The sequence below is a fragment of the Pararge aegeria genome, chromosome 27 (genome assembly GCF_905163445.1).
Source record: "Pararge aegeria chromosome 27, ilParAegt1.1, whole genome shotgun sequence".
NCBI lineage: Eukaryota > Metazoa > Arthropoda > Insecta > Lepidoptera > Nymphalidae > Pararge > Pararge aegeria.
In genome coordinates this window covers 1,691,765-1,814,644 of record NC_053206.1, presented here as the reverse complement: position 1 = coordinate 1,814,644, position 122,880 = coordinate 1,691,765, and the positions used below count along the sequence as shown (strand labels likewise).

General features: G+C 38.2%; 6 protein-coding genes across 18 annotated transcripts; 3 read left to right on the top strand and 3 right to left on the bottom strand.

The window, feature by feature from the left end:
* Positions 1 to 1,407: 1,407 nt before the first annotated feature.
* LOC120635768 (zinc finger protein 808-like) lies at positions 1,408 to 25,120 on the bottom strand. 3 transcript variants are annotated; one of them, XM_039906918.1, is made up of 14 exons: positions 24,933 to 25,120; positions 23,544 to 23,769; positions 22,858 to 22,947; positions 21,166 to 21,306; positions 18,884 to 20,213; positions 17,914 to 18,101; positions 12,040 to 12,170; positions 10,056 to 10,130; positions 8,166 to 8,304; positions 7,717 to 7,817; positions 6,482 to 6,581; positions 4,992 to 5,117; positions 3,186 to 3,380; positions 1,408 to 1,745 (listed from the first exon to the last, which is right to left on the bottom strand). In XM_039906918.1, exons 1-14 carry the CDS (start codon positions 25,007 to 25,009, stop codon positions 1,557 to 1,559), a joined length of 3,108 nt encoding a protein of 1,035 aa, XP_039762852.1. In that variant the 5' UTR covers positions 25,010 to 25,120; the 3' UTR covers positions 1,408 to 1,556. The 3 variants fall into 3 exon arrangements, with proteins under 3 accessions (XP_039762852.1, XP_039762853.1, XP_039762855.1); XM_039906919.1 differs by lacking the exon at positions 4,992 to 5,117; XM_039906921.1 differs by lacking the exon at positions 23,544 to 23,769 and having other exon boundaries at positions 24,933 to 25,002.
* A 1,925-nt stretch (positions 25,121 to 27,045) lies between these two features.
* On the top strand, positions 27,046 to 58,676 carry LOC120635628 (putative zinc finger protein 66). Of its 2 annotated transcripts, none has more exons than XM_039906658.1 (15): positions 27,046 to 27,195; positions 27,927 to 28,146; positions 31,618 to 31,710; positions 34,575 to 34,709; positions 37,661 to 37,789; positions 38,911 to 39,652; positions 40,792 to 40,973; positions 43,760 to 43,890; positions 44,330 to 44,404; positions 46,513 to 46,651; positions 48,005 to 48,105; positions 50,133 to 50,223; positions 52,009 to 52,146; positions 54,197 to 54,397; positions 56,491 to 58,676. In XM_039906658.1, exons 2-15 carry the CDS (start codon positions 28,075 to 28,077, stop codon positions 56,689 to 56,691), a joined length of 2,430 nt encoding a protein of 809 aa, XP_039762592.1. In that variant the 5' UTR covers positions 27,046 to 27,195; positions 27,927 to 28,074; the 3' UTR covers positions 56,692 to 58,676. The 2 variants fall into 2 exon arrangements, with proteins under 2 accessions (XP_039762592.1, XP_039762591.1); XM_039906657.1 differs by having other exon boundaries at positions 27,046 to 27,455.
* A 1,023-nt stretch (positions 58,677 to 59,699) lies between these two features.
* LOC120635629 (zinc finger protein 62 homolog) lies at positions 59,700 to 74,245 on the top strand. 5 transcript variants are annotated; one of them, XM_039906659.1, is made up of 12 exons: positions 59,844 to 59,964; positions 60,819 to 61,023; positions 61,390 to 61,479; positions 62,556 to 62,696; positions 64,177 to 64,968; positions 66,050 to 66,180; positions 66,789 to 66,863; positions 68,249 to 68,387; positions 68,990 to 69,090; positions 70,679 to 70,799; positions 72,700 to 72,900; positions 73,314 to 74,245. In XM_039906659.1, the coding sequence occupies exons 1-12, from the start codon at positions 59,876 to 59,878 to the stop codon at positions 73,512 to 73,514; spliced, it is 2,286 nt and encodes a 761-aa protein (XP_039762593.1). In that variant the 5' UTR covers positions 59,844 to 59,875; the 3' UTR covers positions 73,515 to 74,245. The 5 variants fall into 5 exon arrangements, with proteins under 5 accessions (XP_039762597.1, XP_039762593.1, XP_039762594.1 ...); XM_039906660.1 differs by lacking the exon at positions 61,390 to 61,479; XM_039906663.1 differs by lacking the exons at positions 60,819 to 61,023; positions 61,390 to 61,479 and having other exon boundaries at positions 59,700 to 59,964.
* A 2,500-nt stretch (positions 74,246 to 76,745) lies between these two features.
* On the top strand, positions 76,746 to 96,242 carry LOC120635840 (zinc finger protein 354B-like). 6 transcript variants are annotated; one of them, XM_039907021.1, is made up of 13 exons: positions 76,746 to 76,820; positions 77,770 to 77,910; positions 78,549 to 78,750; positions 80,561 to 80,662; positions 82,529 to 82,666; positions 83,532 to 84,455; positions 85,752 to 85,882; positions 87,952 to 88,026; positions 91,155 to 91,296; positions 91,849 to 91,949; positions 93,032 to 93,143; positions 94,284 to 94,481; positions 95,763 to 96,242. In XM_039907021.1, exons 2-13 carry the CDS (start codon positions 77,846 to 77,848, stop codon positions 95,802 to 95,804), a joined length of 2,232 nt encoding a protein of 743 aa, XP_039762955.1. In that variant the 5' UTR covers positions 76,746 to 76,820; positions 77,770 to 77,845; the 3' UTR covers positions 95,805 to 96,242. The 6 variants fall into 6 exon arrangements, with proteins under 6 accessions (XP_039762955.1, XP_039762954.1, XP_039762956.1 ...); XM_039907020.1 differs by having other exon boundaries at positions 82,526 to 82,666; XM_039907022.1 differs by lacking the exon at positions 80,561 to 80,662 and having other exon boundaries at positions 82,526 to 82,666.
* Positions 96,243 to 97,322: 1,080 nt separating this feature from the next.
* Positions 97,323 to 100,088, bottom strand: LOC120635532 (zinc finger protein Xfin-like). The gene has a single exon (XM_039906551.1). The coding sequence runs from the start codon at positions 100,086 to 100,088 to the stop codon at positions 97,323 to 97,325; it is 2,766 nt and encodes a 921-aa protein (XP_039762485.1).
* Positions 100,089 to 102,473: 2,385 nt separating this feature from the next.
* On the bottom strand, positions 102,474 to 120,011 carry LOC120635531 (probable histone-lysine N-methyltransferase PRDM7). Its single transcript, XM_039906550.1, has 6 exons — positions 119,939 to 120,011; positions 118,202 to 118,278; positions 116,936 to 117,029; positions 115,385 to 115,491; positions 114,373 to 114,518; positions 102,474 to 102,606 (listed from the first exon to the last, which is right to left on the bottom strand). The coding sequence occupies exons 1-6, from the start codon at positions 120,009 to 120,011 to the stop codon at positions 102,474 to 102,476; spliced, it is 630 nt and encodes a 209-aa protein (XP_039762484.1).
* Positions 120,012 to 122,880: the final 2,869 nt, after the last annotated feature.

The following is a 122,880-nucleotide window of genomic DNA, read 5'->3' as shown; positions in this document are numbered from 1 at the left end:
ACCTCACCTAAACTTTTCAATCTGTATGTACCTAAAGTACAACCACATTTATGGAAAAAGAATTTGCCTTAAATTTGCCTCAGAACCTGCAAGAAAGAAACATTGCAAATAGAGCGTCTGTGCAGCGATGCAAAATGTATTTGTTAACTAATGTATGTACATAAACATAAGTTATGGCGATGATATGGTGTTGCCGGGTCCCACGACCTGTTCAGTTAGAGTTGTTGAAATCCTACTAAGAGTACGATTCTACTTCTAGCGAACGTCTGATCTTTAAGGCCACTCGTAACCTGGAATTGCACTTGTGACACAATTCAAATATCTGTGCCGCTTTGTCAAAGTGACATAGAGCGGGAGCAAACGGTACTGGCAGCACGGTGTAATATATAGCAAAGTATTTTTTATATATGTAGCGTTATAGTATGTAGTTTATTAACATTATATGTATGAAATGAATATATTATATGTAATAATTATATGTGTAGTATTAGAATTTATACCATGTAGTTTAGTTTGCAAAATTTCATGTAGGTAGAAATTTTTGTTGCCGCACCAACCCGTTCCTTATAAGAACTACTTTCGCCAAAGGTTGTCTGGGAAAGATCGCTTTAGCGATAAGACCGCCTTTGCACACCCAAACTAGTTTTTTATTCGTAAATGTGTTTCTGTTTGAATTTTGTTTTTACAATAAATAAATTAATAATAATAATAATAATAAAGAAGCCAAGATAACGCTCTTCAAGGCTTGCTGTCAAAATTTTTACTTGGGAGCCCTGTGGGTCAACTATACACAGAAGGCGATGGATACTATACAGGTACAATACAACAACGGGTTCAGAATGCTTATGGAGGGTAGAGGTAAGGAGAGTCATCTTATATGGGAGAAAGGTTTAAAAAGTGTCCAGTGTATGCGCTAAATAACAGTTCAAAAATCCTCCACAATGGCGCTGGTGGATGCACAGGGTATGGTATGAATGTAGCAATCGTAGATGAATTGAAGTATGCCGAGTTAAAAAATTTAATGTCATTATCGACTAAAGTAGTTAATTATTGAGAATTTCAACAACTTACGTTGTACAAAATATTGTGGTAAATATAACCTTACTTCCTTGTATCTCCATACTTCCTTGTTTATTTTTCAAGCCTACTCTAACAATATTTATATTTGGCGCTTCTTTAAGGAGTTACCCTGATGCAAATGTGGCGCCATCCTAATTTAATACATTTTGACGACACTTTTTCATATACACAGATGACTCTCCTTACCTCTACCCTCCATAAGAATGCTATTGGGATTGTCACAGGTACAGATGCAGGACTTTTATGGCATTATGAGAAATAAGACTTCTTCTCTACTGGCAAGACTGCGCTCAAGCTCCAACAGTATTCCGATGTTTAAAAAGTGAATGACTAAATATAATTTTATTGTACACCAAACGAGTTACAGACATTATTATTCACACAGTTACAGACATTATTATACACATATTGGCGTTGGTCGCCCACCAACGATGTGGACATCTATTCTTTAATGGCGCAGGTTATATTCCGCTCGTTCAATGCACTGACACCGACGCTTTACGTGTAATTTTTCGTTTGGCGCCCGTGTTGCGGGCGGGACGCAGCCGCAACTTATACGGCACGTTGTTGTGCACGTGTGTAACGTGCTCTTGTCGCCCGTGCCGTGTGGTGAAAGTCTTGTCGCACAATCCGCACGCGTGCATCGGCCGCGAGTCTTGGTGTATCTGGAAGACAGGCAAGACGAGGTAGAATGAACAGATCCCGATTAATGTTATCATAAAAATAAGTAACAGACACAAATATTGAGAGCTATTAGAGGACGCGACAAACCAGAATAATCAGCGTAATTTGCTTTATGAGTCCAAGGCCGTGGGTTCGACTTCGATTACCACTACTGGAAAATGTTTCTGTGATGAACATGAATGTTTTTCAGTGTCTGCGTTTTTATCTATATTTTATAAGTATTAATGTATATTATTCATAAAGCGAATAGGACAGGATTAAATAAATAAATATACTACGACAATACACACATCGTCATCTAGTCCCAAAGTAAGCGTAGCTTGTGTTAGGGGTACTAAGATGACTGTTGAATATTTTTATGAATAATATACATAAATACTTATAATATAAAGATAAAAACCCAGACACTGAAAAACATTAATGTTCATCACACAATCATTTTCCAGTTGTGGGAATAAAAACCACGGCCTTGGACTCCCAAAGCAGTGTCGATGCCCACTGCGCCAATCGGCCGTCCGACCGGCAATGAAAATAAATACAATTGAACTGCATTGAATTGAACAAAGAACGATAGCAAATGAGAAGGCAATAAAATTACAACCATTATCATTGTGTCGGCAGTGGGGATTCCCCAGCTTGCGACGAATCGACCAATAGCCGTCAAATATTGGACAAAAGCAGGCGTTTCTCTGCAGAATTTCAAGATATATGCAATGCGCACGTTTCGCTCCTCGCTAAGTGCTTACTTGACAATTATTAATTGTTAAGTCTTGTCTAGTAGTTCTAGTCTTAACAGTTAATAATTAACAATTATTAATTGTTAAGTCAACATCTCCTGAGGATGCTCCGGTTTCGTATCACACCGCGCGTGTACATTGCCGAAGATCTGTTTGGTGTGGAGTTTAAGGATTAAAGAAATTATAAATTACACCATACCGATTCTCCTGCTTTTCGCGGAGTATATCAAATTAAGATTAATTTTCATAATAAATACAATTTATTTGCATTGAATCTAATAAAATCCAAGAATATTTAACAGACACAATATTATAGGTTTGACATTCACAGTGATATTATAATTTGACATGAATTAATTAGATATTTGTAATTTTGTATCAATATCAGTCTTAAAGTTTATTCTTATTTTAAAAAAGTGGATTGACTTAGGATAGTAATATTATAGTAAGTAGGAATTATTGTACGATCATATATATTTTTTGCATGCCATCTAAGGCGGATTGTTTGTACCTATGTTTTGTGTACCTACCAACAATGTAATACCAATCTGCAAATAAACGATTTGATTTGAAAATCGCCAAGTAAAATTGCAAGCCAATAAAGTTACACCCATTGTCATCGTTTCGGCAGCGGGGATTCCCCAGCTTGCGACGAATCGACCAATAGCCATCAATTATACTCACTGCCATATGTGTCTTAAGATTCGACTTCTTAGTTAGGAGCTTTCCGCAGACTTCGCATTCGAACCGCTGCTCCGTGTGTGTCGCGGCGTGTGTCACCAGGTTGACCTTGAGCGCGAACCGCTTGTCGCATATGTCGCATTTGAACTGCTTCTGACCCGAGTGGTACGGCATGTGGCTTCTGAGGTCGCTCGCGCTCTGCGGAGACAAATGGACGTTCAGAAAAATCCTATTATTGGTAATATAAAGGATTACGCGTATGATAAAAAAGCGGAACACTCGACTGTGAGATGACAGTCGCGTGCATAGAGGGTATGCACAGGGTATGCAGATGATGCAAAATGAAGAAAATTGCCAGTACGAGTAATATTTACTTAAAGGTAGGCTTTTAATAACACTTACAATGCCTATCCTTAAGTTTTCTATGCACGCCACTATGAGAGTTTGCGCAGTATGCAACGACCCTGCTTTCTGCATCTAAGGCATCGGGTTCGATTCCAATAATTGGATTTTTTTTGTGTGATGAGAATGAATATTTATCAGTGTCTGGGTGTTCATCTGTATTTTCTAAGTATTTATGTATACAATTCATAAAATTATTCATCAGTCATCTTAGTACCCATAACACAAGCTACGCTTACTTTGGGGCTAGATGGCGATGTGTGTATTGTCGTAGTAAATTTATTATTATTTCTATCATTTATTGTTTTTTTTTTTTTTCATTATTTTCAATCCTTAATTATAATAAAAACAACACTAAGAAAAATTTATAAAAAAAACATCTACCCTCCGCTTGCGGGGCTTTTTACTGCCCAAGCAACCGGCGGTCAGGGCTCCAGAGTGAGGAACCTCCTCACAATACGCGCCGTTTCAAGGACTACTGCCTTCTGTATCCGACCCTTGATCCAACAACCAAGCGAAAGCTTCTTGAGATGTTGGTCGAAGCTTTTCGCGAGAAGACCATTGACTGAAACGACTATCGGAACAACAACGGTCGACTCAACATTCCACATGGCGGTAATCTCGTGAGCAAGGTCCAAGTATTTTGATACTTTTTCCTTTTCAGCTTTCACCATATTATCGTCATGTGGAATAGTAATGTCAACAATTATTGCACGGCGCACTGATCCATCGACTAGCACTATATCAGGTCTATTAGCTGTAATATACCTGTCAGTGATAATCGTTCGATCTCAGTAGAGCAATGCACTGCTATTTTCAAGAACTGACGCCGGGTCGTACCTATAGTAAGGCATCTCAAAATCTATAAGGCCAAACCGAAGAGCAAGTTGTTGATGAACTATCCTTAACTATATTTAATACTAGCTGTTGCCTTCTTCGTCTGCGTTTGATTTTGTTTTTTGATGTGGCATTAAATTTAGTTGTAGATCTGAAAAATTTTAAGTATTCAGTATCGCTAAGCCTTATATGAGGGGTTTGCTGCTGTTCGCTGAGGAGTTCTGTCCTCTATCTCCAACCCCAGTTTGGGCAAAATTAAACCCATATAACCTCTATAGTACAAAAATAATTATTTAAATCGTTTATAATTCGTCGGAGTTATGGTGTAAAATCGTCAAACACTCATCCCCTTTCCCAAAGGAACAGAGCTTAATGTCGGGATAAAAAGTATCCTATATTACTCTAACATTTCCAAGAATATGTGTGCAAAGTTTCATGAGGATTGGTTAAGTAGTTTTTGCGTGAAAGCGTAACAAACAAACTTACATTGAACATTTATAATATTAGTAGGGAAGTAGGGATTATTTTTGTGTTGAAAAAATGCTCAAGTCAATACCATTTTCGTCTCACCTTAAAAACCCTACCGCATTGTTCGCACATCACGTTCCGCTTGGAATAATTGGTGCGGTTCTTATCCGGATGATGCCTCCGGAAGTGGTAATCGTAGTTACGCGCACCCTCGAGGACAACGCCGCACTGAAGACAGAAGTTTTGACTAGCATTCTTGTTTCATTTTAGACGGCCGATTGGCTCAGTGGACACTAGTTTCTTAGTCCAAGGGTTCGATTCCCTCAGCTGGACAATGTTTTTGTGTGGTTTGCACTTAAACCCAACATTCACCTTGGCTCTTGGTACTCGGGTCCACACTCTACAGGTTGTATTATAAAACAAACTTTTTTGCACTGACTTTACTTGATTATTGAACATGAACTGAAGAGGCGACCCAATGACCATATAAAATGCATTGGGACCAACGATAGCGCGAGCTTATTAATTAATAACGTTCACGAACGCCATCTAGAGAAAGCTTTGCAGAACTGTGGTATTAAAAATGTGTTGAACATGAATGTTTTTCAATGTCTGGGTGTTCACTTCACAGGGCATGTTAGCAGCACGTACTGCAACATGCCGTCCTGTGTCCATCAATTGGAGACGTAGGTGTTAAACTTATGTGCCTGACTCAGTAGCGTTCGACCATAGAAGCCGAAAAGCCGGGCTTACGTTACAAGAAATATCTCTTTTAAATTTTGATCGACTATTCCGAAATGAAATTCACAAAATAATTAAAACTTGATAACGATGTGGAAATAAACACAATGTTTTAACTTTTGCTCAAAAATACTAGGAGTTCGGTGATTTGTCTGGGAAGTATACAACGGGTTCCCCGGACGTCCAATAAAGCCAACGAGAGGGACATGCCGTGGTGGTTTTTAGTTCGGGTAAACGAGTCCCACATAACCTCTGTCCTGCCCAAAAGGACAGAGGTAGCCATAAAGCTTTTCCACCACGACGAAAAAAAAAAAAAAAAAGGACGAAACGCATAGAAACTTCTCTATCCAACCAATTATCAATCGGATTTTCCAATCATTATTCGCGTGTTGACCTTAATCGTAGTGTTTTTTTTCAATCATTTATTGGTATTGTTTGTCATTAATCACAAAAAGAACGGTGACTTAGAGATCATGACGAGTTAAATTTGTCCATTATTTAGGCTTGCTCAAATTGAAGACCCTAGGAACGCCACTGGTGCATCACACCGGCAACCACTATATTATGAAAATTGAGCTTAATTTGCTTAAATTGCGTTTCGCATCCTCAGGAGATGTTGACTTTACAATGGATATCCTGAGGATGCTCCGGTCGGAGAGAAACGTGCGTAGAGGGTACATTGCCGAAGTTTTGTTCGGTGTGGAGTATAAGGATTGAAGAAATTATAAATAACACCATACAAATTCTCCTACTGTTCACGGAATATAGCAAATTAATTTTCAAATTACCCCAGCCGACAACCGAACCCGTTAGGAGCCAGAGAGGTCGATAATATGTAAGAGTTGACTCACCTGCTCGCACTCTGTTCTTTTGAAGTGCGCCCGCAAAGCGGGCAGTTGTTTCGGCCATCTATAATTTTTGTCCTTCGGCGCGGAATTACGTTTCAGCTGACTGTAAAAAAAGAAAAAATGCACTAAAACACGATGCACTGCACATGTTTTGCTCTAGTCCTACTTGACCGAGTAGTATACAACGTGTAACCGAATTACGTAATAATGTTGAATGATGCACAAGTATATGTCATAAGGAGTTACCCTGTAAAAATATTAAATAGAAACAAGCATATTTATTTTTCCATACAAACGAATTCCAAACATTCTAAGCGTTTACTTGTGACAACCCTATTGAAGACAAAGGACCGACACGCGCATAGTATCAACGCTACGCGAAGCTTACCTAACAAAGTTACACTATCAATGCCCACCGAAATGAACAAAAAGCGGGCTTGCACTCTTTTCTTAAAGATACCGATAGTCTGTATGATAATTAAATCAAAATTTAAAATTCAAATTCAAAAATTCTTCATTCATGAAGGCCTATCACAGGTACTTATGAAGCGTTCATACATATAATATGTTTACATAATTAGGGCTGTCTGGAGGCAGAAATTCTAGTTAGTAACTTTTTGTATATTTAATATTAATATCTCATGTAAGTTTTTTTGATTTAGTTTAATTTTTATTTATTCTGTTATATGATAGTGTAGATTATAGGTGATAGTTAATAAATAAAAATAAAAAAAATTAAAAAAAAAATCTAAGGGGATGGTGATAAATTCGTTCGCCAACTTAAACCTAAAGCTACGAGGGTTCCAAACGCGCCCTGGTCTAAGAAGAGCCCACAACAAACTTAACCGGGTAAATTTCTTTTTTGTTATCACCATTTCACAGTAAATTTATAATAAGCTATGAAGCTAGAGCAATTCACAGCCAAGCTTTGGTATCGTTCAAGTAATCATTAACATTGTAATAGGATTTTTGTGTTGTTGGAGTCCAACTGTGGTTGGAGGTAGAGGACTGAACTCCTCAACGGACAGCAGCAAACCCCTCATTTAAGGCTTAGCGAACCTGAATACTTTAATTTTTTTTAGATCTACAACTAAATTTAATGCCACATCAAAAATCAAACGCAGACGAAGTCGCGGGCAACAGCTAGTTTGTTATAAAATAATAAACAATTGCCTTTAAGTTAATTAGCAATTTTATGAAGACTAGAAAACCTAGAATAAAACGGATAGTTAACTCACTTTGCGGTCGCGTGTTTGGGCGACACCTTCATATGCTGTTCGTACGCGGTGTCAGACGCGAAGCGAATGTCGCAGTCCTCGCACGTGGGACCCTCCAACTTCTGCAAATAAACTTCTACCCTCAACCTCACTCAGATATAAAACAACGTACAGCAGCTCATAAAAAAATAATTATTAGTGTTTTTACCTACACTTGGAGGAATTATCAATTATATAAATTTAAAATGCATACAATAATTTTCGGAACCGACAGGATTCGAACCTGCGGCTCTCTGGCTGAGCGCTTTCTCCAAATTAAGCTACGGCTCTTCTACCGTCGATGCCGAAATTAGTATATGCCTTTCACATCAGTCTTATAGCGACTATAGCGCCATCTAGTAGGAAGCGTTGCAGATTCGATCTTTTTTTTTTTTTTTTGGCGCTGTTGGGGTTTTGTTATAACTACTAACCTGTAGGTTTTCTCCGTGATGCTTTATTTGCATGTGCAACTTGAGCCCCTTCTCCCCGACAAACGAGAAACCGCACCGATTGCACGCGCAGTCTGAAGGGTGCTTTACACGAACGTGCAGCATATATGTGGAGTTCCTTCTGAAATACGTAACAAACTTCGTTATTATATAGTTATTGAAGTAAAACTTCTTTAGAATCGTTGTGATTTCAAACCGGATGCAACGGAAAAACGACAGGGAAGAGACGCAAATACAAAAATGTGTAGGATGAAGCCGGCAAAGAATGAGACAGAAATATACATACTATTTTCTCTTTCTTTTCCTATTTAGGTTACCAAAGTTTAAATACCAACCGAATAATATCTAGATAAAGAAACAAACACATAAATATTGATTATTTGACAGCCGACTGTCGCAGTGGGCAACGACCCTGCTTTCTGAGTCCTTGACTGTGGGTTCGATTCCCACTGCTGGAAAATGTTCGTGTGATGTACATGAATGTTTTTCAGTGTCTGGGTGTTTATCTGTATATTATAACTATTTATTTATATCATTTATAAAAATATTCATCAGTCATCTTAGTACCCATAACACAAGCTACGCTTACTTTGGGGCTAGATGGCGATGTGTGTATTGTCGTAGTATATTTATTAATTTATTTATATAATAGCATAAATATCTATTATAGTATATTTAAATTTATATCGGTATTTATGTAGTTAATATGTAAATGTAGTATGTATGTTAATGTAAGTTTATTTTATTTTTTGTAACATACTTTATGCACCACCCACTTTTCACTTTTTTATCGGCTTCGTACGCTCAGGTTGCCTTTAAAAGATCACTTTTAGTGATAAGGCCGCCTGCACCCTAGCACTAAGTACTCTTACTGTTTTCCTTGTATTTTTCCTATTGTGTTGTGTTGCAATAAAGTTTTCTATTCTTTTCCATTCTATGTATAGGACAGAGTCAGAGAGAAAATATTATACATTTTTTTACCTATTCCAGTTACCATGGAAACTAAATAATAAACCTTACATTTATCCTAATAGTTCTGATACTCTACATCCACCTCAATCTCTCGTAGGCTACTTTTCAGAAGTTACACTTCCGCCGTGTGTGAATAAATCGCACAGGATTTTTTTTTGCAGTAACAGTGTTTACAATCGTCACCATCGTGTCAACCAATCGACGTCCACTGCTGGACATAGGTCTTTTGTAGGGAGTTCCACAATACACGGTCCCGGGCCGATTGCCTCCGGCGGCTCCCAGCGACTCGCCTGATGTCATCTGTCCACCGCGTTGGGCGCCGACCAACGCTGCGATTACCGGTGCGGGGTCGCCATTCCGGCACCTTAAGACCCCAACGTCCATCGATTCTCCGAGCTATGTGCCCCGCCCATTGCACTTCAGCTGTGTGTACAATACTAGTATAATAATGTACGCGGCGGGAGCGGTGCTAGCCCAGTGGGTAGGACTTCGACTTCACTTTCGGGGGGCTGAGTTCGAATCCCAGCACCCACCTCTAACTTTTCAAATTTACGTGCGTTTTAAGTCATTAAAATACCACTCGCTTCAACGTTGAAGGAAAACATCGTGAGGAAACCTGCACGCCTGAGAGTTCTACATAATGTTTTCAAACGCGCCACCTTTTTTATTTTTGTATTTGTTTTGTTTTTGTATCACACTAAACTAGATAATATATTACCACTTCTTTAAGTTAATTTTTAATTTCTCATTAAGTGAAACTGTTTCTTTTGAGAATAAATATCTTTAAACCTAAAGGTGTGTGGAGCCCACCAATCCGCACTGGGCCAGCGTGCCTTAACCCCTTCTCATTGTGGGAGGAGACCCGCGCCCTGCAGTGGGTCGATATGATGAAATACTCACAGATACTCCTTCCCGCAGTATTTACATTTATACTTGACGCCCGCGTGCCATCGCTCGTGCATCCATGCGGAATTTCTGAAACATAAAATTCAAATTTTATAATTTCTAGTGTTTTTACCTACACTTGGAGGAAATAATAAATATACTACGACAATACACACATCGCCATCTAGCCCCAAAGTAAGCGTAACTTGTGTTATAGGTACTAAGACGACTGATGAATAATATTATGAATTATACACATAAATACTTAGAAAATACATATAAACACCCAGACACTGAAAAACATCACGTTCATCACAAAAACATTTTCCAGTTGTGGGAATCGAGCCCACGGCCTTGGACTCAGAAAGCAGGGTCGCTGCCCACTGCGCCAGTCGACCGTCAAAGAACTATCAATTTTATAAATTTAAAATGCTCATATAATACATCTATTTAAATCAAAGTAAACAATATTTAACATTTTTAAGTTTAATTAGAATTTTTGCGTACTATTAAATTAGTTGAGAGTTAAGGGTTCACACATAATTACGGTAACACCAAAATATGTACCACATTCTAGCAAATAAGGTAATTCGGTTCTATAACATTTTTGGAACCGAAAGAATTTGAACCTGCGACTTTCTGGCGGTCGAGAACTGAGCGCTTTGAATACTAAGCGACGAAATTAGCTACTGTCGCTATAAGACTGATATGAATTATGGAGGGTAGAGGTAAGGAGAGTCATCTTATATGGGAGAAAAGTTGAAAAAGTGTCCAGTTGTTGCGCTAAATAACAGTTCAAAAATCCTCCACAATGGCGCTGGTGGATGCACAGGGTATGGTATGAATGTAGCAATCGTAAATGAATTGAAGTATGCCGAGTTAAAAAATTTAATGTCATTATCGACTAAAGTAGTTAATTATTGAGAATTTCAACAACTTACGTTGTACAAAATATTGTGGTAAATATAACCTTCCTTCCTTGTATCTCAATACTTCCTTGTTTATTTTTCAAGCCTACTCTAACAATATTTATATTTGGCGCTTCTTTTAAGAGTTACCCTGATGCAAATGTGGCGCCATCCTAATTTAATACATTTTGACGACACTTTTTCATATACACAGATGACTCTCCTTACCTCTACCCTCCATAATATGAATGCATATACTAATTTCGGCATCGGTCCAAGCGCTCTAGCCACCATTGCCAGAGTCGCAGGTTCAAATCCTGTCAGTTCCATAAATTTTTACATACATTTGTTACATACACACCAATATAAGATGTGAGGTACGCATTTGTTTGTATAATTATTATAATTACTTAACGTTAAAAAAAAAAGATAAAAAAAAAAAAATTAAAATTCATAAAATTGATAATTTCTCCAACTGTAGACAAAAGCACTAATAAAAATTATAAAAAAGCAATGTTGATGCATCTCTTGTTTCAAAGTGTCTCATTGTAATATGGACCTTTGAAAAAGAAGATCGTAACTGCAACGTTTCCTACTAGATGGCGCTACAGTCGCTATAAGACTGATGTAAAAGGCATATGCTAAATTCGGCATCGACGGTAGGAGAGCCGTAGCTTGATTGGACAAAGCGCTCAGGCCGCAATTGCCAGGGAGTCGCTGGTTCAAATCCGGTCGGTTCCTTAAATTCTTATATGCATTTTAAATTTATAAAATTGTAGAAGTGTTACTACTGTTACCTCCAAGTGTAGGTAAAAACAATAATTAAAATTATAAAGTTGCGGAATTCCATTAATTACATATTATGAAAATTATGCTTAATTTGTATGGTGTAATTTATAATTTCTTCAATCCATAAGGATTATAAACTCCACACCAAAAATATCAAAATTCAAAATTCAAAAATCTATCTTCGGCAATGTACCCTCTACGCACGTTTCGCTCCGAAACCGGAGCATCCTCAGGAGATGTTGACTTTACAATGAACTATTGTTGAGTCAGTTAACCTAAAGGTTGTCACAAAGGGTATTTACCTAAGGGTCGACACAAACGGACACTTGGTGCAACTGTATCTGGTGACGTGGGTCATCTGGAAGTGCTTTCCCAATATTCTCTTGGATTTGAAGCGTATCCGGCATATGGCACATTCAAATAGGCCACATTTCTAGAAAAAAAAAGGTCCCAGCATTAATTTTCTGCTAGTTCTTCGTGATGACCTCCCCGGGTTCTAAATGGGAGGTCTATCCCCAGAAGGAGCAATTCGAGAATTTATAATGTCAGAATTTGTCTGGTGGAAGGCTTCGGCCTGCACTTATCTGTATCGTCACTTAATGAGTTTCAAATGACAAATGAGATGGTGATAACAAAAAACAAAACAACCGGCCAAGTTTATAGTGAGATTCTTATTAGAGCAGAGCGCGTTTGGAACCCTCGTAGCTTTAGATTTAAGTTGAGGAATTCAGTTATCGCCATCAACTCACTTCTTATTTTACATGTAACGTACGTATCAAAAGTGCCATATATGTGCCTATTTGAATAAAGAAATATTTGACTTTGACTTTGACTTAACAACAGGGCAATTTGGGAATTTATAATTTCTTAATTTTCTCTGGTCTGGTCTGGTGGGAGGTTTTGGCCGTGGCTAGTTACCACCCTACCGACAAAGACGTGCCGCTAAGCGATTTAGTGTTCCGGTGCGTGGTCGCTTGGTAACCAATTAGGGGTATACCATACTCCCCAACAGGTTAGCCCGCTACCATCTTAAACTGCATCATAACTCTCTACCAGGTTATATTGCATTGAACTTGGAGTGTAATAAAAAAAAAGTCGTTCGATCCCCACATATTTAAAGTCCCACAGCTGTGCATAGTTTAAAATTCAAAATTCATTTATTTCAAGTAGGTCTAATATAAGCACTTTTGATACGTCAAGTCCGTCTGTTCGTAGTGACTCTACCACTGGTTAGGAAGGCAGATTCTACCGAGAAGAAGCCGGCAAGAAACTCAGCAGTTGCTCTTTTCCAACATCAACTATTTACAGTTTAGAAATTCATTTATCACAGTGTGGATGGTTTTAAAGCTTAAACCCATCACCATTTTGATAGTTGATATTTTTGTGGCACAGCTCGTCTAGAGAAGTACTAGAGTCAGTCTTATTTCTGCCGTCAAGCAGCAATGCTGTGTTGCGGTGTGAAGGGCGTGGTTTCCGGTGTAATTCGAGGCTTAGCTACGCCTCAGATTGTTGGACACAGGACGACATGTTGCAGGACGTGTTCCTTGCATGCCCTGCGAAGTGTTGCTATGTTCAGAGGCGAAGGTCTGTCAATTATAAAAATAAAAACATGTGTCATGTCTTGACGGCCGATTGGCGCAGTTTGCAGCGACCCTGCTTTCTGAGCCCAAGGCCGTGGGCTCGATTCCCACTACTGGAAAATGTTTGTGTGATGTGCATGAATGTTTTTCAGTGTCTTGGTGTTTATATGTATATTATAAACACCCAGACACTATAAAATATTCATCAGTCATCTTAGTACCCATAACACAAGCTACGCTTACTTTGGGGCTAGATGGCGATGTGTGTATTGTCGTACTATATTTATTTATTTATTTATTTATCATCATCATGTCCATCCATATGACCATAAAAAAAAAAAACATCAGTGTCCCACTGCTTGGCACTGGCTGTCGCATAGCAGAGAGGATATTAGAGCATACACCCACCAGTGGCGTGCACTTCATAAAACACAAAAGCACTGCATACCCAAATTATTTTATATAACTCGTATTGGAGAGGAAATTTTACCATTATATGCCACCTGCCTGCTTTATGCATACCCTGCAGGGCTAGCACGGGCAGGAGATATAAATTATATCCCCCGATTATATCCTCTATCAAGGGATATAATTATCTTTTCCCCTTGCCAGAGCACGGCAACAGGGGAGAGGATAAATTTATCCCCGTTTGACATTTCTCGTGGATATATATCCCCCGCCCATAGCATGGGAAGAAATGAAAGGGGAAAGACTATCCTTTTTTGACATTTGAAAGAGACAATTTTATCCCCGTCCTTAGACGTGGGTTTAAAATTCTGTTAACGAATTAAAGTCAAAAAAACATGTCTCGTGCTTTCTGGGGCTCTTATTATTCAAGTGAAATGGAGAAATCTGAACGAAAATTACACCGGCGATCTATACGTGACGCCAGTAATCCGTTCGAATTTCCCGATGCAGAGTTCCAACACTTGTTTCGGATGGGTAAAAATTGTGTGCTGTACTCGTGCGAGGACCTTAAAGAGGCACTAACCACTAAATGCTGTCGATGGACTACCAGTGCACATAAAAGTAAGTTGTTATTAAGTACCTAAAATCACCTTGTGCAAAGACATCATCTATATATGAACGTAGGTTTAAAAAAAAGCATGGCTAATCACTTTTTGTCTAGGTTCTCACATCTTTAAGGCTATTAGCGGACGGTAGTTATCAGCGGGGACAGGTCAAGACCATGGCTGTTGCTCAAACAACAGTCAGCAAATAACTGACCCAAATTACTGGAGCTATTGTCAGTATGTGAGTATATATAGGTACTTACTTCCTAATAATTCTCATTAGTAAATATAAATCCCATCCTGTTCAAAGTGCAGTGATGTGATAACTAGTTTTCACTTTATAGCCGAGTGCCCCTTGTACGTGTTGGTAAGATGGGAACTACAAGGTAAGGATAGAATAAGTGAAGAAGACCTAGCAAACCTCACCTTAGGGGATATTGTTAGGTTCACCACAGAGACTGGTAGGTTTCAGGGGGGACCCTGCCGGGACACCAGTAAAACCTGTGTCTCAAACATGGGGAATAGGGTGGAATGGTCCTTACATAGGACTGATCACCCGTCTGGCAATGGCAGACATCCCCTCATCAAATATAGATATACTTACTTTAATAATAAAATTATTAGTCAGTACTTAGTACTTCAGTATAAGTACATAGCAAAGATATTCAATGCTAGGTACTTTAATTATTTTTCATTTCATTTTAGACTAATGCCAAAGTAGATATTATTCCCGGGAACAGACTCTGGAGATCCACGATAGATGTTCAACTGGTAAAGACAAATTATGTAGATCTAGAGTTTATCAAAAACTTAAACAATCAAGTAAGTTAATAATTTTAAAATATGTTTTACAGATTGTGGTGTGTGTCCATGACCAATTCATATTTATTAACTCTAAAGTAAAATATGAAAAGATACAGCTGTATGAAAGTAGAATCGGACAGTACTACATCTTATGTATGTTTTAAATAAAATGTGCAAACTTTCAAAACTTTACTTATTGTTGCCATTAACTAGTATAAAAGGGAAACAATGCAAATCAAAAATAGTTACACACCTACCTATATCATTATATTATACTCCTCATAATTACCTAGAAATTACATGCCTAGGATTCTGCTGCATATGTTGTATACGACTAGTCTGGTAAATTATTTATATGAATATACAAAAAACAATGTCTCATTATAATAAAATTGTTTATTTGAGGAATTAGTACAAAAACTTGGCAGTAGATACTGTATTTAGTAATGAAATATAAGAAAATACAAAAAAAAATGTCTGATAAATTATTTAACATGGGCATGGGTTAATCATCACGTCCAAATTACAATGTAGGATTGTGCATATATTTCTATTCAACATTTTATTAAAATCTTGGAGAAAATCTGAAAAAGCAAAACAAGTAGGAATTAATTTACATGTTTAAATAACAAAGTAGAATTTTATTGGGGACTCAGGCTATGCTCTAGAGCCTTGGATGATGACTCCGGATTTAGAAGCTGCACCAAATAGTTCTGCAGAGAAGTACACAAACTGGCACTGCCAAGTAAGAAACTGTGTGGAAAGGGCCAATAGGTACCTCAAAGACACATTTCGCAGCTTGGGGATTGACTGGGTGCTTCTTTACAGTCCCGAAAAAGCATCTCCACTTATATATGCCTGCATAACACTTTATAATATTATGCATCATTATAGGCGTGTATTGTAAATATATACTTTAAATAATATTTAAGTTCCCATAACTTATTATTATTGGGCACATTAATGTTTGGTAATATTATAAAATTATATCTTATAATAATGGTTCCTTATAAATCATTGATCCTGCATTTTCACATACAATTTGCCCTACTAATTTGGGTCAACAGTATTGAGCATAATATAATTTGTATATTTCAGAACTCTAATGGAGCAAATGACAGTAAATTTTGTAAATACGAGCGAAGAACGATATCAGACATCAAATATGGATCAAACAAGATTGTTAACAGTTGCTCGACAAAAAAGAGAAAGATTTATAAATACATATTTTAATTAATAAAATTTCTAAATTAACCTTTTCATCCTTTTTAATTTATTTTTGTGTGATAAATGAGCATCCTGCATTCTTCCATCTATACCTACTCTGGAAAATAAATAAATTCTTCACTTGGTTGACTTTACAGCAACATGTATACTATGTATATGTTGCCTGTGGTGCTGCGTCCCCGTGCTGTTGCAGCTTTTTTAATGTCCTGCCACGTCTGCAAATAAAAGAAAAATTATGCAAGACTTGTTTGATGCCAACAACACTAATAAATAATTTAAATTTTTTGCACTTGCTTACTTTACCGCAAAATTGACTTAACTGTTTCCACTGATTGACCGTCCCGTCTGGCCCATGCTCCTTCAGTAATGACTAAGATTTGCCACTGGGAGTCTGCCCTTTTGGCTCCTAAGAGTTCCTGTGAATTCCCCAGTGGCAAGGTGGTTGTGGGTTGGCATGAAATCTACCAACATTTGCAATTGTATTTTATTACTTCTTGATCTGAATAAACACAAATTTGTCAACTAATGGGCCATAGAAAAAGGCAAGCACAACTTTAAATAAAATAGTACAAGATCAATAATTTGATATGTAAACAGGATTGGATCTTGATGATTAACGTCTCTGTTTACTTTCACTGTAAAACATTCATTCATTAGGTACGCTTCTAAATCAATAGGTAGTCACTTTGGCAAACATTTTATAATAGAAGACTTACTTTTTAGCACTCATTTTATTTTCTCGAAAGGTAGGTTTTATACCACTTTGAAAAATCCAGAATAAATAATATAAACAAACAGCCGCAGACGAGGAACATTTATAGATAAAAAAAACAATAAAAAACTTAGACAACTAAAACAAAACAGAAAACGAAAAATTTATTTGTCAAAACCATGAGCACAGATTAGAATAATTAATTTGTGACATTTACCGGGGGTTCGTCTTTCCCCTATTATATCCACCGTGGATATATTGTCCACCCGTGTGCCCATGCTCGGGGGGTGGATATAAATGCGTGAGGGGATAAACGTTATATCCTTTCCCCGTGGAGAAGTGTCCCCCGCCCATGCTAGCCCTGCTGGTCGAAAACCCTGTGGACGCCACTGACACCCACCATGCTTCTCCAATGAAGGTTGGTGGGCTTTGTAACTTGTTACGATTAACCAATACATATCATCAGCACGCACCTCTAACTTATGTGGGTTTAAAGCAATTAAAATATCACTTGCTTCAACGGTGAAGGAAAACATACTTAGGAAACCTGCATGCCTGAGAGTTCTACATACTACTCTTCTCAAAGGTGCGTGGAGTCCACCAATCCCAGTGGGCCAGCGTGGTGGACTACAGACTGATGGATAGATATGATGATGATGTATAGGCCTCATAAGAAGGCTCAGAGTCATTCAGCCGGACGTGGAGGGAGTGATGCTCGGAGTATCTCTACATGATAAAATCAGAAATTAGGACCTGCTTCAACATTTATATAGATTTTCCCAAAGGAAGTCTATATATATATGCAGTAAAATAAAAAGTGTAAAGTTAAAAGTTCCTTACATCTGTATGTTTAAACAAATGCTCGTCAAATGTGTTCTCAGCGAGGAAACCTTTGTAGCAAATGTTACATTGGTACGGTGAGTTTTTATAATTATCTGTCTCTTTCCTTTCCTCTATTAATGACAACTGCTCCTCTAGAGTTAGTTTTTCTACTTTGAAAATTTTCAATTTCTCATCTTCTTTTGAATCTGGAATGTATTATATTTTCTTAAAAATGCTCAGCAAAATTATTATTAATTATTGAAGTTATCCTTCTTTTGGCGCGTTAGGGAGAAATGATGAGAGTAATTTTTTACGATGCGCGCGCACGCCGTCACAAAAACCCGACACCATGAAGTTAGCTATAGTCAAAATTTTAGTTTCTCTTAAAAAGGTTTGACAGTTGACTTTCAATAATTCAAACAATACCTTTTTTCTATTGTTAGAGTCGTTTTTTCTACAAACGTAAAACAAGGCGAAAGATAAAATTTTTGAAAAGATTTTTAGCTTGTTATGCCAAAGAAGTATAACTTCTGACGCGTGTACATAAGTACACACACGTTTTTTTTATTAATATTGTATGTTTGCGTGTTTGTCTGTCTGTGTCGTCGTATTACGTTACATACGGATGAACCGATTATGGTATTATTTTTAATTTGAAAGTTAAATTAGACAGGAGTGTTCCTAGCTATGTTTGCTGAAAATCCTTAAATATGGGTATCAAATCAAAGGGCATGACTAGTAGCACACTATTAGAAATTTCTGATCCAATATGGCCGCCACCAGAAATCGGTAATTACATTTATCTATTTTCCATCAGAGTGTTTTTAAATTTTTTATTTATAGCTAATTTGTCCACTTAAATAAAATATTTACAATGAAATATTTCTACTTTCGAATTTAAGTTTATATTTCATTTTATGTGCTTTAACATCACTCTCGTTAATTGTTACAAGTCTATTATTACTTCAAAGTTTAAACTTAATCTAACCTTCTTTCTGGTTGGTGCCCATTTCAAACTGTGGGTGAAGTTTAGCATCCTTATCAGAATCTTTTCTTTTAGCGAGTGATTTTTTACTGTTTTGCTTTGAATTTGATTTCATTCTGTCTGTTTTATCTGTTGCACCGTTTCCTAATTTTACTAAACTTTGGTTACCATAAGTGTCGGGTCTGGATCCAGAATGCCCTGGTTTTATACGATTAATTTCATGATCATTCTTATTCTCGTGCTTAGCTAACTTCTTCTTCTTTTCATTATATCCAACTTCTTTATTTTTCTTTGCATGTTTTTCGTTAAATTCCTCCTCATTTATTACCTCCTCATTTACAATATCAGGAGCAGAAGTTCTTACAAGTACGAAATTACCTGGATTTACTTTATTCATTGTATGTAAAATAACTTCGTTTTCATTTCCATTATTACTGGTAGCTGCAATGGCTAAAGCATTGGTAACACATGCTTTTTTAATGTTTTCATTTACAAATTTTACATAGCTTTCATATGTATTCATAGTTTGCCCATTACCGTCGGTATAGTTATTAATGGCATCCTCAATTTCATCTTCTAAACATTCAAAATCAGTGTAGGTGTCTTCATCCGCTAAATCAACACTATCTTGTATATTATTAATCTTGGAGTTCTCCTGACTTCTCGGTGTTCGCGATCTATCATCATTCTTTATTTCTGAGTTTTCCTGGTTTTTAGTCTCAACGTATGTGTGTTGCTTAATTATAATCTTTTCGGGTGATTTAGATATTGTCTCATCAACATTCTGTATGTTTTTCGTTTTAATATTTGTCATTCTATTGTTATTCATGCCTGGATTCAGAGATTGTATAACATGTTCAACGTCATCATCCAAATATTCCACATCACTGTATCCGTCATCATTTATATCATCGTTATTGAGAAATTCCGCCTTATTATCACTGTCATCTGTCAAAAAATCCTCTAAATGATCACTAACTATGTCTTCTTTGCCATTGTCAGCAAATGTATCGCTTTCCATTATTACATCATTATTAGTTTCATTTTTTTTTATTTGAGCATCATTATAAATATTATCATCTAAACTGATTGAAATATTATTTTCGCCAACATTTACACCGTCAGAAGTTTTTGATTTAACTTCAGAATCTAACATAGAACCATTGTCTATATTAGTATGTTCTGGGTAGACTTCTTCTTCTATATTCATATCTTCATCAAAATCTTCTTTTAAATGAAGGTCACAGTGATCCGGTTCGATTATGTGCTTTACCAAATTAGATTTTAGTTCATAAACCACTCTGCTAATTTCCATCACATCTTGTAATGTTAACTGAAAAGTAGGAATATATAAAAAATAATACCGAAAATCATGACGTAAATTGTGTGTGAAATTTTAGCACAGGCGTTGGTCGAGAAAAAGGTTTTGGGTGCACTGCTTGCATAGACGTGTGATATATTTCTCCCCGCGGAGGGGACAAAAATGTATCTTTTCAATTCAATCAGCAATGGAAATAATATCTACTAGATGGCGCTACAGTCGCTATAAGACTTTTTTTTAAAGCATTGTTAAGAATTTAAAAAAAAAAAGAATAAATGATAGCATAATAATAATTTATTTATTTCATATGTATGTAGGAATCTACTTATGGACTAGACACAGTGATACTCTATTGATTTGTGCTCAGAGTGCTTAAACACTCGCACTAAGGTAACTTGTGTTACGAGTGTCGCCATCTTCCTTCGGACCCATTACAACAGCGTGAAATTAGTAAAATACAATCATAATAGATAAAGCAAAAATAGATATATTAAATTAATAACAATTTGAGTAATATAATAAGTAAGACACAGTATCTGACTGAGCCTCTCGACTGTCGATTCTCGAAGTAGAATATAGCTCATAGCTCCCATGTTATCCCAAGCCAGTGTTAGCATGAATATATTTTTTTATGTTAAAAACTTATATAGATATATAATTTTATAAATTTAAAATGCATTAAAATTTTTTTGGAACCGACAGGATTTGAACCTGCGACTCTCTGGCAATCGCGGCCTGAGCGCTTTCTCCAATTAAGCAGCTACGGCTCTCCTACCGTCGATGCCGAAATTAGTGTATAACTTTCACATCAGTCTTATAGCGACTGTAGCATTAAAAAAATATATTTAAAAAAAAAGACATATAGATTCTTAAACACACGGTTTTTTGTACACATAAGCCTAACGCAAGAGTAGAGTACAAAGAAATAGAATAAAAGAAGAGAATAAACTTTGAAATTACTCACTGTTCCATGCTTCTCATACAATTTCAATAATAATTTATAAGTTCTCACTGTCTTGTCTTTAAATTTATGACAATTTGTCAATCTCCGTGCGCATTCAGTGCACACTTTTGATGTAATGTTTCTATCGCAAATGAGATTCATCTGAAATGTTATATAATAAGTATATTGTAGGAGTAGTTTGACGGCCGATTGGCGCAGTTTGCAGTGACCCTGCTTTCTGAGCCCAAAGCCGTGGGTTCGATTCCCACTACTGGAAAATGTTTGTGTGATGATCATGAATGTTTTTCAGTGTCTGGGTGTTTATATGTATATTCTAAGTATTTATGTATATTATTCATAAAAATATTCATCAGTCGTCTTGGTGCCCATAACACAAGCTACGCTTACTTTGGGGCTAGACGGCGGTGTGTGTATTGTCGTAGTATATTTTATTTAAAAAGTAGTTATTCGGGTCCCTTTACCATAGTTACGTATGACGCAATGAAACAAGGCAGTGGATAACAGACTGATTTAATATGAGACCAAATGTAGTTACACACATAATTACTTATGGAACTACCCAACAACCATAAGAGCTGCAACGTTGTGGAACGCTCTCCCTGACAAAATTCTTTGGCGGTTTTTAAATCCCGTTTAAGGAAACATTATCTGTCACTGGTGGCTCGAAAAGCGGAAATTTTTTTAAACCGATTTCAGTCATTAACCCTACGGTTTCGTTTTGAAGTTATACTTCTTTTGGCGCATTAGAGAAAAATGATGAGAGTAAATTTTTACATTGCGCGCGTCACGAAAACCCTACACCCTGAAGTTAGCTATGGTCAACAATTTTGTTTTTCAATTTTGAATTGTCAAAGTCTGCGGGCTCATTCCGGTGATTCAATTGTACAAACAGAAATCTCAAATTTTAACGATGAAACTTAATATTAAAAGATAATGAGATAACTAGATAATGTGTTATGATAAATCTTTCGATGTATTAAATACCTTTTTCTATTGTTAGAATAGTTTTTACTACAAACGCAGAATAAGGCGAAAGATAAAATTTTTGAAAAGATTTTTATCTTGTTACGCCAAAGAAGTGTAACTTCTAACGCGTGTACATAAGTACATACACGTTTTTTTTTAACCGGTTCAAATTCAAATTCATTTATTTCAAGTAGGCCTACTTTATAAGCACTTTTGAAACGTCAAGTTACACTGACAAACCGGCTCTTATTTAATACCACTCAATCTATTGTTATTAAACGGTTTTACAAACTTTAATTCCATTTCTTTTCGTCATAAATTATTCCACGCACAACATTTTTTTATAATTGCTTGTCTTTTCTTTAGAATTAGCCAAAAGTGTGGTCATTGAGTACCTGAGTAATTTTTTATCTAAAAATTATGCTTTTTCTATTTATAGTAAGTAGGTAAGTATTTTATAACTGATACTGTAGAATTTTTTCCGCTAAGTGCCTAACCTATGTATACGCTTCTGCTTCCAATAGAAGGTTTTGCCCATAATCGCCATTCTGGGAAGACGGGTTGTTGAATTACAGTAGGAGTATTGCTGACTGTTCTCGGGGGAAGAGGTAGTGACAACTGTACTATGATCTGCAGTCACGACACAGCAGAAGTCTGATTGTGGAGGGCTATTTAATATTTTATTATTATTTTAGAATGCTATTTAAAAAAAAAGAGATTACTCACTGGAATTCCGGTTACGTAACTGTAAGCTTTTGACAGATCTTTGCCCAACGGGACCAGTTTACTTTCAACATCCAGGCATATCACGCAGAACTGTAAAACAAGGTATCTCATATGATTTTCATACATTTTAACTTACAGCTAAGCTCTTGTATATATAGCCTTCTCAAAACTTGCCTATTCATGGCTCTCTATATCTAACATATTATGTATCTAACAATTATTAAATTTAATAAAAAGTAAAAATTAAATAAAACAAAATTAAAGTTAAAACAAAAAAGAAACAATTAAAATAAATTAAAAAAAAATCATTTATAATGTCTAAAATTACATGGTATAGTGGTTAATGATTTGATTTGTCATTATTACGATAACTTAATATTAAGTTATATATCTATAATTAACTAAGTAATATTATATTAGTTACTGAAGTATCTACTGCGTAATTTATGCTCTGTCATCTCCATATGAACCCTTTTCCGGCCAACTACAGGACACAGGAAGGGGGCTGTAGTCTACCACACTGGCCTGGTGTGGATTGGTGGGCTGCACACACCTTTAAGAACATTATGGAGAACTCTCAGGCATGGAAGGTTCCTTACAACTTTTGCTTAACATTAAAGCAATTCATATTTAAAATGGTTAAAATGATTAATAGTGAGTAGAGAAACAGTACAAGCAAATAATACCTGTCCAGGAGAAATGAATAGAGGAGCTGCAGAAGCAATGTTTCTTTTGACCTTGAACACGGAAGGTACAGAGTTCCATCGGAGCTTAGGTTCGCCCTCAGCTGTCACATCAAAGTTATCCTTTTGGAAATGCAGTGAGCAAACGGAGGCACATAGTGGCAAGTTACTCTCCTCCATGCCCATTGACACCAGCCATGATTTTCTGAGCCACCGTATGGTTGGAAACCTACAATTAACGTTATTTATGTTAGCAAGCTAGTGATGCAGTGAATGCCCAGTGGGGTAGGACTTCAACTTCACTTTTGAGAGGCCTAGTTCAAATTCCGACATGCGACTGTAACTTATCTAAGTTATATGCATTTAAGTAATTAAAATATCACCATGGTGAAATAAAACAGTGTGAGGAAACCTGCATGCCTAAGAGTTTTCCATAATCTTAAGGGTGTATGGAGTCCCCAAATTCACCCCCTTCTCATAGTGGGAGGATACCCGTGCCCTGAAGTGGGTGAACTAAATAATCTTCTGCTTGTGGCTCAGGTTCGGCTGGTCCCTGGCGTCTCGTTAACCAGTTATGATGTATTGTAACACAATTATTGGTTTCTACGCGTTACATCGCTCAGCGGCACGACTTTGTAGTTGGTAACTTTATAAGGCCAGACAATAAATAGACAAAATTCGGAAATCATAAATTAACAAATTGTCCCTGCCCGGAATCGAACCCGCGGGCAGTTTTTACAAACCCATAACATTAGTGATTTTGATGCGGCATAGACCAGCTAAATCTCTTGGCGGCACGAGCTTCTTCTTCTTCTTCTTCTGGGCAGTTTCCGCACGTAAGCGCTTCGCTTGTTGTACGTACGAGCTTATCGGTATCGAAATAAATAAATAAATATACTACGACAATACACACATCGCCATTTAGCCCCAAGGTAAGCGTAGCTTGTGTTATGGGTACTAAGATGCCTGATGAATATTTTTACGAATTATATAAATTAATACTTAGAAAATACATATAAACACCCGGACACTGAAAAACATTCATGCTCATCGTACAAACATTTTCCAGTAGTGGGAATCGAACCCACGGCCTTGGGCTCAGAAAGTAGGGTCGCTGCAAACTGCGCCAATCGGCCGTCGAGTTTCCAACCAGACCGGATAAGGGAAAATTCAGGTGGTACAAATTTCCTAATAGCCAGAAATTATAAACTCCGCCGCCGGGGATAAACCACAGCACGTTATGGTATACCATCTATCCCATTACTGGCCCACTACAGTACCTTTGAGAACTCCCCGGCATCTAGGTTTGTTGTTACGATGTTTTCCTACACAATTAAACATAATATTATTGTTATTTAGTCACACGAATAAATGTTATGAAAAGAAACTTACGAATGAAAAGTAACCTCCTTCGTTTGCGCTACAAGACTATCACTTGACTGTGTACAGGATTCCACACAGCACTTCATTTTTATTTTACATGATTTATTACACGAGATTTGTTATGATTTATCCGACTCGAATATGGAAGTGATAAAATCGCTGATAGGAATTCTTTTGTTGACGTTTTATTTTGAACCACAGATTAACGATTAGGATGGCTTTAGGTACTGACCTCTATGTATTCTATGTACATAGACATCAAAATTTATTCTTTAAAATAATTATTGTTTTATAAATATAACCCAAAATAAACTATTTAAAACTAAATAAAATCTAAAACGTCCTCGAAACCACCGCTGCTATCCAGGTTTTCATATTTACGCCTCTTGGCCTGCTCGGCACTGGCACCTTCCATTGACGAGGTGGCCTGGTGTGATGCAGCTGGGGTATCAACACAAGTTGCATCCCACAGAAGTGACCTTCCAAGCCTCCAAGGTATGAGCGTCATACCATCAGGTCTCTTGCCATCGCCCAGTGCAAAATAGGTTCTTATACAGCTGGTACGTGAGCGGTAGCAAGAGATCGTCGGATGATGTCGTTGATGGTGCTATGGCGAGAGAAGCGACCAGCGCTTCTTGAACAGGAGAGTCCATGGTGACCGTAGGTGTCAAAGCTGTCACCGCAGTGGCATCGATGAGGCTGAATTATAGAGGCGCCAAGCCTAAGACCAATCACCACCCACAGAGTGGTGATTGGATACCTATAGTAAAATGTATTCTTATATCTATTCGATTTTCGGATGGACACTTGACGATAACCACCTAAGGGGTTGCTATGGCGTCACCAGGGGAGTGGGGCGAGCGCGAAAGCTCGCCATGAGAAGAGCCCTAGGGCTCGACGACATCGGGGGGAGAGTGGGAGACGTCAACCCGAGGGTGCCTCCAGCGAGGGCTCGGACCTCGGCTCGGTTCGACGTTAATCTGAGTGTCGGTGGACTTTTGGACTAATAATTGTTTGGTCCGAACGCCCCCGTGACCGTGGTAAGGATCCACGTACGGATGACGTCAGAAATCGGGGCCCTCGTCTTCGTCGGTGAAGACGCTGTGTTGGTTGTGTGTTTGTGTGCTGTTGGGACACATTGTCAGTAGTTATTTGATCGTCTTGGTAGTAAAGGACATGTTTCGGACGTCGCCGCCTAGGCTCGACGTCGGGGGCGGGTGTATAAGTGGATGCCTCGACCACTAGGGGGTTGGGGCGTCGGACTGCTTTTTCAAAGTAGGACTTTGATAATTTTTTAAAATACTGGACTATGGTGGGAAGATCGAGGTCTCGGTGGAGATCTACGTTGCGCACGAACCAAGGGCTGCCCGTGGCCATGCGCATAAACTTATTCTGTAGGACTTGAAAGCTCTTATAAGAGCTCTGAGGGCGATGGGCGAATACGACACTGGCGTGTTTCATCATGGGACGTATGCACGTTTTACACAAGGTTACCTTGTGACGGAGGGATAATTTGCTTTTACGGCAAATCATCGGATAGATATTCTTATATCATCAAGCACGGCTAGCATGGGCAGTTATATCCCCGGGGAATGGATAAATATATATCTTCTCCCACAGTTGTATCAACTCTCAGAGCATCAGTGGCAGAAGTGGAAATAATATACACATAATATATGTAACAATAAACCGGATTAATCTTCTATTCCCTCTAAGGTCCTAGGGTTAATTATATCCCTTTTATATAATAATAAATAATAGGGGGATATAAATTTTGTCTCGTGCTAGCCCCTGTTGGTTAATTTAGTACAAATTAATGTCGTAAAATGCTTTCATGATAAATAATTAGGCTGCTAGATAACACAATTTAATAATTCTTTTACTTGGCATGTATTTTATGCCACGCGAAGCGGGCGGTTAAAGGCTAGTAAGACTATATAAGTCTCACAGAAGCATGCCAGCATGCCACTCTGTATAGAGTTGTTCCTTCATCTGATTCTTATGTATCTATGTGTCTCGAGTTCAGGCTCTGTGACCTATGTCAAAAAATATATACATAACGTACATTGACGTACATACTACATATTTTATTAATAGTTTTATCACAGCATTTAATTTTCTGTATAATAATGATAATAATGAAAACATATCTTGATAATAATGTTTTACAATAATATTAACTGTGTGTTGTTGATAGAGTTTGCAAATTATTAAGTGATTGTGTTATTATTTAAAATTCGAATTTTGCTTTGGCATAAAAGGGTATATCTTGGTAATGAATAATACGTTTTTGTTTATAATGTTATATGAAAGTGTGACTGCACTCTTTATAGTCTTGATATAGTTTAAAAGTTTGTACAATACTGCATTGACATCTCTAGTGGACGTGTATTTACTTCAAACCATTTTCTAAGAACTTTCGCTACTACGATCTCGCATTAAGGCGAGTACCTTTTGTTTTTACAAGACATGCATTTAGCTCCCGTCTACGAGAGCGTCTAGATTGATCGTCCCGAGATAAAAGTAGTCTAGGTAAGAAGGACGCTTTAAAATTAAATATCCGCAATGCTGCCTGTATAAAATCAGATCAATCAATCTGTTTGATTCAGATGATCAATCAAATGTTAAAAATGTGAAATAATACTTAATAATGAGGAATTCAACTTGGTTGATACAACAGTATTTCTAGGAATGCTAGACTTCGAATCGATCCCTCATGTAATTGTGTTGTGGGCTTCTTCTTAACCCAGGGTCCATTTAGAACCTATGGAGCTTATTAGTTCTAAGTTTACAAGTTTAGTTATCACCATCACTTCTCACTACTATGTACAGATTTTGTATCTAATCAATGCATAAAAAGTACCATGTGCCTGTTTGAATAAAGAAATATTTGACTTTGAAAAGTGGTAGTTCAGGCATCACAAAATAATATACATGTCAAAATTTCCCCACAATCAAAGTTGAGGGCAGCAACTAGTAGCATAATTTTACATTGTATTACAGGGTTGCAGTATCAATGGAATGTATGTCTGGAAACCTCACCAATAGAAAATAAGTTCTAATGTCGTACGTTTACGAAGCTGGTTTTTTTTATACAGTAGAAGAGTGATAGTTACCTGATTCATTGATCTACTAGCTACAATTTGGCATTATGGAGTTTTGTATGACTAAAAATGATCTAAGGAGCGAGCCAGAGATTGCAGCTGTATCATCAGCACCACAGGTAGGCTATGGATATAATTTACATCTTTACCTTATTCCATGTTATGTTAGGTCAGTTACACAGCTTCTTTTAACTTGAAGAAAGACTTCTGGTTTATATTTATGACTAGCGTACCCAGCCCGCTTCGCCGGGCTAGATTTAGCTTTATTTTAAGTCTCATAATATATTAAATCATTTATTTCTCTCAGTATTCATTCTCTTCTATACTCTTCTCGAGCGGGTGAAGATCATTATCTACACCCATGTACACCCAACAATAGAATATCATCATAGTAAATAAAAGCTCTGTTTCACAGTTTGACAGTTCAAAAAAATAGGAGTGCTCCGATCGTCACCAAACTTGACAGGATTACTCGCCAGGTCAATCCGAAGATTCCCTGAAAGTTTCATTGAAATCGGTCCAGCCGTTTCGGAGCCTAAACGGAACATACCCACACACTTTCTCTTTTTATATATGATATATAGATTGTGTATCTGAAGTCACTCAGCGGGCGATGGAGAGAGCAATGCTAGGAGTATCTCTATGTGATCAAATCAGAAATGAGGAGATCCGTAGAAGAACTAGAGTTACCGACATAGCTCAGCGAGTCGCGAAGCTGAAGTGGCAATGGGCACATAGCTCGGAGAACCGGTTGGACGTTGGGGCCTTAAGGTGTTGGAATGACGATCCCGCACCGGTAATCGCGGCGTAGGTCGGCCAACGAGGTGGACAGATAACATCAGCGAGTAGCTGGGAGCCGCTGGAGGCAAGCGGCCCAGGACCGTGTATTGTGGAACTCCCTACAAAAGACCTATGTCCAGCAGTGGACGTCGATTGGCTGAGGTGATGATCTGAAGTCAACTCAATGTTTTTGTTTGTGAAATAACGGCCAGGTTTTATTTTAAATGGGGCTAGGTTATATTTACTCCCAATTCAATCGCAAATTCACGGAGTTTCATTTTTACGAGGATTAGCCCCTCTTTGATACAGACTCATAATTATGAGAAGGATATGTCCATAATATTATGTTTCCAATATTTCTGCAATTACTTAAAGATCTGCTATTGGAACACCACTTTAAGTTAAGCAAGCAAAATACAAATATATATTTGTCATCTACTGTGATGACAAATCGGTCTGCCCAGAGTGCACTGCCTTCCCCATCGAGTACGTAAGTTAATATACAACTCCTTGGTAAAACCACGTCTACTATATTTAATTGAAATTTGGGGTTTTGCACCAAAGACTCATCTAAAAGACCTACAAATTACACAAAACAAAATGATTAAAATGTTTTTTAATTATGACTACTTAACACCTACATTTAAATTATACAAAAACACAAAAATTATGAACATCAAACAGCTACATACCTACTCTACTTTCATATTAATAAGAAAAATTGGTTGCCTGTAAAGTCGGTATACGGGCGAAAGTTTTACGTGACAACGACTTTGAGTGGTAAAATAATTTTAATGTGAATATTCATTCGTATAGTAGGAAGAAGGATGAAATAATAGTAACAATTTAAAACATTTATTTATACAAAGAATTATATTTAAAACATTAATTTATACAAAGAATCTCGCACTGAATTTCATATTAACAAAATTTTATTTTTACCTTTACACATACATACGTATTTATATACAAATATACATACAATAACTTGCAATACATTTGCGTACAATGAAACAGCGTTTACTACAAAGGGACGCGTGCCTTTCACTTTTTATGTCTGTCTCTCTCGCTCTTAGGCGGGCGCGTGCCTCTCACTCGCTCTCATTGTGAGCGCATAACGTGAGCGGAGCGTAACGCAGTTTCTTGAAGTGTCACCCGGCAAACCAATTTATAAGACGTTGTCACGTCAAAACTTCTTAACAAATCCATTCATACACACATCACATTTACAAAAATACACCAAGTGCAAAGTAGAATCAGTCGTAGATGAGACTATATTTTACTTCCACGTCTTAAAACCTGCCCCGGGCGAAGAAATGTGAAATTAGAAGGAGTACAACTCTACAATAAATTACCCACCGAAGTGATAAATGCGAAGTCGTTTACAATTTCGAGACGCAAACTAAAAAATCTGCTATCTCAGTTGTAATGTTGTAATACCGCTTATGGCAACGTCTTCGCATTTCGCAACATACGGTTATCGAAGTTTCTGAGGGTAGATCTTCAATAATTTATATGTATACCTTAATAAATGATCGCTAATCAAATAATAAAGTTCAATATGATTTCTCTGTAAGTGAATATGTAAATTATTCTTTAAGAGAAATTAATTATTCTTTAACCTGATCCAGCTCCGCTTTCATCTCTCACAAGATAGAAAAATGAATGTTTAATGTAAATTGTTGATGTTGGAAAAGAGCAACTGCTGAGTTTCTTGCCGGCTTCTTCTCGGTAGAATCTGCCTTCCGAACCGATGGTAGAGTCACTACACACATGCAGACTTGACGTTTCAACAGTGCTTATATTAGGCCACCTTGAAATAAATGAATTTTGAATTTTGCGAACCTTACCGCTGGGAAGGTTTCCCGCTTTAGGCCATCAATAGACTGTCATATGCTGTTGAAATTAACTCCATTAGCATTTTATCAGATTTGTACTTAAAACTGCCAGTATGTAAGCGGAGTACTGAGCTATAAACAAGTTATTATTCTGACAGTTACTTGGTTCATTTATAGTACAGACACAAAATTTCGAATATTGGATAGAAGCACTTTGCGGTAATCCATAATATATTATGAAAATTAACCTTCATTTGCTATACTCCGTGAACAGGAGGAGAATCTTTATGGTGTATTTAGTTAACAATTATTCATTGTCAAGTCAACATCTCCTTAGGATGCTGCGGTTTCGGAGCGAAACGTGCGTAGAGGGTACATTGCCGAGGATCTGTTTGGTGTGGAGTATACGGATTAAAGAAATTATAAATTACACCACACAGATCCTCCTGCTGTTCGCGGAGTACTTATAAGTAGCAGCACGAAAGTCTAGCGGTGACCGTTATTGCGCAGAAGTCGAAAATAAGGTATCATGGGGGAGTAAGAGGGTCGCGGGGAGGGTGTGCGTATTGTTCACACGCTCTTATTGGCTCTCCAGTCGTATTCCGTCCCCCGTACCGATACGACACCCCGCGCACTACCAGTGTACATATAAACTTGTTAAAAATTGTAGCCTAGATAACAAGAAATCTTTGGTACTTGAAACTTTAAACTATAATAATTACAAATTCATATACTCACACTCAAACATGCATTTACACTACACACAAACACACACATTACAATTAAATAATATCATTTTCACTGGACAATAATCATTACATTATTAATTAATGGCCAAATACTATTTATTAATTGAAGTAATGATTGTATTGCCTGCGCGACAGTACCCATGCGCAGCTATCCCATCCGCGTTTCGTTCAGCGCTAGACTTACTTGCCGCGACTTGTACCAAAAGCAATTTTTTTTTTTCAGTTCTGCATGATATGTCTGGACACAGACTGTAAACTGTACCCATTGAGCAAATACAACTTGTATTTGGAATTTGGAAATTTGACTGGGATTACGGTAAGTTGCCTACTTAACGATGCATAACTGTCGCAGTCATCTACGGCCTACTATTGACGGCCGATTGGCGCAGTTTGCAGCGACCCTGCTTTCTGAGCTAAAGGCCGTGGGTTCGATTCCCACAACTGGAAAATGTTTGTGTGATGAGCAAGAATGTTTTTCAGTGTCTGGGTGTTTATATGTATTTTCTAAGTATTTATGTATATAATTCATAAAAATATTCATCAGGCATCTTAGCACCCTTAACACAAGCTACGCTTACTTTGGGGCTAGATGGCGATGTGTGTATTGTCGTAGTATATTTATATTTTTATATCTACGATCTCGTACTACATACACACCGATACAATTTGCGAATTGATACGCGACGCGCATTCCTGTTTTGCACGCTCCATAAGCGAAGCGTTGAGGATCCGCTACTTGAAAGTCAAGGACTTTTCGAAACTAAAAATGATTGAACTACGAATGAATTCCCTATCCCTACTTAATGTTATAAATGTGAATGTAAGTTTGTTTGTTACGCTTTCACGCAAAAACTACTTAACCGATACTCATGAAACTTTGTACACATATTCTTGGAAGTATTAGAAGTAATATAGGATACTTTTTATCCCGACATTAAGCTCGGTTTTTTTGGGAGAGGGGGGTGAAAGTGTTTGACGATTTAACACCATAACCGACAAATTATAACCGATTTAAATAATTATTTTTATACGATAGAGGTAATAATATGTGTTTAATTTTGCCCAAACTGTGGTTGGAGATAGAGGACAGAACTCCTCAGCGGACAGCAGCAACCCCCTCATTTAAGGCTTAGCGATACTGAACACTTTAAATTTTTTTAGTTCTGCAACTAAATTTAATCCCACATCAAAAAACAAAATCAAACGCAGACGAAGTCGCGGGCAACAGCTAGTCACATATATATCAAGAAAAAACATTCGTTTAAACGTATTCGATATTTTTAAAAAACAATTATTTTGTTTAAAGTAAAAAAAAAATTACAAAATATTTGAGGATGTCCTGAAGTTAAAAGTTTTTGTTTTTTAAAGCTTCATAATCGCAGCGCGCTGTTTGCTGTTCAAAATCTCTGGGTATTTCGTTGTCGTTTAATTACAATTAATAAAAAACTAGTCTTTAGTGTGTCTCTAATGAAAATTCGGTTCGTTCACAATGCTTGCGAGCTATTGTGTTGTTTTACGTCGAGAATGGCGCAAAATGTTGATAGATTTTTTTTTTATTCCACCTACGTTGACTGATAGAAAATGATAATAATAATTAAAAAAAAAAAAAAAAAAGCAACCACGTCAATGCACATTTTTAAAAAGGAGGAGTTACTCAATTCGTCGAATTTTATTTTATTTTTTACTTCGAGAATTGCGCAAAATATTGATAGTTTTTTTTTTCATTCCACCCACATTGACTGATAGAAAATGATAATAATAATTAAAAAAAAAAAAAAAAAGAATAAGCAACCATTTTTAATAATGCGACAGAATCTTTTTTTTTTTATGTATGTTTCCCGATTACTCGTAGACGCCTGAACCGATTAGAAATATTCTTTTTTTGTTTTAAGGCGCATACTTTTCAGGTGGTGCCATTTAAATTTTATCGAAATCGGTCGAGCTGTTTTTAAAAAATCAACAATAATGTAACCCAAAGTAGCAGATTTGGTTTTTCTTTTTAGTTCCTGCACGGCTAGCATGGGCAGGAGACAATTATATCCACGGGGAGAGGATATAAATTTATCTTTGACGGCCCATTGGCGTAGTTTGCAGCGACCCTGCTTTCTGAGTCAAAGGCCGTGGGTTCGATTCCCACGACTGGAAAGTGTTTGTGTGATGAACATGAAAGTTTTTCAGTGTCTGGGTGTTTATCTGTATATTATAAGTATTTTATGTATATTATTAATAAAAATATTCATCAGTTATCTTAGTACCCATAACACAAGCTACGCTTACTTTGGGGCTAGATTGCGATGTGTGTATTGTCGTAGTATATTTATTTATTTATTTTATTTATCTTCTCCCACGGCATTATTAACTCTCAGAGCACTGACGCACAAGTGGAAATAATATCCAAATAATATATGTGTAATAATAAACGGGGGTAAACTTCTAATCCATATTCCTGTGCTTTATCATGCGGACACGTTTTTTATATCCCCTGTCAGGGTATATAATCGGGGGATATAATTTTTGTCTCCTGCCCGTGCTGGCCCTGCTGGGCGTATTTTGAAGTCGGTTCTTTTTTTTTATTGCACGCCTCATAAGCGAAGCGTTGAGGTTGTGCTCTACTCTCGACATTTCAAAAAAAGCAGTTTTCTCGAAACTGAAATTGATTTTTTGTTATTTATATTGCACTTACAGGTTAATTTGAGTACACTAATATCAAGTCAAATAATTTGTCAGGCACATAAAATACATTTCAACAACAATTTTTTTGTTTAACATAGTAAATAATAACATTAAACATAATCTTTTCTGGACGTCCGTGTATGGACGGGTGTATGTGGCATCAAAATTGGTCGAAAAAATGATCGTATCGGAATAATTTTTTTTTAATTATCTAAAGTAACACACGACATAATTTCTTAGTTAATATGAGCGTTCAATTCACTGTCGTTAAATTTCCATGTAATTTTTCTAGCTAATATTAATTGTAACTTTCAATGTGCAATCATTATGACATTCCCGTGTCATGTTTACAAAAAAATGAATAATAATTAATATGAAAAAAAAAAAAATTGTAATGAGCATTGAAAGTTTCAATTAAAAAAAAAACCATTTTATTGTGAAAAAATGAGATTATGAGGCGTGCACTTTTGGATTTTCCAAATTTTTTTAAAAATATTTTTATTTCAGCTCCAGAGCGAGATGAAGTTTTCACCACAATTCTGTGCGGAGTGCGCTCAGAGGTTGAAAAACTATGGCAAATTCAGAGACAAGAGCCTGAGAGCGTATCACTTGTTGTCGGAGCTGGTCGAGCAGAACGAACTGGTAAGGAACTCAAAATAAATAAATAAATGTTTGCGGTGTAACCTTTACGCGCGATTGGAGTAAAACTTTTCTTTTCTTGACGGCCGACTGGCGCAGTGGGCAGCGACCCTGCTTTCTAAGTCCGAGGCCGTGGGTTCGATTCCCACTACTTGAAAATGTTTGTGTGATGAGCATAAATGTTTTTCAGTGTCCGGGTGTTTATATATATAATCTAAGCATTTTATATTATTCATAAAAATATTCATCAGTTATCTTAGTACCCGTAACACAAGCTACGCTTACTTTGGGCCTGGATGGCGATGTGTGTATTGTCGTAGTATATTTATTTATTTTGATTCATTGATGAAAGAGTAAAATGTTCCTGGGACTCCGCCATTTCATTTAATATTCACTAAGTATTTCATTTTCTATTCTACTTAAAATTCACTGGCGGACCCGCGCGACTTCGTCCGCGAATGAGTCGAGTTAAAAAAATAGTCGTATGTCCAATACGACGACGGCCGATTGGCGCAGTTTGCAGCGACCCTGAGTCCAAGTTCGTGGGTGAGAGATGAGAGATATTATTCATCGGTCATCTAAGAACCCATAACACAAGCTAGGCTTACTTTGGAGCTGGATGGCGATGTGTGTATTGTCGCAAAAACAAAAAAAAAGTATATAAATGATTCCGGGATTACAATATAAATGAATCCTAGCTAGATCGATGTATCGCCCCCGAAACCCCCTGTAGGTATACTAAATTGCATGAAAATCGTTGGAGCCGATTCCGAGATTCCAATTACATATATACAAGAATTGCTCGTTTAAAGATATAAGATTAATATCCCTTTCACATTTTCAAAATTCAAAATTCAAAATGCATTTATTTCAAGTAGGCCTAATACAAGCACTTTTGAAACGTCAAGTCTGTCCGTGTGTAGTGACTCTACCACCGGTTCGGAAGGCAGATTCTACCGAGAAGAAGCCGGCAAGAAACTCAGCAGTTGCTCTTTTCCAACATCAAAAATTTACATTTAATATTTTAACATTCATTTTTCTATCTTGTGAGAGCTGAAAGCGGAGCCGGATGCTTCCAAGCAACCTTGTCATTAAGAAATTCATTAATTGTATAGTAACCTCGCTGTAATAAATGTGTTTTAACAAATTCCTTAAACTTATACATTGGCAGGTCCAAAATCACCTTATTAATCATATTATAAAAGCGTATACTCAATCCCACAAATGATCCCTGTACCTTACGCAGACGATATGCAGATGACACTAATTTATGACCATTTCTTGTAAGTCGACTGTTTATGTCCACTTTTTGTTTATAAATACTAATATGTTGTCTTACAAATACTATATTGTTATAAATATATTGTGAAGCTACAGTAAGTATGCCTATTTCTTTAAACTTCTCACGGAGGGATTCGCGTGATTTAAGTTTATATATTGACCGTACAGCTCTTTTCTGCAATATGAATATAGTTTCAATATCAGCAGCTTTGCCCCATAATAAGATCCCGTAAGACATCACACTATGAAAGTACGCGAAGTAAACAAGTCTTGCTGTTTTTACGTCAGTAATCTGTCTAATTTTCCTAACGGCGTAGGCAGCCGAGCTTAGTTTACCTGCTAGTGTATCTATTTTAAAATTATTTTCATTTGTCGAATAGAATAATAATTGAGAGTAGAAAATTTAAGGTTAGATCAGCACATGTCAATATAACCTTGTCATTGAATATTATAGAATGTCGCAATCGTCAGAAAATTTATTAATAATTTATTTCTTACAAAAGTAATAAATAAACAAGAGATTTAAAAAAAACTTTGCTATTTACAATATTTGTTTTTAAACTGTTGAATTTTTATTCACTTTGCTATTTACAATTGATCCGTTTGAAAATATTGGAAATAAATAATCCTAATTGATTATGACATTTGCCACTAGCTGGCGTATGAGTCAAGAAGCGTGGAGTATATGACATATATTTACGACCAATCCAAATTATTACTTTTAAATAGCGGAAACTAGACAGACGTTTGACGTAAGCGTTACTTCTTCAATAATTGGGTACGACCTAGGATAACCACCTGAGGTTATTTTAGAAGCCCTTTGCCCGGTTTCACTAACTACAAACAAGGTAATGACGATAAATTAACAATCGACTTACCAGAAACGGACATAAATTAGTGATATCTGCATATCGTCTGCGAAAGGTGCAGAACTCCTTTGTGGGGTTTAGTATACGCTTTTACAACACGATTCCCAAGGAAATTCTTGACCTACCAATACATACATTTAAAAAATGTGTAAAAATAAATCTCATACAGTGAGGTTACTACACTGATGAATTCCTCAATGACTATGAGATTGGAAGCAGCCAGCCTCGCTCTCATCTCCCGGAAGATAGCAAAATGATTGTAAATTTTCATGTTGGAAAAGAGCAACTACTGAGTTTCTTGCCGGCTTCTTCTCGGTGGAATCTGCCTTCCGAACCGGTGGTAGAGTCACTACGCACAGACAGACTTGACATTTCAAAAGTACTTATAATAGGCCTACTTGAAATAAATGAATTTTGAATTTTGATAAAGGCAAAAACACTTGGTATTGTTCGCAAAGGCAATATTTTTAATATTTCATAACCATACAAGTTAGTCCTCGATTGCAATCTTAAATGGTGTGATGATGCAGTCTAAGATGGTAGCTGGCAAACCTTTTAGGAAGTATGGTATACTACGCAACAGCGTTCCGTAACGCTTAATCGCTTAGCGGCACGTCTTTGTCGTTGGTAACTTGATCAGGTCGGACGAGAGAAAAATCGGAAATAATAAATTCACAAATTGTGCCTGACGGGAATCGAACACGGAACCTCAAACTTAAAACCACAGCGTACACATCTGCGCCAGGGAGGTCTTCGAATGGATTTATATATATTTTTTTTTAATTCAATAATAAACATTTTCAGTTAACAATACAATTAATAGAGTCAATAAACCGTAAGGACAAACAACTAGAGTCGAATATAGTCAAGAAATCATTCGAGCCGGACCATTGTGACCTTTATTTGCTAGGGCACAAGGATCATGCACAAAAGGTTTGTGAACTACCTGCTTTTATCATTAATTTTATTTCATCAATTTGGTATATGTGATAGCCCAGTGGGTAGGAGCTCGCCTTCAATTTCGGGGGGCCGAGTTCGAATCTGTGAAACTTTTCTAAGTTATGTGCGTTTTAAGTAATTAAAATATCACTTGCTTTAAACGGTGATGGAAAACATCGTAAGGAAACCTGCATGCCTGAGAGATGTACATAATGTTCTCAAAGGCGTGTGAAGTCCACCAATCAGCACTGGGCCGGCGTGGTGGACTACGGTCTTGACCCCTTCTCATTGTGTGACCCGTGCCCTAAAGTTGGCCGGTAGTGGGTTGATATGATGATGATGATTGATATTATATAATATTATCTTAGAAGTTATACTTCTTTGGCATAACAAAATACATTTTGGTATTTATGTATATCTATCAACACTCTTGGCGCTATCCCGTTCTCTTGCTGTAAGTCCTATCTACAAAGGTTGCCTGTAAGAGATTGCTTGCAGCAATAAGGCCGCCTTTGCATGTCTACATTGTGTACTGTATACTCCTTACTGTTTCTTTTCCTGTATGTTATACGTGCAATAAAGTGTTAATTCTTCTTCTTCATAATACAAAATCTTTTCATAAATTTTATCATACGCCTTACGTTTGTAGAGAAAATGTGAATAACAATAGATTTGATACATTGAAAGTTTTACTGTAACGAATTATCTAGTTATCTCATTTTCGGACCGAAAAGTCTCACTGAACATTAAAATTCGAGATTTTTATACAATTGAATCAATTAAAACACCGTAATGAGTCCGCAGACTTAGAAAATTGAAAGTGTACACTGTCAAACGTTATAGCTAACTTCAGGGTATCGGTTATTTGTGACGGTGTGCGCGCGCATCGTAAAAAGTGGGCTGGCGATGTATTTCCCTCTCATTCGGTTTCGCAACTACTGCATCCTGTTAAAATCGTGTAACCATGTGCGCGCGCATTTCCTTGCATCGTATCATCAACACTCCCATGTTTTTCTCCTAACGCCGCTAAAGAAGTATAACTTCAAAAAACCTATTTCGCGGTGGGCTTAACAACAATACTAAATCTACGGTTTCTTATGGTTTCTGGTGAACAGGTAGATGTGAAGGTGGAAGGCGCAGGTTTAGTTTTAGAACTCGATAAAGCGAGCTTTAATTATGGCATCAAATTCGAAGAGGATTTGCTGAACGTGGAAATGGACATAGATAATGAAGATAATCTATCGAATCGCGATTCAAACGCAGCAGTTGATAAGAAGGAATTAAAAATTGATGTACCCGATTTAGAATTCCTAGACGACGAAATCGATCACGACATGAACTTTCTAGACGATTTCGATGGTTTCGGTAAATTTGTTAATGAAAACGTCGTCAAAAAAGCCACTGAAACTCCGAATAATGTTACTAAAGCCGAAACAAACAAAGAGTTGGTGAATAACGAAAATGAAGTTTGTCTCAGTAATGTTATACTTGTAAGAGATAATATTGACGTCAAAAATGAGAATACACTTGCTAAAGCGGTTAGAGCAAAAACAACACGCAACAAAACAAATAAGAATGTCCTTTTAACAGATAAAACGAAGTCAGCCAAGCTCAAAATTCAGAGAAAGAATAAAGTAATCTCCAAAAATGTACTCACAAATGATACTAATGATGAATCCAAAAGTAAAACTAATCTCAGAAATACCATAAAAGACAGGACGGATTGTGTTAAATCGAGAACACAAAAATGCAGAAATAATTCACCTACTGATAAAAAGGATACGGCCAGTAAAGAAAGAAATGTTATTGTCAAACGAAATAGAAAGAAGCGAATAGAAGGTCAGGAAAGACAATCAGGTAATAAAATACTGTTTTATTGTTTTACAATATTAAAAGTTTATTACTGCAGCGGCCCGCAAAAGAGTCTTTCATGGGCAACCGTGTCAATGCATTCATATGTCTGCCTGTATAGTACTTTTCTCAAAAAATACGCGAAAATTAAAAAGTGAAAAATGCTTAGGCGAACTTCTTTTTATTTAAAAAAAAAATACAGTTGTTGAATTTACAATATTGACGGCCGATTGGCGCAGTGGGCAGCGACCGCTTTCTGAGTCCAAGGCCGTGGGTTCGATTCCCACAACTGGACAATATTTGTGTGATGAACATGAATGTTTTTCAGTGTCTGGGTGTTTATATATATGTATTTTATCATTATTTATGTATATTATTCATTAAAAAAATATTCATCAGTCATCTTAGTACCCATAACACAAGCTACGCTTACTTTGGGACTAGATGGCGATGGCGATGTGTATTGTCGTGGTATATTTATTTATTTTATTTTGAGATCTAAAGTGGACTTTATAAATAAACTGCTTTTTGTTTACAAAAAACTGCTTTTAGTCTGTTTCTTCTTCTTCTTCTTCTTTCTTCTTTGATGTTTGTGAGCAAAAAAGTATTTTTTCTTCTTTTTTCGCTCCATTTTTAAACTACTAGATAGATATTTGTTATTCTTTTGATTTGATCACGTAGAGATACTCTTAACATAGCTCTCTCCATCGCCCGCTGAGTGACTCTGAGCCTTCTTATGAGGCCCATATAAATTTATAAATATATATATAATACTAGATGTGCCCTGCGGCCTCGCCCGCGTCATTTTGGGAGGCAGCGTACTGCTACATAGTCACACCTATAGTCATATATGAGATTTTGAGATTTTTTCATAAACATTTTTTTATTTTACGTAATTTTTTTTTTCATCGAAAAGTATACTATATTATTTCTAATACCTTTAACAGTATGTATAAAAAGTTTCATGAAAATCGGTTCAGTAGTTTTCGCGTGAAAGCGTAACAAACGAACTTACATTCACATTTATAATATTATAAACTACTACTAATATTAGTAGGATATATATATTATAGTGTACGCTCGCATGTTATACTTTTAAGTTTATTGTTATTCTCTTGAGGAATAAACCATGTAAAAAATTCCAGCTTCAAAGGACGAGTTGAAATTCTTCAATGTCGCCGAAGTAAGCAAAGATGAGCAACTGACAGAGATACAGAGTAGGAAAGAGACGTCCAACTACAAAGTGTCACCTTACAAATGCACTGTATGCTACAAGGGTTTCGTGGACATTGACGCTTACGATGGCCACATGGACAGGCATACTGACGTAAGACTTTCATATGCCCGACGGTGTGTTATAAGTTTGACTTGTCTGTGTGTGTGTGTGGCTATGTCTCCGTAGCTCCGGAACGGGAGATTTCGACGCGAGTTTTTTTTTTTCTGTTCCACTATAAGTTAGCCCTTCACTGCATACTTACCTGGTAGTAAGCGATGGTGCAGTCTAAGGTGGTAGCGGGCTAACCTGTTAGCAGTGGCGTGCACAGAGATTTTGACCATGGTATGCAATCCTTCGCATTTATGAGTTACAAGCGTACCCAGCCCGCTTTGCGGTGCTAGATTTTGCTTTATTTTATTTAAACAATAAACTGACATCATTAAATTTTTTATTTAAGTCTCATATTATTTTAAATCATTTATTTCTCTCCGTATTCATTCTCTTCTATTTTCTTCTCGAGCGGGTGAAGATCATTATCTACACCCATGTACACCCAACAATAGAATATCATCATAGTAAATAAAAGCTGTATTTGAAAGTTTGACTTCAAAAATAGGAGTCCGATCTTCACCAAACCTTACAGGATTACTCGCCAGATCAATCCGGAGATTCCCTGAAAGTTTAATTGAAATCGGTCCAGCCGTTTCGGAACCTATATGGAACATACCCACACACTCTCTTTTATATATATATATATACTAGCGGACCCCGGCGCCATCTGTCGGGCTGATTTGTGAATCTAAACCATCCAGGGTGCCACCCAAACGCATACCGAAAAATTCATTCAAATCGGTCCGGCCGTTTAGGAGGAGTTCAGTGACATACACACGCACACAAGAAATATATATATAAAGATAGATACAAAAATTTTAGGGTAGGCAGTGCTTTTGTGCATGTATGAAGTGCACGCCACTGCCTGTTAGGTAGTATAGTGGTCTTGCCCCTAATCGGTTTCCACGCGACGTCGTAACGGAACACTAAATCGTTTAGCGACACGTCTTTGCTGGTAAGGTGGTTACTAGCCACGGTCAAAGCCTCCCACCGGACCAGGCCAGAGAAAATTTAGAAATTATAAATTCCAAAATTGCCCCTGCCGGGAATCGAACCCAGGACCTACTTGTTAAATCCACAGCGCTTACCGTTACGCCAGAGACAGCGTACAATGAGTGTACTTAGCTGAATGTGATGGAAATCGGTCTAAGATGGTCGCCAACACAAAATGGCGGGTTACATATTTTTTTCACAGCTCCCTCAATGTGATTATCACTTTGAAAACTTTTAAATCCAAGATGGCTGCCACCACTACATGGTAAATTAGATTTTTCACACTTCCCTCAATATGTGTATCAAGCAGGCTTGACTAGTAGAATAATCTACACTAAATTTAACGCCGGAGTTTTTTAATTTTAATTACGTTCAGCGTCTCTTGGTGTGCCTTGGCAGTAAAGTATGCCGTCACAGTAATCAGTGTGACGTGTATTGCCGTGATGATACATCTCCACCCCCTCAACAATAGCAAATTCTGTACATTGAAGATGTTTTGAAATTTATTCGTGAGGAGCAGTCTACAATTGACCATAACTGAAACAAAAAAAAATTTTTTTTTGTCTGTTTGTCTGTTTGTCTGTTCTTTGGCCGCGGCGATAGTTTTCCTTAAAGGCTTTATTTTTAGGAATTCGGACCTAGCGAGTACATTTATAATTAAAACCGTAGTAGGATATTCTGTACGATGGAGATGTTTTGAAATTTGTTCTTGAAGAACAGTCTGTTATCGACCATAACTGAAACAAAAAAAGATTTTTTTTTGTCTCTTTGTCTGTAATTTGGCCGCGGCCAAATTGTACCGTGTCCCTTGCTGAAGTTTTCGGTTAAAAGGCAATGGTTTTCACGTACCTTAAGGACTTAACATGTTCGGTCAGTTGATTAATAATAACCTGACCGAGCATGTAAAGTGTGTAAAAAAATAAATATTTTTTCAGAAATTCGGCCCATGCGAATACAATTATAAGTAAAATTATTTCTTGAAGAGCAGTCTGTAATCAACCATAGTTCGAACCAAAAAAAGTTTTTGAAGTTATACTTCTTTTGGCGCGTTAGGGAAAAATGGTGAGAGTTGATTTTTTCGATGCGCGCGCACACCGTCACAAAAAACCGACACCATGAAGTCAACATTTTTGTTTTTCCAAAAAAGGTTTGACAGTTGACCTACAATAATTCAAACAATACCTTTTTTTGCTATTGTTAGTGTCGTTTTCTCTACGAACGTAGATTGAGGCGAGAGTTAAAATTTTTGAAAAGATTTTTATCTTTTTACGCCAAAGAAGTATAACTTGTAACGCGTGTAGGTACATAAGTGCACACAGTTTTTTTTTTGTCTGTTTGTCTGTTATTTGGCCGCGGTTATTCCATGTTCATTGCTGAAGTGTTCTGTTAAAAGGCAATGGTTTTTCCACTTACTTTAACATGCTCGGTCCGTCGATCATTACTATAGAAATCGGTAGTCCTAGTATAGTATAAAGGACTACGTAATCGATAAAAAATCTTGGGTCTGAATTATTGCTCTAACCAGGTTGCTCTTCCAATAATTTTAAATTACATTGTGAGATGGTGGTAACAAAAAAAAAACACCCGGCTAAGTTTGTTGTGGGCTTCTTCTTAGACCAGGACGCGCTTGGAACCCTCGTAGCTTTAGTTTTAAGTTTACGTATGTGGTTATCGCCATCATCTCCGTGTCTTCTTATGTACGCATCAAAAGTGCCACCTATGGGCCTACTTGAATAAAGATATTTTTGACTTTTACTTTGACTTTGAAATAAAAAAAATAGTTTTTCTTTCAGAAATTCGGACCATTCGAGTGCTCCATATGCAAAATCCGCGCCAAGGATAAGCACGCGCTCAGCAAGCATATGATTGTGAACCACAGGAACAAATACTTCTGCACCAGATGCGAGTTCGTCACCAACTATAAGTAAGTCATCAAATTGAAAGTCAAAAATATCTTTGTTCAAGTAGGCCCATAGGTGGCACTTTTGATGCGTACATAAGAATAACACGGTAGTGGGATGATGGCGATAACCACATTCGTAAACTAAAACTAAAGCTACGAGGCTTCCAAAATTTTTCATCGTCATCATCAACAATACAACAACAATGAAAAGGGGTCAAGGCCGCATGTTGGCCCAGTGCGTATTTCATTTATTTATTTAGAAATAAATAAATAATAAATATACTTTGACTTGCTATTTATTTTTACTTAATCTTTGCCCATCTTAAATTCATACCTAACGTAGATTCCCCAACGTAAATTGATACTTGACTAGTTGTAATAAGATACAAATTCCATTGTTCAGAGAACGAACCGGGAAATCCCCTTTGCTGGCTTGGCTGATAATCACCACTTGTTCCAGGAATACGGCAATAGACCACGGCCGCTGGCACGATGGCAAGCAGTACAAATGTCCACATTGCGAGGAGGTTTTCATGTAAGTGCACTCCATTTTATCTAACTTGTTAAGACAAGTTTCATAAATTCATAAGTGATGTAAAATTTCATAACTATTCAATGTAATGAAAGTTTACATCATGTTGTTTGTTGTGAGTATGTTTTGAAAGTCTCACTATTAAGTTTTAAATTATTTTTTTTCTTAACAATTTGATAATAAACTTTACAATAAAAAGTTACAAAAATTAATAGTGCAAAAAAACTGAAAAACACGCTTGGTATTAAAGAGCCAAACGAGTTTGTAACATTAAGTTTAGTTTATTTATAATAATATATATCTTTATATATATATTTCTTGTGTGCGTGTGTATGTCACTGAACTCCTCCTAAACGGCTGGACCGATTTGAATGATTTTTTTAGTATGCGTTTGGGTGGCACCCTGGATGGTTTAGATTCACAAATCAGCCCGAAAGATGGCGTTGGGGTCCGCTAGTATAATATATAATATTAATTTTACATATATGTAAAAGGCAAAGGTGACTGACTGACTGACTGATCTATCAACCTCTAACCACTTGACGGATCGGGCTGAAATTTTGCACAGAGATAGTTATTACAATGTAGGCATCCGCTACGAAAGGATTTTTGATAATTCCAACCCTAAGAGGGTTAAATGGGGGTTGAAAGTTTGTATAAAATCCTTCATTAACAAATTTATTTTTCAAGTTACTTCCATGAAACTTTGATTTTAGGCTTTCGATTAAAAATATAGGAATACGTGTTTCACAAACTTTAAAAATTCTAATTCCAAAGGCATCAAATAGGGTACAAAATTATATTATAAAAGTCATCATCATATAAATGAAGGTTTCTAATTTTTTTAAGCAATTTACTTTCATATTTTCTATTAGCAGCAAGACTTTTTTTGTAAACCTTTGTATAATGTTAAAATGTACCAAATCAAAAATTAAAGTTATCGTAAGCGAAGCCGCCGCCAAAAGTATAGTATAAAATCGTGTTCTTTTAGTTTTTCTTAGATTATTATTTTTATTAGAGCGAAATTAATCGATAACCCATTCATGATCAATTTTTTTTAATAATAGATTTTTTCTATACAATACATACATGGCCAGCTAGCCCCAAAGTAAGCGTAGCTTGCGTTATGGGTACTGAGATGATATTATTAGGATATTATATTATTTACTTTTTATCTTTTTGTGTACACTAGTTTATGTATTAGCATGTAGTTAATATTTGTACCACCAGCAGTCTATTCTCCTCTTCTTTTTTTTTCCTAATTCTAAGGTTGCCTGGCAGAGATCGCTATTAAGCGATAAGGCCGCCTTTTATATTACTACTTCTTTCGATATGTTTCTGTTTCATATGTTTTGTGTATTTTAAATATGTTAATGTTTTGGTAGACATATAAGGAGTTTAATAGTAATAAGATGACTGATGAATATTTTTATGAATAATATACATAAATACTTATCTTAATATATATAAATCTCCTGTCACGATGTTTGTCCGCGATGGACTCCTACTTAACCGATTTTAAATTAAATTGGCACACCGTGAGCAGTCTGGTCCAACTTAAGAGATAGGATAGCTTAGATATTTCATTATAGTCGCTATTTTATTTTATTGCAAATTATTTGTCTATAATTAATTGACAGTCACATGTACTCATTTAAGGCTTAGCGATACTGAATACGATAAAAACAAAATCAAACGCAGACGAAGTCGCGGGTAACAGCTAGTAATATACATATAAACCAATATACAAATATACAAATAACACCCGGACACTGAAAAATATTCATGTTCGTCACACAAACATTTTCCAGTTGTGGGAATCGAAACCACGGCCTTGGACTCAGAAAGCCAGATCGCTGCCCACTGCGCCAAGCGGCTAAATATATAATCGTTGGAAATTAATATTAACATCATTCCTGCATAGGGAAGATGAGAAAAAGTGTTTAATGTAGCGACATTCCGCGGGTGTAAAGTGAGACGTGGGCGGAGCTTTTTCACTATATTTTGGACACAATACAATAATAACGGAATGAGGATTCTGTATGTTTTTTATTCCATGTATTAATACAGTATTATTGCGATTCTTTGTTACTGTGATTATTTTTATACAGGAAACAAACCTCGTACATGTCCCACATACGTATAAAGCATCCGTCGGACTTCGTGTGTACTCTCTGCGGCTACTCGTTCATCGGCGAGAGGGGACTGAAGTTGCATATCAGCATTAAACATCGCACCGACAATACGCAGGTGACTTTAAGGGAAGCATATTTTATTATGTACTAGAGGGCCCGCGCAACTTCGTCCGCGAAAGAGCTACTTAAGGAAATATTTGTTTTTTGTCGCGGACTGTTTTATAGAACTTTAGTGAAACAACATTTCCGACAATTCCGATATACTTACGCATCGCAAGCATCGTGCATCATCAGATTTAATCAAAAAGGATAATTTTTGCAGTTTTTGCCCGAGATTCCAATATAAATGAATTCTAGCTAGATCGATTTATCGCCCCCGAAACCCCCTGTATACTAAATTTCATGAAAATCGTTGGAGCCTTTTCCGAGATTCTAATTATATACGAGTATATATAGATATATATTTATCGACAAAACACGAATAAAATGACATTTTCTAAAAATGAATTCTAGCTAGATCGATTTATCGCCACCGAAACCTCTTGTATACTAAATATCATGAAAATCGTTGGAGCCGATTCCGAGATTCCATTATTTGCGGAAATCCATTATATATTATGAAAATTAAGCTTAATTTGCTATTTTCGTTACTCTCACAGGACTACGTCATATGGAATTTTACAATGCGGTAATGCTGCTGACATAGCAATATTTTCTTGCTGCAGAAGAGTTTCGTTCGATCTACAAAATTGGTCCGAGAGAGTCATTGATAGACAAATTTAAAGATTTTAAAATAATGACTTCTATCACCTAGCCTAGAGTGAAATTTTATTAATTCCTTTTGAATATTGGATAGAAGCAGGCGTTACTTTGCGGAATTCCATGACATGTTATGAAAATTTAGCTTAATTTGCTATACTACGCGTGATGCAGGAGAATCTGTATGGTTTAATTTATATATCTGTATATATCTGTGGTTCTGGTTCTGTCACTCTATACACATTATCGAGTCACTCAGCGGGCGATGGAGAGAGCTATGCTCTAGGCGGTCAAATCAGAAATGTGGAGATCCGTAGAAGAACCAGTTTACCGACATAGCTCAACGAGTCGCGAAGCTGAAGTGGCAATGGGTCGGGACATCCGGAGAAAGGAGGGACGTTGGGATCCCAAGGTGCTGGAATGGCAGCGTTGGTCGGCCCCCAACGAGGTGGACAGACGACATTAAGCGCATCGCAGGTAGCCGCTGGATCCAAGCGGCTCAGAACCGTCGAACTTGGAACTCCCTACAATTGACCTATGTCCAGCAGTGGACGTCTATCGGTTGATATGATGACGATGATATGATCTGCTTACCCTGTGCATACCTTCTATGCACGCCACTTGTAGTCTTCCACGCTGGCCAAATGCGGATCGGTAGACTTCACACGCCCTTGAAATCGTTATGTCTCAATGTAGATTTCCTTTCCAGAACTTAAACGGTCCTACGTGCGAGGAGTGCGACATTCGCTTCGCGTCCGACACAGCGTACGAACAGCACATGAAGGTTTCGATTAAACACGCACCTGCCGAGTAAGTTTCTTATTTAACTTCTGTGCAAAAATCAGTATGATTGACGTGTGTGCGTGCGTGCGTGCGTGCGTGCGTGCGTGCGTGCGTGCGTGCGTGCATGCGTGCGTGCGTGCAGCTCTGTGTGCCATTGTAGCTTACGAACGGATAAACCTATTTTGATTTTGTTTTATTTTTATCTTTGAGGGTGAATTAGACGGGAGTGTTATTAGCTATGTTTGATAAAAAACGGTCCGAAGTAGCCGTCGCCACAAATCGCAGTAAAACATATTTTTTTCACAACTCCAATATATTAATATCAAATTAAAGAGTTTGTCTAGTAGAATAATTTACACTACATTGAAAGGAATTGATTTTTGCGCTGGGACGTTTCGATTTTTTTTTTCGGAGTAGGTGAAGTTATATTTTATTTTATTTTTATTTATACACTTTATTAGTACACCACAAATAGGGGGAAAAAAAAACAATGGACACATCAAAAATAAACTTATAAAGTAGGATACAAAGGGCGGCCTTATCGCTGAGTAGCGATCTCTTCCATGCAACCTTAGGATTAGGAAAACCAGGGGAAACCGATTGGTGGGGTGTATTATTATTATATACATACGCACAATTACACACTAATATTACTTATCAAGATATATATACTGAATTCTTGGAAAATATAATAGTGTGCAACTGGATATTGCTTATTTGTAAAATACTAATTAAATGATAAATTCTTAAATGCAAATGCATTTATAATTACTGTGTGAGGAAATGAATGATGAGGCCGGTTATGCACTTCGGGCGCTTTCAATAGGTATGGCGAGCGCACGAACGTTTACCTAGTTCCTCGCCTTATTAATGAATTACCCACTGATGTACGAGACAATATTAATCCTCGTAATATTAAGAAAAAACTGAAGTCCTTCTTTTTAAGTAACTTATGATCATTTTTATACACAACATAGTAACCTCGCAATAATGTTCTTTAGTTAACGTACCTAGACTTAATTCTCTGTTAGCATATATTACAAGTCTGGGTGGTTTTCTGATGCTAGCTATAAGTATTTTTTGGAAACTTTATGTAATAAATAATAATCGACTATCGTGTCCGGCTTTCGGCAGCAAACCTTACCCAACTGTTAAACGCGTGCTAAAATAAGCTCTAGTTTCATAATTTTTGCTTTTTTTCTTATTTACCTCTTTGATGATTTTGTATTTCATGATGTCTTTCAGGGTTTAATAAGCTCGTGTTAATGTAAAGAATATCTTTCGTTTTTTTATATATTACTTTAATAATATTATTAATGTCAATGTAAGTTTGTTTGTTACGCTTTCACGCAAAAAGTACTTAACCGATCCTCATGAAACTTTGTACACATATTCTTGGAAGTGTTAGAAGTAATATAGGATATTTTCTATACCGACATTAAGCTCGGTTCCTTTGGGAGAGGGGATGAGTGTTTGACGATTTTACACCATAACTCCGACAAATTATAACCGATTTATATAATTATTTTTGTACTATAGAGGTTATAATATGTGTTTAATTTTGCCCAAACTGTGATTGGAGATAGAGGACAGAACTCCTCAGCGGACAGCAGCTAGTATATTATATGTTATTGTCCTTTTTTATGATAATTTTGTTATTGTTCAGTCGCGAGGATTCAGTGACGACGATGATGGGGCGGGCTGAAAACCAGTGCTTCGCTTTTTAGTATGCAGCTATACTGAGCCAGCTCCTTTGTCCCCCTTTTTTTTATTCTTTAACAAATTTATGTAACATTTTATACAAATGTGTGACAATAAAGACGATTTTTCTTTGTTTCTTTTTTTCAATCTACCCGATCGGGAAAAGTGCCCAGTAAATATGTGCCTACAAATTTGTGGAAACTTAACTTATTGGCTTTTTGGAATTGGTCTTATTTAATTTTGTAATTATGTAAAATGTATAGCTTTTTGTTTTCCTAATAAATGAAATTTAAAAAAAAATTGTCTATGACCTATTTGTCATTGTTTATGGATTGTTGTTATATTGTTGCCAGTAAGCTGAAACCCAATTGCCCTCCCAAGAAGTATCAATTGATTTGCAAGAAGAGAAAAAGGAACATTCCGAGGAAAGTTGACTGCGAGCAGGTGAGTCTCTTCTCTTTATACGACTGCCAGAACAGAGGAATGTAATCAGCGAACGAAAAAACATAGAAGCATAACTACTGTTCAAAAATTGTTTTCACGACCTCCCAGGCGCAACGTCGAGCGCTGTGAATTTAAGTAGGAGCTTCCGGGTTCGATTCCGACAGGGTCAATTTGGTAATTTATAATATCTGAATTTTCTCTGGTCTGGTCTGGTGGGAGGCTAGATACCACCCTACCGGAAGTCGTGCCGCTAAGCGATTTAGTGTTCCGCTGCGATGTCGCGTAAAAAACGATTAGGGGTATGGTAACGTACTCCCTAATAGGTTAGCCCGCTACCATCTTAGACTGCATCATCACTCACCACCAGGTGGGATTAAAAGTCAAGTGGGTTTTTTTAAGCCCGAATGTCTGCGGCTGTTTTGTAAAAATTGTTTTAGACGCCAAACATTTTTTAAGAGAATTCATAAAATTTCTGGATTTCCAGGGGGATGGGGGGGGGTTTCAGCTAAAGAAGGCTATATGCTATATATATCATAGCACCAATGAAGAATATTTTTCTTTTTTTCCTTTTGAGAGCTTCCGCTCGTACGCTGCGTAAACGGTTAAAGTTTCAATAAAATCATATATGACAAAGTGGGTTCCCCTTTAAAAGTTCAAAAAAAAAGTCCGCGACAGCATATCTCTATCTTTTAAGGTTGTCAAAGTCAAAGTCAAAGTGAAATATTTCTTTATTCAAATACGCACATAGATGGCACTTTTGAAGCGTACATTACATGTAAAATATGACATGGAGTGAGTTGATGGCGATAAATAAATTCGTCAACTTAGAACTAAAGCTACGAGGGTTCAAAACGCGCCCTAGTCTAAGAAGAAGCCCACAACAAACTTAGCCGGTTGGTATTTTTTTGGTTGTCACCATCTCACATTGTCCTTTAAAAACTATTAAAGAAGCAACCTGGTTAGAGCAATAATTTACACCCAAGCATTTTGATCGTTGACTTAGTCCTTAATACTATAATAGGACTTTTCTATAAGCTTACGTTGACTTATGGCACTAAGTGTCTTGTCCCAATGGTTACGTCCATGCTAGAGTTGCCATACGGTCGGGAATTGGCGGGATTCTCCCGAATTTTTGTACGTCCTCCCGACTCCCGACAAAGCAAATAATCTCCCGAAAAACAAGTTCGATAATTTTAAGTTCACATTTTCGTCAAACGAAACTTGCAAACAACACACAAAAAAAAATTACAAATACTTATGGCCAGTGGCGTACACAGGGTTTGTGACCAGGGTATGCATAAAGCAGGTACATGGCTTAAAATGGACAAATTCCCCTCAAATACGTGTTATATAAGATAATTTGGGTATGCAGTGCTTTTGTGCACGTATGAAGTGCACGCCACTGCTTATGGCAAGAACAAAAACAATAAACATGCTAATTCGGTTCTTATCTTACGTGTCACAAATACCTACTATGTTTTCTTTTCTTATATCTACAGTGCTATGCAAAAATATGTTTGTTTACTTAATATATTATGTATAATTAATATTATTAACTTATTTTTTTATTTCTCCCGACCAAAGCCCTGAAATCCCGAAAAATCGGCTATTGATCGCGATAACATTAAGAATCGATCTGGCAACCCTAGTCCATGCCCGTGCGCCGATTATGTATCTCTATCTTTTAAGGCTGACCTATACGCGGATGAAATCCCAGGGGGGGACGTCCATGCCCGTGCGCCGATGGTGTGATGTTGTTGATGAACTCTCTTTCTCTCTCTCCAGTGCGGTATGGTATTGGAAGGCGGCAGGAAATACGCGGTACATTTCAGGATACACCATCCGGATAAGAACCGGACTAAGTACTCCGGCAACGCTAGCAAGACGCCGATAATGTGCGAGCTGTGCGGGAAAGTTTTACCGGTAAGTTAATGTAACACGATAGTTTCGTTGCTGATGCAGTGGTTTCGATTCCCACTACTGGACAATGTTTGTGTGATTAACATAAATGTTTTTCAGTGGCTGGGTGCTTATCTATCTTAATATATATAAATGAATGAATGAATACACTTTTATTGTACACCACATAAACATAACAAATTAACAGTAAAAATTTAACAAAAGGTATACAATTTGGCGGCCCTATCGCTACATAGCGATCTCTTCCAGGCAACCAAAGGCGTTAAAAACAGCTCAAGAAGAGTGGTAGGTGGTGCATTTAACTGTACTGTGTTGCAAATAAACATGCATAAACCTATATATACAAATATAATATGTACATATAACAAACTTACAATAAAATATATAGATAGTGATAATAATTAATATATACCTATATAATTAATATCAATAATAAATAAATATATACAATATTGTCAAACCACAAATAAAACAGAAGAGAATAGGCAAGTTAAAGATCCGCAGATGCAGACAGAAAATGATCTTTGACAAGTTTTTTAAAAATGGTAATAGACTGTGCCTCTCGGATTTCAAGAGGCAAGGCATTCCAAAGCTTAACAGCCTGAACAGTGAAAGATCGGTGGAAGAAAGAAAGGTGGTGGATAAATCTCCTGTCACGATGTTTGTCCGCGATGGACTCCTAAACTATTTAAGCGATTTAAATTTTAATTGGCACACCGCGAGCATTCTGGTCTAACTTAAGAGATAGGATAGCTTAGATCTTTAATTATAGTCGCAATTTTATTTTATTGCAAATTATTTGTCTATAATTAATTGACAGTCACATGTTATATATATATATATATATATATATATACTACTATAATCATTTAAGGCTTAGCAATACTGAATACTTTAAAAACAAAATCAAACGCAGACGAAGTCGCGGGCAACAGCTAGTATATTATAAGTATTTATGTAATTATTCAACCGTCATCTCAGTACCCATAACACAAGCTACGCTTACTTTGGGACTAGATGGCGATGTGTGTATTGTCGTAGTATATTTATCTATTGCTCGATAACTCTACATACGGGGAAGCCCCAGCGCGGCAAGTATGGGCAATACAATATAAATTTATCTTCTCCCACAGCTTTATCAACTCTCAGAGCACTGGCGCACAAGTGGAAATGATATCCAAATAATATATGTGTTTTAAAAAAGGGGGGTAAACTTCTCTGAATTCATGTTCCAGTGATTTAGCAGGTGGGCACGTTAATTTTATCCCTTGTCAGGGTATATAATCGGGGGATATAATTTTTATCTCCTGCCCGTGCTAGCCCTGCAGGTGGGAAAATGTAAAGACTGATAAACCGAAGACAGAATTCGGGAATTACCCCGCAGAGAGGTTAGGCGGTGTTTCATTGGTCGATAACTCTGCCTATATACCGCAGGCGGGAAATTAGCGCACGCGGTGAATCCCCCAGTTGACATAATGTACAGACAAGGTAGCTGATCAACTTTATTCAGAGTTCGGGAATTCCCCGCGGAAGATTAGGAATGTTTCATTATATTATAATTCATTAGAAGGAGTTACCGGTGAGTCAAATATCATACAAAAAAAATCAAAATTCATTTATTTCAAGTAGGCCTAATATAAGCACTTTTGAAACGTCAAAAGTCAGTCTGTTTGTAGTGACTCTACCACCGGTTCGGAAGGCAGATTCCACCGAGAAGAAGCCGGCAAGAAACTCAGCAGTTGCTCTTTTCCAACATCAACAATTTACATTTTACATTTTAACATTCATTTGTCTATCTTGTGTGAGACGGAAGCGGAGCCGCAGGGTGATTACGTATCTTTAACTTTTGTTTATTTATTTTATGGAAAAGTGACGTTTGACAGCAGTGATTGCAAGATTTACGCCTTTCGCAAACCTGTCGCGAGATACGTCATCACCCTGCCGGATGCTTCATGAATATATGTCAAATTTGTAAGTTACAATAGATGGAGTTGGACGAATAATTTTTTTTTTTTTTTTTTTTTTTTTTTTAATTTCAATGTTGTCGTTACAGAGCTTATCCCACCTCCGCTACCACATGCCCTTCCACGCGGACCAGAAGCAGTTCAAATGCGACATCTGCAACAAGCAGTTCGCGTTCAAACGCAACCTGACCAACCACGCGGTGATACACGACGAGGCGCGCCCGCGGGTCTCGTGCACTGTGTGCGGCAAGAACGTGTCCAATAAGAACAATCTGTGGAGGCATATGTTTGTGAGTGCACAGCGTGTTACCTAATCACGAAACACCGTTATAACCTACATAAGTATCAGAGTCAAAAATATCTTTATTCAAGTAGGCCCATAGGTGGCACTTTTGATGCGTACATGAGAATTACACGGTAGTGAGATGATGGCGATAACCATATTCGTTAACTTAAAACTGAAGCTACGAGGGTTCCAAACGCGTCCTGGTCTGAGAAGAAGCCCACATAAAACTTAGTCGGGTGTTTTTTTTTGTTATCACCATCTCACATTGAAATCATCATCAACAACAGCCTATTACAGTCCACTGCTGGACTAACGGCCTCTCCCAACTGGAGGCTTTACCGATAATCAGCACGCTAAATGGTAATAGTAGCACAGAGGACGCTGCTGTCCGCTCTCCGTTATATTCCCTTAGTCGCCTCGTACGAAACCCGCGGGAAGAAAAAGGTTGGACCTGAACTCTGATCTGCGGTCACCACACGGCAAATACACACAAGCAGTGGGGTGCATAGAGGTTATGAACAGGTTATGCAGATGATATAAAATAAAGAAAATCTCCAGTACGAGTTATTAATACTTTATTAGGCTTTTTATAACTCTTACAATGCCTTTCTTTAGGTTTTTTATTTATTTTATTTATTTATACACTTTATTTGTACACCACAAATAGGAAAAAAAAACAATGGACACAACAAAAATAAACTTAAAAAGTAGGATACAAAGGGCGGCCTTATCGCTTAGTAGCGATCTCTTCCAGGCAACCTTAGGATTAGGAAAACCAAGGGAAACCGATTGGTGGGGTGTATTATTATTGTATACATACTTACGAACAATTACACACTAATACATATCAAGATAACACACATAAAATACTAATAATAATAAAAAATAATAAACATATATATACTAAAAATACTTAAATATGAGTAAGACTTAATCACTGTCGTCTTTACTGCCTTCTGTTGTCTTTTTTTATAACTCGTACTGGAGATTTTTTTTATTTTATATCATCTGCATACCCTGTGCATACCCTCTATGCACGCCAGTGCACACAAGTATACCACATCACAGTGGCGTGCACTGAGCTATTTACCAGGGTATGCATACAGCAGGTAGATTGCATCAAATGGCAAAGAATCGTCAAGTTGGGGAATTGATTGGGATGGAGATGTCTCTTAAAAAGTTCAAAGTTTTTATTAAAAGTAAGCTTATAGAAAAGTCCTATTATAGTAGAAAGGACTACGTTATCGATAGAAATCTTGGGTGTGAATTATTACTCTAACCAGGTTGCTCTTCTAATAATTTAAAATGACATTGTGAGATGGTGATAACAAAAAAAAAACACCCGGCTAAGTTTGTTGTGGGCTTCTTCTTAGAACAGGACGCGTTTGGAACCCTCGTAGCTTTAGTTTTAAGTTTACGAACGTGGTTATCGCCATCATCTCACTACCGTGTAATTCTTATGTACGCATCAAAAGTGCCACCTATGGGCCTACTTGAATAAAGATATTTTTGACTTTGACTTCGAGTTATATATCAATATTAGGGTAGGCAGTGCTTTTGTGCATGTATGAAGTGAACGCAACAGCCTCATCATATACATAAGTATATCTCATGTTTAGACAACCTATTGGCGCAGTGGGCAGCGACCCTGCTTTCTGAGTCCAAGGCCGTGGGTTCGATTCCCACAGCTTTTTTGGGAATAGTTGGCGATGTGTGTAACGCTGTAGTATATTTATTAATTTATTTTTCCATACAAACTAATTCAAAACATTCGAAGTGTTTACTTATGACAACCCTATTGAAGATAAAAGACAGACACGCGCATAGTACCTACGCCATTTGACGCGTACCTAATAAAGAGACGGGAGTCACATGATTTTTATTTCGCATGTGATGTTAGGGCTGTATCTGATTTATTTCAGTAAAAACTATGGCACTCAAAAACGATTAGCGTTTCGGTTCAGCCAATCCGCCAATCAGCCTGTCGCGAGATGTAATATTTCTTTTTTAATTTGCACGTCATATAGATACGCATGTCTTCTCAACTTCGATAATATAAAGTAAAGTTTTCAATTAAATTATATTTCTATTTTGCAGTCGCACAAAGAAGCGAGGCCCTACTATAAGTGTGATGTTTGCGACAAAAACTTTGCAAGCCTGCAGGGAAGAAACGAGCATATACTGCACGTGCATAGTAACGTGCCCCGGCCGAAGAGAAACCGCGTTCCTAGACCTAGCCCCAAGGTCACGCAACATGCTAGACACACTACAGACACAAGTGACTCTCAGGACTCTTAAGGACAGCAGACACAAAGGAGATTCAGTGAGACTAAGTGCAAAGCAGATACTAGAAATAGTTCATAAAAGTTGGATTTTTCCTCGCTCAATGGCACGTGAGACACACTACAAACACAAGTGACTCGCAGGATTCGTAAGACAGCAGACACAAATGAGACTTAATTAGACTAGTGCAAAGCAGATACTAGAAATAGTTGATAAAAGTTGAAGTTTTACTCGCTCAATGGCAAGTGAGACACACTACAGGCACAAGTGACTCGCAGTACTCGTAATACAGCAGACACAAATGAGACTTAATTAGACTAGTGCAAAGCAGATACTAGAAATAGTTGATTAAAGTTGAAGTTTTACTCGCGCAATGGCAAGTGAGACACACTACAGGCACAAGTGACTCGCAGTACTCGTAATACAGCAGACACAAATGAGACTAAATTAGACTAGTGCAAAACAGATACTAGAAATTGTTCATAAAAGCTGTAGTTTTCGATTTTAGGTACCTGTGTCCATAGGAGAAACGAAGACTAATGCCTCAGCATTAGTCTTCGTTTCCGAAGAATCCGAAAGAAACCGCCTTTCGAGAACAAGTCCAAAGATCTAGAGATCATAATTATAGACACAACCAGACATAAAAACTCTACAGAACAAACTTAATTAGAAACAACAAAGTTTCCAGTTCGGCAATTACAGAGCTGAAGATTGTATGAAAACTATAGTTTTTTATTCGACATATAATCTGTGTCTAAAATAGAAGAAAACATAGTTTGACACGTGCACCGTTACGTGCTCCGGCCTAAGTGATACTGAGTTCGGAGATCTCACCCAAAGGTCACATACTATGTAAGGCAAACCACAGACACAAGTGACTTGCGACTCGTGTCAGGTAGACGCAAATTAGTGCAGATTATTGTTGGAAAATCTTATTTTCATTTGAGGTATAATCTGTATGCAAGAAAAAAATCAATATGTGTAAATTATGGTGTTCCAACTGAATAGAGACGCTTGATGTGACCACACTAAAGACACTGTAGACAAATTTAGACACCAGTTTGCATTGAGACAAGACAAGACAAGAGACACACTAAGAGAGACAAAATGATGCCTTCGCGTGTTAAGTTACTCTAAGGAAGCTTTTAAATGAAATATCTGATCAAAAGGAGGAACATGATAAACGTGCAATGTTAATACTTCCAGGCTCAAGACAAACCTCAAGCCAAATCAAGGCCCAGGGCAAAGACAACACATGAGAAACTATAGACACCAGTGAGCCCGCAAGAGTCTTAAGTCTCGACTCAGTGATACACAAATGTGTCCTCAGTGAGACACAAATTAGTGTTTAGTGTGACTAAACTTCAACTAATGAGATGCTTAAGCTGATAATATTTAAGAATTGGTACTTAATAGTGTACTTATATTACAAAAATAATTTTAAAGCTATTTCAAAATAAAATATGCATATATTTAAAAAAACCAGGTCATTATTTTGTGTCTTGCTTTGAAAGTCATTTTTTTTAAATAATAATTTTTTGCCTTTTTATGCACATGTTACAAAGATATCTATTAAGACTTGTTGAGCCACATTCGCATCAGGAATTCTTAATAATTCATATATTTGAAGGTAATCAAAGCAGTACTTTAATAATGCTAAAACAAAACAAAACTCTTTTACTTTAGATAATCCCAATGGGTTAGGTCACTACAAACAGACAGACTAAACGTTTCAAAAGTGCTTTGATAGGCCTACTTGATATAAATGAATTCAGATTTTTTTAATTTAGATAAGAATGAAGATAGAAACATACATTACCATTTCTGTTGTGAACATACCTCTGAACAAAATCAAATTCAAAGACTAATAATAGTGCTATCTGTTTCAGTACTTTATTTGTGAAAAAGTAACCCTAACTAAACTTTGTGTTTGAAGATTATCTTATATACGTTTGGATATAAAACAGAAGATGCTTGTTAAATATATACAAATTAATAAAATAAAATAAAACTAGTTTTATTTTTACTTTCCATAGACTACTGTTCAGTTTGTATAGTTTATATAACTATAATTCAATGATAATACACCTTTAACTGACGAATAAATGCCTAATCATCGCAGGAGAAATAGATTTATTTATTTATTTAAGTTAAGTAAGTTTAAGCTCAAACGAACAAAAAATTCTACGGAAATTGGTTTTTTTTAATATAATTTTGTTTCATTTTACGCAAAAATTGGCAACCCTAATCGGTTGTCAAATGACAAATCCGTGTGCTACAGTTGCTTCTTGATCTGAGGTGTGGTATATGACTTTACTCTATGGTGTGAAAGGGAAGTACCAAAAAATATCGATTTCTATATATCGAGAAAAAATACATTAATATTGTACCGGTGACATTTTCTAAATTTTTTTTTGTGTTTCCTGAAGTCTAGACAGCAAAAAATTAAAATTCAATAACCCAGAGCTGCATATTATATGAAGAGATGGCTAAAATACATTTCCCTTGTACTTTAAAATCTAATGCTGATGCAGCATATTAAAAGAAAATATTTTTTCCGTTTTTCATTATATGTATAATGTATATTGATGCTTCTAAAATTCACCGAATGGCCAGGTTGGAGTTGGAGCTTTACGTTCAATATAATATTATCCAGAAAATTAAACTTCCGCCTGAATCATCAGCATGTACTGGAGAATGCCTTGGTTTGTTTAAACTAGTTGAATATTTTCCTCATAAATAAAACAAGAAGAATATATTCCTTTTCTTTTAAAGAATATATTTTTCCTGACACTAAGTATCTTACAAAATTCCGTATCCTTTTTAAAATTTAGTTTTATAGTAAAAAGTTTCCTCGTTAAACAAATATATTTATATATAAATAACACTTGACCACAGTATAATATAACTCCAAGAAGCACTTGCCAATAAACCAAAGAGAAAGATTAAACACAGGGTTGCCAAAAATCAAAACGTCAAACTTTGTTGTTGATTTTTAAGTTTTTGAGGTAGATTGTTGGATTTAATTTGTTATTTAAAGTTTGTTATTATACTTACCAACATTGATATCATTTGTTACGATCGCTCACTACAGTATAATTTAGTAAGCACTGATTCCATCGATTTTAAATACTTATGAACTACGAATAACTTGAGTTATTTCAACATTAAAGCGCTATAAATAATCATTAGAAATAAAATGAAATGCTGTATGCCTTTCTGCGAGCAGTCAAGAGAAAATCTTGTCTCAGACACTTGCTCCGAAATGGGAAAAGTTACTTTTCACTTGTAAGTATTTATATTAACAAAATTTTGTATAACCCATTACCGGCCCAAAGCCGTGATAGCTCAGTGGGTAGGACTTTGATATCACTTTCGGGGTCCGAGTTCGCATCCCACCACGCACCTCTAACTTTTCTTAGTTATGTGCGTTTTAATAAATTCAAATATCATTTATTTCAACGGCCGATTGGCGCAGTCTGCAGCGACCCTGCTTTCTGAGTCCAAGGCCGTGGGTTCGATTCCCACAACCGGAAAAAGTTTTTTCGTTGAGCATGAATGTTTTTCAGTGTCTGGGTGTTTATATGTATATTCTAAGTATTTATGTATATCCCTACTAATATTATAAATGTCAATGTAAGTTTGTTTGTTACGCATAAACTACTTAACCAATCCTCAAGAAACTTTGTATACATATTCTTGGAAGTGTTAGAAGTAACACAGGATACAGGGATAAAAAATCCCGACATTAAGCTTGGTTCCTTTGGGAGAGGGGATGAGTGTTTGACGATTTTACACCATAACTCTGACAAATTAGCACCCATTTAAATAATTATTTTTGTACAATAGAGGTTATAATATGTGTTTAATTTTGCCCAAACTCTGGTTGGAGATAGAGGTCAGCACTCCTCAGCGGACAGCAGCAAACCCCTCATTTAAGGCTTAGCGATACTGAATACTTTAATGTTTTTTAGCTCTACAACTAAATTGAATGCCACATCAAAAAACAAAATCAAACACAGACAAAGTCGCGGGGAACAGCTATTTAGATATAAATAAGGGTGCATTTTTCATACATTTTAGTCTTGTATGAGACTCTAAACAATGCAGTCGGGTGTCTTAGTCATTATGACATGTTTCAGATTGCCCCCTAAACTCAGGAATGCATGGCTGAAATATATTGGTATAAATGAAAGTGAGCTACCTGATGATGCACTGGTATGCTCGCAACATTTCCAAAAGGATGATTTTCATGTGACCAAACGTGGATCAATGAAGCTCAAAAAAAACTCAATACCTTCCGAGTTCAGACATAATTTAGGGAACTCTATGTCTTCAGACGTTCAGGTAATTTTATTTTAATTAACCATGTGAACACAATAATTATAAATTTCAATTAAATATAGGAAAAATTTAATTATTTTATAAATAGGTTTATTTTATTTTTTTATGGTTTACATAAAATTTCATATTTTTAATTTTATCTGGGTAAGCATTTAGCAGTAAGATGGCATAAAATGGAAAGTCCATATTATATAACCATATATATCAAAATGTAGGGTAGCACACCCCTGAAACAAATTAGAGAGTTTAGTATGACTACAATACCCCAGGTCAGCCCGTTGCCATCTTAAACTGTGTAATCAACCACAAGGCGAGATTGCAGTGTAGGGCTAACTTTTAGTGTAGTAAAACATAAAAATAAATTCACAGGTCTGCATGATATGCTTAGACACTGCAAGTAAACTGTGTCCATTCACCAAGTACTTAATGAAGGCTTATAGTAATATAACTGGACTATCGGTAAGTTAACATACCATGTGTAGCAGAATTACAAGACATTGCCCATTTTCTTAGGAGCTTTCGGCCCCTAATGACATCATGTTATTCAGACACTCTATTTTTGAAGTCGTTTTTATTTTTAAATAATATAGTAATTATTATTGCATTATTTTTTAAGGAAAAATTATATTTGAATCATTGAAGCTTTCTTTGATTAGAAAAAAGGTTAGGTTAGGTTAGTTAATAAACAATTGATTGAAATACAGCTCCGTTATCACTTGCTGCAAACTCTTCCTGGCAGAGCCTCACTCCGAGGCACGCCAACATGCCCGCGTTACGCTGTTAAAAACCATTGCCTAATGATTTTATTAGAAATCGATTCAAAAATTGCGATACTTTTTGACTAATTAAAATGATTACTTACATTTATTCGAACTTCAAAACAATAATAAAATATCTAACTACTTGGTTGAACGAATCACGTGAAATCGATAACTGCTTGGATAGTTGCATCCTAAACTAACCTTTTTCTAATCAAAGAAAGCTTCAACCGATACCCTTACATTTAGCAGTAATATGGCATAAAATGGAAAGTCCATATTATATAACCATATATATCAAAATGTACCCCTGAAACAAATTAGAGAGTTTAATATGACTGCAATACCCCAGGTCAGCCTGTTGCCATCTTAAATTTTATAATCAATTACATTATTATAATTAAGCTGCACACAATCCGATAAAATAAAAACTTTTACAACATGATTCCTAAGGTAATTCTGGACCTACTAATGTATACAATTACAAATTGTGTAAAAACAAGATTTCTTAGCTTCGCTCTCATCTGCCGCAAAATAAATTGCAAATTATTGTAAATGTGTATTTTGGAAAAAAGCAACTACTGAGTTTCTCGACAACTCTTCTCGGTAGAATCCGCTTTCTGAACCGGTGGTAGAATCACTGCAAACATACATACTTGACGTTTCAAAAGTGCATATAAAGTTGTCCTACTTGAAATAAATGTATTTTGAGATTTGATTTTTTTTTTTTTAATAGCTTGACAATGATGGATGGATATCTGTATGTTTTCATTTCAGAATAGCCGCATTAGCGAATTTAATATTGAACCAAAATTATGCACTGAATGTGTTAAGAAATTGAGACTTTGTAATAAATTTAGAGACAAATGCTTGAGTTCCCATGACTTAATATCACAAGTATACAAACAGTATGGAATGGTGAGTGAGGTGATTCATTATTAAAACTTTTTTTTAGCGGTTACTAACAATTTGAACTATATATTTCGTATATTTTATGTAGTTCTTCTAATAATTTTAAATGACAATGTGAGATGGTGATAACAAAAAAACATCCGGATAAATTTGTTGTGGGCTTTTTCTTAGACCAGGACGCGTTTGGAACCCTCGTAGCTTTAGTTTTAAGTTTACGAATATGGCTATCGCCATCATCTCACTACCGTGTAATTCTCATGTAATGTACGCATCAAAAGTGCCACCTATGGGCCTACTTGAATAAAGATATTTTTGACTTTTGACTTTATATATATTATGAAAATAACCTTAATTTGCCGTTTTACGTTCAGCCATTGAGGATTGAGTAACAAACATTCACACTTTCACATTTATAATATTAGGAGGATAGTAGGATATGGTAGGATTATGAAATAGGTAAGAAAAAATCGGTTTTAAGCTAATATAATATACATCTGTATGGTGTCATTTATAATTTTATAAATGGGAATAATTGTAGGATATTAATATCTTAACAATTATTCATTGTAATGTCAACATCTCCTGATGATGCTCCGGTATCGAAGCGAAACGTGTGAAGAGGGCACATTCCCTATAGATTGCCAACAGTGGCACCATCCTCAGGAGATATTGACTTTGCAATGAGTAATTGTTAAGATCTTAAATGAAATTATAAATTACACCATACAGATTCTCCTGCTTTTCGCGGAGTATAGCAAAGATAAGCTTAATTTTCATAATATATGCTTTTGGAGTAGAGACTTTGGATCCGTGGAGTTCGGAGGCACGAGCTCTTTTCAAAGAATTATCGAAAAGGGTTATCGAGTCTACCGGTGATCCTAGAGCGGGCAGTTACCTTGGCCAACGAGTTAGTTTGGCCATCCAAAGGGGCAATGCTGCCAGCATGTTAGGAACTGCGAAATCTGAAACATTGGCTTCTTCAAAATTGTTTTTATGACGTAGACGACCTTTATAAATATGATGCTAAGACCTCAATTACATGATATCATAAATTATTAATTATCAATTATTGTGACAATAAATCCTAATTCTATAATTATTGTAAATCGAAATTATTCTTATGTTTTAAGTTGACATATTTTAATATTTAAATCAATTGTAATAATAATTTTAATTTGGATATAAAATTTAAATTGAGTAAAGAAATAAAAATAATTTCGACAAATTTTATTGCAATTCCCGGCGGGGCGTCATGTCTCTCATGTATGTGCATGTAGCAATTTATAAACAATAAACTCTCTGCGGTGGTTTCGAAGAAGTTTTAGATTTTATTTAGTTTTACAGTTTTACGTATATTTTAGGTTATATTTATAAAACAAATATTTTAAAGAATAAATAAACCAATTAATAATATATCATGGAATTCTGCAAAGTAACGCCTGCTTCTATCCAATATACTCGTATAATCTATATTTGTGTTTTTCAGTTAACATTAGAAAATATAGCGAACGGAGCGCAACTAAAATCGAATAAAGCGAAAAACTCAGTCAGTGCACTGCATTTTAAAAACAACTTAGAAGAAGCCCAAAATGTAGTAACACAAAGCGCACATAATTCTGAACAATGTGCTAAATTAAGAAATGAAATAAACAGAGATATTATTATAGATCCCAAAGATATTGTTAATGAAGTAGGCTGTGATTTAAATGATAGTACCAAAGATGCACAGACTATAAATATTTTAAATAAAGACAACAGCAACACTGATGTGATATGTTTAAATGATGACATAGATCACGATATGGATTTTATAAATGAAAATGATAATTGTGTATCCATTTTCAATGAAAACATCCCAAAAGAAGATAAAATTAAGAATAATATTAACTCTGTCACGATTAATAACAAAAGCAGTAAAGCTACACCGAAAGTACATATTTTAGATAGCGAAAATACATTTAATAAAACTAAGGTTAAACTAAAAAATGATACTAAACTTATAAAACGCAGACAATTGCACGGTAAATTAAGTAAATCAAATAAAAAGCATTCTTCTGATGATATGAAAAATATGGAGAATGTTGCTAAATCTAAAACAGAGTATTTTGAATTGAAACTGTTCACAGTAAATGTTCTGAGTTACGAGGAACAATTGGCTGAAGTGCAGAAGAGAAAGGACACAGACAGTTACAAAAGATCTCGTTACAAATGCACCGTTTGCTTCAAGGGGTACTGGTTGAGTAATTCTTACAATCAGCATATGGAAAAACATACTAATGTAAGTATAGGAAACCAACAACATTATCCTATGAACCGATTACGGGTCTCATCCCACGATGAGAACGGGTTAAGGTTAGTCCACCACGATGACCCAGTTTGGATTGGCGGTGTTGTATATAGTCAAGTGTATATATAAGAAGAATCAATGTAGAGTAGGTACTTTTTAACTTTGTTGTTGAAATTTCAGTGAATATTGTATGAGAAAGCCAGTTCGAGTCAAGCTACCTAGCTAATACATATTGTTATTACGAACTATTAGTTTCATTTATGTTCTTAAAAATATTAGGTAGACTCAACACACCTTTGAGAATATTATGGAGAACTCTCTCTCACGATAAATATAAATAAATCATAAATAATAATAATATAGTGAGGTTAGTGGAGGGTTTTTTTTTCTTATAAATTTTTAATAGTGTTTTTTGTTTTTGTAAGCTAAGAATTAAAAAAAAAATGAAAATCAATGAATGATAGAAATTAAAATATTAAAGTGATATTTTAATTACTTAAAACGCACGTAACTAAGAAAAGTTATAGGTGCGTGCTGAGATTCGAACTGGGCCTCCCGAAAGTGAAGTACCAGAAGACTGCGTTTACCAGTGCGGGGCTGCCATTCCAGCACCTTGGGACCCCAACTTCCATCCCTCTTCCGAACTATGTGCCCTGCCCATTGCCACTTCAGCTTCGCGTCTCGTTGATCTATGTCGGTGACTCTGGTTCTTCTACGGATCTCCACATTTCTGATTTTATCACGTAGAGATACTCCGAGCATAGCTCTCTCCATCGCCCGCTGAGTGACTCTGAGCCTTCTTATGAGGCCCATAGTTAGCGGCCATGTTTCAAAGCCACAGGTCATCACTGGCAACACTCACTGTTCGAAGACTTTTGTCTTCAGGCACTGAGGGATTTTTGACGAAAAGATGTCACGAAGCATCCCGAACGCAGCCCATACGAGTTGTTTAATTCTTATTTGATCATTATTATTACTATTAAAAACCCTTCACCTTTGCCCGGCAATGGATCGGCAATGGGTTTTAATTATGACGATACATCTTACGTCTTTTTAATATTTATTGTTTTAGAAAAACGGTCACTTAGTATGTGCGGTATGCGGGTTCCACATGAAGACTCGTTGCCGTCTCGTCACACATATAAAAAAGAACCACGACCTGCGATTTAGTTGTAAAAACTGTCCGTTTACTACAAACAATAAGTAAGTATTCATGGTGATGGGACATGGACGCCTTAGAAAGTACAGAAGGAGCGGCGAGGCGCTCCTTCTGTACTTAAAAAAAAGTTTAAAGACTTAGTCTGTCTGGACTTAAAAAAAAATATTTTCACGACAGTCTTTGTGTAGCAATGTCTAAAAAAAAATGTTTTTTTGAAAGGCCTTAAAAGACTTGAATGGCCGTAAAAATATATAAAAAAACAATAATTAAAAAAAACACGCTTGGTATCAAAATCCAAACTTATTTCTACCTTTTAGTTTCGTTTATTTATAAAAGCTTGATTTTTTAGTTTTTCTTGAGCTATTATTTTTATAAGAGCAAAATTAATCGAAAAACCAATTCAATACCATCAAACTTTTTAATATTAGAGAAATCGGCTATTAAATATACATTGAAGAAAATAAAATTCACATCATGCCTTATCGACTAAAGAAAATACTTATACAAATCAACAATAATCTTATTTTGCTAATTGAAAAAAATCCTTTGATATTTTAAGTTTCCCTAACTATTATTAAACATAGAAACCTGACATTGGCTCATCTGTGTAAAGCCAAAAGAAAAAAAAGAAGACCCTCTACAATTGTTACAGATCTCAGGCCCAAGATCATGAGCAATGGCATAATGGACGAAAGTTCTGTTGTCCACATTGCGAAGCAGAGTTCACGTGAGTAGCATAAAAAGTAATATTTGAAATTCATTTCTATCAAGTAGTGGTAGGCGTTACTTTGCGGAATTCCATGATATATTATGAAAGAAATTCACTTATTTCAAGCAGAAAATTGAAGCAGGCGTTACTTTGTGGAATTCCATGATATATCATGAAAGACATTCACTTGTTTCAAGTAGAGGATAGAAGCAGGCGTTACTTCGCGGAATTCTATGATATATTATGAAAGAAATTAACTTATTTTAAGTAGAGGATAGAAGCATGCGTTACTTTGCGGAATTCCATGATATATTATGAAAGACATTCACTTATTTCAAGTAGAGGATAGAAGCAGGCGTTACTTCGCGGAATTCTATGATATATTATGAAAGAAATTAACTTATTTTAAGTAGAGGATAGAAGCATGCGTTACTTTGCGGAATTCCATGATATATTATGAAAGACATTCACTTATTTCAAGTAGAGGATAGAAGCAGGCGTTACTTTGCGGAATTCTATGATATATTATGAAAGAAATTAACTTATTTCAAGTAGAGGATAGAAGCATGCGTTACTTTGCGGAATTCCATGATATATTATGAAAGTAATTCACTTATTTCAAGTAGAGGTTAGAAGCAGGCGTTACTTTGCGGAATTCCATGATATATTATGAAAGAAATTCACTTATTTCAAGTAGAAGATAGAAGCAGGCGTTACTTTGTGGAATTCCATGATATATTATGTAAGAAATTAACTTATTACAAGTAGAGGATAGAAGCAGGCGTTACTTTGCGGAATTCCATGATATATTATAAAAATGAAGCTATATTATTAATCTATACTTATAATAGTAATATATATAAGTGTAACAGCGAAGCCGAAGTGGCAATGGGCGGGGCATATAGCTTGGAGATCCGATGGACGTCGGGGTCCTAAGGTGCTAGAATGGCGACTTATTTTAAAATTGTATACAATTAATTTCCTGTAAATGATTTGCTTATTTTGTGTACTGTAATGTATTGTAATCCAAGTTTATTTTTGCTTCTAACCTATCCTTCCTTCATATATTTCCATAAGCTATATACCTGTATATTAAAGACTGGCATACTAACTGGCTGGTAATAAATAAATAAATAAATAAATATACTACGACAATACACACATCGCCATCTAGCCCCACGTTAAGCGTAGCCTGTGTTATGGGTACTAAGATGGCTGATAAATATTTTTTGTAAATATAATACACATAAATACTCATAATATACAGATAAACACCCAGATACTGAAAAACATTCATGTTCATCACACGTTTTCCACACTCAGAAAGCAGGGTCGCTGACCACTGCGCCAACCGGCTGTCAAAATAACAATGGTAATGAAACTTAGTGATAATATAATTGCAGAAAACGCTCTTCGTGTTTATCTCACGTGCGTATAAAGCACCCCTCCGACTGTGTGTGTACTCTCTGCGGTTACTCGTTCATCGGCGAGAGGGGACTGAAGTTGCATATCCGCATTAAACATCGCACCGACAATAAACAGGTGACTTTAAGGGTAACATATTGTGTTATACAACGTGTAACGGAATTACGCAAAAGTATAACTCATAAGGAATCACACAGTAAAAATATGAAATCAAAAAAAGCATATTTATTTATTACATTGTAAGTGATTACTTTTGAAAACCCTATTGAAGATAAAAGATTGACACGCGCTTATGCCTACTCTACGCGACAGTAAAAACTACTCCAGAACTATTAGGTTTTCGGTTTCACAGAGAGAGACGTGAAGAGAAGTTGCAGAGACGGTACATAATGTACCTGTACACCTGTACTATTTGCGATTTCATTTCCTCCAGTTGGGGGGGGTGGTCTTTGCCGGAAGGGGCACGCAAGGGGGGAGGGGGGCTTTGCCGGAGGGGCCAGACAAGGAGGGGGGGGGCTTTGCCGGAGTTGGCAGGCAAGCAGGAGCGGGGGGGGGGCGGTCTTTACCGGAGGGACAGAGGACGCTGCTGCCCGCTCTCTGATATATTCCTTAAGTCGCCTCGTACGACACCTGAGGGGAGAAGAGGGCGGTGACAACTGTAATCTAAACAGCCGTCTCCGTACTTTAACTTCAGTATGTGAGGGTAGACATATTTTCAGAACCCATCCGGTCCGCTATGCAAGGAGTGCGATATCCGCTTCGCGTCTGTCACCGCGTACGAACTGCACTTGATGGTGTCGCCCAAACACAATGCTGAAAAGTAAGTAATTTTTTTTTTGCTGTTACTAGAAAAATACAATTGAATTTTGAAACCCCTTTATTATTTATTTAAATCCGTCCGTAAATATCTGTTCCGGTCGTAATGTGTCGCCCAAACACAATGCTGAAAAGTAAGCAATTTTTTTGTTTTTGCAATCTTACCATAAAAATACAACTGAATTGGTAACCCCTTTTTTATTTATTTATTAAAAATCTGTTCCGGTCATAATCTGTTATTTTGCAAAAAATCGATAAAAAATAACTATTTTATTAATTAAAATTTATGACAATTCAGTTTAATTTGCTATACTCCGCGAAATGCAGGAGAATCTGTATGGTGTAATTTATAATTTCTTCAATCCTTATACTCCACACCAAACAGATCTTCGGCAATGTACCCTCTACGCACGTGTTACCCACAGGAGATGATGACTTTACAATGAACAATTGTAAACACCATACAGATTCTCCTGCTGTTCGCAGAGTATAGCAAATTAAGCTTAATTTTCATAATATATCATGGATTTCCGCAAAGTAACGCCTGCTTCTTTCCTATATTTAATTAAAATTTGCCAAACATACTTATTACATTATTTATTTTATATATTTTGTTTCATATTTAATCTATTATATTATATTTAAGTAAATATTATTTTTATATATTATGTTTATAATTGTAGTTACTTATTTATTTATTTGTCCTTAGTTACAAATATTTTTTTTTTATATATTATATGTACATATTTAAGTAATGAAATATTTATTTTATAGGTAATTATTAAATTGTATACGTTGTTTCGTTATTTTTTTCTTTTTGTTCTATGTACTTTTTGCGGTGCGCAATAAAAGTATATGCATTCATTCATATTACATTTTTTATTAAAAACGAAATAAAATTTAATTTAAACTTTAAAAATTTATTTGAAATCACCACAACTTAGCTCTGTTTAGTACGATATATTCAATCATATAGCTTGGCGGTACGTCGCCACGGCCTGTATCGCCCACGCCAATCAGGTTTACCGTCGAAGCTGTGATAGTGAACTGGGTAAGTAATTAAAAAATCACATGCTTCAACGGCGAAGGAAAACATCGTGAGGAAACCTGAATGCCCGAGAGTTCTACATAACGTTCTCAAAGGTGTGTGGAATCCACCAATCCGGGCTTTAACCCCCTTCTTATGTAGCGGGTCGATATGACCACGACGACGACGACGACGACGACGACTACGACGACGACGACGACGACGACGACGACGACTACGACGACGACGACGACGACGACGACAGCTGTGAACATATGACACATGAAAACAATTAATAAACGACTAAGACACCGGGAGCTATCTTCTCTTCTTTTATTAAACTGATTTCATGACTCGATGTCATGAAATCAGTTTAATAAAATATCTGGCAAATATGAATTTATAATTACATAAAGTTTAATTATTTACCCACCTTATAAATTAACTGGTAGAGTCACTACACACATGCATACTGGACGTTTCCAAAGTGCTTATAAAGTAGTTCTACTTGAAATAAATGAATTTTGTTTTTGAATTTTAACTGTAACACAATGTTTTGTCACAGTAAACTCAAAAGAAACGAACCTCAACAAAATATCGAGCGACGTCCGTTGTACCCGAACCGCAAGAAAGAAGACGACGGTGGTGCTGCGACACTATGTGAACTGTGCGGGAAGTCATTTAAGGTGAGAAACAAGAATTACTATTGGAAAGGGGGATATATATATATATAATATATAAGAATAGCCTTTTTGTAGAAAGGCTATTCCCACAACTGGATCATGTTTGTGTGATGAACATGAATGTTTGAATGTCTGGGTGTTTATCTGTATATTATGAGTATTTATGTATATTATTCATAAAAATATTCACTAGTCATCTTAGTACCCATAACACAAGCTACGCTTACTTTGGGGCTAGATGGCGATGTGTGTATTGTTGTAGTATATTTATTTATTTATTTATATTTTAGTGTAGGGCTGTTTTGAAAGAGTTTTATGTGGAGCGATTTGGAAAGGGGCTAGATACATTTTATGACTGCGGGGAAGGGTGGGGATATTTAGCAATAGGATCGATATAATAGCAAAAGGTTATGGGGGGGGGGGAGAGGAGGGGCTATTTGGAAATAGGGTAGATAATTTTTAGGTAAGGTTTAAAGACATTTATTCCCATAAATTAAGTCACTTACTTAGGAAACCTAATTTTCTATAATAAATTAATACACTTCGCCATTAGACTAAACTAAATTCAATTTTACTATTATCTGCTCTATTTTTACGAATACTATTCGATTTAGAGGAATGTTTCTAATTGTTTTTTTTAAATGAATAAAAAAAGACTTCTCTGTTTGATGGATATTTCTTTATTTATTTATTTAGCAAAAACACACCCCGTGAGGACTTTACATTTGCCAAATTCAAAAAGAATCCATCAATTACAAATAATTACAAAATCAATATAAATAGCTATATAAAATTAACCATTACAGAGTAACAAAAATAATATTATTAACACAATTACATTAAACCTACTTTCTAGAAGCTGTTATAAGCACCATTGTGACCAAATAATAATAACGGTTAAAGTTTAGGTATGATAATTAAACTTTATAAAACTATTCAAACCTATTAAGTCGGCAGGTACTATAATAAACATTATAATAGGATAAATTAAAAGAACCTGCTTTAAATAAAGCGAAAGTAAAGTATTAGTGTGAAAAATGTTTACCTAGTAGGTAACTAAAATAAATCTCACGGTACAAAGTAAATAAATAACTCTTAAATATGTGCACTGTATTTTATTTATGTGAGCCTAACCCAATATTTCTAACAATATACAACTGATATAATAACAATAACCAAAAATTTAAAAATAATAAAAACAACATCCAAATTAGATTACCCACTTTTTAATAACATTTTTTTTTTTATTATTTATGCTAACATTAATAATTCACATTATTTTTGTCGAAGCGGTGATAGCCAGGGTAGGATATCCCGTCTTCATTTTCGGGGTGCCGAGTTCGAATCCCAGCGCGCACCTCTAACTTTTCCTAGTTATGTGCGTTTTAAGTATTAAAATATCACTTGCTTCAACGGTGAAGGAAAACATCGCGAGGAAACCTGCATGCCTGAGTGTTCTCCATAATCTTCTCAAAGGTGTGTGGAGTCCACCAACCCGCACTGGGCCAGCGTAGTGGACTACGGCCTTAACCCCTTTTCATTGTGGGAGAAGACCCGTGCGCTGTAGAGGACATGATGACTCGATGGTCCCGATTGTGATGTACTCGGTTAAATATTTATATTTACCACTATTGTAATTTTCCAGTAATAAATAATATAAAGTGAAATATATTTAAAATATCTGACGGTGTGCTGTCGAAAATTGAACTTGACACCAGCACGTTTTCTTGTATTTAATGAGGTAACATTAATTGGAGGATGTGCGTATATTGTAATTTCCCAAGAATAAATAATATAAAGTGAAATATATTTAAAATATCTGACGGTGTGCTGTCAAAAATTGAACTTGACACCAGCACGTTTTCTGGTATTTAATGAGGTTAATGGGAGGATATGCGAATAGGGGCCGGCAAATCTACGCCAGCATATGTCAGTGCACACAGGCGAAAAGGGGTACAAGTGCGACATCTGCGACAAGGGATTCAAGCACAAACCGAGTCTCGCGCTGCACTCCGTGTGCCACGGCGCCAACCCCGCGCGCTACGAGTGCGGCGTGTGCGGCAAGAAGTTCACGTACAACTCCAACAGACAGCGCCACATGGCGGTGAGTGCCAGCGACAGAAGTCAAAGTCAAAGTCAAATATTTCTTTATTCAAAAAGGCACATATATGGCACTACTATGCGTACATTACATGTAAATTGACATAGGAGTGAGTTGATGGCGATAACTAAATTCGTCAACTTAAAACGAAAGCTACGAGGATTCCAAACGCGCCCTGCTCAAAGAAGAAGCCCATAACAAACTTAGCCGGTTGTTTTTTTTTTGTTGTCACCATCTCTCACATTGTCATTTAAAACTATTAAAGAAGCAACCTGGTTAGGCCTCGTAACCCTTTTAACCCACCGGTGACGCTGTTGGAACCCGTAAGGGTCACAGCTATTAACATTTCGAAACCACACATGTAAGATATCAATGCTAGGTATCCTTTTGGATGACTCGTTTTATTTTTCCAACAGATTCACCAAGACACAAGGCGACACTTCAAATGCGACGTCTGCGATAAAAAATTCGCAGCTGCCCAAAGTAGGAACGCTCACGTGTCCCACGTTCACAGCAACGTGCCCTGGCCCAAGAGGGTCCGGAGCTCGAGACCCAGGGCTCCAGGGACGCGGCGTGTGAGACGTACTGCAGACACAAGCGATTCGCTGGACTCGTGAGGCTGTGCGAAGCGCGAGTACAAGAACCAGAGCGCGTAGTGTGATATTTTCTACCTGCGTTAACTTATTCGTTGGCGTGAAAGCTAATTACGATTTGTATGATATCGTAGGAGCGCTAGTTACTTATAAAAATTTGTGTCACTTGATGCCGCTGTTCGTTTGATGATGCGATGCGTAAACTAATCGAGCGGTTCACAAATCCTAATTTGTGAACCGATCGATTAGTTATATTGGTGCTAATTTTATTGAATTTACTAAACTTAATGCAATCCAAATGCTGCAAATCCATAAGATTGCTACGGATGAATAAGATCTGTATTCACAAAACAGGCGCGGACGATGTGACTAAAGAAATCTCACTTATTCCCCCCAAAATACCAGAAGGGTACGCCCATATCACCAATTATAGGCAACTCATATAAACCTAATCTATCAAGTGACAGTTTACGAGTTAAAAATTACGCACCGCCCATTTGTTGTCGTAACTTTAGATGCAGTCATCATCTAAGAGTTGGTGAAATGTTTTTTTTCGTGGGATCCTATGAAGCGATTTTATTGACCTCTAATTTGAATTTACTAAATGTAATGCAATCAAAATGCTCCATAAAATGGCAAAACCTTTAGTGTCTTTAGGTTCAAAAAAAAGTTTTTAATCAAAGTGTACTCAATGGGATGCTGATAATAAGATCTGTATTGTCAAAGTTGCGTAAAGAATAAAGATTACTAGTTAATAAAAACTGCAGTTTTATTTTACACTTTCAGTTTCCGTTATGAGTAAATTTCAATCATAGATTCTCTAAAACCAGTCTATTTAAAAAAAAATGGAACATATTCTGGATTGTAAATAAAGTTTTTTTCGTATAAACTCCTTGCAAAAGTGCAGTTTAACATAAAAATGAGGACACCGGATAAACGCATCATCAGAGTAGCCCTCAATAATCATTTTATATCTGATAAAATGATTATTGAGGGCTACTGATAGTAAAGCTGAATAGCTTGTTTTTATTTGTCTGAACGCAGTTATTTCTGGAACTAACGAATTGATAAATCTTTTTAGTAGCCTAACTTTTGAGGTAGACAGGCAGGTGAGCCGTATGTTTGAGTATATTTTATTGGTTTCCGAAGAAAAATGGTATTGGAAACTAATAAGAAATTAAACGCGGACAAAGATACTTATCTGTAATACCTTCCATCCATGCTTCTACTCATAATTTATGCGGGAAAATTCCTTTTTTAATTAAAATCTGAGGCAACACTAGTTGTTACCATAGACAAAATCATAATACCTGATGCTGTCTATGGAGGGTAGAGGTAAGGAGAGTCATCTTATATGGGAGAAAAGTTGAAAAAGTGTCCAGTTGTTGCGCTAAATAACAGTTCAAAAATCCTCCACAATGGCGCTGGTGGATGCACAGGGTATGGTATGAATGTAGCAATCGTAGATGAATTGAAGTATGCCGAGTTAAAAAATTTAATGTCATTATCGACTAAAGTAGTTAATTATTGAGAATTTCAACAACTTACGTTGTACAAAATATTGTGGTAAATATAACCTTACTTCCTTGTATCTCCATACTTCCTTGTTTATTTTTCAAGCCTACTCTAACAATATTTATATTTGACGCTTCTTTTAAGAGTTACCCTGATGCAAATGTGGCGCCATCCTACTTTAATACATTTTGACGACACTTTTTCATATACACAGATGACTCTCCTTACCTCTACCCTCCATATCCATTATGGAGGGTAGAGGTAAGGAGAGTCATCTTATATGGGAGAAAAGTTGAAAAAGTGTCCAGTTGTTGCGCTAAATAACAGTTCAAAAATCCTCCACAATGGCGCTGGTGGATGCACAGGGTATGGTATGAATGTAGCAATCGTAGATGAATTGAAGTATGCCGAGTTAAAAAATTTAATGTCATTATCGACTAAAGTAGTTAATTATTGAGAATTTCAACAACTTACGTTGTACAAAATATTGTGGTAAATATAACCTTACTTCCTTGTATCTCCATACTTCCTTGTTTATTTTTCAAGCCTACTCTAACAATATTTATATTTGACGCTTCTTTTAAGAGTTACCCTGATGCAAATGTGGCGCCATCCTACTTTAATACATTTTGACGACACTTTTTCATATACACAGATGACTCTCCTTACCTCTACCCTCCATATCCATTATGGAGGGTAGAGGTAAGGAGAGTCATCTTATATGGGAGAAAAGTTGAAAAAGTGTCCAGTTGTTGCGCTAAATAACAGTTCAAAAATCCTCCACAATGGCGCTGGTGGATGCACAGGGTATGGTATGAATGTAGCAATCGTAGATGAATTGAAGTATGCCGAGTTAAAAAATTTAATGTCATTATCGACTAAAGTAGTTAATTATTGAGAATTTCAACAACTTACGTTGTACAAAATATTGTGGTAAATATAACCTTACTTCCTTGTATCTCCATACTTCCTTGTTTATTTTTCAAGCCTACTCTAACAATATTTATATTTGACGCTTCTTTTAAGAGTTACCCTGATGCAAATGTGGCGCCATCCTACTTTAATACATTTTGACGACACTTTTTCATATACACAGATGACTCTCCTTACCTCTACCCTCCATAGCCATTATGGAGGGTAGAGGTAAGGAGAGTCATATTATATGGGAGAAAAGTTGAAAAAGTGTCCAGTTGTTGCGCTAAATAACAGTTCAAAAATCCTCCACAATGGCGCTGGTGGATGCACAGGGTATGGTATGAATGTAGCAATCGTAGATGAATTGAAGTATGCCGAGTTAAAAAATTTAATGTCATTATCGACTAAAGTAGTTAATTATTGAGAATTTCAACAACTTACGTTGTACAAAATATTGTGGTAAATATAACCTTACATATTTATTATAACCAAACGTGCGTTTAGAGTGATTTTATTTCGTGAACAGTAAATAGTACGGTATTTATATTTGGCGCTTCTTTTAAAAGTTACCCTGATGAAAATGTGGCGCCATCCTAATTTAATACATTTTGACGACACTTTTTCATATACACAGATGACTCTCCTTACCTCTACCCTCCATAATATCCATATACCTGATGCTGTCACATCCCGAGACAGACCCACTACAAATCCATATCTGGCAGTTGTCACCTGTGCGTCAAAATGTTTTAAAAACATGGAAATGTCATTTGTCATATTATCAGAATTCTGATATTAATCTAAATAACCTGTGGATGTTCAAGTGATGACAGCAAGTTGTCATTGATTTCCCTTGTATTTTATTTTCAACTTAAGTGATTTTTTTAAATATTTCCAATAGTACAAGTTTTCTCTAACTTAACATCTGAATTATAATTAAAAACTCGTCTTGCACTTCTTCTTGTTGACAACTTGAGTCGACGCTGGGTCGACGTCTAGTGGTCTAGAACTAGAACGGCGTTCAAACGATATTCGAAATTCGAACGTTGCGCAGATAAATGAGCGAAAGCCTTAAAAAAAAATCATTAATTCAACATGTTTTTGCGTGTTTTATAGTAATAATTGGACGGACCAAATAAAAAACCTACAAATAGAGCAATAATTCGCAGGGACTGCAAGAAGCACGTCCTACTAAGTGTTGCCCTGCGTCCATCAACCTTAGCATAGGTGTTAAGGCTAATGTGCCTGTAGTTACTCCAGCACCAATGCTCTTCAGTCTTACTTCCCCGCATAAGTTCTGTCACTAAAAGCTTTACAACCAGTGGCGTGCATAGAGGTTATGCACAGGGTATGCAGGTGATATAAAATGAAGAAAATCTCCAGTAAAAGTAAAAAAAAATTTAAGGATAGGAATTGTAAGAGTTATAACTAGTACTAGAGATTTTCTCCATTTTATATGATCTGCATCCCCTGTGCATACCCTCTATGCACTCCACTGTTTACAACTACAAGTTTTACCACTCATAAATATGGCTAGCTGAAGTAAAATAAACTATTTTTAACAACCTCCCTGGCGCAACAGTGCTGTGGATTTAAGTAGGAGGTCTCGGGTTTGATTCCCGGCACAGTCAATTTGGGAATTTATAATTTCTGAATTTTCTGTGGGCTTGTTGGAAGCTTTGGCTAGGTACAACCATACCAACAAAGATGTGCCAGCTATATAGTCTTCCGGTGCTATGTCGCTTAGAAACCTATTAGAGATATGATTACCATTCTCCCTAATTCTGTCTAACTGGTTAGCTCGTTACCATCTTAGACAGCATTATCACTTACCACCAGGAGATTGCAGTGGAGGGCTAAGTTTTAGTAAAATTAAAAAAAAAAACAGGTTAAAGTGATCCCAAAATTCATAAGATAAAACAAAAATGAAGTGCTGTGTACCGTTCTGTGAGCCACAGTCCAGTGAAAATGCTTCCATTTCGTTTTTTAAGTAAGTATTGGAATTATTATGTCATCTGTATGCTATCTGTATGTATGTTTTGCATGAACTAATTGTTCAGAGTGCATTCATCAATAGCCTGTAACAGTCCACTGCTGGACTAAAGAATACTCTCTCAAATCACCACTCTGGGGTTTATCACCACTCTGGGCAGATGGGTGGGATTGGTGATCACAGTATATGGTAATAGTAGTACTAAGAACGCCACTGCCCATTCTCTGTTATATTCCCTTAGTCACCTTGTATAAAATGCACAGGTAGAGTAGGTGTGGTGACAAATGTATTCTGATATGCAGTGTTTTTTTTTTGCTATCACCATCTCACATTGTCATTCAAAAATTATTAGAAGAGCAAACTGGTTAGAGCAATAAATCACACCCAAGCTTTTTTGTCGATTAGGTAGTACTTTATACTATAATAGGATTTTAACCAGTTGATGTGACACCAATTAAATGCAATACTTCAAAACATGGTGATTACAAATTAAACTCTTCTTAGACCAGGGTGCGTTTGGAACCCTCCTAGCTTTAGTTTAAAGTTAACACCATCACTATCATTAGTGTAACATGTCAAATGTATGAATGCTTCATAAGGTTTACATGAATAAAAAAATTTTGAATTTTGAACAGGTTTCCTGTCACAAGATGGCTAAAGAGCTCATGGTTAGTGGCGATCGGTATGAGTGAGATCCAATGGCAGCCAGATTCAGTGGTTTGCTCGCAACATTTCCAAACTGATGACATACTTGTAAAAAATAATGGACCGTTAAAACTTAGAAAGAACTCTGTTCCTTCTATATTCAGGGATAACTGCATGGATAATAATCTACAGGTACATACTATTGTTATTATCTACATATATAAAAGGCAAAGGTGACTGACTGACTAACTGACTGACTGACTGATCTATCAACGCACAGCTCTAACCACTTGATGGATCGGGCTGAAATTTTGCACCCAGATAGTTATTACAATGTAGGCATCCGCTACGAAAGGATTTTTGAAATTTCCAACCCTAAGAGGGTTAAATGGGGGATGAAAGTTTGTATAAAATCCTTCATTTTACTTTTCAAGTTACATCCATTAAACTTTGATCTTAGGTTTCCGTTATAATAAAATAATATATAAATAAAGATATAAGTGTTTTACCAATTTTAAAAAATTCCAACCCCAAATGCATCAAATAGGGGATGAAAATTTTAAAGTTTCTGATTTTTTAAGAAATTTACGTTCGTATTTTTCTTCTTTCTATTAGCAGCGAGACTTTTTTTTTAAAACCTTTGTACTTAGTTAAAATTAACCAAATCCAAATGCATCAAATAGGGGATGAAAATTTTAAAGTTTCTGATTTTTTAAGAAATTTACGTTCGTATTTTTCTTCTTTCTATTAGCAGCGAGACTTTATTTTTAAACCTTTGTACTTAGTTAAAATTTCAAATCAAAAATTCAACTTAACGTGAGCGAAGCCGCGGGCGAAAGCTAGTTATTTATAACAGCTGTTGCTGAGTGCTGACCTGTATAATTTTCAGCCGCCGCTTCTTCTTCTTCTTCTTCTTCTGCTTGCGGCTCAGGTTCGTCTGGTCCCTGGTGTCACGTCGACCGGCTACGCTCTATTGTGACGCCGCTGTCTAGATCTCCCAGCAAGCGTTGGTCGCCTTCAGGAAAAGCAGCACTTTCCTTGCTGGAAGAAATTTAGCATCCTCTGGTTGCATTATGTGTTTCTCCAAAAGAGTGCTGCGTTTATGCATCAGCGCGGGGCAGGAACAGATCAGATGCAGCGGCGTCTCCGCAGCTTCCTTACAGAGTCTACATAGATCTGTGTCCTGCAGCTTTAGGTTGAACATGTGTCTACTAAGCCCACAGTGCCCCGTAAGCGCTCGCACTAGTATGCATAGGTTTTTTCTGTTGAGTGCTAATGCCTCAGCCCTCAGAGGCGGCCCTTTTGTTGAATGGTCTTATTAGCACTCGAGAATGGTTCATTCCTTGGAGTTGTCTCCAGCGAATGAGTGTGTGGTAATTACCGCCGCCGCTTAGTCAAAACTGAAAGTCAAAACTGAAAGTCAAAAATGAAAGTCAAAACTGAAAGTCAAAACTGAAAGTCGAAACTGAAAGTCAAAACTGAAAGTCAAAACTGAAAGTCAAAACTTACTAATTTGTAGTGAAAAAAAAAAAAAAAAAGAAGGCCTATTTTTGAAACATTTCAAAAATTCATACTCAACACAGATTGTACTACACACAGGTACTATGCGCGATTTTTGTATGGAAAAATTTGTATGCTCCTTTTGATTTAATATTTTTACAGGGTGTTTCTATTGAAATATACTTATGCACCCTTCAAATGTATTTCGCAATTCGGTTACACGTTATAAGCAGCGGAATCTTCTGATTGTCCACATTTTATTCTATTTTGTCATAGTCAAACATTTCTCTATTCAAATAGGCACATAGATGGCACTTTTGATGCGTTGATTATATATAAAATGTGTACATAGCAGTGAGAACTACATTCGTAAAGTTGTAACTAAAGCTACGAGGGTTCTAAACGCGCCGTGGTCTAAGAAGACGCCCACAACAAACTTAGCCGGGTGTTATTTTTGTTATCACCATCTCACATTGTCATTTGAAAATATTCTGTCTTTCAGTTCTGCGTGACATGCCTAGATACTGCCAGTAATATGTACCCGTTAGGTAAATATTTATCGAAGGCTTATAACAATTTGACTGGACACGACTTTTGGAAATTGGTGAGTTTATTTTTAATCGAGCGGGAATAAGTAGAGGGAAAGAGGGTTAGAGAACAACCGAGACTGGATTTTGTGGGACAAATAGAGCTTAGCTCTTGCGTTAAAGAAGAGAAGGAGAGTTAAGAGTTTAGAGAGAATTTTTAACAGTTGGTATTTGCGCATGGGCGTACACAGGGTGGGCAGCACCTCCCCTGCCCCTTCACAGGCCCTTCCCCTTTCCCCTGCCCCTTCTTCTTCTCTTCTTTATTCATTTGTCTTATAGTTTAGACGGCCGAGTGGCGCAGTGGGCAGCGACCCTGCTTTCTGAGTCCAAGGTCGTGGATTCGATTCCCACAACTGGAAAATGCTTGTGTGATGAACATGAATGTTTTTCAGTGTCCGGGTTTTTATCTGTATATTATAAGTATTTATTCGTAATATCACGATTCTTACCTGGCATCGACATATTTCATAACTCTTACCCGGTATTTAAAAAAAAGTTTATCGCTTACCTATCGGTGAGCCCTCCCTTAACATAGGTATAACATACAGAACACATAACATTTCAAAAAAAAAAATTCAAAAATTCAAATTCATTTATTTCAAGTAGGCCTACTTTATAAGCACTTTTGAAACGTCAAGTATGCATGTTTGTGTGACTCTACCACCGGTTCGGAAAGCAGATTCTACCGAGAAGAGCCGGCAAGAAACTCAGTAGTTGCTCTTTTCCAACATCAACATTTACAATCATTCATTTTGCTATCTTGCGGGAGATGAGAGCGAGGCTGGCTGCTTCCATTCTACCTTGTCATTTTCAGTACATATATGAAAATTTAATTTATGTCCATAAAAATATATCAAAATTTAAAAAGAAAATGCACTGTAACAATATAAATATTAGAAGCAAAAATAAACTCGTTGTGCAGTTTACTAGGCTACACAAAATTGCAAATTCATTCAAGGGAAATTGTATATTATTTTATAACAAATTACCAAATGAAATCTTTGAGATGTCTCTCAATAAGTTCAAAGTTTATATAAAACGTAAGCTTACAGAAAAATTAAGGATTATTTAAACGATAAAAAAGCTTGGGTGTGAATTGCTCTAGCTTCATAGCTTAATTTAAATTTACTGCAAGATGGTGATAACAAAAAAAAAAAAATTACCCGGCTAAGTTTGTTGTGGGCTCTTCTTAGACCAGGGCGCGTTTGGAACCCTCGTAGCTTTGAATTTAAGTTGGCGAACGAAGTTATCACCATCCCTTTACAATTATGTAAACATATATATATGAACGCTTCATAAGTGCCTGTGATAGGCCTATATGAATAAAGAAATTTTGAATTTGAATTTGAATTTGAACATCTATACCTTTCTATCTTTATGATTATTTTTATTTTTGCTGTGTTCACATGTCATTATTATTATTATTAATTTTTGTGAATGTAATGGTCACTTGTTATAGATAATAAATAAATAAATATACTACGAAAATACACACACCGCCATCTAGACCCAAAGTAAGCGTAGCTTGTGTTATGGGTACTAAGATAACTGATGAATATTTATATGAATAATATACATAAATACTTATGATATACATATAAACACCCAGACACTAACCAACATCCATGTTCTTCACACAAACATTTTTCACTTGTGGGAATCGAACCCACGGCCTTGGACTCAGAAAGCAGGGTCGCTGCCCCCTGCGCCAATCGGCCGTCACACATGATGACATATAAGGGAATGTGTTAAATATCGTACAAGTTTATAGTTTATTACTGTATATGGTAAATATGTATATTGTTAGTGTCCCTAATAAATAAACCATTATTATTATTATTATAATAAAAAAAAAAAAAGAAAAAAATTATTAATTTCAGAAGAACGAAATCTGTCATTTCAACAGTGAACCGCAGCTCTGCACGGAATGTACTCAGAGATTGATAAATTGTTATAAATTCAGGGAAAAGTGTTTGAAGACACATCGCTTAATAATGATGCTGCATAGTAAACGAGGAATGGTATGTATAATTGGTAGAACTAGCATATCTCGAAAACTGATTGTCAAACTAAAAGTGAATCTTCTTATCATCATATCTACCCATTGCCGGCCCAGTACAGCACGGCTAGCCTGAACGGAAGACAAATAATTCCCCAAGGTCAAATTTAGGATATTGGAAAAGAGCAACGGCTGAGTTTCTTGCCGGCTTCTTCTCGGTGGAATCTGCCTTGCGAACTGGTGGTAGAGTCACTACACACAGACAGACTTGACGTTTCAAAAGTGCTTATATTAGGCCTACTTAAAATAAATGAATTTTATTTTCTCTTACAGTTTTATCAACTCTCAGAGCACTGGCGCACAAGAAATAATATCCAAATAATATATGTGTAACTAGTTGTACCCTGCCACGCTTCGCTGTGGCACATTGTGATTGAATGGTTGAGAAAAATAGATAAAAACAATCCTTGATGCGTATTATATATCATGCTTAAATTTCAGCCCAATCGGTGCAGAACTTTTTGAGCAAAACCAACATAACATTTATATATATATAGATAATAAACGGGGGTAAACTCGTATTCCATGCTTAGGTGCTTTAGCAGGTTTAAGGCCGTAGTCCACCACGCTGGCCCAGTGCGGAGTGGTGGACTCAACACACCTTTGAGAACATTATGTAGAACTCTCTAGCATGCAGGTTTCCTTACGACGTTTTCCTTCACCGTTGGAGCAAGTGACATTTAAATAACTTAAAACGCACATAACTTAGAAAAGTTTTAGGTGCGTGCTTGGATTCGAAGTCCTAAAGTGAAATCGAGCTTCTACTCAATGCGCTGTCACCGCTACAAATACAAAAACAGATTATACACTTTTTTTGTATTTTTCAGTTAACATTAAATAAAATAAAGTCAATTAATAGAGCCACTCAGAAACTAAAGTCTACTTTAGCTGAACACGTTATCGCACCTGACCATTATGACCTCTATGTACATGAAGACTTCGTCGATATACAAGAAGTTAATACAGGAATAACTGAAACAAATACTGAAATGGGTGAATTTAATACTGAAATAAGTGGAGCAAATAATGGTAAAAGTGATAAACCTATATTAGAAGAGGCAGACTTAGATTTTGACATTGATGATGAAGCAGTATATATAAGCGATAAAAATTTAATAGACACTAATGTGCAATTTATAAACAAGAAGCATATAAATGATGAATATAGTGATAAAGTTATAAACGTAGACAGCGATGATGAATCGATGCCTCGAAATGATATAAATAATGATGATTTCACGAATGATGACCGAGACTCCGATGTTGAATGTTTAGACGATGACACTAATGATGAATCAGATTATTCGGATGACTTCGACAGCTATCTAAAATTTTTGAACAACAACATCGTCAGTAAAAACGACATTAACAACGGTAGGCGAACTAAGGTGATAGGTAATGCGAAAAAAAAGAAAAAGTTGGTCGATTATAAGAAAAAAAGAGTTAGTCTGAAGAACATCTTACTCGTGAAGGATGCCAAGGTGAATATTATCAAATCAACTAAAAACAAACACTCTAAGACGGATAAGAGTTGCAGCGAAAATGTTAAACGCAGAGATAAATCTAAACTCCGAAGCAGTGATCTGAAACTATTCACAGTGTCAGTGTTGAGCTACGAAGAACAACTAGCTGATATTCAGAAGCGGAAACAATCCTTCAATTATAAGTGCTTACCTTACAAATGTAACATTTGCTATAGGGGAAGTTGGCATCCTGTCCCATATAACAGACATATGGAAAAACATACAGTTGTAAGCATTATTAAGTTTAAATAGTTTTTATTAGTTTTTTTTATCTACACTTGGAGGAATTATCAATTTTATAAATTTAAAATGCATATGAAAATTTTCGGGGCGGACAGTATTTCAACCTGCGATGCAACCTTCTTTAATAACTTCGACGGCCGATTGGCGCAGTGGGCAGCGACCCTGCTTTCTGATGCCGAGGCCGTGGATTCGATTCCCACAACTGGAAAATGCTTGTATGGAACAAGAATATTTTTCAGTGTTTATATGTATACCAGCGGACCCCAGCGCCATCTGTCGGGCTGATTTGTGAACCTAAACCATCCAGGGTGACACCCAAACGCATTCCAAAAAATTCATTCAAATCGGTCCAGCCGTTTAGGAGGAGTTCAGTTCGGTCATACACAACACACGAGAAATATATATAAAGAAAACAAGTATTTATGTATATTATTCATAAAAATATTCATCAGTCATCTTAGTACCTATAACACAAGCTACGCTTACTTTGGGGCTATGAGCAATTTATTTACACACGGCGGAAGTGTAACTTCTGAAAAGTAGCCTATGAGAGATTGAGGTGGATGTAGGGTATCAGAACTATTAGGATAAATGTAATGTTTATTATTTAGTTTCCATGGTAACTGGAATAGTAAAAAAAACGTATTATGCTTTCTATCTCACTCTGTCCTATACATTTATGTGTTTCTTTCTTTATCTAGATATTATTCGGTTTCCTTGGTAACTTAAATAGGAAAAAAACAGATAAAATAGTATGTATATTTCTGTCTCATTCTTTGCCGGCTTCATCCTATACATTTTTATACTGTCGTTTTTTCCGTTGCATCCGGTTTGAAATCGCAATGATTCTTGAGAAGTTTCACTTCTAAAACTAAAAAAAAGAGTGTGTGTACTTATGTACACACGTTAGACGTTATACTTCTTTGGCGTATGGAAAAAAAAAACTAAAATGCAGTAGTGATTAACGATAAATATTAAAATTAATCAAAAAGATTTCATTTAAATAAAAAAGGTTTTATTAAAATAATATTTATTTATTCACACTGTTTGTACTGTTACGAAACACGTGTTCTAAATATAAAAATACTAGAATATACAACTTGAACATAGTAATTTCATGCCACCTAGAACTAACTTTACGATGTAGAATTCAAGTGTCGGTGTGCGCGCGCATCTTAAAAATTCACTCTCGACATTTTTTCTTCATCGCGCCAACAGAAGTATAACTTCAAAAAAATTATCTATTGGATGAAAAAAACATAAAAAAAATTTTTTTTTTAGAAATACGGACTTTTAGAATGCGCGATCTGCGGGTTCCATAAGAAGATTCGTTCAAAACTAATCAGCCATATTCAAGTCAATCACCAATACAGATTTAGTTGTCAGAGCTGTTCGTATGTCACAACTAGTATGTAAGTAAATCTCAGTCAAGGTCAAAAATATCTTTATTCAAGTAGGCCCATAGGTGGCACTTTTGATGCGCACATAAGAATTACACGGTAGTGAGATGATGGCGATAACCACATTCGTAAACTTAAAACTAAAGCTACGAGAGTTCCAAACGCGTCCTGGTCTAAGAAGAAGCCCACAACAAACTTTTTTTTTGTTATCACCATCTCACAATGTCATTTAAAATTATTAGAAGAGCAACCTGGTTAGAGCAATAATTCACACCCAAGCTTTTTTATCGATTACGTAGTCCTTTATACTATAGTAGGAGTTTCCTATAAGCTTACGTTTAATACAAACTTTGAACTTTTTAAGAGACATCTCCAAGATGTCAATTGGTAGTTTATTGTAGAATTGTATGCAATTTCCTTTTAATGAATTATCAATTTTATGTAACCTAGTATATTGCACGGTAAGTTTATTCTTACTTCTAATGTTTAAATTATTGCAGTCACATTTTTTCTTAAATTTAGAAATGTTTTTATGAACGTACATTAAATTTTTAAATATGTACTGACTATACACTGTCAGTATATACAACGTGTTACCGAACTACGAAATATTGTTGAATAATGCATAAGTATATTTCTAAAGTGGACTTTATACAAAAAAAACGGCTTTGCTTACAAGCAAGTTCGAAATTCAAATAAAACTTTAATTCAAATAAAATTGATGTATATAGTATGTATACTTCCCTACTAATATTATAAATGTCAATGTAAGTTTGTTTGTTACGCTTTCACGCAAAAACTACTTAACCGATCCTCATGAAACTTTGTACACATATTCTTGGAAGTGTTAGAAGTAATAAAGGATACTTTTTATCCCGACATTAAGCTCGGTTCCTTTGGGAGAGGGGATGAGTGTTTGACGATTTTACACCATAACTCCGACAAATTATAACCGATTTAAATAATTATTTATGCACTATAGAGGTTAAATATGTGTTTAATTGTGCCAAAACTGTGGTTGGAGATAGAGGTCAGAACTCCTCAGCGGACAGCAAACCCCTCATTTAAGGCTAAGCGATACTGAATACTTCAAATAATTTGAGTTCTACAACTAAATTTAATGCCATATCAAAAAACTAAATCAAACGCAGACGAAGTCGCGGGCAACAGCTAGTATGTATATATATATTTTGTTTTTATTAAAATTTATGTTTGAGTATGTCTATATATTTTCGAATATACGACGTGTAACAAAATTACGAAATAATATTGAAGTATGCATAAGTGTATTTCATAAGGAATCACCCTGTAAAAATATTAAATGAAAAGAAGCATGTTTATTTTTCCATACAAATTAATTCATAACATTTTAAGTGTTTATGACAACCCTATTTAAGATGAAAGACCGACACGCGCATAGTACCTACTAAAGTGGCAGGACTCACATGATTTTATTTTTGCATGTGATGTTAGGGCTGTATCCAGTGGCGTGCACTTCATACATGCACAAAAGCACTGCATACCGAAATTATTTTATACAGCTCGTATTGGAGGGGAATATTTCTATTTTATGCTATATATGTGCTTTATGCATACCCTGGCCGAAGACCCTGTGCACGCCATTGGCTGTATCTGATTTATTTCAGTATAAAGTATGGCAGTGGTTTACTCAAAAACTATTAGGTTTTCGGTTTCACAGATAAGTCTTAGAGACAGTACATAATGTACCTCTAAATGTGAAGTATTTATTTCGGTTTTTATTTAAATGTTGTTTAACAGCTGATAATATATTTTATTTATTAAGACAGCCGGTTGGCGCAGTGGGCAGCGACTCTGCTTTCTGCGTCCAAGGCCGTGGGTTCGATTCCCACACTGGATTAATGCTTGTTCGATGAACACGAATGATTTTTTAGTGTCTGGATGTTTATCTCAGTATTATAAGTATTTATGTGTATTACATTGATAAAATTATTTATCAGTTATCTTAGTACCTATAACACAAGCTACGCTTACTTTGGGGCTAGATGGCGATGTGTGTATTGTCGTAGTAAATTTATTTATTTATATATAAATTGTTGCAGATGGCAGGCCAAAGGACACGAACAATGGCACGGTGGCAAGGTGTTCAAATGCCAAAATTGTGATCTTGAATTTGCGTACGTAAAAGAAAATAAAAAAATAAATTACAATTATATGAGTAAAGAATATCTTTATATTATCTGCCTTCCGAACCGGTGGTAGTCACTACAAACAGACATACTTGACGTTTCAAAAGAACTAAATCTAAGTCTACTAGAAATGAATGAATTTTGAATTTTGAATTTTTTAAATTGAAGGCCGACTTGTGCGGTCAGTAGCGACCCTGCTCTCTGAGTCCAAGACTGTGAGTTCGATTCCCAAAACTGGAAAATATTTGTTTGTATATTATAAGTATTTATTTGTATTATATTCATAAAAATATTCATCAGCTATCTTAGTACCATAACACAAGCTACGCTTACTTTGGGGCTTGGAAAAGCAGGAGAATCTGTATGGTGTAATTGTTAAATAAATAAATAAATAAATATACTACGACAATACACACATCGCCATCTAGTCCCAAAGTAAGCGTAGCTTGTGTTATGGGTACTAAGATGCCTGATGAATAATTATATGAATAACACTAGCCGTTTCCCGCCCGCTACGCTGGGCGAATTGAAAAAGGAAATAAATTACATTTTATGTTTCATTTTTTTTTATCCGTGCCTTTCTTCCAAAAATTAATAATAATTGACATGAAGAAAAAAATTTGAAATGAGCATTGAAAGTTTAAGTTAAAGTCATTGCAAGTCTCATATGTGAAGTTGAAATCTGTCTAGGTTCAAGTGCGACGAATTTTCTGTTAACTAAAATTTTCTCCGTGACATCAATTTTTTATAGAAAATTAATTGTGCATGTTTTTTATGAATTCTATTGGAATAAGTAACTAAATTTCTTTTCCACATCTCATGTGCTTGGAAAATGCATTCATTTTAATCTGTTACATTTCCGCGATCCCGCAATAAAAGAATTCGTCGGTTATGTAGTCTGCAAAAGTAAAATGAATGTAAAATTCTTAGTCCGTTGATTGGATAGCTACATGTAAAGTTAAGTTTTTGAAACCTCTCAATGACTTTTTCTCCGCTGCCAAAAAGACGATTGTTATAAGGAAATACACGAATATCCCTACATACACGAAGATCCCCACCAAATTTGGAGTCTGTAGAAGTTACAGGTTAGAAATAAAAATTTTAGATTTTAACACCCACCCCCGCAATTCCTGTCGGAAGTAGACTTTATTGAAATCCATTTTGAGATGTTCTTTATGTGAATAATAAAAAATTCCTACCATATTTAGAATTTTTAGAAGCTATATTTCGAAATTGAAATTTTTTATTGTTGACACCCACCCCCGCGAACCTTATTGGAGGTGATGCATTGTAAAATCCGCTCGAAGATCATTTTTATATTACATATAGAACACTCTCACTAAATTTGGAGTCTATAGGAGCTTTAGCTGGAAAATTAAAAATATTAATTGTTAATACCCACCCCCGCAACCCCCTGTGGGGTGAGCTATCGTAAAATTCGTTCATAGCCTATTTCTACACCTGTTACAGAAGATTCCTACCAAATTTGAAGTCTATAGGAGCTATAGTTTAAAAACGGGAATTGTTCATTGTTAACGCCCCCGCAATCCCCTTTGGTGAATGAATTTCTTAAAATCTATTCATAGCTGACCTCTACATAGCAAAAGTAATATTCCTACCAAGTTTCACGTTTCTAAGACTTATGGTTCCCGAGATTTCGTGGTGAGTGACTATATAGATGGGAATTCTTCGATTATCATCGAAATTTTTAACTTTTTATCGGGCTTTTTTAAAATTTTCTTACATACAAAACTTTCTCCTGACAATTCTGAAGATAAAAAAAAAGCCCAATTGGTCCAGCCGTTCTCCACTACCGTGAGTAGATTCTTAGCTGAATGTAAAAAACCATAATCCGTTTAATACACTCTGTTGAAATCCATGAAAACAAAAGAATCAAGAGAAAATGCTTATATTTTGTTTTTATTAGCGGGATAAATGTTCATAAAAGTAAAACAGCAATAAAAAAATGAAGGAATGTTGGAATTCAAAAAATAGATAGCCATAAACCATCTAGGAAAAATTTCGCATAGAATGGTGGTAGTTTCATGTCGATACGATCAGTGGTTTAGGCGTGATTGAGCCTCAAACGAAGACCATTTTCATTATATATATATAGATACATAAATACTTATCTTAATATATATAAATCTCCTGTCACGATGTTTGTCCGCGATGGACTCTTAAACTACTTAACCGATTTTAAATTAATTTGGCACTCCGTGAGCAGTCTGGTCCGACTTAAGAGATAAGGTAGCTTAGATCTTTAATTATAGTCGCAATTTTATTTTATTGCAATTTTTTTGTCTATAATTAATTGACAGTCACATGTTATATATATATACTACTATACTCATTTAAGGCTTAGCGATACTGAATACTTTAAAAACAAAATCAAACGCAGACGAAGTCGCGGGCAACAGCTAGTAATATATAGATAAACACCCAGACACTGAAAAACATTCATGTTCATCACACAAACATTGTCCAGTTGTGGGAATCGAACCCACGGCCTTGGCTCAGAAAGCAGGGTCGCTGCCCACTGCGCCAATCTGCCGTCAAACTTAACAATTATTCATTGTAAAGTCAACATCTCTTGAGGATGCTCCGGTTTCGGAGCGAAACGTGCGTAGAGGGTACATTGCCGAAGATCTGTTTGGTGTGGAGTATAAGGATCGAAGAAATTATAAATTACACCATACAGACTCTCCTGCTTTTCGCGGAGTATAGCAAAATAAGCTATGTAGCGATAAGGCCGCCTAATTTTATACTTTTCGTGTAAATTTTTAGTTACAATTTTTCATTCGTTATGTGGTATTAAAAAAAAAACAAAAAAAAAAAAATATTGCCACGAGGATCCAGTGGCGTGCACAGGGTTTTTGACCATAAAGCAGGAAGATAAGGGAAAAATCCTTCGCATTTATGGGTTATACAAAAACTTTAGGGTAGCCAGTGTTTTTGCGCATGTATGAAGGGCACACCACTGCGTAGATCTAACACCAAGGATACCGTAGACTTAAGAACGTACAGAATCCTCATTCAGCCATTATAATTAATTTTTCTTAATGATTATTATTATTATTTCGTTCACTTTTTTTAATTTTTTTTTTTAATTGCAGAAAAAAGTCTTCGTATTTAAGCCACTTGCGCACAAAACATCCATCGGCGTCCCATATTTGTACACTCTGCGGATACTCGTACGTCAGCGCGATTGGCCTCAAGTCCCACACGACGATCCAGCATCGCTTCGAGAAACCCCGGGTGAGTGCGCTATGCTAGTAAACGGTGCATATAGGCTGAATCGATGTCAAAGTCAAAGTCAAATATTTCTTTAATCAATTAGGCACATAGATGGCACTTTTGATGCGTACATTACCTGTAAAATATGACATAGGAGTGAGTTGATGGCTATAACTTAATTCGTCAACTTAAAACTAAAGCTACAAGGGTTGCAAACGCCTGGTCTAAGAAAGAAACCCACAACAAACTTAGCCGGTTTTTTTTTTTGTTGTCACCATCTCACATTGTCATTTAAAACTATTATGTGCATTAAAATTTTCGGTGGGTGGCTTCGGCCGTGGCTAGTTACCACCCTACCGACAAAGACGTGCCGCTAAGCGATTTAGTGTTCCGGTGCGATATCGCGTGGAAACCGATTATGGGTATGACTACCATACTCCCTAACAGGTTAGCCCGCTACCATCTTACACTGCATCATCACTCACCACCAGGTGAGATTGCAGTCGAGGGCTAACTTGTAGGGGAATAAAAAAAAAATCATGGCACTCAACATTTTTGGCGCGCATATTGCAGAAGTTGGACGGTCCTACGTGTGAAGAATGCGATATTCGCTTCGCGTCTGTCACCGCGTACGAACGCCACAAGAAGGTTTCGCCCAAGCACAACGCTGAGAAGTGAGTATTATTTAAGTGATATATTTTTTTATAATAAGGAAATAAGGAAGAAAACCCCGGACGAGCTCTGATAAAAAATATTGCCACGTAGATCCAGTGGCGTGCACAGGAAAAAGCGGGAAGATAAGGGAAAAATCCTTCGCATTTATGGGTTATACAAAAATTTTAGGGTAGCCAGTGCTTTTGCGCATATATGAAGTGCACGCCACTGCGTAGATCTAACACCAAGGATACCGTAGAATTAAGAACGTACAGAATCCTCATTCAGCCATTATTGTATTCAGTGCGTTGTGTCCAAAAACGGTGAAAACGCCCCGCGCACGTTCTCCTCAATTGAAGTCGAACTCCTAACAAATGCGATATCAACGTTTCGCTTAAATTTTTAATTAATATTGTTAATTTATTAATTATAAAACTTGAGTTTGGAACATCGTCGCAAGGTTGCCTGCCATTTTGTATTCCATAGGATATATTTCGGAGTGTGTGCTCAAGAACTATTCGATCAAGTCCCCACTCGCCTTTTTACCATCGAACCGCGTGGCACCGTAAGGATCTGCATCCCTACGTGGTCGATACACCGCGGACGCGTACGAATCGCTTCGCATCTACGTTTCTGATCCGCACCGCTAGGATCTGGAATGCCCTTCCAGCTTCCATTTCCCCCTGTGCCTACAATATGAGTACCTTCAAATCGAGAGTGATTAGGCACCTTCTAGGCAAGCGCGCTCCACCTAAGGCTGCATCATCGCTTACCATCAGGTGTAATTGCGGTCAAGCGCTCGTCTATATACAAAAAAAAAAAAAAAAAACACTCGATTCGCGTAGCGTAGGTACTATGCGCGTGTCGGTCATTTAGCTTCAATAGGGTTGTCACAAGTATATACTCAGAATGTTTTGAATTCGTTTGCATGGAAAAATAAATATGCCTCTTTTCATAATTTATGGACGCCCTCTTATGCGTCCGCCAACATTATTTCGTAATTCGGTTACACGTTGTATATACGGAGTATTTTGCCTTTAATATAAACCCTATCCCCCTTTTTTACCCTTTAATATATACCTACGCCGCTTATCTGTTACAGGAAGTCCATCCGAAACGAGCAGAATCTCTCAAAGAACAGACGAACTACAGGCGTCCGGTCTAGTATGGAGCAATGTCCGATGCTATGTGAACTTTGCGGCAAGACCTTTCGGGTGAGAAATACTATATTATGAACTACCGTTTGCCCGCGACTTCGTTCCCGTTTGTCCGGTTGTCTGTCTGTGACCGTTTGTGTGTGTACTTTTATGTACACGCGTTAAAAGTTATACTTCTTTGGCGCAACAAGTTAATTTTTTTTTCAAAAGTTTATCTTTCGTCTTATTCTATGTTTGTAGAAAAAACGTCACTAACAATAGAAAATAGGTTTTAATACATTGAAAGTTTTATACATTTATTTTTCGAATGAGCCCGCAGACTTTGATAATTGAAAGTGTAGGTACAATGTCAAAACTTTTTTTTGAAAAACTAAAACGTCGACTATAGCTAGCTAGCTCAGGGTGTCGGTTTTTTGTGACGGTGTGCGCGCGCATCGTAAAAATTTACTCTCATTATTTTTCCCTAACGCGCCAAAAGAAGCATAACTTCAAAAATGTTTATGTAGACGTGACGTCATAATTCTGCTATGCAACAATAACTATTTTTCTTTTTATAAATATAAAAAGCATATAAAAATTTTCGGAACCGACATGATTTGAACCTGCGGCTCTCTGGCAGTCGCGGCCTGAGCGCTTTCTCCTATTAAGCTACGGCTCTCCTACCGTCGATGCCGAAATTAGTATATGCCTTTCACATCAGTCTTATAGCGACTGTAGCGCCATCTAGTAGGAAACGTTGCAGTTTCGATCTACGTTTTCAAAGGTCCATATTACAATGAGTTTGAACGTTTGAAACAAGAGATGACACATTGCTTTTTTATAATATTATAATTTTTATTAGTGTTTTTACCTACACTTGGAGGAAACACTAATTTAAATTGACGGCCGAGTGGCGCAGTGGGCAGCGACCCTGCTTTCTGAGTCCAAGGTCGTGGGTTCGATTCCCACAACTGGAAAATGTTTGTGTGATGAACATGAATGTTTTTCAGTGCCTTTCAGTGTCTGGGTGTGTATATTATAAGTATTTATGTGTATTATATTCGTAAAAAAATATTCATCAGCTATCTCAGTACCCATAACACAAGCTACGCTTACTTTGCGGCTAGATGGCGATGTGTGTATTGTCGTAGTATATTCATTTATTTATTTATAATAAAAAAAAAAAAAAAATTATATAACTAGTTTTGCGTCCTACAGTTGCGGACGCAACTGAGCTATCACGTACGCAAGCACGCCGGGGAGAAAAAGTTCAAATGCAGTCACTGTGACAAGAGATTCTATAACAAGAAAAGCCTTGTGATACACATGGAGTCGCACAGCAATGAGCCGGCGAGCTCGTGCGATGCGTGCGGTAAGGTGGTCATTACCCCTTCCAACAGACATCGACACATGGCGGTGAGTGTGAAATATGGTGTGTCTAAGAAATTAACGGTGTCTGTTGACGGCCAAAGGCGCAGTTGGCAGCGACCCTGCTCTCTGAGTCCAAGGCTGTGGGTTAGATTCCCACAACTGGAAAATGTTTGTGCGATGAACATGAATGTTTTTCAGTGTCTGCGTGTTTATATGTGTATTATAAGTATTTATGTATATTATTCATGTAAAATTATTCATCAGTTATCTTAGTACCCATAACACAAGCTACGCTTACTTTGGGGACTAGATGGCGATGTGTGTATTGTCTTAGTATATTTTATTTACTTACCCGGATGATCTGTCACATAAAACCTCTACTACTTTTTGTTTAGGCGAGAAAAAAAAAAATTTCAACCGGAGTGATCGGCATCCCTACAGGGTTGCCGAGTCTCCATGACTAACTCTGCTTAGGAGTAGGGACTCCTTTAAGAAGAGACAGGGCCCCCAATCCGCGGTGTCAGACTAAGGAAGACTGGGGCAGTCACTGGTTTTTTTATATAATAAGAATCAGGGCCTCAACTACCCCGGCGTAAGATTCGGATTCTGGAGTCTGGTGCAGTTGCTGAGACTTTAAGCTCTGCATATATGTAGCGATTCCAATAACAAGAAACAGGGCCCCTAAGACGCGACGTTCACAAGCCTGTTTGCAAACTTGTTTTCAAGCCTGTGTTACTAAGCAATGGACACTGGACAAATTGCGTGGAGTGCGATTAAAATATGTGGTCTAGTAACCCGGATTTGTCTGACCTAAAGTTTTGTTTGGACGTGGAGTGATCAATTACCTCTATAAAGCTTGTTTTGCGTTGCAAATAGACACCGACCCATAGTAGATAGTGCGACTAAAATATGATGTGTCTAAGAAATAGTCAGTGTCTGCTTGTACTGGCAGTATGTACGTTTAGGTTTGTCGTGCAGTAATCGATTAACTCCATAAACCTTTTTTTGAATTGCAAATAGAAACAGACACATAGTAGATAGTGCGTCTGTAACATGATGTGTCTAAGAAACCGGCAGTGTCTGCCAGTACTGGAGCTATGATCTCTAACTATTAGGTTTGTGAGGAGGTTCCTCACAAACCTAATAAGCATGGTGGCATTCAAAAGCCCCGCAAGGGGAGGGTGGATGTAATATTTTTTTAATAGTGTTGTTTTAAACATAATTAAGCATTGTTAAGAATTAAAAGAAAACGAAAATCAATAAATTATAGAAAAAGTAGGTGCTAAAATCATGTATAAAATTGTAAATATTTTTGTTTGTTCACAGCTTCACAAAGACGCAAAGCCGTGCTACAAATGCGATATTTGAGGCAAAAGGTTTCACTACAGCTTAAGGAAGGGACAAGCATGAGTTTACATATACACGGTTAGCGGTGGGCGGTCGAGGCCGGTGTCGAATGTTTACTGAGAGTTTTAGCTTTTAATAGAAGTAGCAACAGGGCCCCAAGAAAAGGTAACGGAGTCTCGAGCAGCCAGTGGGCCTTCAGGCTCTGTGTATAGTAGCATATTAAATAAGGAGAATCAGGGTCCCCAGAAATAATGCTGTAAAAGAGCAATCTGCTGAGTTTCTTACTGGCTCTATTCCATAGAATCTGTCTTCGGAACCGGTGGTAGAGTCAGTACCAACTGACTGATTTGGTGTTTAAAAAGTGCAGTTATTTAAAACGTAACATGTTTACTTCCAATTTACTTACTGTAAAAAATGTGACACTAAGACAGCGGTATTGCTCGATATGTAAAAATAAAGATCTTGACAAAAACTGCTTTTAATTTTTGCCCTCATCAATTTTGATACTTATGTGAAATATCATCCTCATATCATCCTATTAACGGCCCACTACAGAACACTCCTCCCACAATAAGAAGGGGTTAAGGCCGTAGTCCACCACGCTGGCCCAGTGCGGATTGGTGGACACCACACACCTTTGAGAACATTATGGAGAACTGACAGGCATGCAGGTTTCCTCACGATGTTTTCCTTCACCGTTGGAGCAAGTGATATTTTTATTGCTAAAAACGCACATATCTTAGAAAGGTTAGAGGTGCGTGCTGGGATTCGAAGTGCGAAGTCCCCACTGCCTACATATGAATTAAAAAAACAATATTACCTTTTTTTTGTTTTACAACAAACTTTATTCACATAACAGCAAAGATACAGAAGTTTAAGGAAAAGAGAAGAAAGTGTAAAAAGAAACGACACACGTCACTTTTCCATACAATAAATAAACAAAAGTGACGTTTGACAGCAGTGATTGCAAGATTTACGCCTGTCGCAAGATACGTAATCACCCTGCGGGCTTTATTAATAAGCGTGGCATAACGTCGGAATAGATAAACAGTTTTTTGGTAAACTTCAACTTGAGCTCTAGACTGCATCTTACCAGCTGGTAATAATCCAGCGTAATCCAGCCCAAGATGGTAACCGGCTAACCTGCTATAGAAGTATAGTTTTATCTAACCTATACTTCAGATCGGTTTCTACGCGACATCGTATCAGAACGCTAAATTGCTTGGCGGCTCGTCTTGGTATGGTGGTAGCCGCGGCCGAAGCCTCCGACCAGACCAGAACTGAGACAATTCAGAAACTTTACATTGTCAAGTTGCCCCTACTGATGGTCAAATCCGACACGTCCCACTATAACTCACAACGCTCAACGCTGCGTCACGAAGGTCGTCTAATATTATATTCCGACGTTATGCCAAGTTTATATGGGGTTTAGAGTTTTGACCTTGCTGCTATAATGGGGGCAACAGACTCAGCCCCCTAAAAGTAAATTCGAAGTACCACCCACTAGGTTACCACCTTTCAAGACAGAAGAAAGAATTTCTAAAATAGGTGTGTTCTCATGTGTCTCTTCAAGTCGCCGCTTTGTATACATTTGTAATCACAAACATTACAAGAGAACGGTTTCTCACCAGTGTGTGTTCTCACGTGTTTCTTTAAGCCACTGCTTGTAATACATTTGTAATCACACACATTACAAGAGAACGGTTTCTCACCAGTGTGTGTTCTCACGTGTTTCTTTAAGCCACTGCTTGTAATACATTTGTAATCACACACATTACAAGAGAACGGTTTCTCACCAGTGTGTGTTCTCATGTGTGTCTTCAATTTACCGGTATCTCTACATTTGTAATCACACACATTACAAGAGAACGGTTTCTCACCAGTGTGTGTTCTCATGTGTCTCTTCAAGTCGCCGCTTTGTATAAATTTGTAATCACACACGTTACACGTAAACGGTTTCTCACCAGTGTGTGTTCTCACGTGTTTCTTTAAGCCACTGCTTGTAATACATTTGTAATCACACACATTACAAGAGAACGGTTTCTCACCAGTGTGTGTTCTCACGTGTTTCTTTAAGCCACTGCTTGTAATACATTTGTAATCACACACATTACAAGAGAACGGTTTCTCACCAGTGTGTGTTCTCATGTGTGTCTTCAATTTACCGGTATCTCTACATTTGTAATCACACACATTACAAGAGAACGGTTTCTCACCAGTGTGTGTTTTCATGTGTCTCTTCAAGTCGCCGCTTTGTATAAATTTGTAATCACACACGTTACACGTAAACGGTTTCTCACCAGTGTGTGTTCTCACGTGTTTCCTTAAGGCACTGCTTGCAATACATTTGTAATCACACACATTACAAGAGAACGGTTTCTCACCGGTGTGTGTTCTCACGTGTTTCTTTAAGCCACTGCTTGTAATACATTTGTAATCACACACATTACAAGAGAACGGTTTCTCACCAGTGTGTGTTCTTATGTGTGTCTTCAATTTACAGGTATCTCTACATTTGTAATCACACACATTACAAGAGAACGGTTTCTCACCAGTGTGTGTTTTCATGTGTCTCTTCAAGTCGCCGCTTTGTATAAATTTGTAATCACACACGTTACACGTAAAAGGTTTCTCCCCAGTGTGTGTTCTCACGTGTTTCTTTAAGGCACTGCTTGTAATACATTTGTAATCACACACATTACAAGAGAACGGTTTCTCACCAGTGTGTGTTCTCATGTGTCTCTTCAAGTCGCCGCTTTGTATAAATTTGTAATCACACACGTTACACGTAAACGGTTTCTCACCAGTGTGTGTTCTCACGTGTTTCTTTAAGCCACTGCTTGTAATACATTTGTAATCACACACATTACAAGAGAACGGTTTCTCACCAGTGTGTGTTCTCACGTGTTTCTTTAAGCCACTGCTTGTAATACATTTGTAATCACACACATTACAAGAGAACGGTTTCTCACCAGTGTGTGTTCTCATGTGTGTCTTCAATTTACCGGTATCTCTACATTTGTAATCACACACATTACAAGAGAACGGTTTCTCACCAGTGTGTGTTTTCATGTGTCTCTTCAAGTCGCCGCTTTGTATAAATTTGTAATCACACACGTTACACGTAAACGGTTTCTCACCAGTGTGTGTTCTCACGTGTTTCCTTAAGGCACTGCTTGCAATACATTTGTAATCACACACATTACAAGAGAACGGTTTCTCACCGGTGTGTGTTCTCACGTGTTTCTTTAAGCCACTTCTTGTAATACATTTGTAATCACACACATTACAAGAGAACGGTTTCTCACCAGTGTGTGTTCTTATGTGTGTCTTCAATTTACAGGTATCTCTACATTTGTAATCACACACATTACAAGAGAACGGTTTCTCACCAGTGTGTGTTTTCATGTGTCTCTTCAAGTCGCCGCTTTGTATAAATTTGTAATCACACACGTTACACGTAAAAGGTTTCTCCCCAGTGTGTGTTCTCACGTGTTTCTTTAAGGCACTGCTTGTAATACATTTGTAATCACACACATTACAAGAGAACGGTTTCTCACCAGTGTGTGTTCTCATGTGTCTCTTCAAGTCGCCGCTTTGTATAAATTTGTAATCACACACGTTACACGTAAACGGTTTCTCACCAGTATGTGTTCTCACGTGTTTCTTTAAGCCACTTCTTGTGATACATTTGTAATCACACACTTTACAAGAGAACGGTTTCTCACCAGTGTGTGTTTTCACGTGTTTCTTTAAGCCACTGCTTGTTATACATTTGTAATCACAAATATTACATGAAAACGGTTTCTCACCAGTGTGAGTTTTCAAATGAGATATCAAGTGAGATTTCTTATTGGTCGTATGTCCACAACGGTTACACTTTAATTCGTTTTTGTCGTGTGTGTGTAAAATCAAGTTATTATCTAAATTTTTTTTTGGGGTATAACTATACTGACGAATATCATTTTGTAGTAATATTATATTAATATTTTTGGGGTTAGAATTGAGTAGAGTTTCCATAACTTTTTTATGGGCTGTATGTGTTTTTTTATTTTCGATTTTATTCACAATGGGTTCTGTGTACTTAGCTCTTTTTGTCGCCGGTTCTGTTATGCACGTCGAATTATTAAAATCTTCGATCTTTTCATCAATTTGGGTGCTTAATTCGTTTTGAATTTCATATGTTTTTTTCATCGGCGGTACATACTTACGCTTGTCGGTTACGTTCTCTGTTTCATTTTTCACATCATGTTTTCGTTGGGTTTCCTTATCGGTGTCACATTCAACTCGTTTGGCTTGGTTCATTACGGGTAGTGGTTTTTCGTTATTTTCTTGCGAAGACGTTTGCGGTTTTTTGTATGCCACCGCAGATTTATCGGGAGATGTTCCTGCAACGTTTTTCGTAACTAAAAATCATCTGGAAATTACCAACTCGACATACATAAATTTTACTTTATCTCAGATTTAAGAACGCACAGAAGCCGCGTATACGACAAATGTTGAAGCATCAAAAACCACTCTACTTTAGTAATGTTTGTCGAACAGGCGGTTAGTCACTACATAACATATTTTTTATTTTTTTAATCTTTATTTTTTGGGGACTTTTATCCTCGAAGACATATGCGAGCCCCATCGTAACCTACACAGTAAAATCCTTAAGATTAAGGATTAAGGATTTAATTAAGGATTTGCTTAAGTTTAGTATAATGATGGTTTCAGAATGCTGTAGGGCTTACCCCGTTATTGTAGTGCATCTGAAATGTTCGCGTGGGCTCATACTGATTACTTTTTTTGCCATCAGAAGAAAACCAATAGCATCCTTGATGAAAAGAATGTGGGTAAGCAGTAACGGCATTCTGGAAGCACTAATAAATCGATACGACTCTCCAATTCACAAGTTGTATGTTAAACTCCACATAGGGCTGCCTGGACGCAAAAAATTTAATTTGTAACTTTTTTTTTATATTGCATATTAGTATTTAATGTAAGTTTTTTTTTGTTTAGTTAAGTTTTTAATTATTCTTTTTATGTTATAGTGTAGTGTGCAGTGATGAGTCATAGATACCAAATAAATAAATAAATAAAACAAAAAAAGAACCAAATATTACAACTAATACTTTGATACTATTGTACGATTCAAGGTTGAGCCGAAGCAACTAAGTCATAATTCATCGCGATCGCAGATGTTGGGCTACTCAGGGCACTTTGCGCAATACCTATGTCGTAATAACTGAGGTTGTGTCGGCTCATCAGTGAAACCCTTCCACCTAGCTTTAGTTTTAAGTTTACGAATGTAGTTATCGCCATCATCTCACTACCGTGTAATTCTTATGTAATGTAGGCATCAAAAGTGCCACCTATGGGCCTACTTGAATAAATATATTTTTGAGATTGACTTTGACTTTGAACATTTAGCACTTGAAAGTATTATTTTTTTTTATTTGGCTTTTCAAAAAAAAATTTAAAGTAGCTTATATAGTGTGAAAACAAAATTTTCAGATACTTAGGTAAACATCGCAAGCAAACAATTAGTGCTAAACTAGCTTCCCACTACGTAAACAAGATAAAATTATGTCCAGATGGCCTGAATGAAATGAAAGTTGCCTATGCAATGTATAAAATTTCACTCAGGCCATCAAAATAATTTGAAAGATGTAGTACTGCTATTTTATGTTACCATAATAAGCTAAACAAAGTAATAATTACTCCTCAGTTACTCCTTAGTTACTTATTTAGTAATTAATTTATCCCTAATGTTTTTATCATAAAATGGGAAAAAGATTGTGAGCTAGCAACACTCCGCGAGTGTCAAGAGAGACGTGCGCGGGGCGTCTTCACTGTTTTTCACACAATGCACTGCATACAATAATGGCTGAATGTGGGTTCTGTATGTTCTTACTTCTGTGATTGAAATAAAAAAAATTGAATTCATTTATTATACGTAGGCCTAATGTAAACATGCTTCAACGGTAAAGGGAAAATCGTGAGGAAATCTGAATGCCTGAGAGTTACACATAATGTTCTTAAAGGTGTGTGGAGTCCACCAATCACCAATAGGCTAGCGTGGTGGACTACGGCCTTAACCCCTTCTCATTGTGTCCTGTAACGTGAGGGCCGGCAATTGGTTACTACGATGATGATATACAACTTATTTTTCTTTTAATTCTTTTAACCTGCATAATGTTCTCAAAGGTGTTTGGAGTCCACTAATCCCATGCTCTGTAGTGAGCAGTGGCGAGTACAGGGTTTTTGCCAGGGTATGCAAATAGAAGGGAGACGACAGGAAATAGAGAAAACTCTTTTCCTTTATGAGACATACAAAAATGTTAGAGTAGGCAGTGCTTTTATGCGTGTAAGAAGTGCACGCCACTAGTAGTGAGCCGGTAGTTGATTGATGTGATGATGAAGAAGAAGAAGAAGAAATACATTATTGCACACAAACATGAAAATATACATAAAATATAGAATAAGCAACAGAACAAGAATTGTAGGCATGCAAAGGCGGCCCTATTACTGCAAGCAATCTCTTACAGGCAACCTCTGGCAGAAGGAAAAGCTGCAAGAGAGCGGGATAGAGCAATTATAAATACATATATATTCGAAATAAAATAGACATACATATAATATAAATATAAGAAGATGATGACGATTGCAAAAATTCAGACTATATATCGCAACTTCCATAAGCAGTTAGTGCGTACCAAACTTCTGTGCGTATCCCGCAGGGGAGTTGTATGTCCGTATGTTGATATGCAGCATGTTGGCGAACTCGCCTCCGTAGAACACCATCAGCTCCGTGAAACGGGGAACGATTTTTATCGTCCTGAATTAATATAAATAGAGAAACCACGCTTTTATGTATGTGAACATAGAGATCTTAATAATATGAAATGTTTTGTATGCGTCACCTTGTCGCCGCGGACGAGACTCAGAGCACTCGATTTATAACAAAACATTCGTGACAGTTGGCGACTTTATTGTAATTCTTCTCATATGCTGTGAACGCACGCCTAGTGTACGCAGTTGTTAATAAAATAGTAATGGGGTATTCACAGCGCGAAGTATTTCACCTCTAAACATTTAGTGGTACGGGCGCTGGGAGCCGTCGTTCGGCGAAAAGTGTACTGTAAGTGTTTATTCTATGCTTCAAACCTTAAGTATAGAACGTTCTACGTTCACTGGCTAAAAGCGATTCCTATTGCCTAGTGTTATATTATTGAGATTTCTATTACCATAATGTTGTCTTAATATGACGTAAATATTTCAAGTAACACAAAAATACGTTCGTCTATCCAGTTGTGAGTATCCAGTTGTGATATACAGCACCTGTAGTACAGCTCGCCCCGGTACTAGAAAGCGACCAGGTTCTGCTCGCACCAGTGGCACGAGCAGTTCACGTAGCGTATCCAGTTGGATATACAGCACCTGTAGTACAGCTCCCCCCGGTACTGGAACGCGACCAGGTTCTGCTCGCACCAGTGGCGCGAGCAGTTCATGTAGCGCATCCAGTTGGATATACAGCACCTGTAGTTCAGCTCCCCCCGGTACTGGAACGCGACCAGGTTCTGCTCGCACCAGTGGCGCGAGCAGTTCACGTAGCGTATCCAGTTGGATATACAGCACCTGTAGTACAGCTCCCCCCGGTACTGGAACGCGACCAGGTTCTGCTCGCACCAGTGGCGCGAGCGGTTCACGTAACGTATCCAGTTGGATAAACAGCACCTGTAGTACAGCTCCCCCCGGTACTGGAACGCGACCAGGTTCTGCTCGCACCAGTGGCGCGAGCAGTTCATGTAGCGCATCCAGTTGGATATACAGCACCTGTAGTTCAGCTCCCCCCGGTACTGGAACGCGACCAGGTTCTGCTCGCACCAGTGGCGCGAGCAGTTCATGTAGCGCATCCAGTTGGATATACAGCACCTGTAGTACAGCTCCCCCCGGTACTGGAACGCAACCAGGTTCTGCTCGCACCAGTGGCGCGAACAGTTCACGTAGCGCATCCAGTTGGATATACAGCACCTGTAGTACAGCTCCCCCTGGTACTGGAACGCAACCAGGTTCTGCTCGCACCAGTGGCGCAAGCAGTTCACGTAGCGCATCCAGTTGGATATACAGCACCTGAAGTACAGCTCCCCCCGGTACTGGAACGCAACCAGGTTCTGCTCGCACCAGTGGCGCGAGCAGTTCACGTAGCGTATCCAGTTGGATATACAGCACCTGTAGTACAGCTCCCCCCGGTACTGGAACGCGACCAGGTTCTGCTCGCACCAGTGGCGCGAGCAGTTCACGTAGCGTATCCAGTTGGATATACAGCACCTGTAGTACAGCTCCCCCCGGTACTGGAACGCGACCAGGTTCTGCTCGCACCAGTGGCGCGAGCAGTTCACGTAGCGTATCCAGTTGGATATACAGCACCTGTAGTACAGCTCCCCCCGGTACTGGAACGCGACCAGGTTCTGCTCGCACCAGTGGCGCGAGCGGTTCACGTAACGTATCCAGTTGGATAAACAGCACCTGTAGTACAGCTCCCCCCGGTACTGGAACGCGACCAGGTTCTGCTCGCACCAGTGGCGCGAGCAGTTCATGTAGCGCATCCAGTTGGATATACAGCACCTGTAGTTCAGCTCCCCCCGGTACTGGAACGCGACCAGGTTCTGCTCGCACCAGTGGCGCGAGCAGTTCATGTAGCGCATCCAGTTGGATATACAGCACCTGTAGTACAGCTCCCCCCGGTACTGGAACGCAACCAGGTTCTGCTCGCACCAGTGGCGCGAGCAGTTCACGTAGCGTATCCAGTTGTGATATACAGCATCTGCAGTACAGCTCCCCCCGGTATTGGAACGCGAGCAGTTCACGTAGCCCATCAAGTTGTGATATACAGCACCTGTAGTACAGCTCCCCCCGGTACTGGAACGCGACCAGGTTCTGCTCGCACCAGTGGCGCGAGCAGTTCACGTAGCGCATCCAGTTGGATATACAGCACCTGTAGTACAGCTCCCCCCGGTACTGGAACGCAACCAGGTTCTGCTCGCACCAGTGGCGCGAGCAGTTCACGTAGCGCATCCAGTTGGATATACAGCACCTGTAGTACAGCTCCCCCCGGTACTGGAACGCAACCAGGTTCTGCTCGCACCAGTGGCGCAAGCAGTTCACGTAGCGCATCCAGTTGGATATACAGCACCTGAAGTACAGCTCCCCCCGGTACTGGAACGCAACCAGGTTCTGCTCGCACCAGTGGCGCGAGCAGTTCACGTAGCGCATCCAATTGGATATACAGCACCTGTAGTACAGCTCCCCCCGGTACTGGAACGCAACCAGGTTCTGCTCGCACCAGTGGCGCGAGCAGTTCACGTAGCGTATCCAGTTGTGATATACAGCATCTGCAGTACAGCTCCCCCCGGTATTGGAACGCGAGCAGTTAACGTAGCCCATCAAGTTGTGATATACAGCACCTGTAGAACAGCTCCCCCCGGTACTGGAACGCGACCAGGTTCTGCTCGCACCAGTGGCGCGAGCAGTTCACGTAGCGCATCCAGTTGGATATACAGCACCTGTAGTACAGCTCCCCCGGTACTGGAACGCGACCAGGTTCTGCTCGCACCAGTGGCGTGAGCAGTTCACGTAGCGTATCCAGTTGTTATATAAAGCACCTGTAGTACAGCTCCCCCCGGTACTTGAACGCAACCAGGTTCTGCTCGCACCAGTAGCGCGAGCAGTTCACGTAGCGCATCCAGTTGGATATACAGCACCTGAAGTACAGCTCCCCCCGGTACTGGAACGCAACCAGGTTCTGCTCGCACCAGTGGCGCAAGCAGTTCACGTAGCGCATCCAGTTGGATATACAGCACCTGAAGTACAGCTCCCCCCGGTACTGGAACGCGAGCAGTTCACGTAGCCCATCAAGTTGTGATATACAGCACCTGTAGTACAGCTCCCCCCGGTACTGGAACGCGACCAGCTTCTGCTCGCACCAGTGGCGCGAGCAGTTCACGTAGCCCATCAAGTTGTGATATACAGCACCTGTAGTACAGCTCCCCCCGGTACTGGAACGCGACCAGGTTCTGCTCGCACCAGTGGCGCGAGCAGTTCACGTAGCGCATCCAGTTGGATATACAGCACCTGTAGTACAGCTCCCCCCGGTACTGGAACGCAACCAGGTTCTGCTCGCACCAGTGGCGCGAGCAGTTCACGTAGCGCATCCAGTTGGATATACAGCACCTGTAGTACAGCTCCCCCCGGTACTGGAACGCAACCAGGTTCTGCTCGCACCAGTGGCGTGAGCAGTTCACGTAGCGTATCCAGTTGGATATACAGCACCTGTAGTACAGCTCCCCCCGGTACTGGAACGCGACCAGGTTCTGCTCGCACCAGTGGCGCGAGCGGTTCACGTAACGTATCCAGTTGGATAAACAGCACCTGTAGTACAGCTCCCCCCGGTACTGGAACGCGACCAGGTTCTGCTCGCACCAGTGGCGCGAGCAGTTCATGTAGCGCATCCAGTTGGATATACAGCACCTGTAGTTCAGCTCCCCCCGGTACTGGAACGCGACCAGGTTCTGCTCGCACCAGTGGCGCGAGCAGTTCATGTAGCGCATCCAGTTGGATATACAGCACCTGTAGTACAGCTCCCCCCGGTACTGGAACGCAACCAGGTTCTGCTCGCACCAGTGGCGCGAACAGTTCACGTAGCGCATCCAGTTGGATATACAGCACCTGTAGTACAGCTCCCCCTGGTACTGGAACGCAACCAGGTTCTGCTCGCACCAGTGGCGCAAGCAGTTCACGTAGCGCATCCAGTTGGATATACAGCACCTGAAGTACAGCTCCCCCCGGTACTGGAACGCAACCAGGTTCTGCTCGCACCAGTGGCGCGAGCAGTTCACGTAGCGTATCCAGTTGGATATACAGCACCTGTAGTACAGCTCCCCCCGGTACTGGAACGCGACCAGGTTCTGCTCGCACCAGTGGCGCGAGCAGTTCACGTAGCGTATCCAGTTGGATATACAGCACCTGTAGTACAGCTCCCCCCGGTACTGGAACGCGACCAGGTTCTGCTCGCACCAGTGGCGCGAGCAGTTCACGTAGCGTATCCAGTTGGATATACAGCACCTGTAGTACAGCTCCCCCCGGTACTGGAACGCGACCAGGTTCTGCTCGCACCAGTGGCGCGAGCGGTTCACGTAACGTATCCAGTTGGATAAACAGCACCTGTAGTACAGCTCCCCCCGGTACTGGAACGCGACCAGGTTCTGCTCGCACCAGTGGCGCGAGCAGTTCATGTAGCGCATCCAGTTGGATATACAGCACCTGTAGTTCAGCTCCCCCCGGTACTGGAACGCGACCAGGTTCTGCTCGCACCAGTGGCGCGAGCAGTTCATGTAGCGCATCCAGTTGGATATACAGCACCTGTAGTACAGCTCCCCCCGGTACTGGAACGCAACCAGGTTCTGCTCGCACCAGTGGCGCGAACAGTTCACGTAGCGCATCCAGTTGGATATACAGCACCTGTAGTACAGCTCCCCCTGGTACTGGAACGCAACCAGGTTCTGCTCGCACCAGTGGCGCAAGCAGTTCACGTAGCGCATCCAGTTGGATATACAGCACCTGAAGTACAGCTCCCCCCGGTACTGGAACGCAACCAGGTTCTGCTCGCACCAGTGGCGCGAGCAGTTCACGTAGCGCATCCAATTGGATATACAGCACCTGTAGTACAGCTCCCCCCGGTACTGGAACGCAACCAGGTTCTGCTCGCACCAGTGGCGCGAGCAGTTCACGTAGCGTATCCAGTTGTGATATACAGCATCTGCAGTACAGCTCCCCCCGGTATTGGAACGCGAGCAGTTCACGTAGCCCATCAAGTTGTGATATACAGCACCTGTAGTACAGCTCCCCCCGGTACTGGAACGCGACCAGGTTCTGCTCGCACCAGTGGCGCGAGCAGTTCACGTAGCGCATCCAGTTGGATATACAGCACCTGTAGTACAGCTCCCCCCGGTACTGGAACGCAACCAGGTTCTGCTCGCACCAGTGGCGCGAGCAGTTCACGTAGCGCATCCAGTTGGATATACAGCACCTGTAGTACAGCTCCCCCCGGTACTGGAACGCAACCAGGTTCTGCTCGCACCAGTGGCGCAAGCAGTTCACGTAGCGCATCCAGTTGGATATACAGCACCTGAAGTACAGCTCCCCCCGGTACTGGAACGCAACCAGGTTCTGCTCGCACCAGTGGCGCGAGCAGTTCACGTAGCGCATCCAATTGGATATACAGCACCTGTAGTACAGCTCCCCCCGGTACTGGAACGCAACCAGGTTCTGCTCGCACCAGTGGCGCGAGCAGTTCACGTAGCGTATCCAGTTGTGATATACAGCATCTGCAGTACAGCTCCCCCCGGTATTGGAACGCGAGCAGTTAACGTAGCCCATCAAGTTGTGATATACAGCACCTGTAGAACAGCTCCCCCCGGTACTGGAACGCGACCAGGTTCTGCTCGCACCAGTGGCGCGAGCAGTTCACGTAGCGCATCCAGTTGGATATACAGCACCTGTAGTACAGCTCCCCCGGTACTGGAACGCGACCAGGTTCTGCTCGCACCAGTGGCGTGAGCAGTTCACGTAGCGTATCCAGTTGTTATATAAAGCACCTGTAGTACAGCTCCCCCCGGTACTTGAACGCAACCAGGTTCTGCTCGCACCAGTAGCGCGAGCAGTTCACGTAGCGCATCCAGTTGGATATACAGCACCTGAAGTACAGCTCCCCCCGGTACTGGAACGCAACCAGGTTCTGCTCGCACCAGTGGCGCAAGCAGTTCACGTAGCGCATCCAGTTGGATATACAGCACCTGAAGTACAGCTCCCCCCGGTACTGGAACGCGAGCAGTTCACGTAGCCCATCAAGTTGTGATATACAGCACCTGTAGTACAGCTCCCCCCGGTACTGGAACGCGACCAGCTTCTGCTCGCACCAGTGGCGCGAGCAGTTCACGTAGCCCATCAAGTTGTGATATACAGCACCTGTAGTACAGCTCCCCCCGGTACTGGAACGCGACCAGGTTCTGCTCGCACCAGTGGCGCGAGCAGTTCACGTAGCGCATCCAGTTGGATATACAGCACCTGTAGTACAGCTCCCCCCGGTACTGGAACGCAACCAGGTTCTGCTCGCACCAGTGGCGCGAGCAGTTCACGTAGCGCATCCAGTTGGATATACAGCACCTGTAGTACAGCTCCCCCCGGTACTGGAACGCAACCAGGTTCTGCTCGCACCAGTGGCGCAAGCAGTTCACGTAGCGCATCCAGTTGGATATACAGCACCTGAAGTACAGCTCCCCCCGGTACTGGAACGCAACCAGGTTCTGCTCGCACCAGTGGCGCGAGCAGTTCACGTAGCGCATCCAATTGGATATACAGCACCTGTAGTACAGCTCCCCCCGGTACTGGAACGCAACCAGGTTCTGCTCGCACCAGTGGCGCGAGCAGTTCACGTAGCGTATCCAGTTGTGATATACAGCATCTGCAGTACAGCTCCCCCCGGTATTGGAACGCGAGCAGTTAACGTAGCCCATCAAGTTGTGATATACAGCACCTGTAGTACAGCTCCCCCCGGTACTGGAACGCGACCAGGTTCTGCTCGCACCAGTGGCGCGAGCAGTTCACGTAGCGCATCCAGTTGGATATACAGCACCTGTAGTACAGCTCCCCCGGTACTGGAACGCGACCAGGTTCTGCTCGCACCAGTGGCGTGAGCAGTTCACGTAGCGTATCCAGTTGTTATATAAAGCACCTGTAGTACAGCTCCCCCCGGTACTTGAACGCAACCAGGTTCTGCTCGCACCAGTAGCGCGAGCAGTTCACGTAGCGCATCCAGTTGGATATACAGCACCTGAAGTACAGCTCCCCCCGGTACTGGAACGCAACCAGGTTCTGCTCGCACCAGTGGCGCAAGCAGTTCACGTAGCGCATCCAGTTGGATATACAGCACCTGAAGTACAGCTCCCCCCGGTACTGGAACGCGAGCAGTTCACGTAGCCCATCAAGTTGTGATATACAGCACCTGTAGTACAGCTCCCCCCGGTACTGGAACGCGACCAGCTTCTGCTCGCACCAGTGGCGCGAGCAGTTCACGTAGCGCATCCAGTTGGATATACAGCACCTGTAGTACAGCTCCCCCCGGTACTGGAACGCAACCAGGTTCTGCTCGCACCAGTGGCGCGAGCAGTTCACGTAGCGCATCCAGTTGGATATACAGCACCTGTAGTACAGCTCCCCCCGGTACTGGAACGCAACCAGGTTCTGCTCGCACCAGTGGCGCAAGCAGTTCACGTAGCGCATCCAGTTGGATATACAGCACCTGAAGTACAGCTCCCCCCGGTACTGGAACGCAACCAGGTTCTGCTCGCACCAGTGGCGCGAGCAGTTCACGTAGCGCATCCAATTGGATATACAGCACCTGTAGTACAGCTCCCCCCGGTACTGGAACGCAACCAGGTTCTGCTCGCACCAGTGGCGCGAGCAGTTCACGTAGCGTATCCAGTTGTGATATACAGCATCTGCAGTACAGCTCCCCCCGGTATTGGAACGCGAGCAGTTAACGTAGCCCATCAAGTTGTGATATACAGCACCTGTAGTACAGCTCCCCCCGGTACTGGAACGCGACCAGGTTCTGCTCGCACCAGTGGCGCGAGCAGTTCACGTAGCGCATCCAGTTGGATATACAGCACCTGTAGTACAGCTCCCCCGGTACTGGAACGCGACCAGGTTCTGCTCGCACCAGTGGCGTGAGCAGTTCACGTAGCGTATCCAGTTGTTATATAAAGCACCTGTAGTACAGCTCCCCCCGGTACTTGAACGCAACCAGGTTCTGCTCGCACCAGTAGCGCGAGCAGTTCACGTAGCGCATCCAGTTGGATATACAGCACCTGAAGTACAGCTCCCCCCGGTACTGGAACGCAACCAGGTTCTGATCGCACCAGTGGCGCAAGCAGTTCACGTAGCGCATCCAGTTGGATATACAGCACCTGAAGTACAGCTCCCCCCGGTACTGGAACGCGAGCAGTTCACGTAGCCCATCAAGTTGTGATATACAGCACCTGTAGTACAGCTCCCCCCGGTACTGGAACGCGACCAGCTTCTGCTCGCACCAGTGGCGCGAGCAGTTCACGTAGCGCATCCAGTTGGATATACAGCACCTGAAGTACAGCTCCCCCCGGTACTGGAACGCAACCAGGTTCTGCTCGCACCAGTGGCGCGAGCAGTTCACGTAGCGCATCCAGTTGGATATACAGCACCTGTAGTTCAGCTCCCCCCGGTACTGGAACGCAACCAGGTTCTGCTCGCACCAGTGGCGCGAGCAGTTCACGTAGCGTATCCAGTTGTGATATACAGCATCTGCAGTACAGCTCCCCCGGTATTGGAACGCGAGCAGTTCACGTAGCCCATCAAGTTGTGATAAACAGCACCTGTAGTACAGTTCCCCCCGGTACTGGAACGCGACCAGGTTCTGCTCGCACCAGTGGCGCGAGCAGTTCATGTAGCGCATCCAGTTGGATATACAGCACCTGTAGTACAGCTCCCCCCGGTACTGGAACGCAACCAGGTTCTGCTCGCACCAGTGGCGCGAGCAGTTCACGTAGCGCATCCAGTTGGATATACAGCACCTGTAGTACAGCTCCCCCCGGTACTGGAACGCGACCAGGTTCTGCTCGCACCAGTGGCGCGAGCAGTTCACGTAGTGCATCCAGTTGGATATACAGCACCTGTAGTACAGCTCCCCCCGGTACTGGAACGCAACCAGGTTCTGCTCGCACCAGTGGCGCGAGCAGTTCACGTAGCGCATCCAGTTGGATATACAGCACCTGTAGTACAGCTCCCCCGGTACTGGAACGCGACCAGGTTCTGCTCGCACCAGTGGCGCGAGCAGTTCACGTAGCGTATCCAGTTGGATATACAGCACCTGTAGTACAGCTCCCCCCGGTACTGGAACGCGACCAGGTTCTGCTCGCACCAGTGGCGCGAGCAGTTCACGTAGCGCATCCAGTTGGATATACAGCACCTGTAGTACAGCTCCCCCCGGTACTGGAACGCGACCAGGTTCTGCTCGCACCAGCGGCGCGAGCAGTTCACGTAGCGCATCCAGTTGGATATACAGCACCTGTAGTACAGCTCCCCCCGGTACTGGAACGCAACCAGGTTCTGCTCGCACCAGTGGCGCGAGCAGTTCACGTAGCGTATCCAGTTGTGATATACAGCATCTGCAGTACAGCTCCCCCCGGTATTGGAACGCGAGCAGTTCACGTAGCCCATCAAGTTGTGATATACAGCACCTGTAGTACAGCTCCCCCCGGTACTGGAACGTGACCAGGTTTTGCTCGCACCAGTGGCGCGAGCAGTTCACGTAGCGCATCCAGTTGGATATACAGCACCTGTAGTACAGCTCCCCCCGGTACTGGAACGCGACCAGGTTCTGCTCGCACCAGCGGCAAGAGCAGTTCACGTAGCGCATCCAGTTAGATATACAGCACCTGTAGTACAGCTCCCCCCGGTACTGGAACGCAACCAGGTTCTGCTCGCACCAGTGGCGCGAGCAGTTCACGAAGCGCATCCAGGTTGATATACAGCACCTGTAGTACAGCTCCCCTGGTACTGGAACGCGACCAGGTTCTGCTCGCACCAGTGGCGCGAGCAGTTCACGTAGCGCATCCAGTTGGATATACAGCACCTGTAGTTCAGCTCCCCCCGGTACTGGAACGCAACCAGGTTCTGCTCGCACCAGTGGCGCGAGCAGTTCACGTCGCGCATCCAGTTGGATATACAGCACCTGTAGTACAGCTCCCCCCGGTACTGGAACGCAACCAGGTTCTACTCGCACCAGTGGCGCGAGCAGTTCACGTAGCGCATCCAGTTGGATATACAGCACCTGTAGTACAGCTCCCCCCGGTACTGGAACGCGACCAGGTTCTGCTCGCACCAGTGGCGGAAGCAGTTCACGTAGCGCATCCAGTTGGATATACAGCACCTGTAGTACAGCTCCCCCCGGTACTGGAACGCAACCAGGTTCTGCTCGCGCCACTGGTGCGAGCACTTCACGTAGCGCATCCAGTTGGATATACAGCACCTGTAGTACAGCTCCCCCCGGTACTGGAACGCGACCAGGTTCTGCTCGCACCAGCGGCGCGAGCAGTTCACGTAGCGCATCCAGTTGGATATACAGCACCTGTAGTACAGCTCCCCCCGGTACTGGAACGCGACCAGGTTCTGCTCGCACCAGTGGCGCGAGCAGTTCACGTAGCGCATCCAGTTGGATATACAGCACCTGTAGTACAGCTCCCCCCGGTACTGGAACGCAACCAGGTTCTGCTCGCGCCACTGGTGCGAGCATTTCACGTAGCGCATCCAGTTGGATATACAGCACCTGTAGTACAGCTCCCCCCGGTACTGGAACGCGACCAGGTTCTGCTCGCACCAGTGGCGCGAGCAGTTCACGTAGCGCATCCAGTTGGATATACAGCACCTGTATTACAGCTCCCCCGGTACTGGAACGCGACCAGGTTCTGCTCGCACCACTGGTGCGAGCAGTTCACGTAGCGCATCCAGTTGGATATACAGCACCTGTAGTACAGGTCCCCCCGGTACTGGAACGCGACCAGGTTCTGCTCGCACCAGTGGCGCGAGCAGTTCATGTAGCGCATCCAGTTGGATATACAGCACCTGTTGTTCAGCTCCCCCCGGTACTGGAACGCAACCAGGTTCTGCTCGCACCAGTGGCGCGAGCAGTTCACGTAGCGCATCCAGTTGGATATACAGCACCTGTAGTACAGCTCCCCCAGGTACTGGAACGCAACCAGGTTCTGCTCGCGCCACTGGTGCGAGCAGTTCACGTAGCGCATCCAGTTGGATATACAGCACCTGTAGTACAGCTCCCCCCGGTACTGGAACGCAACCAGGTTCTGCTCGCACCAGTGGCGCGAGCAGTTCACGTAGCGCATCCAGTTGTATATACAGCACCTGTAGTACAGCTCCCCCGGTACTGGAACGCAACCAGGTTCTGCTCGCACCAGTGGCGCGAGCAGTTCACGTAGCGCATCCAGTTGTATATACAGCACCTGTAGTACAGCTCCCCCGGTACTGGAACGCGACCAGGTTCTGCTCGCACCAGTGGCGCGAGCAGTTCACGTAGCGCATCCAGTTGGATATACAGCACCTGTAGTACAGCTCCCCCCGGTACTGGAACGCGACCAGGTTCTGCTGGCACCAGTGGCGCGAGCAGTTCACGTAGCGCATCCAGTTGGATATACAGCACCTGTAGTACAGCTCCCCCCGGTACTGGAACGCAACCAGGTTCTGCTCGCACCAGTGGCGCGAGCAGTTCACGTAGCGCATCCAGTTGGATATACAGCACCTGTAGTACAGCTCCCCCAGGTACTGGAACGCGACCAGGTTCTGCTGGCACCAGTGGCGCGAGCAGTTCACGTAGCGCATCCAGTTGGATATACAGCACCTGTAGTACAGCTCCCCCCGGTACTGGAACGCAACCAGGTTCTGCTCGCGCCACTGGTAAGAGCAGTTCACGTAGCGCATCCAGTTGGATATACAGCACCTGTAGTACAGCTCGCCCCGGTACTGGAACGCGACCAGGTTCTGCTCGCACCAGTGGCGCGAGCAGGTCACGTAGCGCATCCAGTTGGAGCTGTTGGCGTCGTCGGCGTCGACCACGTGCGACCGCTTGCCGTTGCGATCGTACAGCTGTACAAACGTTATGTAAGAAACCTTCAAGAAGGCTTTTATTTGGTTTGAAGTCTTTTACATTTGCATGTAAGTTAAATTGTCATCATCATCATGACGCCAACCCATTGCCAGCCCACTATAGAGTACGGGTCTCCTCTCACAATGAGAAGGGGTTAAGGTAGTCCACCACGCTGGCCCCATGCGGATTGGTGGATTCCACATACCTTTGAGAACATTCTGTAGAATTCCTTCATGCAGGTTTCCTCACGGTGTTTTCCTTCACCGTTGAAGCAAGTAAAATTTTAATTACTTATAACGCACTAAACTTACCTATTACCTTGACTCGGCCCTAACTATGAGCGGTGATAGCCCATCGGGCAAGAGCTCGGCTTCACTTTCGGGGGGCCGAGTTGGAATCCCAGCACGCTCCTCAAACTTTTCGAAGTTATGTCCGTTTTAAGTAAATAAAGTATTACTTGCTTTAACGGTGAAAGGAAACATCTTGAGGAAACCTGCATGCCTGAGAGTTCTACATAATGTTGTCAAAGATGGAGTCCACCAATCCGCACTGGGCCAGCGTGGTTGAATACGGCCTTAAGATGGTTTGATATGATGATAATGACAAGGTTGCTTGGAAGCATCCGACTCCGCTTTCAGCTCTCTCAAGATAGAAAAATGAATGTTACAATGTAAAATGTAAATTGTTGATGTTGGAGCAACTGGTGAGTTTCTTGCCGGCTACTTCTCGGTAGAATCTGCCTTCCGAACCGGTGGTAGAGTCACTACAAACAGACAGACTTGACTTTTCAAAAGTGCTTATATTAGGCCTACTTGAAATAAATGAATTTTGAATTTTGATGATGACTAATATTATGAGTATATACCTGCCAGCAATACGAGGATGTTACTTCTTTGGACTTCTTGCCCTGGTAAGGGCCGAAGCGGACCCCACTCGGCAAGCTTAACGTAGTGAACACTCCCAGACCAGCTCCTATCAAATTACGAAATTTCCAAAAATATAATACACTAGCTTCTGCTGCGACTTCGTCTGCGTGGACTTCAGAATTGGGCCTATAGCTTCGCTCGCTAACAACTTTTTATCCTACCACGGGAGGTATTTCAGAGATCGGTATAGATAGTACATGTACTATTCCATAGCGTAGGTGACATGCATACATAATTTCAAAGCTGTCTAAAGCTGTCGGGAACTACTAAAGGAATCGGTTAAAAAGGTAGCCTATGTTCTTTTTCATATGCAAGCATGCCAAATATCATTCGAAATGAAATAAATAAATTATTTATTTTGCTAAATATGGGTACTTATTGGTGTTTAGGATATAAAGTTTGACGGCCGATTGGCGCAGTGGGCAGCGACCACTTTCTGAGCCAAGGCGGTGGGTTCGATTCCCTGGTTGTTTATCTATATATTATAAGTATCTATGTATATTATTCATATAATAATTCATCAGTCATCTTTAGTACCCATAACACAAGCTATGCTTACTTTAGGGCTACATGGCGATATGTGTATTGTTGATACATCAACATGCAAAATTTAAACGTTAAATTATTTAAATAATAATCTAAATTTTTATCAATTATTTTAATAATTACATTTAGCAGTTGAAAGTGCATAATTTACCTCGAATGTTCTGTCGGTTACCATAAAATGGGAAAAAGTTTGTGTGCTAGCAACATTCCGCGAGTGTGAAGGGAGACGTGCGCGGGAAGTTTTCCCTGTGTTTGGACATAATAAATGAGGGTTCTGCATGTTTAAATGATTTTACACTTTTATTGTACCATACCACCATATAAACATATAGTAAAATTATAAATAAAAACGTAACAAAAAGTATACAATTTGGCGGCCTTATCGCTACATAGCGATCTCTTCCAGGCAACGAAAGGCGTTAAACACAGCTCAAGAAGAGAAGTAGGACCACCTACTTCTCTTCTTACTTCTATGCTCTCTTCTTACTTATTTTGTGGAATAATGTTTGAACCTTAACTATAACAACCTTTCAGACGATGTCGTGCAATTTGACTCCGCTTTTAGCAACATGTAAAGCTACTCGTATAAACACTTTGGTATCGAGACCATTGCGGATTTGATCCGAACAACGCATCGGGCTACGACCTCGAGGTCTTTTTCTGAAACTGACCGACTTTTCAAGATTGTCTCCATCTGTTCTGGTAACGTGACCGAAGTAGTTGAGAATTCACTGAAGACTGGTTGTTAGCTTTATACAAATTTTAAGATGTCTTAATATAGACGTGTTGGCCCTTCGTGCCGTCCACGGGACTCGCAGCATTCTCCTCAGCACCACATCTCGAAAGCGTCTATACGTTGTTGATCATCTGCTTTAATGTGTCAGCTGCATGCGTAAATATAGGAAAAATACTCGTTATAAAAGATTACGGTAACGCAGTCAAACCTGGTATGATGGATGGGGCGAGGTGCAGGAACACGTGGGGAATGGTCAGGGCGGCGCGCGGGACTATAGGAGGGTAGGGCGATTTTGATGGCACCTGTTACCAGAAGTTAAACATTATAAAACCCTTACCGGCCCACTACATCGTCAAATTAAAATAGACCTAATGGCTCTAGATTTAAAGTCGCAAATCCTGTACTTTTGATTTTGGTTATACAAACGTAGCCTTGCTACAAGATTTGATCGCTCGCAATCGAGCAGTGGTTTTCGTATAAAAAAATTCTGTATAGTCAAAGTAAAATGGACCTAATGTCACTCGATTTAGAGTCCAAATTCCACCAGGTAGCCTCTCCCAACGTAAGAGTTAGTCCATAATCAGCTCGCTGGGCAGACGGGTTGGTGATCGCAGTAGATGCTAGTACTAGCACAGATGCTGCCTACTCTCCGTTATATTACCTTAGTAACCTCGTACGACATCCGCGAGAAGACAAGGGATTTTGAACTTTAAAAGAATGCAAATAAGTTCAAATTCAAACCACGTAGCAATTGCTACGGGCCCCGCGCAGAAGAAGACACACAGACATCGCCTGTAGTAAATTACTATATAAGAGAAGTGAGAAAGACGCGAGCGCGGTTGATCCCCGCGCACCGCTCCCCTCGCGCGGGTTAATGCCAGTTTCGCGATATAGTAAAACGACTGTCCGCTCGTAAATTTTAACAATATCCTACTTATCCTACTTAACTTATCCTACTTACGACTTAATATTATAAATGTCAATGTAAGTTTGTTTGTTACGCTTTCACGTAAAAACTACTAACCGATCATCATGAAACTTTGTACATTCTTGGAAGTGTTAGAAGTAATATAGGATACTTTTTATATCGACATTAAGCTCGGTTCCTTAAGGAGAGGTGATGAGTGTTTGACGATTTTACACTCCGACAAATTATAACCGATTTAAATAATTATTTTTGTACTATATAGGTATATAATATGTGTTTAATTTTGCCCAAACTGTGGTTGTAGATAGAGGACAGAACTCCTCAGCGGACAGCAGCAAACCCCTCATTTAAGTCTCAGCGATAATACATACTTCTAAATTTAATTCCACATCAAACGCAGACGAAGTCGCGGGCAACAGCTAGTAAAAGAATATAAGATCAAGTTTACTCCAATGTTAGGGCTACTGTAGCATTGGTATAACATTTGCTCGCTCGCAATCGAGGAGTCGATTTCGAGTTTGGAAACACTTTAACATCGGAACCTACCTTGTCGTCGGGTACGATGAGCAAGGGTCCGTGTATAGAGCAGTACTCAAACACGTAGTCACGACACTCCGCGCAAACTACAACAGAAACTTTAATAGTACCTACTACGTAATAATTGACGGACAAAGGAGACTTTTTTATTTATCTCCCCATCAGGCCTAGATATCATTTTTGTGAGATATAATTTTTGTCTAATGCATGTGGCATTAGACAAAAATTATATCTTCCGATAAGGGATATACTTAATTAACGTTAGTTACGTTATTAAGCACGGGAAAATGGAATAGGAGAAATATTCCCCCGTTCTTAATTACACATATATCATCTGTATATTATTTTCACTTGTGCTCCATTCCTTTAAGAGTTGATAAAGTTGTAAGATATTTTTTTTTCTTAATCTGGGGAGATATTTGTCTCCTGCCCAGTGACTCCGTGCTGACAGAGGATATAATTAACGTGTACGCCTGCTAAAGCATGGGAACATGGAACAGGAGAAGTTTACCCCCGTTTATATACAAGTGGAAATTTTCGCGGGGAAAGGATAAAAAATTTTCTTCGCATTTATGAGCATTGGCGCATTGGTGGAAATAATAGCCAAAACACACTATGTAAAAATAAAAGGGGGTATTTTTTTTTATTCATTTTAACTTCATTTTTTATAATATTGTAACCAATTCTACGTGACGGGGCAAAAACGGCGAGGCGACGGAATTATAAGACACGTGTGAAGAACAAAGTTGTATTTAGAATTCACTTAGAATTACTTGACAGTCTAGAACAGTGTCCCTGGCTAAAGTCCCACGCAGGTAGGTCCTGTAGGTTTCACTAGCAAGGTTCCTAACTACAGCGTCCGGCAAGTGTCTTCGAGAGGAAAGCGTTTGCTGAAGAACTGAAAGCAGGTACCGCTAGTGATTGACAATGGTTGAGGGATTGACAATGGTTGGCCGTGGCACCGTCTTGTACTAGTGGGAAAAAATCTCTTTAGCGCGATTTACATTTCAAGCAACTACAACTAACGCCATCTAGTGTTAGCGGGTCAGTATTGCGTTTTATTGTAATGTTACAATATGATTTATTTAAATTATTTCTTATAGTATATTTATAAATGTACATAGATAAAGTATACAAAAAACCTATGTCAAAAACTAAATGAAATAAACTAATAATTAGAGTAGTTCGTTGTTCTTTTAAGCTTTAAAGAATCGAGTCAGATTCTTGCAAACACTTTTTTTTTGTAACATTTTTGTTTTTTTTTTTCTCAAATAATTAACTGTTTTAGGAAAAGATTTTTATACTTAAATTAAGATACGGAATTGCTACATACTATACTACATACTAGAGCCTATTTAAGTTATAACAAGATATTTCTCTTGTTATAACTAAGTACTAACTTGTTAATCTAAGTCCAAGGCCGTGGGTTCGATTCCCACAGCTGGAATATGTTTGTGTGATGAATATGAAATTTTTATTTCTCAGTGTCTGGGTGTTCATATGTATATTATAAGTATTTATGTATATCATTCATAAAAATATTCATCAGTCATTTTAGTATCCACAACACAAGCTACGCTTACTTTGGAGCTAGATGGCGATGTGTGTATTGTCGTAGTATATTTATTTATTTATTACTATTATAATTAATTAGATTGAGATATAATACACTGTGCGCGGGTAGAAAGCCTCATAATAGGCCCAGTAAAGTGCACTGCTGATCGGCGGCACAAAGATGTCACTTACAAACATATTCGTCTAAACTCGGCTCGTCGTGCTCGGCGTAATGGAAGCGTTGCTTCTTACACAGATTGCGCATTGTTGCTGATGCGATCTTGATCCTTCCGGAATACCTGTTAAAATCTATAAAGTCAGAGTCTGTTAAGGCTCATTATCTCGCTCAGTAAAGGCGATTATTATTATTTATTTATCTACTCAAACTCATATTTAAGTATTTATGGTATGACGGCCGATTGGCGCAGTGGGTAGCGACCCTGCTTTCTGAGTCCAAGGCCGTGGGTTCGATTCCCACAACTGGAAAATGTTTGTGTGAAGAACATGAATGTTTTTCAGTGTCTGGGTGTCTATATGTATATTAAAGGTATTTATGTATATTATTCATAAAAATATTCGTCAGCTATCATAGTACCCATAACACAAGCTACGCTTACTTTGGGTACTGGGTTAAGTACATTATTTACTTAAGTACATTATTTACTTAAGTACATTATTTACTTAAATACATTATTTACTTAAGTACATTATTTATTTAAATACATTATATACTTAAGTACATTATTTACTTAAGTACATAATAAACTTAAGTACATTATATACTTAAATACATTATATACTTAAATACATAATATACTTAAGTACATTATTTACTTAAGTACATTATTTACTTAAGTACATAATATACTTAAGTACATTATTTACTTAAGTACATTATATACTCAAGTACATAATATACTTAAGTACATTATATACTCAAGTACATAATATAAATAAGTACATTATTTACTTAAGTACATTATATAATTGAGTACATTATATACTTAAATACATTATTTACTTAAGTACATTATATACTTAATTACATTATTTACTTAAGTACATTATATACTTTAATACATAATATACTTAAATATATAATATACTTAAGTGCATTATTTACTTAAGTACATAATATACTTAAATACATAATATACTTAAGTACATTATTTACTTAAGTACATTATATACTTAAGTACATTATATACTTAAATACATTATATACTTAAATATATAATATACTTAAGTACATTATTTACTTAAGTACATTATATACTTGAGTACATTATATACTTAAATACATTATATACTTAAGTACATTATTTACTGAAGTACATTATATACTTAAATACATTATATACTTAAATACATAATATACTTAAGTACATAATTTACTTAAGTACAAAATATACTGAAGTACATTATTTACTTAAGTACATTATATACTTGAGTACATTATATACTTAAATACATTATATACTTAAGTACATTATTTAATTAAGTACATAATAAACTTAAGTACATTATATACTTAAATACATTATATACTTAAATACATAATATACTTAAGTACATTATTTACTTAAGTACATTATTTACTTAAGTACATTATTTACTTAAATACATTATATACTTAAGTACATTATTTACTTAAGTACATAATAAACTTAAGTACATTATATACTTAAATACATTATATACTTAAATACATAATATACTTAAGTACATTATTTACTTAAGTACATTATTTACTTAAGTACATAATATACTTAAGTACATTATTTACTTAAGTACATTATATACTCAAGTACATAATATACTTAAGTACATTATATACTCAAGTACATAATATAAATAAGTACATTATTTACTTAAGTACATTATATAATTGAGTACATTATATACTTAAATACATTATTTACTTAAGTACATTATATACTTAATTACATTATTTACTTAAGTACATTATATACTTTAATACATAATATACTTAAATATATAATATACTTAAGTGCATTATTTACTTAAGTACATAATATACTTAAATACATAATATACTTAAGTACATTATTTACTTAAGTACATTATATACTTAAGTACATTATATACTTAAATACATTATATACTTAAATATATAATATACTTAAGTACATTATTTACTTAAGTACATTATATACTTGAGTACATTATATACTTAAATACATTATATACTTAAGTACATTATTTACTGAAGTACATTATATACTTAAATACATTATATACTTAAATACATAATATACTTAAGTACATAATTTACTTAAGTACAAAATATACTGAAGTACATTATTTACTTAAGTACATTATATACTTGAGTACATTATATACTTAAATACAATATATACTTAAGTACATTATTTAATTAAGTACATTATATACTTAAATACATTATATACTTAAATACATAATATACTTAAGTACATAATTTACTTAACTACATAATATACTTATGTACATTATTTACTTAAATACATTATATACTAAAATACATAATATTCTTATATACGTAATATACTTAAATACATTATATACTTAAATACATAATATACTTTAGTACATTATTTACTTAAGTACAAAATATACTGAAGTACATTATATACTTAAATACATTATATACTTAAATACACAATATACTTAAGTACATTATTTACTTAAGTACAAAATATACTAAGGTACATTATATACTTAAATACATTATATACTTAAGTACATTATTTACTTAAGTACATTATATACTTAAATACATTATATACTTAAATACATAATATACTTAAGAACATTATTTACTTAAGTACATTATATACTTAAGTACATTATATACTTAAATACATTCTATACTTAAATACATAATATACTTAAATACATTATATACTTAAGTACATTATTTAATTAAGTACATTATATACTTAAATACATTATATACTTAAATACATAATATACTTAAGTACATAATTTTACTTAACTACATAATATACTTATGTACATTATTTACTTAAATACATTATATACTAAAATACATAATATTCTTATATACGTAATATACTTAAATACATTATATACTTAAATACATAATATACTTAAGTACATTATTTACTTAA

What these genes read in the sequence shown, in the direction of transcription:
- LOC120635768 (XM_039906918.1), bottom strand. Translation starts at nt 25,009, where the DNA reads ATGAAGTGCTGTGTGGAATCCTGTACACAGTCAAGTGATAGTCTTGTA. An exon ending in AAGGAGGTTACTTTTCATTC is followed by an intron (nt 23,770 to 24,932) that starts GTAAGTTTCTTT and finishes CGTTAATTGTAG; the next exon opens with GTTTCCAACCATACGGTGGC. An exon ending in GGGCACCAACCAGAAAGAAG is followed by an intron (nt 18,102 to 18,883) that starts GTTAGATTAAGT and finishes AATACATTCCAG; the next exon opens with ATTCAAAAGAAGATGAGAAA.
- LOC120635628 (XM_039906658.1), top strand. Translation starts at nt 28,075, where the DNA reads ATGGAGTTTTGTATGACTAAAAATGATCTAAGGAGCGAGCCAGAGATT. An exon ending in GAAATTTGACTGGGATTACG is followed by an intron (nt 31,711 to 34,574) that starts GTAAGTTGCCTA and finishes TTTTTATTTCAG; the next exon opens with CTCCAGAGCGAGATGAAGTT. An exon ending in ACATGGACAGGCATACTGAC is followed by an intron (nt 40,974 to 43,759) that starts GTAAGACTTTCA and finishes TTTTTCTTTCAG; the next exon opens with AAATTCGGACCATTCGAGTG.
- LOC120635629 (XM_039906659.1), top strand. Translation starts at nt 59,876, where the DNA reads ATGAAATGCTGTATGCCTTTCTGCGAGCAGTCAAGAGAAAATCTTGTC. An exon ending in GGAAAAGTTACTTTTCACTT is followed by an intron (nt 59,965 to 60,818) that starts GTAAGTATTTAT and finishes GACATGTTTCAG; the next exon opens with ATTGCCCCCTAAACTCAGGA. An exon ending in TATACAAACAGTATGGAATG is followed by an intron (nt 62,697 to 64,176) that starts GTGAGTGAGGTG and finishes TGTGTTTTTCAG; the next exon opens with TTAACATTAGAAAATATAGC.
- LOC120635840 (XM_039907020.1), top strand. Translation starts at nt 77,846, where the DNA reads ATGAAGTGCTGTGTACCGTTCTGTGAGCCACAGTCCAGTGAAAATGCT. An exon ending in GACACGACTTTTGGAAATTG is followed by an intron (nt 80,663 to 82,525) that starts GTGAGTTTATTT and finishes TATTAATTTCAG; the next exon opens with AAGAACGAAATCTGTCATTT. An exon ending in TGCATAGTAAACGAGGAATG is followed by an intron (nt 82,667 to 83,531) that starts GTATGTATAATT and finishes TGTATTTTTCAG; the next exon opens with TTAACATTAAATAAAATAAA.
- LOC120635532 (XM_039906551.1), bottom strand. Translation starts at nt 100,088, where the DNA reads ATGAACCAAGCCAAACGAGTTGAATGTGACACCGATAAGGAAACCCAA.
- LOC120635531 (XM_039906550.1), bottom strand. Translation starts at nt 120,011, where the DNA reads ATGCGCAATCTGTGTAAGAAGCAACGCTTCCATTACGCCGAGCACGAC. An exon ending in GAGTTTAGACGAATATGTTT is followed by an intron (nt 118,279 to 119,938) that starts GTAAGTGACATC and finishes TTTCTGTTGTAG; the next exon opens with TTTGCGCGGAGTGTCGTGAC. An exon ending in CGCCCCATCCATCATACCAG is followed by an intron (nt 115,492 to 116,935) that starts GTTTGACTGCGT and finishes GTAATTTGATAG; the next exon opens with GAGCTGGTCTGGGAGTGTTC.